Here is a 116,544-nt window from a genome sequence, read left to right as displayed (position 1 = left end):
AGAAAAACAAATTTTAATAAAATGAGAATAGTTTTGGGACAACTTCAAAAGTACTAACATTTGCATAATAGAGGTTCAAGAAGAAGAAAAGGAGAAAATGCATATGATGAAATTATGGCTGAAGAATTTCCAAACTTGAAGAAGGAAACAGATACCAAGGTACAGGAAGCACAGAGAGCCTCAAAAAAGATGAACCCAAAGAGGCCCACACCGAAACATATCATAGTTAAAATGACAAAAATTAAGGGTAAAGAGAGGATTTTAAAGTCAGCAAGGGAAAACAAAAAGCCACATACAAAGGAACCCCCACAAGGCTATGTTCTGCAGAAGCATTGCAGGCCAGAAAAGCGTGGCATGAGATATTTACAGTGATGGAAGGGAAAAACCTACCACCTAAGATACTCTACCCAGCAAGGTTATCATTCAGAATCGAATGAGAGAGACAGAGCTTCTCAGACAAGCTAAAACTCAAAGAATTCATCAATTCTGAACTGACCTTACAAGAAGTGTTAAAGGCTCTTCTCTAAGTGAAAAAGAAAAGGCTACAAGAAATAAGAAATTACAGGAAGGAAGAAATTCCACTGGTAAAGGGAAATACACAGTAAAGGCTGTGGTTCAGCTACTTAAGCTAGTGTGAAGGATAAGAGAAAACAATTGTAAAATCAAATATAACTACAGTGAACAGTTAAGGGATGGACATGGGGATGTGCAGTATGACATCAGATAGACCAGAGCATGGGATGTCTTTCCGTTTGAGTGTATGATCTTCAATTTCCTTCATCAATGTTGCACAGTTTTCAGAATCTAGGTCTCTCAACTCTGATTAACTTTATTCCTGGGCATTTTATTATTTTTGATGCAATTGTAAAGGTGATTATTTTCTTGCTTTCTCTTTCTGTTAGTTCATTAGCAGCGTATACAAAAGGACCAGATGATACACATAAATGGAAAGATATTCTATGCTCTTGGGTTGGAAGAATTCATATTGTTAAAATGTCCATACTACCCAAAGCAATCTACAGATTTAGTGCAATCCTTATCAAAATACTCATGACTTGTTTACAGAACTAGAAAAAATAGTTCTAAAATTTGTATGGAAATAATAAAAAAAAAAAAACCACCAAAATAGCTAAAGCAAGCTCGTAATTAAAACAACATGGAACTGACACAAAAACAGATACATCGATCAGTGGAACAGAATAGAGAATTCAGAAATAAACCCACACCCATATGGTCAATGAATCTACAACAAAGGAGGAAAAATATACAATGTGGGAAAGACAGTCTCTTCAATAAGTGGTGTTGGGAAAACTGGAAAGCTACATGTAAAAGAATGAAATTGGAACATCTTCTCACATGATATACAAAAATAAACTGAAAATGGACTGAAGAACTAAGTGTAAATCCAGAAACCATAAAACTCCTAGAAGACAACATAAGCAGTACACTCTTTGACATGTCTTAGCAATATTTTTTTTACATTTGTCTCCTTAAGCAAGGGAAACAAAAGTAAAACTTAACAAATAGGACCTAGTTAAACTTAAAAGCTTTTTGACAGCAAAGGAAACCATCAACAAAATAAAAGACAACCTACTGAATGGGAGAAGATATTTCTAAATGATAAGTCTGCTAAGGGGTCACTATTCAAATTTATACAGTGTATGCAACTTAATATTCTAAAAAAGAAACCCCAACAACCCAAGTAAAACTGGGCAGAAGAACTGAATAGACATTTTGCCAAAGAAGACATACAGATGGCCAACAGGCACATGCAAGGGAGCTCAACATCATTAATTATCAGGGAGATGAAAATTAAAACCACAATGAGATATTACCTCACATTTGTCAGAATGGCTATCATCAAAAAGACCACAAATTATAAATGTCAGCAAAGATGTGGAGAAAAGGGAACACTTATGCAATGTTGGTGGGAATAAAAATTTGTATAGTCACTGTGGAAAACAGTATGCAGTTTCCTCAAAAACTTTAAAAAAAGAACTACAATATAAGCCAGCAATTCCACTCCTGGGTATACATCTGAAGAAAATAAAAACACTAATTGGAAAAGATAGATGCACCCCAATGTTCACCACAGCATTTTTTACAATAGCCAAAATATGAAAACAACCTGAGTGCCATAAACAGATAAACGCATAAAGAAGATGTAAGATAGATAGATAGAAATAGAGATGCATGCTGGAATATTACTCAACCATAAAAAATCATGAAATGTTGCCATTTGTAATAACATAGGTATACCTGAAGGGTATTATTCTTAGTGAAGTAAACCAGACAGAGAAAGACAAATTTGTATTTTTCACTTACATATAGAAGCTATAAAATAAAACAAATGAGTGAATATAATAAAGCAGAAACAGACTCATAGACAACAAATTAGAGGTTACCCATGGGGATGGGATGAGAGGAGAAGCAAGATAGGGGAAGGGAATTGAAGGGGACAAACTACTAAGTATAAAATAAATAAGATATGAGGATATAATGTACAGCACAGGGAATATAGCCAATATTTTATAACTTTAAATGGAGTATAATCTATAAAAATACCAAAATCACTGTTATAAACCTGAAACTATAACACTGTAATTCAATGACACTTCAATTTTTAAAAATTGCTTTGAGCATTAAAAAAAAAGAATGAATCCCAGATCCTGCATATACTTTCAGACAAATCACAGTTTCTTTGGGGTTTACTCTCTTCATCTGAATATTTTTTCTCCCTTGTACTGTGCAGAGTTAATATGACAATGAAATAATAATAGATATAGAGAAAACCTGATGAACACAAAGTTCTGTACAATTATTATTATTAGTGTAACACTGAACCATATTTCTTCCATCAGAGGCAGTATAGGAAAGGAAAAAATATCTGTAGCATTTTGAGTAATGTGTGTCTGAAAATCACAAAGAAACGGGAAATTATCAAAGAATTAAAATCAAAGCAATGTTGTCTGTCAGGCAAGGTCAAGATGACGATTAAGTCATTGCATGAATCCATCTGAATCTAGGCAGGGATCCCAGTAATCTTAAGTACCTATTATAAAACAATATTTTAAGTGAAAGTATCATTTAAGCATTCATCTTATAAAGTGATATCAGTAATATTCCTGCTACATATATATACTTTCAAAGAATGCAAATTTAGTGTAATAGTGAAACCTTAAAAATACCCTCCATTAAAGTTTTTTGTAAATATTAATAGCTCTATGGTATTGTTACCATGAAATAGAAACAATTTGTTATCCTTAAGTGAAATTCAGAGAATGAAGAAGCTTTTAAAATACTACAAGTTGAATGTCTACTGTATACCAGATATATATATTATGCAAGGTTACTTTTAATCCTGTGAGATAGAAATTATTATCCCTGCTTTCTAGATGAGGAAACTGCGGTTCAGAAAAGTATAACCAAGTTCACATAATAAGTAGGTATCAGAGGTAGGAATTCCAAAGTCATTCCCTCTTCAACACATCTGCTATTTCTACAATTAAAAAAAAAAAACTAAATAATTGAAAATTAATTAACTAAAAAACAACTGTAGAGAAATGTTTTTAATGATATAAGATCAAATCTAAAAGTTTAAGTACCTGAAATAAGCTCACAGTAAATTTTTAATGAGGAAATATTTCTATAGTTACCCCAGAAATTAGTTTTTCTAATTACATACACAGGAGAAATTTCAAAAGGAAAATTACTTTTAACAGACGAACCACTTAGTAAGCGGCAGTGTTAAGACATACATGAAAGAAATAAAAAACTTAGAATTTAAAATAGTAGAAGCACTTATTGGCTAATATTGATTGATTGATTGATTTATTGACAACAGACCAGCCCAAAAAAAAAAAAAAGTGGTATATTTAATAAAAGGTTCTCTACTCAAAATTACCTATTTTTATCCTGATCTTGAAATAGCAATGGCAGATTCTACATTTTAAAACCAGGTTAAAGGATGATCTAGTTTCTTTGTATCCTCTGAGTGCTTTTTAAGAAAGTTTTTTACTTTCCCTAGTTCTGTGAGGATAGCTTACTAATCATTCATTGCAGTTTGACAAACCACTCAAGGAAGACACTTCCCATTCTTTATTCGTCAGCAGAAAAATACCACCTTCAAAAATCCCTTTCCCTCCATTCACCACCATTTCTGCAATAAATGAGTAAATGAGATTCCATACCAACATCCCAGGGCAGAAATCCCAAGCTGTCGTCAGGAAGTCATTCAAGCCCATGACCCACGATGCAAGTGGAAGCAGGGCAGCCAATCAGGACTCCCGCCTGGAAATCAGGGGCTGGAGAGCTTCTGCGGCGAGCTTCTGTGGCTTCCCCTAAATCCATATCCCGTCTCCCATTGGAGGGGTGAGTTAGTTTAGCTCCTTAGAGGCCCAGGGAAGCCACATGAAGATGAGGGGGTCCTAGGAATCTTAACCCCCTCAGCAAAAGGCAGGGGCCCCAGTTCCCGTGCGGGGACAGCTGGCATCGCGACACGGCTGGACGGGACAGAGAGTTCCCCAGCGCCAGCTCTCGCACCCCCGCCCGCCTGCACGTCAGGAGATCGCCCTCTGACTTCCCGGACCTAGTGGCGTTAGGCACTTCCTTTTCTCTCTTCCTCTTGGAGATCACTTCCAACCTCTCAACTCACCGAAGCTTCTCTCCGCCAAAGCGGAGCAGGGAAACGGCTACGCTTCCTCGGTTCTAGAGGTCCCAGGGCCAAAGCTAACTCCAAAAAATGATGAGTCAGAGCACGGGCCTGGGACCGCTGCCCTCCTGCGCTGCGGCGGCTGGGAAGCGCTGACAAGCAGGGAACATACAACGATGAAAAACTGGTCTGTCTGGTTTTTCTCATAAAATTTAGCTATCTAAACGCTCCTACTGTGATAACACCCTTCCTTCTGGTTTCACAGAAGCAGGGAGTCTGGTGGGGGCCGGGGTAGGTGGTGTGTGCAGAAAATGGTTTAGCCCTCTGTTCCTCTTCAGTGTGTGTGGGTGTGTGTGGAAAGAACCGTGAGTGTGACATCCACCCTCCCCACAGTGTTTAGTTGTACAACACAGTATTGTTAACCCTGGGTGCAACGTTGTCGGGCAGATCTCTAGAATTTACTCTGCTTGCTTAACTGAAAGTTTACGCCCGTTGGTGATCAAATCTCTATTTCCCCCTCCTCCCGGCTCCTGGCAACCACCATTCCACTCCTGGATTCTATGATTTTCACTATTTTAGATGCCTGTAGATAAGACACTTTAGATAAATGGAATCATGCAGAAGCCAAAGGCAACAAGTGTTGACAAGCATGTGGAGAAACTGGGGCCTCTGTAAACTGTTGTTAGAACACAAAATGGTGTGGCCACTGTGGAAAACAGTATGTAATTTCTTCAAAAAATTAAAAATAGAACTACTATGATCTAGCCCTCCCATTTCTAGGTACTTATGCAGAAGTATTGAAGTCAGAACCTTGAAGAGCTATTAATGCTGCCATGTTCACAGCAGCATTATTCACTGTAGCCAAGTTACGGAAACAACCTAAATGTCCATTAATGGGTGATTGGATAAAGACAATGTGCTATACAATGAATGAAATATTATTCAGCCTTAAAAACTGAAAGAAATTCTGCAATATGTGACAACACGAATGGACCTGGAGGACATTATGCTAAGTGAAGTAATCCTGTCATGATAGATGAATGCTGCACGATCCCTTTTGAGTTGAGACACACAGAGACATCTGGGGGACCAGTGGAGTAGCGTGCCCAGCAGGCAGAGTTGGACATCAGAATTTGGATTACAACAGTGGTCACCGAGGAGGGCTGAATCAGTTAGTTTGCTTTAATTGCTAGTAATCGAAAGCAACTCAAAAGGGTTTGCATGACTAGGAAAAGTGATTATTACATATGTCAAGAAGTCCCAAGGAAGTGGGACTCCCAGGAGGAGCTCTGTTGGTTAAACTGCTACGGATGTCATTCTCGACCACAGTTCCATGTTTTACCTTGCGTTCTCAGCACATCGCATTTGTCCTCATGTTATTCCTCTCAAGATGGCTGCTTTCGTTTGCTAGGGCTGCCATACAAAGTGCCACAGACCAGGGGCTTAAGCAACAGAAGCGTGTGGTCTTACAGTTCTCGAGTCTAGAAGTCCAAGATCAAGGTGTGCATAGCGTTAGCCCTTTCTAAGGGCTGTGAAGGAAAGCCTGTGTCACGCCTCTTTCCTAGCTTCTGGGGGTTTGATGGCAATCTTTGGCATTCCTTTGCTTGTAGAGGCATCACCCCAATCTCTGCCTTCCTTTTTTCATGGTGTTCTTCCTGTGTGCGTATCTGTGTCCAAAATTCCCCTTTTCATAACAACACTAGTCCCAGCAGATTAGGAATCTGCTAGGGATTTTAGAGACACTAGGGATTAGGATTCCAACATAGCTTTTTTTTTAAGGGGGGAGGACCCAATTCAATTCATAACAGTAGCAAAACAGCTGTTCCAGACATCACAGCTACACACAATGTCTCAAGGAAGCAGAGGGTACCTCTTCCCTCTTCCTCACTCCTTTTGAAAAACTTCCAGCACACACATTGTCCTACCTCAGAGGTCAGAAACTGTGTCATGTGCCTCACCAATCACTACTGAAGCGGCTGGAATTGCAGGAATTTGGAGGTGAAATGCTCCAGAGAGTTCAATTATGACCTGGACTGATAAAGAGAAGAAATGTTGCAAGATACTAAGCACATCCATTATTATGCTCTCCAAAATTTTTCTGTCCTCCAAGTTGTGAGGTTTTCTTCTTTCTTTCAGTTGCATTTGTTAATTGTCTTAGAATAAATGTTCACTGAAGAAAATTGAAACTATTAAAAACAGCAAATTTTGAATGATTCTTATCCCACCAACTGAGATTTCTTCTTCTAAAACACTAGTGTATGCATATTTATTGAAGAAAATGTTAATATTTCACAAAGAGCCAATTTAAAGTAGTTCATAACCCCACAAACAGAGAAACCCCCTACTGATGCACTAGAAAATTATCTTTCTCATCTGTATCTATTATACACACATCTGTATAAAGAAAAATTGGGGTTGTAGAGGGCATACTGCTAAGTAGCCTGTTTTGTTGTTGGGTTTTTTTTTCAGTTTATGGTGATTTAATCATTTACATTGCCTTTCTTACTGTATTAGAAGTAATTGTATTATCTGGAACATCTCACCTCTCACATATTTATACTCCACAGTGGTGTAAATGATACCAAAATGTATGCATTTGGTATCAAGGGATATTTATTAAATAGACACAGTGTAAATAATACCAGTGTGTTGATACCAGAAGTATCATTCTGATGACCCCAAAAGCAACATTTAGCACCATTAATTGCAGAAGTGTTCCATGTTGAGTTAAGTCACAGAAGGAAGTTCTTGGAAGGGAGAAAGGGTCTAATCAGAAAGGAATTAGACATATTCATCAAAACCAAAGTCAAATAATCAAAAGTAACCTCCTCTGTGAAGAACTGCCTGATCGATTCCCACTCCAATCTAAAGAGAATTCCCCCACTTGTGCTCAATTACTATTTGCCTGAATGTCTGTCTGTCTGTCTGTGTTTCTGTCTAACACCCATGATTTGTGAGATCATTGAATTTTATGTGACTGTTCCCCCATGATCCTCCTGAGATCAGACATGAGCTGATACACCTTTGCATCCTCTGGGCCTGACATCAGTAGACATCAAATATGTTTTATTGAACAAATGAATGAATTCATTCATTCACAGGAGAACAAGCTCAGAATTCTTTTTTCTCATTCCCTGCAATGGTCTATCTTATTTTTTTTAAAGAGTTTAAGTTTGAATGGTTAATTTTTTAAATATTATTTGTTTAAAAAAAGTGACATGTAATTATTCAAACACTAACCTAGATATTATGCTTATGTACTAGTGATGTATATGCCTAAAAAAGCCAGGTGTCTGTAAAAATCAAGTAATAACTTGACAGCCAGGTGATGGTTGCTAAGAAACTGCATTTTTCTGTGAATACATAGTGTATGAAGTATGGCCTAGATTCATATCCTACATAAAACATCTTCCTGGGAGTTATCTAAAAAGTCTGATTTTGCATGGCTTGTCAAGGCATGTAAGTTACTCTTTCTGCTCTCCTGCTTCTGCTATTAAAAATGTTTTTATACATAGAACATTATTTCAACATCGTTATCTGTTCTGGACCCTAGGTTGTTTAGATTGCATAGTGAGATCCTCTTTAGCTCCAAAGCTTTTCAGTGGCATCAAATGTTACCCTCCCTTTTAGTCACCACTGAGGGACAATCGCCATTTCTGAGGTACTAGCAGGGCTAAACACAAAAATTAAAACATCTACAATGTTTCTATATTCCAAAGTGAAATAAAAATGAATCTCAGATGACCTGCAAGTTTTGAAAGACTTTTGAGCACCTCTAGTGGCACATTATGGAGATTTTGCTACACTCTGCCCAAAATAGGAAGTTGATCCCCAAACTTTGACGTGGGGGAGGGGGAGCGGGTCCAAAAAGTGTACTAAATTTAAGAGCTAGAAATTGTGTTTAAAATTAAAATCTCAGTATTTAACTGCTGTATTAGTTAGAAAGCCTTCGTGTGCAAGTAACAGAAACTCAAATACAATTATCTAAAGCCAAAAGAAGAAAGGTCTTATTGAGATCTTGGAATAACTTGGATAACTCACAAAATTAAAGGAATTGCAGGAAAAAACAGAAACATACTGAGGATGTCAGAGACTTCAACCGTGGACGACAATAACTCTCTCTCTCCACCTCAGTCTTCACCCGTATCATCATCTACTTCTCTGTGAGCGTCAGTCTCCTTTTTCTCAGGTTTCTCCTCATGCCGAAGGTGTGACCACCGGCAGCTCTGGAGTCCCTGGAGAGCTCTGGCTCTTCCCCTTCAGTGTGGGAAGTTCTGTGGAAAGACTGTGATTGGTCCAGCCAGGTGATGTGCCCAGCTCCTTGCACAGACCTCCACAGCCACTAGGGGGCGGAGCAGCCAGTTTCTAAGAGGAAGAGTGAGGCGGTTACAGGCAGAAGGGCGGAGTCAAGGTGAGCAGGAAAACTAACAGACGTCCATTACTCCGAACTTGTCGGCAATGGCTTTACTCGCACTTTCACCAGTTTTGTCCCTGCATAGGTGGAGGGCCACTCAACTCTTACTTTATAAACGTGTCTCTAATATTCACTATTCTAAAATGTTTTGAACGGTTTTCACCTTCAGACCCCAAGAGATCACTACGGTGGTTCAGGTGAGTGTTCTCACGTGTCCTTCTATAATATGCTCATGTAAAATTCTGAGGTTCAGTTTTTGCAAATGAAAAGACTTTAATTGAAAGCAAGGGTGGAGAAAGGGGAAAGATGCCTATGACGTACCTTCCCAACAGTTTCTAAGATTTCTAAAATCAGGGTTTCCACGTTCGTTAACAACCCCGCATTTAATTACAAGAATAATAACAGTAAGGCTAACAAATAGGATGACTCCCAAAGGAAAAACATCATCTATTCACAGATGTCTGCTGCGAACAGGAGGAGCCTCCGAGCTCTAAGATGATAAGCTGGGTCCCTACTTTCCTCAACTGAATATGCCGCATAGTAGTTAAGAGTACATTTTAAGTGAGGGAGTATGATACATCTACATGGGGGAAAAAAATCTCAATAAATCACAAACTGTTTATTCAGTAAGCATGTAGAGAAATATCTTTCCCATCTAGAATCTGTACTGTTTGTCTTCGTTTAAAAAGAAATGATGTTTAAGGAAGTGGTGCCCCACGGATAGGCACAATCTTTTATCTATTTAAAAGGTATTCATCTGCCAGGAATATAAGCCTTCTTCTTAGCTAGTCTCTCAAAGCATCCTAGATATTCTTCCCTGTTGTAACAGTTACTCACACAAGTTAATCAAACCCAGTTCCATCCTGTTAACCAAGAACATTTAGTGCGTATTTTCCCATCATCTTTAATTCCTACAAATTTTCAGTTTGCTTTCAAATGGTAATAACTTTCCTTCCATTGACCCACTTTAGTGTTTTACTTTTTCCACCAAATTCACGGTAAGACGCCTTCTGCTGATCAGCCCCACTCACAAGAAAAACAACGGGCCACTCAACCTAGAACAAGGTGAGACGGGTCCATTTATTCACAAAGGATCTCATTATAAAAAATGCAGATGGGACTTGAGGAAACCATGGCATGGAACCAGGGCAAACTGCAGCAGAGCTGTTACTACCCCAGGCCAAGGGAACAGAGAGAGGGTGATGACCAGAAGCAAAGGAAAGGATCCAGCAACTGTTGCTTAGATGAGCTTGGCACAGAAACTGAGTAAGCATTTACAATTTTCAATAGCAATTCAGTAACACAATTGTATGTCCATTGTATCTAATAATAATAAAATGATTTTGATTCTGTCTTTATTTTAAATTTTATTTTATATTTTCTGGTAATTCCTTTGCATTCTATTTACAAAAGTACCAACCTGTGACAAATTGGAAATAAGAAAGTGGCCCTTCATCACAGGTAGAATAAGAATCTCCACTCTGGAGATGGCTTTAGGGAGAGGGGCTGCCCTTCAGTTGAGCAACACAGGTGACTCCCAGGAACCCCGTGGAAGAGAGTCAAGGAAAGCCATACTCTGTCCCCACTCTCCTCTCCTTTGCACCAGCAACTCTCCTCACTGGACCTCCAAAGCCACCTGCCAGCCTCCTCTTAGCCTCTCTGTTTTCAGGAAGGGAGTCAGACACCAGTCCTCTGCATCCATCAGAGCTGCAGCGGCCCCTGCTGGGCTGTCTAGGGGGCCTGCTGGTGGAGCATATCACAAAATACAGAATGAGACAGGTTTTATAAACTTCCTCAGCCTTATGAGGAAGGGAAGTAGTTCTGATCTGAATTCTTCCTATGTAATTTCCCATGTAATTCAAAATATTTCATCTTCATTTTCCTTTCCCATGACTCCTGATCAAATATCCCTTTGGTGACCATAAGCATGGTCATAAATTATCCACATGTTGCCCTACTGGGGTTTTACCACAGCTAGGTCTATACAGCGTGGGGCCACCATGCACAGTCACTGCAATAGGAATTAAACCTTCATATAAAGTTTAAAACATATAAGCCCTGTCCATGGAAACAATTCTTCGGTAATCTTGCTGCATACACCCGAACTAAATGACATGAGATTTGGCGTTACCAGTAGCTCATCTAATTATCTACAAAAATCAGACGGCAACATTTCTGGTCCAACTTTGCTCATGCTACATAGCTACTATGACCCACAGAGAGGAGGGGGAAATAATTTTTTAACTTTATTTTTTGCCAGTTTCTACTGAGTTTCACAATTCTAGATTTGAGCCCAGCAATCAGAAGTGTTAAGTTCATAGAAAATAAGTGGGGGTTGTTTTTGCTGTTGTTTTAGAATTTAGACCATCCAGTGAAAAACACAGGATGTCTTCAAGGTAAATACACACTGGATGTCTCCAAGGTAAATAAACAGTACTCACAACAGGCTGAGACAGAGAAACTAGAAAGATAAGTACACGAGTGTATGTACAATACTGTTTGTCAGGTAAGATTGGTCAGGTGGGCCAGTATAATTAAAATGGCCAAAGAGTCAAGGAGCTAATCTGAAAGAAGTCCTGAGAAATCCCACAAGAAGCGGTTCTTGAACTGGCTGTGTCAGAACCATCTTGAATAGTAAGTTCCCAAGTGAGCCAGATGCAAAAACCCGTCTTCACTGACACAGCCACTGGCTCTCCAACATCATTGTTGGCTTCTTTTTACAAATAGAACCCTGATTTTATTGATGGAGGTACATCCAGCTAAAAGCAACATTTCCCAGCTTCTCCTGCAAGTTGGGGTGACCTGAGACTAAGTCGGTACGTGACTTTAAGTGGAGCTTGTTGTGTGTTACTTCTGTGAATGTTCATGTAAAGAGGATGAAGAGCTGGGTGTGAAATTTTTGTCTTTCCACCGATTTCTCCTTCCTGCTATGTGGAATTTAGACTTCAAGGCTAGGTCTCTCTAGCAAACACCTTAGAACGTGAGGTAATCTTGAAGTCAGAAGCCAAAGATTACAAGTCAAAGAAGCCTGGGGACCCAAAGACCGGGGACCCGCCATGCCAGCCCTGCTCTGCTGCTTCCACACTTTGTTACAGGCAGGAAAGCAAACATCTTCATGCATCTGTTATTCTGCACCATCATATCCTAAATACAATGATGCTGGCATTTTCTTGGCCTTACCAGATTCCAACAGATGATTTTCATTTTCACACAATACCACCTGGTTGCCTATGATTCTGGCAGATCCTTTGGAAATGTTAAAATACAAAGGGAAATGCAGTCTAACACAGGTATTGCAACCCACAGCTGGAGGAAGGCCCCGCGTCACAGAAAGCAGCTGTAGCAACATCAGTGTTAAGGAGTTTTTTGTTTCAGGATTAGAACCTCTTGTATTGTCAACCTCTTGTACTGTAATGGAGCTTAAGTACACACAGAGGGAGTCTGGAAACCATGATAGCCTATTGCTAAAAAACCAAAGTGAGCCCCAAAGGAAGGCGATGCCAATCAGAGTGTGGAGGACAGGTTGGCAGTTACCGTTCCCTGCCACAGGCCATCAGTAATTCTGTTAATCCACCTATGCCAATTACCTGGTAAACTCACAGGGCTTGTTTTGGTGCTTCCCAATTAACTCATTTTTCAAAAATGTAAGCTCCTGGGTAAAGAAACCCTTTTAGATGGGGTGGGTCTGAAATACTAAGCGTCTAGAGTTCATCGTAAAATGCTGTTCAGTAGTCAAGGCCTGTTCTCTAACTGGACTCTCGTGTTGGTTCCGCTGAGCAACTGCTGGAGACGTGAACGTGGCCGGGTCAGACTTGAGAACCGAGGGAACACAGATTATCCTGACTTAGAGCAAACCAGTGTCACAGCCACATAACTACACGTAGTAACTGTCACTGGTAAGGGAAAGAAAATAATGTTCTCTTAAAAAGGAATCAGAATAAATATTAAAGTTCAAACACGAAAGTGGTTGTGGGAACTTTGGGTGGATTTTCTAAGTACAATGAAACAGGAAACCTGTGTAGGTGGATTGCACCCACGTGTACTCCTGGCTCTCCCCTTGCTGTAGAGTTGCTCTGCCCTTTGTCCTGAGACTCTGCAGCGCCTCCTGCTCCAGTGGCCCAACCCAGATGACCCGCAGCTGCCCTGAGCCGTCCTGCGGAGCCCAGGCTGGGCCCGCTCATCGGCAGACCTGTGAGCACGAGAATAACCTGTCGTTGTGAGCCTGGGTTCTTCTGCTCCTTGGATGGGTTCTACTCCACGGGAGCAGTGCTGGTAGAGGTCTGCTGTGGTCCTAACCTCCCCCAACAATGATGACATCAGGAGGTAAGGGCTTTGGGAAATACTTAGGGCATGAGGATGGAACCCTCATGAATGGGATTCCTGCTTTTATAAAACCGGCCCAGAGCCATCCCTTGTTCTTCCAGCACCTGAGGACACAGCAAGAAGGCGCCATCTACAAACCAGACCCCAAATCTGCCAGTGCGTGGGTCTTAGATTTCCAGCCTCCAGAACTGGAAGAAATATATTTCAGTTGTTCATAACCTACCCAGTCTGTGTTCTTTTGCTTTAGCAGCCTAAACAGACGAAGACGGGGTCTGATTCAGTACTCAAAAAGGTCCAAATATTAGTAAGCATTGTTATAAAGTTCAATAACAAAAGTAGAATATGCACCCCCGTATAACGCACTGAAATCATTTTAGGTTTGTCATAGTTGCATCTTTAAAGCCTGAAATGTATAGAGTATTCAGGTGGTATAATGAATGCCTCATAAGATACGCTGACTGACAGGTCTACACTTTGTTTTCTAGGATAATTTAAACTCAGTCATGGCTTCCCATATGCTTCCTCCTACCGGCAACCATCGCCTCTAATAAGTAGCCATTTTCTTTTTCTTTTTGGGTCTCCATGCCCCATTGCCTCTGTTCTCCTCACAGTTGAGGAAAATGGCCACAAGACAACACACGGAGAGGGTAACATGAAGCTCCCCGGCAGTCCTCATACACAATGATCTACACTGAATGGGAGTTTGCTAAACCATCTCGTTTTAACATGACTGCGTAAAGAGCTTTTCACCCAGACATGTAATCTGTGCTTTAAAGAGGTAGTAAAGATTATTTCTAAAGACTGAATGTAAACACATGAAATGATAAAAATAGAGTCTATCTGTACTGATTTTAATGAACAATAGTTAATTTTATAGTATTTGTTTGCTGAATATTTTTGAAATAAACACATCACGAATTTACTGTCTATTCCTCTCCCTCATACCAGGTACATGGAAGGCACTCAAAAAATGCATATTAAGATGAATTATGAATGACACAATACATGGTTTCAAAGGTGTTTACTACTGGTCAAAAAATGTTTCTTAATTGTCAGTCATAGAGTGAAATGTGCATTAACATACATGTCAGATACTCATCACATCTGCTTTATTGCTACGTGGCACCATTTTAAGGCCTGTGGGAAAATGTGATTCCTGAGATACTTGTTGGTTTTCATCAGTCATTTTCTTCACTGTCAAACCATTTTTCCTTGAGTGACTTGGGAGCGTGAGTTGGGGTTAGGATGTTCAATTGTAGACCAACTTCCTGTATCTGCTAAGTGAATAAACAAACTCTATCTTTTATAAAAGGTAGAAACAGAACCACGGTGTGTGGAACTTTTTTGCAAGGTCTACCACACAGGAAAAATGCAGCCTGAATACAAAAGAAGTACTTTCTGAATGTCTCTCTATCACCCATAAGGAACATACATTTTCTAGACAATCAGTGTTTGACATACAGCCGTTCAGCTGTTATTTTGCATTTACTTAAAATACCCTCTGCTAAATAGTTGTGTTCATCTTTAAAAGTAAATTGCTTAAAATTACATTCAGTTTCTTTCTATAAACGAACATCTGCTTCACCTTCACAAAGCAAACACACTGTACATTGAAACTGAATTGTCACCAGCTTTACATACTGTTCTGCCATTTGTTGTGGTACAAGCACAAAATAAGTCAAAAGAAAACAATTCTGGCTTTTCATGGAATCTGGTGGAGTTTACACTTCGAGACAGAATGGCAGACAAACTCTGAACTTAGCAGGGCCAACAAAGCTTTACTGATTTCATTATTCGTATTATTTCAGGATGGTTTTCAAAGCAATCCTACAAGATCTAACTGAAATATAAAACAAAACAAAAACTATGAGCAATCTTTCTCTCCTGGCTTCATTAAGGCCTTGGAATCACTTATATCCATGTTGTGTACATTCTGATTTTCTTCCCCATTTTGATGTGCTTGCTCGTGAAAGCACTAAACCAAATTAACTGAAAGAAAACAATTCTGAAACTACTTGAATGTTTGATCTGACCAGAGATGGTGAAAGGCTTATATGGCCTAGTTTGTATTTTACTCTGGGTCTTGATATTGAAACGATTACAGAATGCACATTTCTTGCTTTGTGATGATTTTTTGTATTCATGAAACAAAAAAAAGTGGGTGTTTACCAAAGATCTCATCTATTAGGCTTTTCAAACTAGAACTGAGAGCTTTTTGAAACAATTTTAACAACAAATAATGGCCTATTTCACAGATCTGAAACCAATAATTGGTTTTCTTGACCTACAGTTGAACACAAAATTATCTTTTATCTAAATAGGATCGGCTTAAAAATCCCTTTGGAGATGTTTTTTATTTACGAAATGCCTTCATGAACACCACCATCTCTCATTTCCTACTACTCCAATTCAATTTCTCCTGCATACAGAGTGATGAGCAGAATGGCTGTGAATCCAGTCAACATGCCAGCATTCTGAATCATGAAGAAGGTGAAGTCGGTTTTTCTTCCAGTTACCTTCTCTCTCAGCATGTCATTCATCTCTGGAAACTAGAGGGAAGATGCATTGTTAGGTGACTGTTGCCCTCTTGTGGTCAAACATGAAACAGCCACTTACAGAGTTCTGTGGAGGGGATGATTATGTATTTCAGTTGTTTAAGCGTTTTCTCGTATAGAGAGCAAAATAGTGATATCCAGCCTGATCAGGTATCAACAGGGAGACAATACGGAAATAGTGTTCCCCGACAGATTAATCAGTGGGATGGGATTTACCTCATTTCATGCCTTCTGTCCCTCTCTGTCTCTGTCTCTCTGTCTCTGTATGTCTCTGTCTCTCTCTCTCCATCTCTCTAGCCCTCCTTCTTCTTTGCTCCCTCTGCTCCATCCACACCATTCTTTTAGGACCTTAAATGCATCCAGTCTCTTTCCATCCTCAAAATCTTCACGCCCACCAAAATCTCTATCTGAACTCTTCTCCCTCAAGTTTTTCAATGAGCTAAGTAAGTCTCTGAGGTTTCAGCATAAATCATCATTTCCCAGAAAGGCTTCTCTGAGCCCCTCCTAAGTTGCATTAGATTCCCTGTTATCATCTATCATCATACATATTGCTTTTCCTTTCATGTCACAGATTTTTTGTAATTATGTCACCATGTGTGTGATTTTGCTTGTGTGCTGAATTTCAGGTTCCCCTCCTTGCAGACGGAAGCCCCAGGGATGCAGGGATTGTGCCTTATTGCTCACTCTGGGGTCCACAGTACCTTACCAATGTCCAGGCCTGGTACAGAAATATCAATCAATAGTAGCTGACTAAATAAACTTTTAGAAATAACTATATATTTAATTCCCGTCCTCTTCAATGTGTTTTCTTTTGCTTTCTCTACCTCTCACAAAATCATGAGGTTTTAAATAAATTGTGCACTGTTCTAGGATTTAGACTATAACAATCTCATTGCAGCGAAAGCAATTAAAACCCCCAAGTTTTAAAAACTGACCCTTTCTCAGCATATAACTTCTACTGAAAAGGCTCCGTGAGATCTGTGAATGCCATCTTTTCAAGACATATTTCAAAATGATTTACTTATATGTAAACAGTGGTGCACTGTGCCAGAGCATCTGAGAGATCTCCAGAGTTCAGTCAATCCATGTGCCTGATTTAAGAAAATTGTTGCTATGATAAAATGGGTGAAAGTTGTCAAACCATTCTGAAAAAAGTAAAACCGCTGTAAGTACATGCAGTATCATATATTAGCACGATTTCTTTAAACTAGATAGACTCTGTTCTTAAAACCAGAGAATGGAGAAGTGATGACCTAGCATAAATGAACTATGAGGCATTAATTCTGTGAAGAAAAGCATAAATGCAGTAATGGTTCTTAGAGATGAAATTTCTGCCCTTGTAAGTGTTTGCACAGAACAATGAACAGAGATGGACAGTTATCACTTGGAGCTCTGAATGCAGATGAAGAAAATTAAATTATTGAATTATGTCTGTAATACATATTCAGTTCCAAATGCAAAGGAAACATTCTTTGATTTGCATAAACTTAGCACATTTTTCATTTTTTTGAAAGCTGTCCATGATTTACTTGAAAATGCACAGGACATTCTCTCTCTTACACACACACACACACACCACACACAGAAATAAAGACACAGCATAGACACAAACATACATACAAACATATACTGATCCAAGTAAATAGCCTCCAATTTCAATTTACTAGTTTTAGTTTAGCCCAAAAGGATCTCACTGTTTAGGACTTTGAAATTAACAAAATGCTATTTCCTTCAACAGGCTATTCCCTTCCAAATGTGATATCCTCACAGAAGAGGGCTGAAAAGTCCTAGAGGGACATACGATTGTAGAACACAAGCTTCACCCACAAGGCAAAATACCTGGGGAAGTACCTCCACTTCAGCAAAAATAGGTCATTTCTATTATATTATAAATAAAAGCTATTTTAGGTATATTTCTTATATCCAGTCTCCCTATTAAATTTTTCATGAATTTGAATGGATTATTAGCTATTATGTCTATTAAAACACCTTCTCTTCCTCCACTTATTTTCTTATCTTATTGTACTATCTGGAAAACCAAAAGTAGTGTTGAATAATAGCGTTCCTGATTTAAATGTCAAGGCTTCAGTATTTTACCATTCAATATGATGTTTACCTGGTGTATGGATTTGTTTATATGTGAGTGTGTGTATATAAATAGATTTTGTCATTTCATTCTGTTACTATTTACTTAGAATTTATATTAGGGATGGCTACTGAATTTTGTCAGCATTTTTGGGCATTGATTAATCTAATCCTAGGATATCTTTTCTTTACTGATGCAATGAATTATATTGATATTAATATTAGAAACGTAGTTTAGGAAAATATATGAGTAACCTTCAAGTATAGGAAGCCTTAATATGGGAAACCCAAAAGTCATAAAGGAAGATTTCAAGATTTAAGTATAGATAAATAACAAGGACCTACTGTGTAGCACAGGGAACTATATTCAATATCTTGTAATAACCCATAATGGAAAAGAACTTGAAAAAATATGTATTTGTATATATATGTATAACTGAATCATTTTGCTGTACATCTGAAATATTGTAAATCACCTATACTTCAACAAAAAATTAAAATTAAAAAAAAAGATTTAAGTATAAAAAAAAATAGGTCATTTCACCCTCTACTAATGAGATCATAGATCAAAGAGTCAATGAGACTCACCTTCCAACCACTATTAGTACAAGGGGGAGGGTAGAGCTCAGTGGTAGAGTGCGTGCTTACCATGTACGAGGTCCTGGGTTCAATCCCCAGTACCTCCATTAAAAAAATAAATAAACTTAATTACTTCCCCCCCCCCAAAAATAAAGGCACAGTTATGTAAGTTTCACAATACTGTAAACTGACTATGCTTCAATTAAAAAAAAGAAATAAATAAATAAAGGCAATCACTATTAGTACAAACTACTCAAAAAGAGTTAACTGTTGGACCAAGAATACTTTAAATTATAATAGAAAAGCCCTCCACAGTGCGGAAAGCAGAAAGTTGCCCTTAGTCAATTCATAGCCCAGATGCTTATTTCTAAATTTATATTAAAACAAGATAAAATTTTAAAATTTCTTACCATATCCGCTAGAGAAATATAGAGGAACATGCCTCCAGCAAGGGCAAATATAATATTTGGAGCAAAATTATTGCCCACCAAGATGCCAAAAGCTAGCCCCACGTAGCAGGAACACGCAGAAAGGAAGTTGAATAACAAGGCCTGTCGGGTGCTCATTCCTGCATTGAGCAGGATCACAAAGTCCCCTAGAAGAAGAAGAATATATCAAGTGAATAGGGTTTTTTTTTTTCTATTTTTGGACATGATAAACGATAATCACCAATGTCTGAAAAGGGTTCCTTCCTTCTGAGGCACCAGCAGGACTTCTAAGAGTGTATCATATGAAATGTCTCCCTCCCCTGAAGTCAAGAAGTGAGGGCCTTGGACGGTGTGCACAGAGCCCCTCACCTAACTCGTGAGGGAACTCCTCACACAGGATGGCTATAGAGGTGCTGAGTCCCTGCAGGAGAGACAAAGTACAGGAGGCCCCAATGGCCAGGCCATCGATGAAGTTGTGGAGGGCATCGCTGAGTGTAATCATCCAGGCAATCGTCCCTATTTCTGAGAGTTTGGGCCCCTTCAAGCAGGTCCATGAACATAACTCCTTTTTTCCATCCTGTAAAAGAACAGAAAATCAGTCAACAGGATAACCAGGATAACCAACATTTTTTTTTAATTGAGGTATAGTCAACTTACAACGTTGTGTTAGTTGCTGGTACACAACACTGTGATTCAGTTATAGACATGTGTCTATATATATATATTCCCTTTCATATTCTTTTTCATTATAGGCTATTACAAGGTATTGAATATAGTCTCAACATTTCTTGAAAGTCTAAGAGATACAGAGAAGTAGGAGATGTATTATGCATTGAGAGAGACATTTTTCCAACAAAGTCCTTTATGGTGGATAGGAACCCCTAAATCGTCTATAACACAGAAAAGACTTACGGTAAGAAGGAAGGAAATCAACAGATTGAGAGGCCTTGAACAAACCACATTTTTGATTTCTCCTTCAAACAATCCTCTTGACTTTTAAGAAAAAATTCTTACTACCTTCCTAAAATGTAAGAGAGATTAACCTAAGAGTGTGATTTATTCACATACTTTAAAATAAAAGTTTTTCAAAGACGAAATTTAGAGTCTTTTCTATGTTGACAACATACATGTGAAGTCTACACTTAAAGCCTGATGGCATCAAGGAACATTCATTCCAATCCACCCTATGCCGCTGTGTGACTATGAGCAAGTGATTGGGCTTCAGTTTCAATTGCAAAGTGAAGAGAATGTACTAGATGAGTCATTTGTTCTTCTTTTTTTTAATGATTCATTTTTCCAGTGACTGATTAATTTTTCACTGTGTTCCAGGTAGTGTGTGGGGTGTTTAGGCTACAACCACGTGGTCCCTATGAGCTCTAAATTTCAACGATTCCCTTAACAAATTCGACGAAGTGTGATCAGAATAGGCTTGCCTTTTACACCAACACTTCCTTCTATTTTGAAACTGTAACAAAAGGGGAAAATCCTACAATGGACCTTTTGTAAGAATTTAACTTTCCATAAAATTTACAAGATTGTATAATGACAAATGCCGATGGAAGCATTTTCCAGGAACTGTAGAAAAATATAATAAAGTGCAAATCCATTTTTAAGTAGGGAAGCAATTTGCAATTAACTGGAGAACATTTTATTCTTAATTCTCTTCCTCTCAACTCTACCTCGGCAGCTAATCAACATATTTATTGAATATCTGCAGTTTGTACAGTAGTGTGCTGTATGCTATGAAAAGTTCACGGAAGTGGAAAATACTGCCTCTCTCTTCAAGAAGTGTTTTTACCTCGGAGAAACAAGATGCAGAGTATATGACTAACTTTAAAAAATGTGCAATATACATCGGCTGAGAAGGGTTCCTTCAAAACAATTGTCTGAGAGGTTGTACATTTATTCGGTTGCCAACTCATTGCTCAAAACACTCTGGGGACTGTTTTTTCAGAACTGATTTAGATCTTGCCATACATCTTTTCACTGTTTCATTAGTGGCAAATCTTTATTTTTGAGGGATGTTTTTTGTTTGTAGACACAGCCAGAAGTCATCTGGAGCCAAGAAATTCTTACATGACTATGCAAGGAGGGAGCATTGTTAGTATTTGCCGTAGTAATGGTAGAAATAGTAATAGCAAAGCGTGGTATTTATTATGTGCCAGGCACTGTTCTAAGCACTCTAGCTATCTAATTCCTCGAGAACAATTCTAGGAGCAAAGTAGTACTATAACCATCATTTTATGGTTGAAGACACTAAAGCACAGAAAGGCCAGTGAACTTACCAGGGATGCAAAAGAGAGAAGTGGGCTTTTTCTAGTAAGCGTCCTCTTACTTCAAATTTATGGTAGGGGGAGGGGAACACTTCCTGTTTGTGTTTGTGATAAGATCTGAAGGCAGTTCCCAAGCAGAACACTCCCTCCTCTCAAAACTCTTATAAAAACTTGAAGCAACATTGGAATAAGTGTTTAATCTCCTTTTTTTTTTTTTAAAGGCAATTCTCATTAGCATAAAAAGAATTCCATCTAATCTTAAAAAGTGGTCTTGCTATAAAGTGTTAAAACATAAACTGAGGCAATTTTTTTAAAAGTTTAAGAGTTTTATTTGAACAAGAATCAGTTCCCATCTGGCAGCATCAACTCGGAAGTGGTGAGGAGCACTCCACAGACAGGTAGCTCAGGGAGAGACTTTCCCAGAGAAAAGGCAGAGCAGAGCAAGCAGACTATTGACTGGCTACAGTTACAGCTTACGTGGCTGCTCGCAATGGATTGCCCTTAGGTTTCGATTTCAAAACCTTGAGGCATCTACCAGCTTAAATTTTGGTTTGTTTATATACGGCATTAAAGACACTTCAGTCTAATTTCCTCCTTGTTTAATTAATTTAATAATTGGTAGATTTTAAATGCACAGCATAATGAACAGCCGTGATTTGGTAAATGTCAAATGGGTGGCTTGACTAAGAAATGCCCCGGATGAGGAAGCAGTGACTGCTAAAGGAAAAACAAAGGTGGTCATGAGAAAAGCCATAAATGAAGTGACCTTGGCGTTGTAAAAACTTACTGCCAAGACACCCCGGTAAGACCAGGTGTTCTCTTCTAACTCGGTTTACCTAACCACATAGCTAATAATTTCCTTATTTACTTGTGATGATTTGGGGGAAAGATTACAAGCCCAAGTCTTGACTGCATGGCATTTTATACAGAGTCTGTATACAAACTCTTCTAATTCTGAAAAAGAAATTAAATTAATATATCAGGCATGGTTCTCTTACCTCTGAGTACAGATATTATTCACTCTGTTTATTATGCTTTCTTTTAGCTCTGTAAGCTTAGGTCTCAAATGACACTGTTGGGTAGGTTAAGAGTTAACACAATTTTAATAGTCTTGGAAAAAATCAATGTCGGCAACCATTCACAAACAGTCCTTTTTTAATTCACCTGGAACAAAGTCACCGAGCAGAAAGAACAATGAAGTCCCTCTAGCCAAATTAGGGAGTATTCTCTTTCCCTTTCTTTTTTATTTTCCTCTGTTGTTGCTTGCTTGCTTGCTTCCTTGTCTGACTTGTACACTAAATATGAGGCTGTTTCCAACCTCAACATGATAAGGCAACTCGATCGAGTGAAAAGACCATCAGTCTGGAATCCAGAACTGAGTGCTACGTTGGCTCTGACAGGAATTACTATGCAATCATTAGCCAGGCTCTTAACATTTCTCACCTTATTAATGAAAATGAAAGTCAAAGAAAGCAAAGTGCAAAGTAGTCGGAATGGAGGGAGAAAGAATGTCATGGACCAAAGTCATAAGAGTTGGGGGGGGGGACTAAGTAGAATCCCAACATAAATACAGAGGGGAAGAAGGAAAAGGAAAAAAAAAGTACTAAGAAATCAAATGAAGAAAGCAAGTGAACTTATTGCAGAACAGTTTAAGCAAAGAAGGAGGAAGATCAAATGGAGGAGATGGGACTAGAGGAAGATAAGGAGGAGGAGTGACATGAGGTGGGAGGAGGAGGACGAAAAACCAAGAGTAAGATAAGAAGGGTGAGGAGAAGGTTAGAAATGAGGTGGAGAAAAACAAGGAGGGCAAGGAAAAGGAGGAGATGAGGAAAGAAAAAGAAAAGACTTGCCTATCCTGCAGTAGGATATGGATCATACAAATATGACTTACACCTGCTGTGAAATACTGTGCAGAGCAGAGATGATGAATAGCTATATCTTTCCACATGTAAGGATATCCAAAACACAGCCTTGAAGTAAAATATATCTATATAAAACAGCATGTCTGTGGCACCATTTTGTAAAACTTATTATTATAATTCTATGATGGTCTAAGCACAAATGTTTTTGTAAAGATACAAAAATGCTAATCGTGGTTCTCCCTGGAAGACAGTACTGTGAATAATCCTTATTTTTTTTTCCTTTTATCTTTTATGGGTATTCTGTATTTTGTTTGCACTTACTATATATTATTTCAATACTCAGAAAACAAAATACTACACCAGTCAGAATGGCCATCATTAAAAATCCACAAATGATAAATGTGGAGAAAAGGGAACTCTCCTAGACTGTTGGTGGGAATGTAGTTTGGTGTAGCCATTATGGAAAACAGTATGGGAGATTCCTCTAAAAACTAAAAGTAGACTTAACATATGATCCAGAAATCACACTTTTGGGCATATATAAGGAGGGAACTCTAATTTAAAAAGATACGTGCAGCCCAATGTTCATAGTAGCACTATTTACAATAGCCAAGACATGGAAACAACCTAAATATCCAACGACAGATGACTGGATAGAGAAGTTGTGGTATATTTATACAATGGAATACTACTCAATCATAAAAAAGAATAAAGTAATGCCATTTGCAGCAACATGGATGGACCCAGAAATTGTCATTCTAAGTGAAGTAAGCCAGAAAGAGGAAGAAAAATACCATATGATATCACTTACATGTGGAATCTTAAAAAAAAAAGGCAAATGAACTTATTTACAAAATAGAAACAGACTCACAGACAGAGAAAACAAACTCATGGTTACCAAGGGGGAAAGGGGTGGAAAGGGATAAAGGGAGTTTGAGATTTTTAGATATTAACTACTATGAATAAAATAGATAAACAACAAGTTTATACTGTCTAGCACAGGGAACCATAGTCAATATCTTGTAGTGAACTATAATGAAAAAGAATATGAAAATGAATATATGTATGTATATGTATGACTGAACTATATGCTGTACCCCAGAAATTGACCCAACACTGTAAACAACAAAAAGCAATACAATGGAGAAAAGGCAGTCTTTTCAACAAATTGTTCTGGAAGAAGTGGATATGTAAAGAAAGAAAGACAGAAATCTCAATATAGATTTGACATCCTTCACAAAAAAATGAACTCAAAATGGATCATAGACCTAAATGTAAATGCAAAACTCTAAAACCCCAAGAAGATAACATAGGGAAAAAATCTAGAAAACTCTGAGTATGGCTATGACCTTTTAAATATGACACCAAAAGCACAATCCATGAAATAAATAATTGAGAGCCTAGACTTTATTAAAATTAGAAACTTCTGCTTTGCAAAAGGCAGTATCAATAGAATAAGAAGACAAGCCATAGACTGTGAGAAAATATTTACAAAACACATATCTGATGAAGGACTATTAAGTAAAATATTTAAAAAACCTTTTTAAACTAAACAATAAGAAAACAAACAACCTGAATAAAAAATGGGCCAAAGACCTGAACAGACACTTCACCAAAGAAGATATACACATGGCAAATAAGCATATGAAAAGGTGCTCCACGTCATGTGTCATCAGAGAAATGCAAATTAAAACAAGATAACACTACACATCTATTACAATGGCCAAATCCAGGAATACTACAATACCAAATATTGGTAAGGATATGGAGAAAAAGAACTCTCATTCATTGCTAGTGGGAATACAAAATGGTACAACCACTTTGGAAGACAGTTTGGCAGTTTCCTAAAAAACTGAAAATACACTTCCCATATGAACCACCAACTGAGCTCCTTGGTATTTATCCAAAGAAGTTGAAGACTGTGTCCACACCAAAACCTGTACACAGATGTTTATAGCACCTTTATTCCTAACTGCCAAAACCTGGAAGCAACCAAGATACCTTTCATTAGGTGAGTGGATAAATAAACTGGTACATCCAGATAATGGAATATTGTCCCCACATCAAAAAAAAAAAAAAAAAAGAGCAGTCAAGCCATGAAAAGACATGGATGAATCTTAAATGCATGTTACTAACTGAAAGAAGACAATCTGAGAAGGCTACCTACTCTATGATTCCAACTATATGACATTCTGAAAAAGGCCAAACTACGGAGACAATAAAAAAAATCAGTGGTTGCCAGGGGTTGGAGGAATGGAGAGGGATGAGCAGGTGGAGCACAGAGAATTTTTAGGGCAGTGAACTTAGCCTATATGATACTACAGTGATAGAAACATGTCATTACACACTTGTCCAGACCCACGGAATGTACAACACCAAGAGTGAACTCTAAATTACGGACTTTGATTATGATGTGTCAATGTAGGTTCATCAGTTGCCACAAGTGTGCTGGCATGGTGGGGGATGTTGATACTGGGGATGGCTACTCATGTTGAGGGCCGGAGTACGTGGAAAATCTCCAAACTTTCCTCTCAGTTTTGCTATGAACCTAAAACTGCTCTTAAAATTTAAAAAAAAAAAAAAGTTCCTTTAAAAAAAAGTTACTTGGAATCTGACTTCAGATCCTTTATCTGTAGAATGGAGAAAGTAACACTATCAACTTCAAAGGACTGTTGTGATGATAAAATGAGATGTTTATAAACTGCCGAGTGCCCCATGAATGCTTATTATTGTGTCACATGGATGATCTTATCTAACGAAGTGCAGATGAACGCAGCATTGTTATAAGGAAGAAAAACAAAAACTGCCTAAGAGACAAATGGGCAAGATAAAGATTTCTCATATATGATCCTTAAACAAATTCAAAAGCATACTGATCAAGATTATTGGAGAAAAGGGGGAAAAAAATAAATTTACCAGAAAAGAGTTTTAGAAAAGCGAGAGGATACAGTGATTTGTTCAGAGAAAAAAGAAAAACTTTTAACAAGGATGCTTGAGCTTGGGCATATACTCTTTTTTTTTAATTTTTTTTTTTTTGGTCCAACTATTTTATTTATTTATTTATTTATTTATATTTTGGGGGAGGGATGGAGGTCATTAAGTTCATTTTATTTATTTATTTGATGGAGGTACTGGGGATTGAACGCAGGACCTTGTGCATGCCAAGAACACACTCTACCACTGAGCTATACCCTCCCCCCATAAACAGACTCTTGAAGAAAGATATTGAACATTCAACTACTGGAGTTCAAGGTATATTAAAGAGTCAGGAGATTAATTATCCAGAAGGTCAAATTCACTGTGAAAAGCATGCAATCTGAGATAATAAGTTTATATGAATCTGGTAAATGGCCGGGTATAAGAAGAAGGGAATCTTTAAGATGTAAAGTATTATCTTGCATATACAGCATTTCACAGTTTACAAAGCACTTCCATATGTTGGTGCCTTCATTTTCTCTTGACCTTTGTAACATCCTCATGAGTAAAACAGAACAATTATTGGCACCCTAATTTTAGAGATGAGGAGAATGACAACCCAAGAATATAAATGACTTGCTCAGTGTCATCACACAGGAGGTGCTGGGATTAGGCTCCTTAACAATTTACTGAACACCTATTTTACAGCAGGTGGGGACTGTGCTCAGAATCAAGGACAGAAATATAAACACAAGAATCTCCATGTTGTCGGCATTCGTCCAAAACAGAACATCCAAGATTCAAACTTCAAGTCTATGCTAACTGACTCCCATCTGCCCTTTCAGAATGACTCTCCAGCCTCTCGCCCTGCTCTCTGTCCTGAATGGGCCACCTCTACAGGCTTCTTGTCCTCTGGTTTCCACTTGAGATGGACCCTAGGGGGATTTCAGGGGAGAAAGGAGGGAGAAGGCAGAGTGTTTATTCCTCTGACACCCCTCTGAGTGATCACCTTAAGCTGTCAGTGACCTTCAAACGGAGAACACAGCTCTTCCCAAGAAACTAACTCTCTTCCCAGGTTCTAGTAACTGCTCCCTCCTCTCCATCTTTGGTCCAGGGTTGGTAACAACTTTGTCATTACTGCTCCCTCGTTCATGCACTACTTTTATACCCTACTCACACCTTATAAATAAATCTTCCTGAAATTATTCCAATCTGAGTGATCTATCTGTTTCCTATTGGGATCATAACTGATAGGGGTCATTTGTGCTGGAAATGGTCATAGAGAACAGACTCCAAAAATGGAATTTAATTGGTTTTTCATGTATTCAAAGTATGGGGAAATGGACATTGGTTACCCACAGGTGGGCTGCATTTTTCAGTGAAGCGCAGAACATGAAAGGGCTCTACAAGATCTAGGCTGTGTTGCAAGCTTTCCTGCCACTTGGTCCTTGTGACCCAGCAGTCCTAGTGGAACTGGGAGAGCTTGGCAGACAGAGATGCTCCCCTGGCAAGCCCTGATCGGAGAATCACAGTGCAGACCTCTAAGATGTTAGAGTAAAGCCATGCCTTCTTTAGTCATTAACTATTCTTTATCTCAAAAGCAGTTTCTTGCTTGTTTCTAGGTCCTTGTAGAGACTTACCTTGTGCCTCTGGGACATAAGTGACTGTGAGACCATGCCCAACATGAACTGGATGTTATCTGATCCAGCAAGCTATAAAACCAGCTGCTCACATCATTCCATCATTAGGTTGTACATACAAGAACAAGCCTGCACCAGTCTTAAAGACACAAACAAACTGCTATGGTAGTTGATTTAGACTCCCATAATCTAAACCTAATACTTCATCTCTTTTCCCTCAACAATAATAAGGCTTCATGGGGAGCTTCCCACAGCCAGCTGTGAACAGCACCAGCCCGCTATACAATCCTACTCACAGTGAACTTAAAGCATAATGATAAAGATAAATCATCCAAGTGGGCAGAACGTTTGAGTGTAGTGTTGAACTTCACGTAGAAGTGATGGCCTGAGATATACATCTACACTAACTCATGAATGGGTGCTAAAAAAGTCAGCCAGATGGTCAGAGACTTCCAAAAAACAAAATTAGAAATCGGTAGAAAAGAGATCTGGGAAAAAATACACAAATGGATCACATGTCAAAAGGCACAGAGTGTGAAGATAACTCTGTTCCATTAAGTTCCATAAGAAGCTATCACCAAGGATACCTCAATAACAAAGGAAGCAAGAAGACCCAACTATAAATGTCACTTGGTGTCTTTCATTAGCCATCCCAATGTTTGCTTAATGGCCCATATACAAAGAGGTCAGAGGAGTGGGGATGGAGACTATTCATGGATTCAGGATTCTCTTTTTCTACCAAGGGTGATCTGGCTTATCAACACTGAAGAAGCCCCAACCTGTCAAAAGCCAAGGTCAATCCTGAGCCCCCCAAAAGACATCATTGCCCAAAGGGTCAAGACGGTCCAGTTGGCCATATGTGGCAGCAGGATGATTACACTGGATCCTTCCCAACATAAGGCGGTATCTTTGTCCTTCCTCTAGCCCTGAAAAGTCAGTCTCACCTAACTACAACCAAAATCAAGCTTCATAGGAGAAAGGAGAAATTAAACTTATTTTTAATGATATAACCAAATATAATTCAAATGCATTTAGTCTCTAGACATTTGGTTTCAGGAAAACTTTGTAACTATTTTCAAAACTCTCTTTGCCAATGAAAAGAACCATTAGCAAGAAAATAAGTTTCCAGAAACCTTGAAAATTCTTTCCTTTCCTTCTGTCTCTTCTGTGAAATGTGAGTGAAGTTGTTTAAATCTTCAGGAGTTGAAACTGTCTTGCATTTTTAGTTTGGGACCATATCATTTGACTGTCTTAAAAAAATAATTTAGGAGAAATCCGAGGGGTTTTCAAGAAAGTATGCGACCATTTTGCCAATGGAATTTGAAGTATATCCTAATTAAGTATTTACAGTTATCCTAATGGACTACTTATGCCACTCTGAAAGGATGCCTACTGTTACTACAGATGAGGAAGGCATTAATGCTCTGATACATTCGGGAAGCAGGGTATCATTTCTCATAAAAAGCTTGCATAATGTACTCCCCAGCCCAGGCAACTCTCATTGTTACTGAGAAGTCTCTCAAAGAGAGTCAGAAGGCACCAGGAAATTGGTTAAGTTTTAATGTAAGTTGGAGAAATTTGTTGCCGGGCTTCTGCAATATCATGTTCCCCAAAATCAGAAATATCTACCCTGCTCAGCATCATCTTCCAGAATAATTCAGATGAGGAAACAGGGGTAGGACGAGGTGCAGTAGAGGAACCCACCCCATGCAGCAGCTGCCTGTGGGGTAATTACCATTTGACATGAATTACGTGAAAGAACTGAAATATAGAAGAGCCCAGCCAAGGTATTACAAGCGACTGACTGACTGGCCCTGCAAAAGATGAGGGTATGCTCTCTGATCCTCAGAGATCTAGGAACGCAACCCTCTTTAAGGCAAGAAACTCGGGAAAAATGCTAAGAAGCAAGGGATGACTGATGACAGGAGCAACTGCAGCCACCGTGACAGAAGAGGCAGTTAGGACCACTGTGGGGATGTGAAGAAATGAGCAACCTCCCAGCACAGAAGAAAGTGAGTGACAGCGGGTTAGAGAGCGAAGCGGGTTCTCCGAAGAGGCAACCAACCCTGGTCTACACTCCAGTGGTTCAGAAAAACAGAGGTCATCTCTGCTTTGTATGTGGAGAGTGAGGGGTGAGAACCATACAGGGGTAAGGGTTCCAGGACTTCACTCCCTCTTAACAATGTCACTGTGACACTGTGAAGATCTGCTCACCAGTTTAAGAAAAGAAATTTGATTGTGGCGAATTGAGCATGGCAGACACAGGATATACTCAGTGAGCCCAGACAAAAACAAGACAAGTCATTTCATCTTCACAACAATCCTATGTGGCTATTAGCTCCCATTTAACAGATGAGGAAACTGAGGTATAAAGGCATTAAGTAACTTGCCCAAAGTCATTCCTGTAGAAAGAAGCAGAGACGGGATTTAAACAAACTACACCTGGGATCCCTGGGAAACATGGGGTTTTATTTTCTCTTACTCACTCCTGTTCATCCAGTATCTAGCACTGCAGGGACTCTGAACATTCGTTGTCTGAATAAATGAAAGTGCAGATATAGTAAAAGTACTTTTTCTTTCCTGACAGGTTCACAAATCATTGTCACAGGAAGCATCTATTTCAGTCTTTCCAGAGAGCAAACATAAGGGCATTTACACAACGTGGGAAGTATGTGCATAGAAAAATGGTCATTAATCAATTCCAAGTTGGATCATCTACATAAAAAAAAAAAACCCTCTGAAAGTGCGGAAGCATTTTTGTTGTTCTTTCTTTGTTTTCTCACCAATTCTTTAAGGTCATGGAGCCAGATCAAAAGTTCCTGGAAGACAGGTTTTTTTTTTGTTTGTTTGTTTGTTTTTCATTTCAACCCAGAGCTTAAAATTAGTAGGTGTTCAGTAAACACTTCTTTTAAATAAATCACGCGGAGAGGGGACTTGTTTTGCTGAGCTGAAGGGAGGAGTGGAATGCCAAGGTCACATTCTAGTCAGCAGCTGTCAGTGCCTCCACCTCCATCCCAGTGACCACCAAGGGGCAGAAGAGTTTTATCAGCAGACATCTCGCATCTAACCTGATGAGACTTCCACGTTTTTCAGAAGACTGTTGGAGGAAGAGGCCATAAAAATAAGAATAGTAGCAACTAACACTGCTGAGTGCTTCCCACTTGCAAGGGACTCTCCTAAGCCTCTAACATCCAATCACAGATGAAGCAATGTGGGCAGTAGAGGGAAGAGCTTGACCGAAGCCACACAGCTAGAGACGGAAAAGCCACTGACCCCAGATGGCTGGGCTCCTAAGCCCAAGCAAGGAAAGGCAGAGAAGGCTGCTTAAGAGACTTGAGTTTTTTCAGATAAGAAATTCAGAGTTCAGCAGTGTATTGCTATAATACTGGGTTATTTCATTCCTGTTTCCAGTCTCCATCCTTGAAGGTGCCACTGATTCTAGTTCCTGTGGTTTTGAGGAGCAAACACTAAGCTGATGTTCTGGGGTTTGCTAACACTTCAGACACACTTAAAATAATACCTCCAATCCTTGAGGGGAAAAAACACCATCCTAGGCTTTCAAATCTACTCCATATAATCTGTTGTTTACAGACCACAATATGGGTAGAAAAGATACAGTTGTTTTTGACTGTCCCTTCCTGAGTTTGTTACATTTAGTAAAATTTAATTTTAGAATGAGAGGCTTATTTGAGATTATTGATACTTATTTAAAGGTTAGAGCATAGTAACACTTATTTTAAGGAAAGAATTTTCTGCAATGTCATTTCATATAGGCATCCACTATGCCCAAGCTACTCCGACCTTCTTTCAATCCCTAAACCCTACCAGACTCTTTCCCACCCTAAAGACTTTGTGCTGCTGTTTCCACGGCCACGACGTTCTCCTCCTTGATCTCTGCTTAGATAGCAGCTTCCTACAGTTCAGATTGCAGCTTAAATACACCCCAATCACTCAAACTAAAGTAACTACCCAGACATGCTCACATCCTTACTTTCTAGTTCCCTGCACAGCATCTGTAACCCTAAAATGCTGCACTACACGTCCACTGGGACAAAGAGAGCCCAAGATCAGAAACATTTTCTAATTTGCCACAATATCTCCCATGTGTAGAACAAAGACAGGATTGAGCAGGTGATCACAGGATACATGACAATTGAATGAACAACAGAACAAGAAACTGAATACCATCCTCCCACCCTTTAATATGGCTTCACTAATTTGACCTACAGACCAAGATGTCATTCAGAACATGAACTCTTACCACAAAAGAAGACTCAACTTAAGATTGCCTTTATTGCTTTAATATATAACTTGCATGACTGAAATTTTGATCAAAGTCATGAAAACCATCAAGAATCCAGAGAAATTTTCTGCAAAAGTCATGCTTTCCCAGTAAAGAGTTTTTGCAATTTTACTTTCCAAATGTAAAACAATCTCTAGATTTAAGTATTTGTTTTGCAGCCTAGAAAATTGTTGACGATCCCCCACTTCAGTTTTTCTGATATGTATTTTATAACATAGTAATAAAAGTAGATGAACTAAAAAGCATCAGACCAGAGACCTCAACCTTCAGGTTTACTGAACTTTCAGAGGTAATCTTTAATGGTGTTTTCTTAGCTTTTGAATTTTTTTCTTTAATCTGCCTTCACTAGATTGCTATAAAGGTTTAATAAAGCCATGCTCATTAAGCAATCTGGTATTCCTAAGTAGAAGATTCAACCAAGTTTGCTCTTTTTTTTTTTTTTCACTTTTAATGTTCTGATACCTGATGACAGAAATAAAAAGCAAAGCAGAAAACCACTTTTAAAAAATTGGGCTCTCTCCTTGTGACTGCTAAGAACTCAAAACTTACAATAGATCTGAATAAACTGGACCGCTGATCAACACGGTGAACAAAGTTAAAGACAGGAGACAGTCACCACTTAATTAACATAAATGAAGAGTCATTAACTTAATGGCACTGAGAGCCTCAGAAAGGAACTGAAATCCCCCATCTAGAAAGCAAGCATACAGTAAAATCGTATTTCACCACCCAATCAATGATCTGACTGGAACCTGAGAGTTCATTTATTAAGAGTGAACACTTAATTTGGTCTTTAAACACCTTCAATTATTTTTTCTGCACTAAGATTATCAGTGAAGTATTGACGGTTATAAAAATGTTATGTGTGACCAAGACATTTGTCTCAGTCACAAAATTGAATAGAGGGAATACGTAGGCAGATAAATACCTATAGGGGCGTGTGTGTGTGTGTGTGTGTGTGTACCAATTTGCTAATGCTCTACCACACAGTGTAGTGGCATCAAATTCAAAAAACATTTTGGCAAGACCACACTTCACCTGCATGATACTTCAGCTTTGTGTTCTTTCTAATTTAGGATCCTTATTTTGAAATACATAGAATAAACATAACATGGAAAATAGAATACAGAATAAACTTTACCTCCCCAAGTACTTCTTCCTGGGACATGAATTTTGTTTATTACAATCAAACACCTCATGCTTTGGCAAGGTTTCCATCATGCGATCCACTGGGTAAAAATTACTCACCAGGTCTTGATCCAGTATTCCCAAACCGCAAGTCGGAGCATGTAAAGAACATAGCACCACGTAAACATTTTCAAATGAGAAAATAGCAGAGATTAAAAAGTAAAAGTAAAAGAAAGAGGCCTATCTTGGCAAGTCCAGTGTCTATGACATGGACATCTTTTACAACTCAACCTTAAAAAGCTTGAAAAGGCTGATGTTAAAGACACAGCAGCGATAGAATATATATTTACATTTTTCCATTGCTTATGCTGGTTGGCTTCTGGGCTTTCTACACAATAGAATCCAGCAACTCTTTCTGATGCCCAGAATTAACTTACTTGAACCTCTTCATTTTTTCCTTATTTTTCAAAAGAAAAATATATTGGCATTCATTCTCAATTTTTTATCAATCAGCATGCATGACAGAACAACCCAGCAATTCTTCATTATACTAATGGGGGGAAAATTAACTGAACATCAAGCTTAATTGAGTAAAACCTCACTAATTCTTCTAAATAGGGACAAGTCCTGCTTGATTAGTGAAAGCAATTTAGTATAGAACATGTTTTGATAAATACGCCTTTATTGCTTTCCAGAACTCATGCTAATAAACAGCTCCTACAGCAAGCACAGGGTATGATAGAGGTCCTTCAGAAAACCTGCCACACTGCATGGTAACAGTTATGTAGCATCTTAATTACATAATAACAACCCGATGTTTCTTCAGATAACTTAAAATCTTTAGGTGCATCTTGCTGACAAATTATTTCAAAAGTAATTTTCATAGATGATGCCAAAGTAGTCTACAGTCTAGCCTGTGAGTAAAATACTAACAAATCACAGGCTCTCCGCGGTGACAGATTAGAGTCAAAATTAATGATGTTTCACTCTGCAGGTAATCCTCAATTCACTACGAGCTGCACCCCAAAAGTTCATTTTGTAAGTTCATTGTTGGAAATCAGAACTGACTAGAGCCATGCTCTCATTAGTATCATGTCTATGGACAGAACATGGGGTTGGGACTCCAGACCCTGGAGGGGATCTCATTGGTAGCCCTGCCATTTATTATCTGTGTGACCTTGTGTAAGTTATTTAACTTAACTGAGTTAATTACATCTGTAAATAGATTTACTACCTATGTCACAAGACTGTTGTTGGAATTAAACATCATAACCGTAAGGCACCTACCACAGTGCTCTCCACTCTCACCCCTGGGCCTTCATTTGCTTCTATCAAGCATCTTTCTACATCAGAGGGGATAACGGGGAGGCTGCAGAGGCACTTCAGTGGCTTCATGAACCCCTTTAAATTGCATGTAAGAATTGGTGGGTCTGTATACTCTTCTGTTGCCAAAGTTCACACGCTTCATCAAACAGCTTCTTAAGGGGAACGATTACAAGGTGACAATGTCCTACAGGGGCACTCCCTAAATTTTTAAGAATCAGAAATGGCCAAATGCTTAAAAATAATAATTTGAAGTAGTCTCTGCATCCAGGTTACCATTTCATCCAGTCTTATTACTTAGCAACCTCCCACCCATCCTTCAGATTGAAGGTACAAGCAGCACCTGCTCAGAAAGCATCTGTGACCACCTCACCTGCATCACCTCTCACCCCAACATGGGCCACGTCTGTCTCAGCACAGCAACCTGTGTGCTCACCACACAGCACAATAACTATTTTCACATGGATGTACGTGCCTTTAAGGAATTCCAAGTACATGGATGCTTGGTAGGAGGAGGACTTTTTTCTTACAAAAGTGTATTTATATTTTGATTTCATTAAAAGTAGTCATTTTAATTGTTGAGAAACATGCACATTAGGAAGTAACTGGGCTTTGTTAAAAGAACTTAGAATTTGACAGATGTAAGTTCAAATAAATCCGAAATGCTCTGAAATTCAGCTCAGAAATGGAGAAAATCACACCTACTGATCAAGGCTGCACCTGAGTAATATTTGTCAGACATCGAGTGCACCCCCTGCACATGATCCAGACCACCAGCCGCACACCCCTAACCACCACCATCGCTGCCAGTGCTGCTCATTACTCAGGAGTGACAGGTAATGGAAATCTAACATGCTTGCTCTCCGCCTGACGCAGGACGCTCTGCCTGACACTGACCATGGCTCAGAGAAAAGAAAACCTATGCAGGGACAGCTTTCTGGAAGTGGAGTGCAAAGTGCTATTTCTGGAACCCTGTACACAGGAGCAGACTACCTTCATATGTGACCGCCTGGTCCCCAGAACACTCCAAAGGTAGCAGGCATGCCATTCTCCAGGTCTGCAGCAGTGGGGTTCTACCCAAGTGGATTCTGTCTCCACCGCCCACCTATACAGAGTATGGCTTGAATTTGTGAGTCCGAGTTGAAAAGGTCAACACTTCCATCCCTGAAAGGGAGGACATAGGCCCAGGGCTGAGAACTCTGCCTTTCTGCCCAGCAATCTGCTATCAGCTTGCGTCACCTTTTAGGTGAGAGGAACGGAGAGGAAAGAGAACCTCTTCCAGGCCTTATCTCCCGGCCCCTCCCCCACACTCCTTCACTGCCGCCTCCTCCTGCCTGAGGTGGAGGCTGTCCGACACCCACGCCCTCCCCTCCACCCACAAGCACTTTCTCCACCTTGTCTTCCTTTTGGGGATCAGCGGCTCCACCAGAGTTCTAATTCCCTTTTAGTTTCTTGTCTGGGAATTTGCTCCATCCGACTGCTGACCTGACTTCCACTCTCTCCTGCATCCTCAGCCTCTCTCTGTCCACTCAGCCTTTCTCTCTGTCCGAAACCTCCCTTCGATTAACAAAATCCTGAATCCTGATACTCTACTGAACTGCTGTTCTTCCTCATTTTTTCCCCTTCAACGGCAAACTCCTTGAAATAACTCACTTTTCTAGTCTTCTTCTGTATCTGTTTATTAAATCTGGCCTTTCCTCTCCTTATAGCCCATTGCAGCACAGTAATCCCTCCAAAAGTAGCTGTATCTAACTTCAGAGCATTGAAAACTTACATATTCTTTACTCGAGCCTATTTGAAAACACCAAGGAAGGAGTTATTCAGCACACACACAGCATCATTTCAAATGCCCTCCAGACCTCTCTTCCTGGCCATTATTTCAGCTGTCAGAGCAGAACCTCCAATCTCCTCTTCCTTGAAAGTTCTTTCAAATTTTTCTTCCCCCTCCCTATATATGAGTTCTCTGTCTTCAGATAAACTTGTTATTCTGGAAGCTGACCGATCATTCTCATTCATTACTCCATGCTGGGCAATGCTTTTGAACAAAGACATATTATCAAGAAGAGTCCACTAAATAAAGACTCGAGGTTTTCTCTATTTACAGCTGGAAGCATAGCACCCCTCCACCCCACCCCGGTCCCCGGCCATTTTCTTCTGCGTTCCTCTGTGATGCCCCTGAGGACAGAGCTGCCTGTCGCACAGGACTTGGTGCACCAGCGTCTCTTCTAACCACCCCTGACACTGAGAGATTTGATCCGCAGGGAAAGCAAATCAACCCCAGAATTCGATTCAACTGCCTTCACAGCCTTTATTCAAACTTGCCATTTGGTTTTGTTCTCTGCAAACTTCCATGAAATCCCTGCTCTCCTCAGTTAATCTGGAAACCTTCATTAATATAAATCTTGGCTATAAATTGCTTGAAGTATAGTCAGTTTACAATGTTGTGGCAATTTCTGGTGCACAGCATAATGCTTCAGTCATACATAAACATACATATATTCCTTTTCATATTCTTTTTCATTATAGGTTACTACAAGATATTGAATATAGTTGCAGCAACATGGATGGACCTGGAAATCATCATTCTAAGTGAAGTAAGCCAGAAAGATAAAGAGAAAGAAAAATATTTCCATAGTCTCGAATAAAGTCTTCCTTGCCATTTCAACAAGTGTCAGAATAAGTTTTTCTTTAATACAAATCAACAGGAAAAAAGACAAACAACTCAACTAAAAATGTGTGAAAAAGATGAACAGGAAACACAAAGGCAAACTTATGGCCAATAAGCATATAAAGAGATGCTCAACTTCACTAGTAACCGGAAATATACAGAGGCAAATCACAGAAAGAGACCATTTCAAACTCATTAAATTAGCAATAGATTGTTTTTAAGTCTAAAATTTCCAAAACTTGCCAAAGATGTGGAGAAAATGTGACTTCTCTTCAGCTTCTGATGAGAGTGTAAATAAGTATAAGAGTTTGGAGACCAATGTGCTGTTGTTATTCAGTAAAATTACGTATGTGCATATCCTATGACCCATTTCTTACAAGTCTAGCTATGTACCCTGACCTTTCTCACAGAGTTTCTGTGAGACAGTTTAGCCCTAATGCCTTAAGGCATCCATACATATAATAAATTATTTGATGTTCTATGTATATGTAATGGTACTATGTACCGTCCTTAAGAGATGAGAGAAAACACTCACTTAAATCATTTTCTATGGGACTTACTTGTCTCACAAGACTTCAGTTTAGAAAAGCTCTAGATCAATGATTCTAAATCTGCAACCATCCAAGTGTCACCCAAGGGCATTTAGAAATATGAGGGTAATGGGGCTATTTTTTGGTTGTCATTAATGACTGAGTGTTACTACTAATAAATAATACCCTGGAAGCCAGAAGTCATTAATAACCTACAATGCACAGAACACTTTAGCACAAAGAATTGTTCTGTCTGAAATGCCATTAGCACCCAGCTCACACACAGGTACGATGAGACATGTATAAGAAGGTACTGTGCAGGGATGTTTGTTAGAGCAAACAGCTGGGAAGAAAAAAAAATTATTATTGTCAAGAAAATGAACTAAGATCACACAGATAAAATGAATGAATTAAAACTACAAGGACTAAAATATGGGCCCCCAAAAAGCAAATTGCCCAATGAAGTGTCCAATATATCTTCTTTACTCAGCTTGAAAAATGGAAAACAATCCAGTGTATTGTTTATGGATATACAGATACATAGCAAAAATATAAAAACATGAATATATATGGTAAGATTAAGTTCATGATAATGATACTGATGAGATGTACACATGCAATGGAATACTATAAAGCAATGAAAATGAGTGGACTACTATTACAAGCAGCAGTGTGAATCAATTTCACAAATGTAATTTTGAACACAAGAAGGCAGATAAAAAAGATTACATTCTCCATGAAAACCTATGCATTGTACAATGTTAGAACTCATAGTAGCAGTTTCCTTTGGGAGGAAACAGTGTAATCGCTGGGTGGGTAGGGGTGGGGAGCAATGGAGGCTTCTGAACTGCTGATGAATATAGTCTGTTTCATGGTGTAGGTGGTGGTTCCACGGATGGATTTACTGGGAAGAATTCATAGAGCTATATAATGATGATCTGTCCACTATTCTGTATGTATGTTCTGCCTCAATAAAAATGTTTATTTAGAGAAAATTTAATCATCTTTCCCACTTCTTCCTGAGTTCTCTTTCTGACTGATTCATATCTGTTAATCATACCAGAATTTTTTCTGAAAAATAGGCTCACGCCATCATTTTTGGTCTTTCAACTCCAGCAGACCAACTCTTGCCAAGATCAACTGATACCAACTGGAACTTTTATCAGATGTGTCTTTCCTTCTTTCCCACCAACATCAAACAGATCTTCTGTTTTCTCTCTTGCTCTGCATTTTGTTAATCAAGTTAGAAACCAAGATGTTTTTGGCATCCTATCCTAATAACTCACAGAAGATTTCTGTCTCTTTGAATTTTTAGATTCTTTGGTAAACAACATATGGGATAGAAATCAGTCAGGATTTTCCTGCTAATTTCTAGGGAGATAGAGAGCATTTCGCTGGGAATGTCTTGTCCTCTAACGCCTTTTCCTTCTTTTCTTTTTTTTACTTTAAAATATTTTTATTCAACAGAAATTAAATTGTGTGTGTGTGTGTGTGTGTGTGTCTACATACAGAGGCAAAAGAAAACCCGAAAGTCTACAAGTTATACCCAGAACTCAAATTTTTATAACATTTAAATTATGCTCACATGGACCTGAAAGCACACATTAATAGATTAAAATTATGAACTTTATAAAAATACTAACCATTTAAACATTTATCAGATGAGCAAATAAAATATTCCCTTTTCATCTGGATATCATAGCAGTCCCTGAGACCCGTAAGTAACTATCCTTCAGATATATTTATTAGTACAGATTTGGGTACATTTCAAAGCAGTTTCATATACATTATCTTATTTGATTCTCCCATCTGGCCTAGGGGTTGGTAGTACTGACTCTTTCTGTATGAATTTTCTGTGTCAGTGGCAACACTGCCAGCCTCCCTGTGTGAGAACAGGGATGTCCGAGCTGGACAAATGAGTGGCTAATTTAAGAAACAACAGTAACCCTAAATCGTCCTCACACTGGGTATCAACTAAAATGCTTCTGCCAAATTTACATATCTGGGACATGGTTTTATTTGGAACAGCAAAAGTTGTTCCTAATGGATGGTTTTCCTTTCTGGCAAGTTGCTCTGGCTGATGTTGCAAACCTCTTCATTTCAGTTCTGATTTAATTTAGGTTGCATGCTCTATCCCCAGTGGTGTGACTCTAGCTCACCTTTCAAATTATAATTTTTACGTTTCGTATCACTAAATCTTTCTCATCTTAATAATTTATCTGTATAAAATGTCTGTATCCAGACTCAAAAAGTTAACAGCACTGACTACAGACCTAAATTCAATTTTGAAAGATTTTATGCACCCCAATTATTTCAATAATATGACAATCAAATACCTGTCATACATAATTAAGGTACCATTATTTTAATGTCCTTTCAAATGAACTGAATGTGTCCGAGTGTGACAGATACAACTGGACTGATGAGTGTGTAGCTGAACAACTCTGACAGAGAATCTGGTGCAAAAACTGATAATACCATTCAAATGGCAACTTAAGTTGGACTTCAAAGTTTTATTTCAGTGAGAGCAAATGTATCAAGTTCTCCTAGTCTATCAGACAGAGGTCAATGGCTGGCTTGCAGGCATTTACACTCAGAAAGTTGCCTTTATTACCAAATAGCCTTCAAGTTTTAAAAATCAAACTTCAGTTTCTAGGAAAGGTACTCAAATTTCAAAAAGGGTAAATAATAAAGATGAGAAAGCATGACATTCTATGTTTTTATCCTCTCATTGTGTTACTCTATCCTAGTGAAAAAAACACAAATAGATTCAAAAGCCCTTATGGCTTCGTACAAGAAGACCTCTTCTAAGTGATGATCTGTAAATGATTTGCATATAGATTTAAAAGTTAATCCCAGAGAAATGAAAATTGAAGTGATAGGGTTGATGAGATCAGTATGATGAAAAACTAAGGAAAGTGAAGAAAAAAATTTGGTGACTGAAAGGAGGAGGAAAATATATATTTATCACACCCATATAATGTCAGAGACATTGTTATATAGTTGGCCCCTAAGAAAATATTTTCACAAAAAAATATTAATTTAAGGCTTTTGGCTCCTCATTTTACAGGTGAATAAACAAAGACTCAGAGATGTCAATTAACTTTCCCCAGACCACACAGCTAATATATTTAATTGCTAAGACATGAACACTGGCCCATGTAACTCCAAAGCCCTTGCTTCCTCCTCCCAGTTGCCCTGCAAAGGAAAGGAGATTCCAGGAAAGTAGTAACTAAGGAAACGGGAAGAAGGATAGTCTCACATCACAGAAACCATCTAATGAGTCATTCCAAGAGGGAAGAAATAAGTTCCAGTGAAAAATCTGCCTTTATATTCCTAGCATTTAGCCAAGAATGAGTGAGAAACTACAGGACTGCTTCAGAAAGAATGAGAATGAGTGTTAAGAACATAGCCTGCTACCTAGAAAAATCACTTGTACTGTTCCAAAAAGAAATTTCAGAGAATAGGTAGTGAATTTTTTAAATTATGGACAATTAAATATTTGAGGAGCCGATGAATAAGAGGAGAGAGCACGTAGTGACCAGTCAGCAAGCGGAAAGAACAGGCAGCGCAGTGCAGGGTAGCGGTTACCATCCTGGGAACCAGGACGCCCGGGCTTCCTAACTTGGTACACATGTGACCTTGGCTAAGTTCCTCGGCTTCTCTGTACATCCGTTTTCCATCTTTAAGATGGAGATAGTGACTGTACTCACCTTATACAGTTGTGACTCTGAGAAGTAAATGAGTTAACATACGTAAAGCACATAAGGCAATGTCCGATGTGTAGTCTCATTTCAGCATTAGCTGATGTTTCAAGATGTTGGGCCATGTCGGGAAGGAGAGGCTTCAGAAATCTCGGGGAGTAGCAAAGTCAAGAAAAAAGGAGTATTTTAAAGAAGAAAATTCTTGTGATGTGTGTAGACATGGAGAGAAGGAAAGATTCAGGAGAGACAGATGAAGACAGGAAGAGGTTATGGGAAAGATGAGCACATTCGGAGGAACTGGCCTTAAAAAAGGGAAAAGGATACAAGTTTTGACACAAAAGGGATGCTGGAGAACAGATGAGGGGGACACAAGCGAGGACACAGAGCACTTTCAGAAAGTGACCGAGGAGGTGAGACAGCAAAGTTCAGAGATTCCAAATAACCTTCGCAGTTTCCTCATAAAAGGAAGACAAGGTCGCAGGAAGAATTTTGTAGAGTAAGGAAAAACTTTTTGGAACAATTACTCTTGACAGTATGAAAAGGTGTTGGTTAAAGATGAATAAAAGCATCATTAGTATCAGTGAAGTGTAGGCTAAATTCCTAGTGGATTCAGGTACAAATTTTCACAATTTTCAAAACACATAGACTAGAGACTGATAAACTAGGCTGTGGGGAGCAGGGAAGCACTGAGACGGATCCAGTGAGACAACAAGCTCCCCCAGCAGCCAAGGTGCACCCAGTGCTCCTCCTCCCCCAGGGGCGGGACATCGCCTGCAGCTTTCTTGTAAGCACCTGTCAGTCAGGATCAATGAAAACCACTTCTTACACAATTACAGTTTTCAATTTCAACTAATTGTTAGTATGACCACATAAAAGAGAGTAACTGACTTCTGTTTCTAAATCCTGTGATGTTCAAAAACTATATGATTTAAAATAGTAAATAGGTCTTTGGTGAAATATGGCAGGCTAGACAAACATATTTTTTTCTAGTCCCTCCTGAAACTTCCTAAAATAAAAGACTAAAAAAACCATAAAGTCACAAGGACAGAAAGATTGGAAGATGAGAGCACTGAGATATTTATTTTGGAAGACGAAAAGAAGAGGGTGAGTTCTGGCTTCACAGAGCGAAAAAGTCAACAAGAAATAAAGGGATGCAGAGCCCGGAACCTCAGAAAAGTTCAGGGAACAGAGGTGCCAAGTCTCTCTGAAGGGGGCAGGGAAAGAGTGGAACTAGAAGTAAGGGAATTCGTTGTAAGTTTATATAGGGAGCAATTAAAACCCCAGATCATTGCTCCCAAGCCAATACAGCAGGGCAACCACCCCAAATGATGACTGGAGACTTACCCTCTGGGGAAACTGAACCAGAGAGACCCTCGATTCAAGGACACAGAGCAGGGGGAGAGGGTACAGCTCAAGTGGTAGAGCGTATGCTTAGCACGCATGAGGTCCTGGGTTTAATCCCCATACCTCCTCTTAAAATAAATAAATAAATCTAATTACCTCCCCCACCCAAAAATAAAATAAAGTAAAAAAGGCACTGAGCAAACTGAAGCCTGGAGTAAAGTACATGAGTGAAGACAACAGTATGGAGTCAGACATTCACAGCCCCCCTTCTTTTCCCACCCTATTTCCCCATCCTTCCTAATCCAGAATGGAGAAAAACCAACCACACAAGAGACAAGAGCAGTAGACAAGCCCCACAGATACACAGAGCTTCTGGTTTGTTTTTTGAACTTTAAAAAAAAAAAAGAAAGAAAGAAAAATTATGCTCTACACTGGAATTTGACACTACATTGTAAAATGATTATAAATCAATAAAAAATGTTAAAAAAAAAAAAAAGGATGCTTTCCACTGTTCTATATAGTATTTCTGTATATTATATAACTTTTCAGTTAAGTTACAGAAGGGCAGAGTTTTTCTGTTCTGTCCATGGATGGCTTCTCAGTACTTAGAATAATGCCAGTGCATATTAGGTGCTCAATAAATACTTGAATCATGAAGTGTATTTAAAACCTGCTTGACCCTCATGGAGACCCAAGCACCTCAAAAATGTTATCTTTGTATTTGTAGAGTATCACTCCCTTTCAGTTATTGACAAAGTAAGTCTCCCTAACAGCACCACACTTGGCAGCTAAATTCCACTTCATTGAACCTCGATTTTAAACATAAAACTCACAATAGTCAACTTCTAAAAATGGCTGATATTAATCTTTCTTCTATTAGAAAGAAGAAACAAATGGCTCGTATCACTTTGTATTTAATGGCATCCTTTTTTTTTTAAGTGTAGTTGATTTACAATGTTGTGTTAGTTTCTGGTGTACAGCATGGTGATTCAGTTACACATACACATGCTTTTTCATATTCTTTTCATTATAGGTTATTACAAGCTATTGAATATAATTCCCCGTGCGATAGAGCAGCACCTTGTTCTTGAATGAAAGCACAGGAGGTTCATTTAGAGAGACTGATTACGGACTACTGGAGGAATGAGCCAGGTGGGCCCTCTAGTGGCCTTGAAGAGCTAACACTCCCCAAAGTACCTGACATTCCTGAGGAAGCAACGTCTAATAAACACAGTCCATCCAAAGCTTATGCTCGCGGGGGGAAGACCCACCTGTTCGTATAGATATTGAAATGCCTTCTCCCTGTGTTTGTACAATAGTCATAGAGAGAAAGGATCCGAGCAAGTGTCACAGGGTAAGATAAGAAACATCACTTAGTGGCAATAACTGAATAACCGGAGAAATGGAATCCTTCCCTCAAAACTGTCTTCTTATTACGCCTCTATTACCTTGACCTTTCCCCCGAGACACGCATGCGCCCACATGCCCACAGCAAAGCGCACACACCTGCCACGTGGGTTGTGGTGCTAACATTTATCGAGGCTAGAGCAAGGGGACCAGGGAAGTTTCACACCATTTCTCTAAATATAAAATCAAGCTAACAAACTGTTAAACAAAATATCTTCTACTTCAGCAATGCTTTGGCAATTCTAGGACTTTGATGGTTCCATATAAAATTCTACCCTCCTACCATGATAAATACGCTTCCATGGCAACAAAATTTTCAAAAATACATGTAAAATATGGTCTTTATATGACTGAATACAGACAAAATGCTGAAGGCAACTAAACTTAAACATTATAGCATTTCTGAGTATTCTGTGATGGACCAAAGATGAACATTAAAAAAGACATCCCTAAGTCATGCACTTCAATGATTCTGTAACATTTATTTTGTTCTTCCTATATTCCAGAACAACCAAGAATCATGCTGTTATAATCTAGATTGTCACATAATTTGTGTTCCTTTGATAGTAATGTCAAGCTACAACTACTTTTCTTAACTCACTCTTAGATGGTTTCTTATTATTTTTAATTTGGAAAAACTTCATTGTGTTGAAGAAGCCGCAACAAGAAATCATCAACCAAATTCTCAAAGCTAGACTTGGAATTCAAAATGAACCACGAGTTTTACACGTCATGTTCAATCACTGTAATGGGGTCACTCAGGTTAAATCTATCCCAAGAAAATATTAGAAAATATTCTAATTTTATTATTAAAATCAGTATCGCTCACGTTTCTCTACCCACTATCTCTTAAAGCAAAATAGATCCTAATAGTAGTTCTTAAATTCCACTGCTTTCCATTTTTTTAATGCCGTAAGAGAAAACTGAAAATAACAGTATGATGCTCGATTTGTTTAAATCTCTCTTCACTGGAGATTACAGTCCAGAAACCAGTCCCCAGAGGAACCAAGTGCCAGGACTGTTTACAGTTCATGTCAAGGCCAGGTGCATGGGTGTCGTCCTGGCACACCCCTTCTCTGCCTTCAGGAGGACTTCTCGTTCCTAGAAGTGTATTTCCAGACTCTTAGCTTCATTCTGCTCTCTCACTGGATTGGTAGTCCACCCAGGTTCACAACTGCACAGTGTATTCTATTCAGAACATTCAACAGAATACAGTGCCACTGGTCTCCAGCATTGATGTTGGCAAGTTTAGTGCCACTGAGCTTCCAGTTCCCTTGGATGGGATCTGTTTGATTATTCTCAAAGCTTCTCGAATATTATTTTCCTAGATATTTGCATGGCTGGCTCTTCTTTCTCATCATCCAATTCTCTGCTGACCTCTTAAGGGATGTTTCTCGATCAATCAAAGAAGACCTCACATATCATTTTCACATCACCAAGCCCTAAAACTTGAAAACTAAAGTCAAACTTTTGAGTCATTCAATTTTATTTGTCCTCAGAAAGCAGGGCCCTTGGGGCAAGTTATCTTCTTCCCTCCACAAAAATTATTATTTACTAAGTTAAGAGTTAATGTGATCATCTTGGTTCTGTTAGAGCAGTGACATGCAGAAGGCAGTCCTGCAAGGCAGACAAGAGTGCAGGCTTCAACACCAGACACCTCAGTCCTGATTCAAGCCTCACCATTAGGAGCCGTGTGTCCTTGGTTTTATTTGACCTAAGCCACAGCCTCCTCATTGTAAGAGTGCTTGTCTCCTCAGCTGTTTCACGGATCAAACGAGATCATTCATCTAAAGTTCTAGGCATAGTCCTTGAACATCTAATAAATGTTAGCTGCAATTATTATAAGAAGTTATCTATTTGAACATTTCCATATTCTTTGCAAAAATCTTCCCTGAAAGCATCATTCATTACTTTTCATAAAATAATTTCCTCTCTTAGTTTAGTGCTAATACAAAACTGCCTTTTCAAATACACTTGAGATTTTCCGTAATCAGGTGGGAAGAAGTGAAGGACCGATCATGCTTTCTTTCCAGAAGGAAACTCAGGTCATTTGTGCTAATAACCTCTTCCAAATACCTTCTTTCTGCTTTTTTTTTTTTTTTTTACTTGGCTGGCTTCCTTTTAATTTTATTTTTAATTGTTCTCTTTTATATTGTGTTTAACTGTGTAGCTTGCGGATCTGTCATTTATAAGCTGAGTGACACTGAAGAGATTATTTAATATTTAAAGCTCCACTTTCTTAATCTGTCAAATGAGAATGCTGTGGACACCAATGACATCCCAGTCTCACTTTTTAATAACCACTTCTCTGCTGCATCTACATTTCCTTGGGGGCGTACAAGGGACCCAGCCGTCTAAGCACTTAGACTAGTCTAAGTGGACATCTAATTCAAGCTGGACCAAGGAGACACTTGCCAGAGTTGTGAATTTAGGACCAGAAGAGGCGGGTCAATTTCCTTCTAGCAGCTGAAATTATAAAACTTAGATCTCAGGAGTTGTTAGTGGCTATGCTTCCCATTTATGAAGGAGCCAGCCCACAGTAAAAGGAAAGAATGGCTCAGAGATGCAGAAAGAAGAAAGAGAGGGAGGCCGGATGATTCTCATGGTTCCAGGTTCTTGATCTCCCTGTAGCTTGGTTGTTCCATTAGACAGCCCATTATCTCTCCAATAAATTCTCCTTTTTGCATACATAATTTGGGGTTGCTTTCCAAATAGTTCTTATATATAGGAAATAATCCCTACTTTCAGTTCTAATAGTTTTGCTATGTAGTTCTAATATGTAGAAAATAATCCCTAATTTTAATAGTTGCTATAAAAGCTAAGGGAGATAAAATAAGGCTCTGGCATATTACCTGGCATTTACCATATGTTCAAGAAATGATACCTCTTAACATTATTTAGAAAATGGGAACACGCATTCTAAATCAATTAATTAATGAATACAATTTTAATAGCTTACAAATCTTTCAGTTTCAAAATCACTCAGAGATTCTTTGGTTTAGGATCTTAGAAAGAATTGCAAAATAAGAGAAATGCTCTGAATTAATTTTGCTATCATATAAATCTATGTGACTCTTACACAGTTAAACAATCTTAGAGAATAATAAAGCCTCTGACCTAGTAACCTACAATTTCTTGCTTAACTCATGTGTTTATAGTAAATAGATGGAGGGAAAGTGGAAAAAGAAACAGACTTACACTCCGCTTATCCCACATATATACAGGAATAAATCTGACACAATTAAATGTGCGAAATACTGACTTGACTGAATTCACAGCAGTCTCCATAGTGTGTCAAGGATGCAGCAGAGTGCAAAGAATTACAATACCTGTAGAGATGCCACACTGACATTATCAAAATGGATGTGTCCATTAGGCTCTGTGACAGCTGGATTTGCATAACATGTCACACCGTTGATGGCAGGTAACGTTTTAGGTTGATGAGTTTTTTCCTGAGGAGGACCAAAGTCATCATTTCCAAAGTGGGTATGACCTTTCTACACAGAAAAATAAGGGAGGAAAAGGTTACAAGAAGAAAAAAGATGGCACATACAGGCAGGAAAACAGAATTTAGTGGGTTTTATTTACATGAGAAAATTTGTATGTCTATTCTGTATGTGGTGTGATCTTTTTAGGTTTATAAAATTTCTCTCCCTCTAAGTGTATGCCCATTTGTTAGATTCTGCTGTTTCTGTTCCTTCATGTCAGGGAGCATATCCTTCCTGTGCTGATGAATACGGATGGAATACAAATTATGTACATCTGTTATTGGACATCAAAGTGCTAGTATTTACTCCAAATTCTACAATACAAATCAAGTGTTCCTCCTGTACTTAGCAATACGTTGACTCTTTTCTTTCTCCTCACATTCACAAATCTAATATCTACACTGCTCGCATAATTGTAAGAATAAAATTCCTGCCTGTATTTGCATCTATCAGGTAGCTTTAGTGGGTAAAACAGCAAACTATACTGTTCAAATAAATGAGAAATAAAGCCAATTTTAAGTAAAGCCCATTTACCTGACCATATGTCTTTAATAACATCTTAAGCATTCTTTCAAAAAAGAAAAGTATGTAAAATCCACCAAACACAGCAACTGCCTTCTCAACATAGTTGTCAATCTTAGGGTTGAATCCAAATGCCTAAGGGAGAAAAAAGGGCAATTCAGATAAAGCCAAGTAATTTACTTTGATTCAGTAACAATTTTCACCAACGTTCTAAGTCCATTCTTCACTCCCAGGTAATATTTGGAATTAACCCACCAAAATCACAAAACAGAAACTCTGAAATTTGAGTAATCAAACTGTAAGAGATGGCACAGAAGTCTTATAACCAAAAGAAATCCTATTAAGTGAAGCCCCCAAAGGATCTTATAGTTTCCTAGCTATAAAACCTTCAGCAATATTTGCCTTAAAAAAGTAAAATTTTAATAGTAAAACAGCAGCAATGATTCCTTTATTTATGAAATAACATTAAATATGGGTAATAAAGATAAATGAGACATTGATTATCCACTTCTTCCTAAAAGTAACATATTTGCCCACCATATCCAAATTTTTAAAGCAAGTATGGCAGGTCACTTGGGTTACTGTTTCCCCAAGAGAAACCCTCTTGACCTTAGAGGATCCGAATAAGTCCTAAAGAGATAAACAAACCAAAGACTGAGTCCAAGAATAAACAAGAAAAGATTCAAGATACCCAGCACACACAGACCGAAGAGGAAGTAATTCATCATTTAAAGGACAGAGGGCAAGAGCTGGAGCTTGAAGTTACATAGAGTCAAGATGCTCCTAGCAGACAAGAAGCACAAACTTAAACAAAATAAGAGGAGAGAGTAATGCATGAAAAGCCACAGCTTTGTATCATTCCACACGTTGTGACTCTCTCCTCCGAACAGAAGTCTAGAAGGGAGGACGCCGTCTGTCTCTACGTCTGTCTCTGGGGAGACCTCACACCACGTCTTCGTTTTAGTGACGTCCCTGTGCCTATTTATATACAGTGTAAAAATGGCATAAAAAATACCTACTCCAAAGACCTAACAGGTTATGAAAATAAAATGAAATAACAAAAGGGAAATAACTTTGCCAAAAAAAGAAGAAATAACTATCTATATAAATTTGGGATATTATTAAAAAGATAGATTCTTTAGTGTTTCCACAATTCTCTGATCACATTCATAATTTCCTAATTATCACGGAAAGGTAAAAGAACATTTGTATGTGCCGTTAAAGAAGTTTCTGATTTTCCTAATAGACATTTTTATGTATAATTACATTTGCAATAAAATAGAAAACCTCAAAATCATAAATGTACAATCTTCAGTCCACACACAGTATCAATTTAATTTAATCTGACACAGAAATCAGATGAGCTAAAGATGCAATATATTACGTTAAATATATTACATACATATTATTACATAGAATTTTTTAAATCAGATCACGTGTTTTGTCATCCTAGCTTTGCTACTAGCTGATGAGGTGGCTACAATCAAGTCATTTAACCCCCTTGGATTTTAATTTTTTCATCTCTACAGTTGAGAGTTTGTAGTAGATGTTCTCCTAGGTCCTTTCTAAACATAATAATAGCAATAATAAAATAAAAACTATGACTTTAAGAAGTTATATCCCTACTTTCACACACAGCTGCAAAAACTAAAAGGATCTTCGGATAAAATTTCCTACAACTTAGGAGCTGGCGGTGGTACAACTTTCCCTTTGTTTGGAGCTTGTCCCTGCATCCTCGTGTGTGCATGGGATCCACGTGTGTAGGTATTTCTCTAGTTCCCCTTTGTGGCTCCCTCCTATTAAGGTCTCTTTCTCTTTCCCTTCTCTTTTCCTCTCTCTTAAGCCTCCTCCCTCAGTCTCTCTTCCCTATATGATCACATTACAGATTTGAAATAAAACATTTTTTATTATTGAAATATAGTTGATTTACAACGTTTCAGGTGTACAGCAAAGTGATTCAGAAAGTAAAGCACGTATATTTATGTGTTGGTTATTTGAATAGCACACTATAGTCAACGGCAGATCAATAACATATTTTATCAGAGAGAAAAAGTAAGCTGCTGTTCAGTTATCAGCCCTCAATTGATTTTTATCCTACAGTCAAAAAAAACTGAAAAGGTTTGTCAACCATGTTCTAATTTATCCTCTAGTCTTCTATAGCTGTTGTAAATATATGAAGGAATTTTGTTGTGTATCTTTAGTAAATTTGACACTGCATGCTCTTTAGAAGTAAATAAATATATAAATAATAAAAGAGTGTAGAAAAATTAAATTTGCCAAATGTGAGACAGAATAGAGTTTTAAGGCCCTCCGAGGTGTCCCAGAGCTGTCTGAGCACGTCCTGGTGGCTGGCCTCCCAGAATATTAATTTTATCTCGAACACTGACTTCCCCTGCAGCTTGGGACAAGCCTTTTCATTTGCTGTGATTCAGCTTTCTTTTATCCAAAACACTATAAACCAGACCATAAAAGGCCGTGAGAATTATGGAGGCTTAAAATGTACAAAGCACTGAAACATTTAAAAGAAACAATTATTCACGGAAACAAACAGCCAACCTCCTTACCTCTGGAATAAGTTGGAAAATTGCATTTGAAAATAGAGTCCCAATAGCCAGCCCCACAAAAAAGGTCAAAATCTTAGGGAAATAAGATTTCTTTATCAACGGAGTCAAAACCAGTCCGAGGAGAGATGCCAGATTAATAATTGTCACTGACAGGAAACCATATCCCCAAACTGTGGATCAGAGGGAAAAGAGCAGAAATTAATCAGAGCAAAGGAGCCAAATGAAGTTGTACATTAAGCCTGAAACGACTTTCTTTTTTAAAAGCTTAAAACAGGTATCTTCTTTAAAACAACAAAATCTTCTCAATGAAAATTACATAGGGAGCTGAGAATATAAATACAGCATATAAATATTAATAGTAATACTGCCCACGCTTTCATCCATCCTACATCATCATTACAGGATTAAGGACTTTATTTATAGCTTGCAGGGAATTTGGAGAGCATCTAGCAGGGTGATCGTCTGAGACCCACAGGCTCCAAGCTACCTAGTCTCAGCTATGGCTCAAAGCCTAGTGTAAAACTCAGTCTTCCAGAGGAATAAGAGAGGCAGTGTGAGTTTCAGGGAGAAGGGATGGGAGGCGAGTGCAAGGCAGGGGTGGAGATGGGTGGGGATAGTTAGCTTCAAGATGACCACAGTTGTTGACACTGAGCTTGCCATAATCACTTGTCTGCAGGCGCCTGTGGACAGCCCCCCCACCGTGGCGGGGGGAGCAGCACCTCAGCCCCCTTGCTGGCCCCCAGGGAGCCCCAGTGCAGTGAGCACTCAGGAAGGCAGCACAAGCCGGCAGCATAGAGCAGACACACTGCACAGCCCACCCTACCTGGCTCAGATGAAGGCAAAAATATCCCATCCGGTGGAGACCATGGTGACAAAAGGAGTTGGTGCCGTCTTCTCTCCAACCCCAGGGCCTGGCTCCCAGTAGGTGCTTCATAAACATTACTTAGAATGAAGTGAATGAGTGGCATCCTGACTCTATGGCTAATGACATGTGTGACCTGTTGCTCTGGGCCTCAGTATCCCCCTGGTTATCCTAGAAGGCTTGGTTTAAAAACAAAATGGGAACAGACCGTGTGAACCGGCCAGTGGTGGACGGCAGTGCCGGCTGTATACAAATCGGCCCCTGCACTTGTGGGACATTGGCTCTGCCTGTGGCCCCATTTTCTGTGCACAAAGGAACAGTGTGAAAGGTTAGAAAGCTGCCCCTGCACTGTCACTTCTTTAAAATGCCCAGAAAACATTTTTAAATGTTGGGCCGCTTTCCTCTGTCAACACACAATGGAGGGCGGAGTAACACCAGATGCTTGGTGAGTGACTGCCACACGCCAGGCACTGCGCTAAATGACTAATGTGTATTAATTCATCTGATCTTCACAAAACCCTCTGAGGTAAGTACTGCTACTACCTCCTTCATACGGTTGAGGAAACCAAGGTATGTGGAGTTCAAATAAGCTGCCAGAGTCACGTGGATAGAATGCTAGATTTCCAACCCAGTCCGGCTCCAGAGTCCACGTTCATTAGCAATCTGCTTCGTTACTCCTTAGAAGTAATCTAACTTAAGCCCAAGGGACTCAACAAAATTGTGGACCTTCATTATCGTGCTTCATGAATACAGGATTGCTCACCATTACTCTAGTTCAAGCGAGTCTAACTACAAATAAACAGCCAGAGCAAATGTTTATGGAGTCCAGGATGTAGACCAAACCGTGGTTCCTGCCAACAAGGACCTTGGATTCTTTGCCTGGGGAGGCAAGCAGCCACACACACACACAGAGCAAGACAAGCTAGCTTGTGTTGGATACCAAGTGAAAAGGACAGATAATAAACTTTACTATGTTACCACAAGAACCATCACAGCACCGACCATGACTTTTCTCTTCTCCAGATACTTTCCTATCAGTCCCAGACTTCTGATCATGCCCTAGAGTCATCTCATTGGACTCACAAAGGTCCACCTCTTTCCTTTTTCTTATCTTATCACCTAAAACAATACTACCCACTCCCTTCAAAGTTCCCACTTAGACTAAGTTCTCAGTCCCACCTCTTCCTCCATGGTATATCAATGTGTAGTTGTCCTAACCTTCCATCCCATCACTAGCCTACATGTATTCATTCATTCAACAAATATAATCCAGCTGGGTAGACAAGATATATACACATTGAAACTAAAAGAAAAATGCAAAAATTTTTTGAGCACCAAATGGAGGAAAAGCCACTACACATAAAAATTCATCAGCTTCCCCTGAGAAATTCTATTTCATTGCCCATGTTCATGGTTTCTGTAAATAGCAGAAGGATAAGGATCAATTTCAATTTCTCACTCTCCACAATCAATTCCAAAGATAATTAGTGACCAAATGCTATCAATTCTGCTTGAGATCTCTCTCGCTCCAGCTTCTCCCTCCCGTTGCTCATGGCTTGAGTTCAGGCTCTCATCTCTCACTCTCCTCATCTGACACATTATGACAGCTTTCTGGTCTTCCTCCCCCTACTTGGCATGGCCACCAGACTTAGTATCCCAAAACACAGCTCAAATCATCTCGTGCCTCTATTCACAACTATCCTTCATAAACAGACTGCCACACCACCTCTCCAATGTTATTTACCCAGATCAACACAGCCTTTATGCAGATACAATGTTTTCCAAAAGCAGAATTATCTTTGCACTGTGGTTCTTTGTCTGGAAACACCTTTCTATCTTCATTGCCTGACAGATTCACACAGGGCTCTCCCAGCCACCTCAAAGATCTCCTCTAAGAAGCTTTCCTGGCTCCTCCAGGCAGAAGGGCCTTGCTTGTCATGTTTCCCACAGCTCTTTGTTTGAAGGTGTGTGGACCGTCCACCATTTCTTGCATGCTACCATCATTCTATCACTCCTGTACTTGTCTACCTAATACAAATTATAAGATTTTCAAGGACAGGGGCTATATTTTATTCAGTGCCTAGAACATTGCTTAGCAAACAGCACACATTCCTTGATGAATGAATTAATGAATGCCATATCTCAAGGTGCAGCCCAGAACTCTTTCGAAAAAATACTAATTCATTTCCTTGTCCAATTTTTCTTACCTTCCTTACTATTGTGCACATTTTATCAGAAGCACCTGGGGAACTGTGGAAGTGTGAACCATCGCACTGCAGATGGTTTCCCCTTCTTGTATCATTAGAACATTATTCAAGAAAAAAAAATCCATTCATCCCCTCAACTTGGGCACCAAAGATTGAACTGGTATAAAAGCATTCCTTGGACTGCTCTATACACCCATAGGACTCCCTCTAATGATGTGTTCCAGGGAGAATCCTTTCTCTCTGCTTCTTAGTGAACTCTGAAGGATTTTTAATACATTACAAGCAATATTAGTAACAACAGCTAATATTTATTGAATGCCCAGAATGTGTTAAGATTCTTCTAAGAACTTCACTTTTTTAAACTTATTGAATTCTCCTAGTTCATAGAGTTTTTACAAGAATAAAAACAGTTAATACAGTCCCTGGAATACAGTAAGTCTTCAGTAAGTGTTATTATTACTTTTTTAAAAAATTAGTAAGCAGACATTATGCAAATTTCAGTTCACTTATCCCACTGTTAGACAATGAAAGAGCAACAACCCAGGAGTCAGGAGCCCTGGGCTGTCATCCCGTCTCAGGTATTGTACCTAGAGGAAGCCACCTAACCTCTCTGGAGCATAGATTTATGTCACTGGTTGTATTACGAGTTAGACAATGTGATTTTCAGGGACACTTCGAGTAAAATTCTATTATTCTTATCTGTTATTTGAATTGAACCGCATTCTGTGATTGCAAAAAAAAAAAAAAATGAGGCAACTTTTGGCCATTAATTTCTTGCTAAAATGTACTTAATATCCTAGAGAATTTAATTTATCATCAGTTTCTTGCACTCATCAGTATGAGTTTATAAAGCACCTGAAAGGCAATTTAAAAACCACAAAATGTGAGGTTTCAGATAAATAAAACTCTTTGCTCTGCTCACTGAAATATCAGAGTAAATGTGTTCATAAAATCTCTGTATCATGACTCCTTTAGATTGCTTTTATTTTGGTTTTTCATTCCCTTAAATGAGCTCAAAATTGACTCTATATTAGGTGAACTGTTATATCAAGAATCCAATGCATTTCAGTAGTTAAAAAATGATTTCTTTGTGAGAAAAGGACAAGCTTACACACAGCCAGGGAATGGGGTGAACCTATGAGCACATATATAAGAAGAGTGAAGACATATTCTTTCTGCTCCGTACCAGGCACTGTCCTGGGTGCTTGCATGTATTAACTCATTTGATACACCCAGTAATTCTGTAAGAAAGGTACTATTATGACTCCATTTTACAGATGACGCATAGAGACATTAAATAAGTTACCCAAGACTACACAGCTGCGCGAAAATGAAACAATTAAGATATTACACCAAGTATAGGCAATATGCCATCAAATTCAACATCTTAGATGAGCAGTGAGTATTCTTCTAGTTCCTCTAGTTCTCCAGAAACTTTTCTCTATCTCCTCTCACCCAATCCCACCCACTCCAACCTTATTTAAACTCCTAAGATAACATGCACCCTAAGAGGCATTTCTTTCGTTATTGGGTCCTGGGTCCAAATAGTCAGAGTCTACTTGATCTTGTAACTAAGAAGTGTTGATTTTTCCATTTTGTGACTTTGCAGTGTTGACCCTAGAATTCTTCCACTTACTGCTTCCCACTTCCCTGTTCCTCCCACCTGGTTCCTGAGAGTAACCTGGGAATTGGGGTTAAAACACTTCTGAGTATCAGTAATTGACTTGCACAGAGTAGAGGATTTGCTTTTTCTGAAGCTTTTCCCCCTGTCCCCAGAATTATGTACATGTTAAATACATTTTATTTAAAAGATACATATATAGTACCTATTATGTGCCAGATAGTACTCTAAATGTTTTACAAACATTGTTATTTAATCCTTGTAGAACCTTATAAGAAAGGTATTATTTTAAATGAGAAAAGTGAGGCAGATAGCCCACAGACATAAAGTCAAGCACACAACATAGCTGGAAAGCTGCAGAGCTGGGATGTGAGCCTCGGTGGGCTGACTTCAGAATCTGTGCTTTTACTGTACTTTTTCTTCTTGCTCACTGCTGAATCCTTAATACACAGAACATAAAGGAGCAAAAAAAATAAGAATTAAAATACTCGTGTGGGATACGGTAGCAATTTGGGAATATCAAGAAATTGCACAGAGCTAGCAAAATAACCCCTCAACAATTGGTTTCTCTCACTGGTAAAAGAACTCTTCTACATATTTAATGGAGTATGTGAACTAACCAGTAAGGACACACTTCTTTTTTTAACATTTTTTTGCAGGTTACTTTTTTTAATTCAGTATCTATGGCAACACCATCATAGGCACTTAAAATAGGCACTGGTGTTTCCTTTCACTTATGAAAATTAAAGCACTAATAACTCAGTACCTTAAGATTTACTCTAGAACCACACTAGTTCCTTTATCCCTTTCCTAACAATGGCAGATAAATTGACAGTTTTAAAATAATACGATAAGCAGAAGGTAATGGAAATTGGTCACTTATGACCCAAATAGTGAATGTGCCATCCAACATACACAGCATAAAACACATTGTTTAAAATCAAGAACCAAATTTTCTAAAATTTTCAATTGGTACCAAGTAAAATTTTGACTCCATAAATCAAACAGCATAACTTCTGAAGCTTAAATGAGTTCTAATTATGTATACTCTAAATACTTCCAGAATATAAGTATTTTTACTCAAGGGATTTGATGTAGATTAATTAAGAGCAATAAAGCAGAAAAAGAAGCGCCTTATTTTCATTTCAAACTAGCTCGCAGACTTTTCCAACAAATGGGAGAAAAAGCTTCCAACATACCTTCTGAAAGACTTGGTTTTGTTTTGTGTTTGGGCCGATCCCCACAAGGGTGAAAGTTCAATTGCTGTAAGACCGCTGGACAGATGACAGAGAAGTTTGAGCTGGTTATCTGCGTAGCATTTGAAAAGCCATGAAGGGAAAAGATCTCTTCAGCTGATAAACACTGGAAGAGAAGACACAAAGTAAACATATACGTGTCAACATAGTAGAAGGCTGCAAGCATAGACACTGTAGAGACAGCATCTCCTCTAGACACACAACACTATCTCTTATACAAAAACTCACTACAAAAATGTTAGACCTCTACAATCATAAAGCAGGCCACATCTCTTTAAATCTAGAAACTAGAAAAATAGCAAAAAAAAAAAAAAAAAAAAAGAGAAAACTCAGTCAACAGTCTACCTGTAGCAGCCAAAATACAAGAATGGATTTGGGGATTTCCAGGGATTTTAAACATATTAAAATTAGAATGATGGTAATTCTCACAAGGAGTTTTAAGACAATTCTGTATCCTCAACCTTCCCTCTCTGTTTTTCTTTGGTTTGATTAGGTGTTTTGTGTTGGCTACGGGAGTGGGTCTGTATAGCATTTCTTGCAGACAAACACCTGGTTCCCTCACAGTTTCATGGTCAAGAAATTCATCCATTCTAGACTCTGATAATAATTTCAATATATAAAAGTTGTTTTAAAATATGTCTTTAGCACAAATGGTTGTTTGCTAAGATATATATTATTCTCGATGGTGGGTAGCTTTCCTATATTATATAAAGTTTTGAAAATGGTGCTAGACTGTTTAGAAATTTATTTAACTATTAATGAGGAACAGAATCTGCATTAGAAAAAATTCTGGGCAGAAATAACTTTTTCAAAGTATCATTTTACTCTTGGGCATATTTTAATTGTAAACTTTCTTACATATACTTGCATTATTAGGAAGAATACAAAAGAAATTAAACGTATTACTATTGCTAATAAATGTTATGAGAATTATAGAGTATGAAATACACTCATTCACTCAAATAGAAAAGTCTGTCTTTAAGGTGTGCAAAGAACATTTCTTTGTATACTTCAGCCAGTATTTAAACCCCACTGAGACCTTAGCTCTGTGCTATGGACTGGATTGCGTCCTTCCCACATTCATACATTGAAGCCTTAACCCACAAGGTGATGATATTTGATGATGAGGCCTTTAGGAGCTATTAGAGTTAGATGAAGTCACTAGGGTGAGGCCCTGCTCCAAGGAGACACAAAAGAGCTTCCTTGTTCTCTCCCTCTCTCTGCCATGTGAGGACACAGCCAAAAAGCAGCCATCAGCCATCCAAGGAGAGAGCTCTTAGCAGACACCAACCCTTGACTTTGGTCTTCCAGTCTCCCGCCCATGAGAAAATAAATTTCTGTTGTTGAAGCCACCCAGTCTACAGTATTTTGTTATGGCAGCTCGTGCTGACTAATACACTATGAACTGAGCATGCTGAGAACTCCAAAGTTGTTGTTAATTGTTTGACCTTAAAGTGCTGCAATTCCTTTCACAACAGAAACAGTCAAATTAAAAATGTAAGATTTGGTAAAAAGAGATCACTACTGTTTATGACGGAAAGATGAAAAAAACATCAAACACATCAAAATATAGGTAGTTGTTGAAAGCTACAGCTTCAATTGCCTTAAAGAAAATGCACAGACTTTTTTTTTTAATGATTTAGTATGTGCCTAAAGCTGTTCTTTACTGAACTCAAACTCTCCTTTGGGTTCCTGACAGTGACAGCTGTGCACCACCCCTGGAAGAGGAGACAGTACACTCAATGCTGCGTTAGTCTTCCCTTAGGCCGAGAATAGGGGACAATAAACTAATGGAGGGAGAAAATAGTTCAAAAGCCAACTGAGGGAGAGAAAGCGGGTGTAGTTTATTCATTACCATGAAGACACCCAGGAGCATAATTGTTAGGCTCAAAAATTACAGAGTCCATGTGGTTCAACCGCCCCACTGCAGGACTCCAGGAATAAGTGTAGCAGGGTAAACACAGAGCAGCACTGTTTCCCTGCGAGGAAGTCTTAAGGACTTGGACTTCAAGTTCCTCCAACTATAAAATAGGAGGAAAAGGGGAAGCTGCCCAAAGATAACTTGCAAAGTCTCAGAATTAACAGTCTAAGACTGTTATACAAAAACTCACTACAAAAATGTTAGACCTCTACAATCATAAAGCAGGCCACATCTCTTTAAATCTAGAAACTAGAAAAATAGCAAAAAAAAAAAAAAAAAAAAAAGAGAAAACTCAGTCAACAGTCTACCTTCCTAAAACTTGATGACTGTTAAGCAGTTCTTTTCAGACTCTAATTGTGACCCATTAGTGAATCAGGAAATCCACTAAGTCACAGTCAGCATTCTGTAAGTAAAAAACAATATAATAGGAACTGTAGAGTGCATTACACACAAGGGTAAGTATGACTTAATCAAACTTTTGCTTCAGTTACACTTTGTACGTAGCATGTACGTGTACACTGGACCACACGATGTAAAGTTCATTTTTCACTATAAATGGCGATCAAGAGTTTTAAAGTCACTATCCCTAAGGATGCCCAGATTGCTCACTGTACGTTATTAAAGACACTCTCCTATATATGGTTAGGAAAAATAAACAATGCAGTCGAATACATAATCAACACTGCAAGATAGCTGAGAGTCTTGGCGATCTATATAGAAAGAACAAAAAGGAAGAGAGATGACAAACCTCTAGGCTTTGCTTTATGATTTTAGAATGAGGATAGAATACTAATAGCATGAAAAACTGAATTAATGGCAGCCTGATTTATTTAAAATAGCTTCTACCTTCAGAGAACAGTGGTTGTCAGAAGCAGGGAAGTGAAATAGGTGTAGGGTATTAAAAGGTACAAAAAGCCATGGGAATATAATACACAGCATAAGGAACGTGGTCGATAATACTGCAGTAACTTTGCAAGGGACAGATGGTTGCTAGGCATAGCACAGTGACCATTTCACAATGTCTGCAAACGTCAAATCACTAGGTAGGACACCTAAAACTGACATAATATTGAATGCTAACTATATTTTAATTAAAAACAAAATAAAGGAGCTAAGTTATGAGTGAAAATTAATTAGTTAGTTTAATTAAATAGCTATCTTCCAGCAAGTAGAATGCAAAGAGCATTACACAGCACCTTGTTTGGCTTTAAACAATATTGATTTTGATAGTGCTTTGATTAAACAGTTGAACCTCACACAAGGAAGGCAGCTGTCTGAGAAAGGGCGGTGCTGCCCAGGGCAGAGACAAACAGGACGAGCGCCCAGGGCCTGCACATTGAGGGTGACAGCAGAACCGGTAGAACCATTGAGGAAGTTCAAACGTCCTCTCAAACACACCCCTTCTCCTCCAAAACAAACACTGAAGGAACTATGAAGCCAGCGTGGTCCACAAGAGCTCCTGGGCAGACAGGCAAGGTGATTGACCAGAACAGCATGTGCCTTCAGGCGCTCTCACTCTCTCCTTCGCCTTCCTGGACTCAGCTGTTCCTCCTTCCACCTGTTTGCTCTTACAAAACTGCTGTTTTCAAGAGCGCCACCCGATGTGTGCTGTGGCCCTGTGAGCTCTGTGCTAGGGAACGCACACCCCCACCGGCAGACACACGAATGCACAGGGGGCTGACTTCTTCCTAAAGATATTTTCTCAGTGTGGACTTAACCTCCTACTTGCTAGTCTCTTACCCCATTAAAGTGATCTCGGAAGGGCCTTATACACAGGAAGCACCAAAGTCAGGTCATGGTAGAGAAAAGAGGGTTTTGGCCTGTATCATAAATAAGACGCCAAATTATATTCAACATCATTTTAGCACATAGTCCCAGGCATTTCTTCTTCTGTTTCCTCTACTCTGTCTTCCTCCAGAGCTGACTAGTCAGAAGGTTGGGGGTTTTTTTTCCCTCTTCTTTCCCAGATAGATCTTTGTGGAAATGCTGCGGCTGGAGCAAAAAGGAGATGGGGAAGGTTGAACAATGAGGGCAAGTTCCTCCCTCAGCATTTTTTACAGTGGCAATCTGCCTAGGATAAATGCCAATGAGTTAGGCAAGATGTGAAATTACACAGCTTAGAGAATGACACACACTCTCTACTGGACCAAACTTTAACCAGGTTCTCCTAAGCCATCTAGGTCTCAGCCTTGCTTCCATCCTTCTGGGCCTGCACTCCCCAGTGTTAGCAAGAGTCCTGCTAAGTCAGGTTGGAGAAATCCCCCATCGCTAATATTTGATCACCCTTAATATCTGGCCCATTCCTCATTTCTCACCCTTGGTATCTGATTATCCCGGACTGCCTTCAGTAGGAATCTTCTGAGGTCTAGTAAACCAACATCCCTCCCTAAACTTGATGTTTCCTCTTAGTAATTTCCCATCCACTGACCCCCCCACCTTGCTCCTTGACTGTAAACCCCCACCTGTCCGTGATGTACTTGGAACTGAGCCCAGTTCTATACGGAGGTCCCTGCTACCCCACTGCAATAGTTCTTGCATAAACTCTGTCTTCGTTGCTTTAACTCCTGTCAGGCTCTGGCTTTCCTTGTCAATACCAAGTATAATGACCATGTAATTATACTACACAGCACATCAATTCTTTTCTTCATTCAACAAATATTTATTGCATCATAAAATCCTGGGTATAATACTGACAGAAAGAGTGGAAAGCAAGGGAAGCTGGAGGGTGACAACCAAGAAAGAAATAGTACAAACATAAATAAGCCATCACACCTCCCATCAAGAAACCTAAATAATTTTTGCAGAAATAAATCAGATACACCAGTAGCTATAAAACCAGAGGGAAAGTGATAAATTCGTAAGAGACATAATGATAAAGAACAACGGAGAGTTCACATAAAGCAGAAAAAAAATATGCAAAGGAAATAGTCAAAGAACGACTTTTGAGGTTACAACTCTGGGAGAGTAGAAAGAGGATGTTGCTACTGGTGTGATAAGGGAATCTGGGGGGAAAAATACCTTTGAGAGGATTGTGGCAAGCTTGGTTTTAGACATTTAAAGTTGCAGTGCCTGCCTGTGGGACACCAGATAGAAACGATGTGTGAGTGTTCTCTGAGAAAGGGAGAGGCCGGAGGTAAGGACAGGGCTGTCCTCTGTAAGGAGACAACGGCTAAGTGGGAGTGGCAGAGACCATCAGGAGAGAGAATAGAAACACATACATGATTTGTGCAAAAGCAGAAAAGGGAGCCAGAGAATCAAGCAGAGCAAGCTAAGCCCAAAACGTAGCCAGTAAAATGGAGTAAGTGCTTATCGGTTTTGCCTGCCTGAGACCCCTTCCCCATCATCCAGTAACAGACCACCTGCCTGTGACCAGAGCCCCTCTCCATGTGATTTAGTAGGTGCTGACCAGGGAAATAGGACCCAGACCTGTCCACTCTCTGGTGGAGCTACTGAAGAAATCTTCCACTGGGATTTCTAGGAGTCTATGGGCTCCTGAGGCCACTTTTCCACCACGTAAAAGGAAGTGGACTAATGAATAGAGAGAGGCAGGTATCCAATGCCAGCACTAAATCTCCTGGATACAGCTGTACCTAATGCTGGTTCTACCCATTGACTCTTCAGTTCCCTGAGCCAATGAATTTCCTTTTTGACTTAAGCTAATTTCTCTTAGGTTTCTTTTACTTAGAAATGAAAGAGTCCTAATTGATACATAAAGTAATTATTTAAAAGACATTTTTAAAGCTAGCAAAGGAATGCTGCACCCAAAACTGTGGGAAATGAAGAGAGCAGCTTCTCCATCCTTCCTCCTCTTCCCAGCACATGGGCTTTCTTCTCTGTTTGGCTGCCTAGTCAAGTGGCACCCACTAAATAATACAAAGCAACAGGACCATCTGAGCCTGTACCCCTTAAGCCTAGGCCTTCACACCACGCCACAAATAAAGTATCACTCCACTCAAAAGTCACCCCAGGGGTGGTTTCAAATTCTGTTTTGCATGGACTGTGCTTCTGTGGAAGGCGAGCAGCTCACATCCCCAATCAGGATGCTGCCAGGTGTGTCACAGCTCTCTGCCACAGAGGTAAAGGCCAAGAGAGAGAGTGCCTTGTAATACATCTAGACTCAGTGACGATCAAAATTAGAGTGAAACATCAAGTCCGGTCGGTTTTTCTTGGTGGTCAAGTAGCTGAGCACTTAAACTCTAAATTGCATTACGAAGTCCTAGAGGCAGAACTGGGGTTAGACTCCAAGTCTGAAAGGGTCCCATCTACCTTCTTTTCTTTTAGTGACTTCCCTATCATGCCCTGCTCTGCCACAGCTGTTGTTTTTCAGTAAGAACTACAACTAACCTTCTGGAATTTGTATATACGTAGCTGAGATGAGAGCCATGTAACCTGTCCCTCTCCACATTCCAGGTGAATGACAGGTCTCCTGTTCTTTGAAGAGATGCCGCAGGTAAGAGGCTGAATAAAAATCCATGCAAAATCTTCCTCTATTCTGCTCCTGTAGAAACCAGTTCCACTTCTCCCTCACTCTCGTTCATCTAGTCATTCACCAAACACATGCTGATCACATCTTCTCTGGGCCATGTGTTCTGCTACGTGCTGAGAAGAAGACATAGTTCCACCTTCGATAAGCTCACCATTCCGTAAGTAAAACATATAGATACAAACAGATAGCTACAATACAAGGGGATAAGTGGAATGATAAAGATATGTGCCAAGTCTTGTGAGGGAAGAAGGAAGAGGTCAGGGAGGGCTTCCTGGAGGAGGAGATACATGTTTGAAACGTTAGCTCAACACTTCTGATGGCTGAAGAGATAAGACATGAGCCACAAGAACTTAAATAAGGCAGAAATCAGTACTGCAAATAAGTAGGTGATTAGTTGACAAGTGAATTTTATAAACAATAGTTATTATAGATGTTCTGGGAAGCACATAAGAGCTACGTGCTTAACATAACTGTATGATTGATCTCTTTCAATTCCCACTTCAACTATTAAAGTGGATTTTAAGAGAAATCTGGGATAAAGAAATCATGTCCAAGATTAAACAATTTGTAAGTGTTAAAGACAGAATTCAAACCAATGTCTTCTTGTGTCTTCCGACTTCTAAGCCAGCACTCTTGCTGCTATACTCGTATGTTTTGGTGGACTGAACACCAAGAACACAAATAATGAAAGAAAGAACCACTTAGACCTTGACAAGGAGTGTATTTGTTTCCCCTTATAGTGACTTGAATCATAAATTTAAAGTACTCTCAGGCCATATTTAGCACCCTACCCAAAGAGAGACCTCAAAAGCAATCAAACATCAGCCAAGTTTTCTCACCATGATGAGAATTAAGAAGGAAATGCAAGATGGTAGCCATTCTTTGCCCCCCCTACCAAAAGCGCCCCTTATTGTCCATCTCCCCCCAAGAAGTCCATCACCCAAGCAGGAACACTGGGCAGGTGCAACAGCCCCACTCAAGCGGCAGACAGCCCAGACGTGGCACAACACCCTCTACTGCACACCCATGCCTGCTGGCATCGCCATGAAGCACGCCTGCAAGAGGACCATCAAACCTGGAATACATGGATGTGCGCCGTCTTGAATGCTTTGCCTCCCTATGACTAGTTTAAACCCAGTATCCTTGCAGTTCAAGCAGAGAAGCCAACTTGTTGATTCACCCACTTAAGCTACCATCATATAACTACATATGACTACGAGACCAGTAAGACTGGTCACAGATTGTTAGGAATGTATTCAGAAGAGAAAAAGATGAAGATCCAAAATACTTATTTAATGAGAAAGAAACCGCTGCAATCCTTGAACTCATATCTACCTTAGTATTTACTAACGCTAATACTAACAATATAATACTATGTGCTTGGCACAAGAAGATTTCAGTAAATACTTGCTGAATGAATGAATCAGTAAATGAATGAATGAACCTCTTACCTGTCATCACAGTAATATTTAAAATCAATAGCAAAACCAGTTTTTCATAGTAGTAACCTAAACAAAATGACAAAAGAAGCAAAAGAAGTACAGAGGGAAAAGTACACACAAGAGTGTTTCAAATACGGCAACTGGCCAAAGATCCCAATAGGACAATTTAAATATTTATATTTAAAAAGGGTGGTTTGAGTTTAACAAGTGGGAGGCCATTTCTGACCCTGAAACCAGTCGACAGTCCCACTAACTCGCCCCTTCAGGGGGGACTGCACAACGTCACGGAGCTGGTGATTTAAATATTCCACCCTGGCAGCAGAAATGTCAATGTTGGAGTGACTCGACATCACTTCCACATTTGTTAGTGATGCAATAATGGAACTATCTAACTTTGGCTACAAGGAACTCGAGTACCACTTTCAAATCGCCTTGATATTGCACAACAATGTGCTCAATCACCCTCTACCAAACTTCTCTTGAACTTCTTCCCTCTTAATTTCCTCTTTAAAGTTTACTCATTATTTCACCATAATCAAAGAGTTTTCTAAGGCTTGAGCAAAGAACATTCTAGAAAGATCTTCCAGATATAAGAAGTGTAAGAGGTGGCTAATCAAGCGATCACAACTCTATTTCCCCAAGATTTGTTTTCCATTTCTCCTCGCAGATTTTCTTACTTATATTTCTTACTGAAGCCACTATGGTGCTGGGCATTCCCTCCCACGATGTACACACACACACACACACACACACACACACACACACACACACACAAACACACGTTCACATGCACTTTCGAAGTTCTTCCTTAAGAGGAGATGAAAAGAGCCCTTCCTCCATATATTATTTAAAGGAGAAAGACGCCTTGTTTTATAATACATTGTTAAGGGGGGAAAAGACTGTTACAAAACAGTATGTATAGAATGACACCACTGCTAGAAATAAGGTTAAATAAAATCTGGAGATATATGCTTCAAAATGTTAACAGTGTGTATCTCTGGATGGTGAAATTATGGGTAATTTTTTTTTTCATTTTTGCTTCTCTGTACTTGTCAATTTTTGTTTGTTTGTTTGTTTGTTTTTTGAGTGGGCAGGTAGTTCGATTTATTTATTTATTTATTTAATGGAAGTACTGGAGATTGAACTTGTGCGTGCTAAATAAGCATGCACTCTACCACTGAGCTATAACCTCCTCCTGACTTGCCAAAGTTTTAGACAACATGTATGTGTTCCTGTTTCAGTTAGGAAGTTAAAATTAAATCAGAGGTTTTAAAAATCTTTTTCCAGGTTTCTTCAAACACAATGAAGACAGGCTGGAATTTTTAATTTTTACTAAAGAAAAATCAATTTTAAAAGCTATGATATACTCTTTAAAAGAGGTTTACAAAGTCTTCTGACTTAACCACAGCTACTGACAAGTTTTTCAGCTCTATCCCACTCCATATGCAGTTTCTCAAAGCCCTCTTACCCCTAAATGCCTGGTTTGCTGTCAGAGCACAGTCTGTATCCTTGACTTCATGACCCTGACCTGCCTCCAGAAGGCAGGGGCCACCCTATTTTCCATCACTAGCAAGATAGTCCCCAGGCATCTTCCCATTTGCTGCCAAGACAAAACAAAAAACAAAAACAAAAAAAATCCTTTTAGCCTTGCTGCTCACCAAGGGCTTTCCACTCAGTCCCTGTGGGGGACCAGGTGTGGAAGGCTTGCCGCTTCTCCAACTCAGGGCTGGGGTAGATGCTATGAGGAATGAGTTCATCCTTCAAAGTTATCTCACCTCTGCACATGTGGAATCACCTTGTCCATCACAGGCCCAATTACAGCACAATCTTTTAGTATAGTGGTTCTCAAAGTATGGTCCAGGGATCCCTGGGGGTGACCAAGACCCTGCCAGACAATATGCAAGTTCACGACAGTATTTCATAATAATGCTAAAACTTCATTTTTCTTTTTCACTCTCAGTCTTTTCTGAGTGAACAATGGATATTCCAGAGGCTAAATAACATGTTCCTACAGATTGACTACAGAAGCACATATTAGAATCCAACTATCTTCTACTAAGCCAGACATTAGAGATTTGCAAAAATGTAAAACAATGCTATTCTTCTCACTAAATTTTTGTCATGGTAAATACAATTAGTTTTCATTAAAAAACATTAATATGGTATAGGCTTATTACTGTTACCTGAGAGTTATTTACCAGGAACTCTGAAGAGCCACATTTTCTAATCACAAGTTTCTTTGCCCATTTTATAAAACTTCCCCAACGTCAGCTCAGTAGGGCTCTGAGACTACAAATAAACTAATACTGACATCATTGTTTCTAAGCCGCCCTAAAAATTATAGCTCTGTGCTATGGAGAAAGTCTAATTTTAAATTATGACCGAAAAAATCTGAAAATCTCAGAAATTAGAAGGAACAAAAAACGTTATTATTTTCTTCTACTGATATGATATGTGGGTTCAGTTTTATCATACTCTTTTCTACTATTTGTTTTATTAATTTGTCTGCAACAAATAAATGGATTGCTGGTTTACTTTGAGTTAAATGGGACATCTAGGTTGACTGAAATAATTTAAAAGTTATGTTTGTTTTGTGTTATAAAATTTATTGTAAAAGTTTGAAGTTATTCATTCATTTAACAAGTATTTCCTGAATACCTACTATACGCTAGACACTATGCTAGTTACAGGAATAAAGAAGGTGACTGAGATAAACCCTGTCCTTCACAATAGATCTTACAGACTATTACAGGGTTCAGATAAATAGGTAATTAGAGGATGGCCTGGTAAGTTTTAGGGTAGCATCTGGGAATGTGAAGAAGACAGGATAACTAACCTACCCTAAAGTAGTGGGATTGCCCAAGGCTTCCTGGAGAAAAGAACATCTAAGATGGCATGGAGAAAAAAAAGGAGAAATCAGTTTGGGAAAATATTGGGGGTAGGGGTAGATACTGCAAGGTCTTAAGTAGCAGGCAAGGAGTTCAGATTTTATTCTAACAGTAATGAGAAGCCATCTGAAGATGGTGGAAATGATCAGATTTGCATATTTGAGACATAAGTCTGGCAACAATGTGGAAGATGGGAAATGGGGCAAGATGGAAGGCAGTGGGCAGCAGCCCGCCAGGCACAAACAGGGCAGCAAGACATTGTATCTAACTTAATCTCCCAATGATCCCACAAAGTAGGTAAATTATCCCCCTTACACAGAAGAGAAAGCTGGAATTTAGAGAGGTGAAGTAAGAGATATTTAAAACTTACATACCTGAAGGAAACTCTAATTCAAAAAGATACATGCACCCCAATGATCACAGCAGCACTATTTACAATAGCCAAGACATGGAAACAACCTAAATGTCCACTGACAAATGACTGGATAAAGAAGCTGTGGTATATTTACACAATGGAATACTACTCAGCCATAAAAAAGAATAAAATAATGCCATTTGCAGCAACATGGCTGGACCTAGAGATGGTCATTCTAAGTGAAGTAAGCCAGAAAGAGAAAGAAAAATACCACATGGTATCACTTATATGTGGAATCTAAAAACAACACACACACACACACACACAAATGAATTTATTTACAAAACAGAAACAGACTCACAGACATAGAAAACAAACCTATGATTGCAAGGGGAGAAGGGGGAGGGCAGAGGAATGAATTGGGAGTTTGGGATTTGCAGATACTAATTACTACATATAAAATAGATAAGGTCCTACTGTTCCCTATACAGGGAACTATATTCAATATTTTGTAATAACCTATAATGAAAAAGAATACGAAAAGGAATATATATATACACACACACGCACATACACATATATATACAAGAAATTAACACAACACTGTAAACTGACTATACATCAATAAAAAAAGAAAAAGGAAAAAGTTACTGTGACAGGACTTATGGGCATTTGATATGCAAGGTAGGGAGAGAGAGGAATCAAGAATAACATCTGGTTTTCAGCTTACTCATCGAAGTGGATGGTGATACTGATCACTTAGATTGACAGAACAGGATTACCAGAAAGTGTTGATAAGGAAAGGATGGATGGAGTTGATGAGTTCCATTTGGGACAGGTTGAGTCAGGGAGGGAAGAGAGTTAGACATCAATTGGCAACAGGATGTGCATGGCTGAACCTCAAGAGAGAAACCTGAACCAAGCCAACCTATGCAGAAAGCATCTACAGTTGGATAATGACCACAGCCAGAGGAGTGACTGAGGTTACGCAGAGACAGAGTGCAGAACCAGAAGGGAGAGGGCTTGGGGTAGAACCCCGAGGACCACTGATATTTAAAGGATGAACAGGACGTTGAAATTGAAAATAATCAGGCAGAGGTGTTAGAAAACCAAGACAGGCACAGTTGCAGGCAAGGAGGGGGTGTGTTTCAAGTAGGATGTGTCAAAATTAACAGAGAGCTATGGCCTGAGAAGTGCCCACTGTATTTAGCAATGAGAAGGTTCTGGGTGACGTCCTGGAGAGCAATCTCAAGGAAGCAGTGGGGACAGAACCGAACCACAAGGTGTTGAGGAGTGTCCGGAAGGTGAGAAAATGGAATCGGATTCATACGTCTCCACAGCCCAGTTATATACAGAAAGCGCGGCACAAAGGCCATGGGCTGCTCAGGGGATTCGGAGCACAGGGGCTGCCCTAACAGCACCTGCCTAAAGCCAGCACGGTGGGGAAGAGCTGGGGACTCAAAACCGGAACAGCTGTTCTCTCAGACAAGACTGGGTACTTGGTGACTTCTGCCAAGTGACTTCGTTGTGCCTCAGTTTCTGGAGAAACTGATACATCCTAAGTCTCTCATAATGCTGTTTTCAGCATCAGATATCAGTGATCAGGTAATAGCTTCATAAGGTTGAAAAATAATGTGGGACTATCATGCTTTAGAGCCAGACCTGACTACTGAAGAGATAGCTGCAGCAGGGAAAATAATAATAATAATAATAATAATAATAATAATAATAATAATAATAATAATAATAATAATAATAATAGTCTTTTTTCCTTGTTTTACTGAAACAAGAGGAATCTCAGCAGAGAGCACCCTCCTGCTTCAAATGATTGTACGGTTCCCAGTGGCTTCAGGAAACTGGCATCAGTTTTACTCTGACATCCAGGCACCTGGATGATATAGGAGGCACTCGGCTTTCTGGAAAATAAACCAGGCCCTCCATGAGATGACATTCTTCAGCATGAAGAGCAACAGTAGAGAGGGTACAGGTGTTGAAATCTAGTCACCCTGGAGGGGAGCCCTCACCCTGCCACTTCTGAGCTCTGACTCCGAGTGAGGTGTTCGACCTAGCTGAGCCCAAATTTCCTCATGCATGCCTAGAGCACTTAGCCAAGGAAATTAAGAGAATGCACGGGACGGTATATAAGAAGGTACTGAGCACAACGCCTGGCACATGATAAGTACTCCGTAAACGTTAACTATCACTCCTATTAGGATGGGACCTGCTTCTCTGCTAGAGTGAAGGCTCTACCTGAACGTTTACTTAAATGGCATTCATCCCAAGATTAGGGACGGAGCCAGTGTCTAGACTTTCTCATTAATATGTGTAGGTAAAGTAACCAAAGAACGTACTGAGAACCCTGCTCCTAAAGAAAACTGTAAAGCATTGTGATTTCACATACAAACTCAAGTATCTGGAGTCCTCAACAGCTTGCATCCCTTAACAAAAGGATTTGTGTTTTCTAGTATATACATTCTATATATGTGTGTGTGTGTATGTATACACACACACACACACACATATATATATAAAAAGCAGGGTGTGTTACCTACCTCAGAGTCGGTACACTCACTTTACCATTCCCTCTCATCTGAAGTTCGGGCTGACTTCTCCTCCCCTGTCCCTGAAGAGACACATCCCTCACTCCCACAGTGAGAACAAAGTGGCCCCTGTTCTCTTACCTGCCTGCTACCCAAGGTCGGCTGAACGTGGGGGCCCCAGATTCTTTGGGCTTGTAAAACCCACACAGAGTTCCTGAGGTAAATCTAAATTTAAAACCACAATTACACCCATTTCTATAAGTATAATATGGACTTTCAACCATTCACATTTTGGTATTGATGTAAACTTTGGACAAAAACAATGAAAACAGAGCCAACCCCTAAGTACAGCCTCAGACGTTTTCCAGAGAAGAGGGAACGTTCATCATCCCAGTGCATACTGAAACACTCAGATTATTTCATTAGTCTCTGCACCAAAGGTTTACATTTTCAGGAATTTATGACTACTGCTTGATAAAAGGGAAGCAGAGGCAATTAGTAAAAGCTTTTCTCAGGATGTGAGTCACCATGGAAACTAGCATTGAAACCAAAGTCACTGGACTGACGTATTTCTCGCTGAATTTTTACTTCATTAATCCTTGCTGTCTTTTTATAGCAGCACTTTCCTCTAAGGTAACTGACTCTAAGGTGCTCAAGCCTCCAGTGAGAGAGAGTTTTGTTGAGGATAGTTAAGCTATTGTTAAGCCCTAACAACCAACAAAGTATCATAATGACGATAGTAACTATTCATTGAGCATGTAGTTTGAGCCAGATATGAAGCTAAGTATTTTACATGCATTGTCTTATTTTTCACTTACTACATGAAGTAATACAGATAATGGGTAAAAATTCCTTACTTGTTTGAGTTACTATATATAACGCACTAAATATGTAAGTGCCTGAAACACAGGGGATGCTCAGTAACAGTTATTGTTCATACTGTTTTTAGTTCACAACTATCCTATAAGTAAGGTTCATTTTTTTCAGTTCACAGATGTGAAAACTAAGGATTAAGGATGGTTCAAGCCACCTGCCTGTGATTGCCCAGCTAGTATGGGACAGACTTAGAATTTCAGCCCAGGTCTGTTTGACTCTGAGGCCAAACTGCTACCCATTACGTTGTGTTTTCTTAGAGACCTCAGAAGCCTACTGAACACATCACTGACAACTATATTATTTTTGAACTAGGTTCATAGAACCAGAGCCTTAGAGGCCTTATCAATGCTCACTTGGATGTTTTCTCTAAGTATTAAGTTATTTTTAAAAGGTCAAGGTATTAAAAATATTTGGACTTGGAAGGCATAATACTACTTTTCAGGTTAACACCTTTGATCTAGATTCACAGGTTTTTGTCTTTGTTCTCCTTAAACTTCAGGCCAAGGGAAACAACGGAGGAGCTTTGGAAGGAGACGGAAACCAAATTAAACAAGGCTCCTTCTGAAGACTCTCTATGTTCCCAAAACCCATTATCACAAGGGTAATTCAATGATAGTTTCATTTCTTTACAAAATACATCTCAAGACTCAGCAAACTCATTGGTCTCCTGAAACAGACACCTGGGAGTAGTTTGAGAATAAACTGACTTGTTTCAATTACGATCAGGAATCTACTGATACCTGGAGCTGGAAATGGGAACACCCTCAGAAAACTAGAAAACAGTTTCTTAGGTTGTCGAGAGCTTAGCAACATTCTTTAAATGATCCTAATGTCAACTGTGTGCACTTAGTAATATGTACAGTCCCTTGAGGAAATGCCACTCTGAATCCAAGTAACTGGCAAACTTTTATTACCAAACACGTTAAGCTGCCCTCACTACGGGGTTGCTTTTCTTTTCCCTGAGGAATGTCAATCTTTCTCAATCTTTCAGGCTTACTTTCCTTGCCTATTTACATTCCTGTTTTTCTCTTCTGACCCCTACTACTGCCAGAAGAAATGGGTAACATAGAGGATTCAAATGTATATTAAGTTTTTTCGATTGAAAAATAGTTGACTTACAATTTGTTAGTTTCTGGTGTAGAGCATAATGATTCAGTTATACATATATCTAGATTCCTTTTCATATTCGTTTCCATTATAGGTCATTACAAGGTATTAAATTTAGTTCCCTGCACTATACAGTAGAACCTTGTTATCAATTTCATATATAGTATATACAGAAGTATACAGAATCCTGAATACATATCCTAAATGTATACTAAATTTAAAGGAAAAAAACCTTAAACTACAGTTGTAGCTGAAAAGCAATAGGATTTTTTATGATGGGGAAATGAAGTTCCTGCCCGTCAGCATCTCCCAAAGTGGGCACCGTCAGGAAACAGAAATACGGTGTGAAGCCGGGAAAGCACAGAAACTGCCAATCTCCCACTCAGCTACTCGACTTTGAACATCCCTAGAGAGAAATAAACATCTATCTCAGTTAAGGGGAAAAGTTTGCCTCTTCTTCTCCTGGTACCTCGGGAGAGAGCTCAAATTACCCCCTAGCAGCAATGACTTACTCAGAGTTAGTTATTCTGTCAGAGAAGAGCACCCCTGTTACCGTGCTCTGCCCACCTATTCTCCCTGCTCACTGCTTCAGCTCATTCCCCAGTGCCTATGCACAAACCTCCTTCTCCAGGCTTGTGCTGTCAGCAATGCAGTTGCTTCACAGGCATGAAAAGGGAGGACTTCCAGGATTAAGAGGTACAAATGATTATGTATAAAATAAGCTACAAGAATATACTATACAACACAGGGAAGAGAGCCAATATTTTATAATAACTATAAACCTTTAAAAACTGCAAATCACTATATTGTACACCTGTAACTTTTATAATATTGTACATCAACTATACTTCAATAAAAAAGAAAAACAATAGCTAATTAACATGTAAAAAAAAATCTACCAGAAAGAACATGGGGCAATTAAAAAAAAAAAAAAAAAAAGGAGGACTTACACTCTAGTCTGCCAGAAGAGAGTGAATTCATTGGCAGAATCCTTTTAGAGTAAAAAGGAGAACAGGACTGAAACTTTGAATACTAGACATGGGTATTTCTCCCATATCTGAAGTCTGTCCATAGGAAAAAGAACAATTTGATTAATATGCCTTTCTCCATGAAAACTTCTGAAACTCAGAATCAGGAAAACTATTGTTGCTGAAATATTTTCTCTGAGAAAAATTCAGTACATAAGAAAAATTAAAAGAAAACTTCAGTCTATAAAAGGGAATTCATGTAACCTACAGGAAAACCCAACTTGTAATCAATAGCACAGACACTTTTGGCACAAGTAGATGTTCAGCCAAGAAGTCTTTTACAAACTAAACCAAATAAGCAAAATTCTCCGAAAGGAGACTTGACTGATGGGTAACTCCTCCACGAGGTGTTTCCCAAAAGGCTTGCTTAGCCTTCTAACCAGTAACACGTGCTGTCACTGTATTTATCTGGCAGTTAATAGCCCTCAGCTTTATGATATGTCTTATAAGATTTGTTTCAGTCATTACTTAACTGCTGCAGTTTTGCCTTGCACACTTTTCACAAGTTTCCATCTTATTTCTTAATTCGATTATAATCTCTCTGAGGACAAGGACCTGTCATCGTCACTGTGCCTTCTGTAGTCTTAGCACTGTTCCCTTAACATAACTAAGCAATGGAGCCAGACAAGTGATTGACTGATGATTAGTAACTTCTACCCATAGTTCAAAATCTGCGGTAACAGTTGCCTTGCCTAGAGACAGTATGACTTTCTAAACTTTAATTCAAAAAGTCCACTACAGCACAGTGTTTAGGATTGCCTGAGGTTTGACCACTTATTGCATGATTTTGGTCTAGTTCCTTAATCTTTTGGCACCATATTCTTCTCTTGTGTAAAATTAATAATGGTATCTTTATCATAGGATTGTTATGATTTTGAAATGTGATAATACAAATAAATTGGTTGAGAGTTATGTGACATAGTAAAAGACCAATAAATCCTAGATATAATAATTTTTTAATTTTTAAAATTTTTTATTGAAGTATGGTCAGTTTACAATGTTTTGTCAATTTCTGGTGTACAGTGTAGTAGTTCAGTCATACATATGCCTACATATATTTGTTTTCACATTCTTTTTCATTATAGGTTATTACAAGGTATTGAATATAGTTTCTTGTTCTATATAATATCACTTATATGTGGACTCTAAAAAAATAGAACACACATGAACTTATTCACAAAACAGAAATAGATATAATTATTTTTGTCATGCACAAAAGAGCTCAAGTGATTCCTTGGAATGGCTAAAGATGCAAGTTTGGGAATTCAAGATAGAAAAAATGACGGGTCTGTTCTCATGTGGATCCCAATCATCCCTGGCATGGAAGCAAACTAAGCTCTTGACATCATAGTCAAATGAATTGTGAGTGTCTCTCATTTTCCCAAAACCTCTTGGAAACAATGACACACTGTACACGGTCAACTTAAATGAGAGTGATGTAATGGATCAGAATAGGTCTACTGTCTTGAAGGAAAAGCCACCAGGGACCACAGCACAACCTAGCCCTTCAGTCCTGCCCTTCCAAACAGTTCCTCACCTGAACAAGGAGGCTGGAAGATTTACCCCACCATTTCTCAGAACATAAAGGCAAAAAACCAAAACAAAAAAACAAACAAAAACAGAGAGAGAGAGAAGATGCTCTTTCTCTCCTCTGTCCATGGTCAGTGCTTCCAAAAACCTCCATCATCTAATCCACTATTACCCCCATCCCAGGAAGAAAGTACAATGGACAACAAGCTATGCATACATGTATGTAATGACCACACACACACACACACACACACACACGCTCTTTGCTCGAGACCACTAGCCTGGCCCTCCACTGAAATAAGCCAAGAGTTACCGCCTCTCACTGGACCAGAAACGAATGAAAGGAAAAATCTAACAATAGCTAAATAACTACCACAAGCAAAAGACTGAAGCAGAAAATATCTTTTGTGGGGCTTTTGTGCCTACTCTTCAGTCATGCCTGCTCTTCCAGAAGAAGGCAGAGCCTTTATGCTACCTCTCAAGTCCAGATTCAAGCAATCATTACATCTCAAACAAACCACTGCAGTTTCCTCCTTAGCTCCAGTCTCGACCCACTCTGACACATTTCACTCTCTCACGCAGATGAATTTTCTAAAATACAAATCTGATCCCTTTCCACTTTTGTTTGAAATTCCTTAATCAGATATATCATTCTACTGCACATTATAGTTACATGTGCATATGTTATACGTCCACCTATAAACTGTAAAGTCATGTGAGGGACAAATCACCTTACTCAGATTAAACAATTCACACTCACTCATTTGAAAAATATATAATAAATACATGTTATGTACCAGGCACTATAGTAGCCCCTAGAGAGATGCATCAGACCATTCCCTTCAATTCGTTTAAAAGCGTGTAAGGGGGTTGGGGGCCATATAAACAGAAAATTGTAATACATATAAAATTACATATTATAATATAATTGCAATATGTAATATGTCGTGATTGCACAGGCACCAATTAATCTAGGATTACATAGAAGGGGCTCCTACTAAATCCTTGAGCAGACTAAGAAAGGATTCTCAGAAGAGGTAATGTCTAAACTGATACCTGAAGTGCAAGCAGGTGCATATGGAGAACCAGGAACAACAGGTGGTCCATTAGGACTGGAGTAGGAGCGAAGGATAAGGCTTGAGAAATATACAGGAACCAGATCAATAAAAGGCTTAAGCCACATTAAACTGTTTGAAGTTTATCTTGAAGGCATTTAATTGTTTTAATAAAAACTGGCCACTCTAATTAAAGTATAGTCGTTATTTGAAATATTTGTTGAAGTGAAGAGCTAAGTGTGATTAGCATAATAAAAAAAAGTTTCAGGAATTCAAAAAAAAGAGAAATCAGCAAATCAGTGCTGGTGGTGATGCCCCAGAAAGGTTTTATGGAGGAGTTTAGCTGGGCTTTTAAAAATTTAAGATTTTGATAGGGGGCTTCCAGGAAAAGTGGGACAGTCCAGTTGGAAACAGGAAGGGTGCAAGAAACATAATGAGGTAACAAGTGGTTGAGTAGAAGTATAAGGTGAATTCAGAGAAGAGTGAATAGTATTGTTTGACAAGTGCGAGGTCTGGACAGGTAGGTTGACATCCCAGGATCAACCCTGAGATGCAGGGCCTGAATGCCAGGCCCCAGATTTAGACTTCACCAGCCAAAAGACAATTCTAAAGGAGGAGGAGGTCTGGGGGAGGTCTGAAAGAAGAGAGGCATTCTCCAAGGACTCCTTTAGGAAAACTGAAAACAAACTGAAAGAGACTTAAAAACAAGGTTCAGGCAACCAGGTGATAGAAATGTGAAAGAAAAAAAAAAGATATAGGAGATGTGCTGCAAGATACCTACTAAAAGAACAACAGGTTGGGTGACGGTGAGAAACAAAGGTTGCCTCCTGTGCCAACCTACCACACCCGCACCCACATCTCCAGCACCCCCACTAACCCTCTCCGGGAGACCAATTTATCTGAATGGGGGCATTTCCCGCAGCTTAATGTGATAGCTTGGAGAATGAGGATCTTCCTTGTTATCAAGCTGTTTAACATATGGGTCTACACGGAAGAACTTGGAGATAAGGTGTTTTGAAGAGGAAATAAAGAGAGAAGAAAAAAAACACCTGGAGAATGATAAAGGAGCATATGAACAAACTAAGGGTGGCACTGAGCCCTTTCTTAAATCCCCTAAGTTAGTCGCCCAGGCTCTCCGCTCAGGGGGGCTTTCTTTTGTACTCTGGAAACGCCCTGCAATAGACCAGACTTACACCCAGTCTCGGGCCCCAGAGGCCCACTTGGCTAAAAGAGCTCCCTCCTCCCGCTTCTCCAGGCTGCCTCTTCTACCTGCGCTTTGTACCCTCAGAAACCATAAGAAGCAGAACAATAAACTCAATTATTCTGCTGTCTCCAGTTTGAACTCAGATCACCTTGCTCTCTCAAAGCAACAAGTTAACTTACTAGTACTTAGGCACACTGAAAAAATATTAGGAAACCTTCCAAAATTATCTAAATTTTGTAGTACCATAGTCTTATCACCTGGGAAAAGCTGACCTCAGCCTTCACGCAAAGGAATAATGTTATTTGTAAATAGACCTCATGGGAGATTCAATAAATGGCCCAGAGAAGTAAGTTCTATTTTTTCAAATGTTTTCAAAGTTAGAAAATCATATATATTATTACTCTATTTTGTTGTAGGTGAGGAAACTGAAGTTGTATTCTTTAAGATATGGAGATATTAATGGCCCTAAATTTTACTCCAGACTGGATGGTTTCCTGCTGGAGCAGATATAAATGCTAGCAAATTAATAGATTCTTCTGGAGTAGCATTTCATTTGACATCATTTAACCGACAATTGTTGTTTTAATCACGACGTTTTAAAACATCAAACGTTTGCTAAGTCTGATTAAGTGATAAATTTTCCTTGGCTTCCCTTTGTTTCCAAAGTAATTATGGACTTCTTCCCATCCTTTTTGATGCCCACAGAGGCCATAATAAAGGTAGTTAAATATAAAAACATAAGAATGAGAGACAAACATATAATTTACCTACTGAGGTATCCTACTTACTCATAAACTGGGAATCACATTGCTAATAAACAACCAATTTTCCTAAATAATTTAGGTGTATTTTCCAGTGTCTCTGCCAAGGTGTGGCTCAGAAGTCTTTTTTCCCCTTATAATTCATCAACAGTGCAAGATAAGGAGATAATTTAAGTCAAGACAATATGTGGGCTACAGATATGCAGCTGCAAGTCAAGTCCCCAAGCTTCTTTCCAAGCGTAGACTGCCCCTGCCTAGAAAGGCTTTCGTCAGCGTAGCTGTTTCCCCTCAGTTGAAGGGACTGCAACTAGACAGAAACTGCTTAGGAAGTTGTTTCTTTTATTTTATTTTCTAAAGTATCAATATATTATGGCGTCAGTACAGTTTTTCCAGCATATCATTTCCTAGACATTAAACCAACTGTAATGTCAGTCAGAACTGGATCTATAGTTAGTTAACTAAAGAACATGCCTAAGAGGACCACATGGCCCTTCTAGAGCCATATTCCATGCCATCAGAAACTTATACTTCTTGAATACTGTATGTTTTAATTGAGATAAGATATTTCTAACACAAAGAATGCCAAACTATAATGTTATTAGCAAAGAATGTATCTGGTTAAAGTTTCCCTAACTGTAATGTAAGGTCAGATACACTGGGAAATGCTTCATTTCCAACAATGGAGTATAATATTCAGCATTTCCCAAGCATCCTGGACCACGAAAACTTTTTGTAGCACAAACTAACATTGCCCAGAAGTGACTAAACAATAGGGAAAATACTGCATACTGCCATTCATCATCAGTTGTCAACGGCACAAAAGCAGAAGAAAAAAAAAATCAAAGCACTGAGTTTTTAAAAGTAGAGAGGAGTTCTGGGAAGGATGCTGAAAGTACATTTTGCCTACTTCACAAAGAACTACCACAGAATATTCATTACAGAAGTAACTAGGGAATCTATAATATGATCATTTTTGGAGTTTATTGACAGATAAGATCTTAATTGCTCCTAGGTAACTCACAGCGGTCCTTAAATCCTAGGAATTACCAAATGCCTAGATAATTCTGTTTACATGTACTGAGATAGATTTTTTTTAATGTTGAGTGAATATTAAAATCAAACCCTTGACGTGACAGATGACTGAAAACTACGGCTCTAAACGCAGTTCGGCCACCAACAGGATGTGTGACATTGGCCTCAAGGTTCCCTTAGTCTCTCTATCTCTGTAAATAGGCCCTTCAGCCTAAATGCCTTCTGTAACGTACACCAGAAAAAAAAAAAAAAAAAAACTACAGTATATCTCGTTGGCACCGAGTAACTGTTAACGAGGGTGGCATGTGAGCCTCTGTCTGCTGAGAAAACTTCAGTACACCATTCTTACCTAAAATGCATCTCTTAAAGTGCTTCCCGCCCTCAACTACTTCGTAAACTTTTCTATAAAATGTTATAATCACTAGCGTCTGGCCGCTCAGCTCATCAAGCATAAATCTGCGATTTCTGGCTCCCTCAACACCGCCAGCCCTTGAACCCTGCCTGACTAGAAAGCCGGGTCTAGTGAAAAGCAAGGACCACCAATCAGCTTCCGCCTCACACTTGAAAAACGTAACGAAATTCTTCCTCCTGCACTTCTCCCCCAATAAACAGCGTTCGTGTGCAAATGGACGTCTCCGGACACCCCGCGGGGAAGGGCGGCCTGCCCGAGCCTTACCTGGTTGAAGTGCAGCTGCCCGGGCTCCGGGGCGCCCTCCACGTGGGCGGCTCCCAGCTGCTCCAACAGGCGCCCGAGCTGCGCCGCCGACAGGCTCCGGTTCGCGCCGAACACCCTCAGCACATCCTCGCTGAAGGCGAGCCCGGGCCCCGCCGCCGCCTCTCCGAGGCCGGCAGCCGCCAGCAGTAGGAGCCCAGCCACCGCCCGGCCCGGGGCCATCCTGGCCGGGGCTGCCCGTCGAGGGCCGGAAAAGGACTGGAGCACACAAGGGACGCGCCAGGCGCACCGGCGTGGGTGCCCAAGGACGCGCGGGTCAGGCGTCGGCGTCGGTCCGAGTCAGCGGTGGCGCGGTGCGCCCCTGGTCCTCCGCCGCCTTGGAAAGAGCAGCCGCCCGCGACCTGCCGGGCATTGAAGTGGCGGTGCAGCCGGGGGTGTGGAGCGATAGACAGAGAGGGCCCCCGGGCCTCCTGGAGAGCCTGAGATAAAGAGGACAAAGGGGGACAGAGATAAAGGCCACCGGGCCACCCGCTGGCCGGCCCCGGGAGCACTGTGAGGCCGGAGCCCTCGAACGCCCGGCCGGGCAAGGGGCCAACTGCCCCGGAGCCGGGTTTGCAAACGTCCCAGGATTAGCGTACAGAGTGATGACACATGCTCCTTCCGGATATGAAGCCCCAAACCACGCCACTTCTTAGGGAGAACTAAAACCTTACTGGCTGTAGAACCCCACCTCCTCTTCCTTTCTTTCTGCTGCATTCCCGCAGAGCAAACTTAGAAGGGGTGAGACGTGCAGTCCCCGAGGAGCTGCAGGAAATGGCCCTTTGGGGTCCTGAAGTTTGAGCGTCTAAACGAGACCCTTCCTTTCCCAGATCTCTTCTCTCAATTGGCAAGCTAGTGGGTTAGCTAGCCTGCTAACTAACCTCTCACCTCGCCTGTTTGTTTCTGCGTCTATGTCCACGTGAATCAGTCTCTCAATCTCTCTCTCTGTTTCTCTGTCTCTCTCTCAACACTATCTCTGGCAAATCCGCTGTGAAACTCCGAGATCCGGCCCGGCGCTCTTTACAGATAACAGGAGGAGGACCCTGTCCCCGCCTCCCTGCAGCACGTGGTGACACACTCCCCAGCCTGAACTACCGCGCGCGTCCACGCCGGGGCGCACAGCCGCTGGCCTTTGCTCTTGGCTCTCTCTGTGCCCTCCCACCCTCAGCCGAGCCGGCTCCCCACCCTCATCCCCAGGGGTTACCTGAATGCCACCTCCTTGTCGATATCCCTACCCTCCATTCTGGTCTGGTGGTCTCTTTGTTACCTTGTTGAAACCAGTTTCCTGAAATAGAGTCTGGAGCCCTTTGCATTGTCTAAGAGAATAGCAGGAATTGCTTTTTTGTCTTACTAGTCAGGAGAAAAAGGAAACCAAATCTGTAGCGTTGGTGGCAAGCTAACTGAGCCAGCACGGCTCAAGCTGGCCCTTCCTGACGCCACACAGGATATCCGCAGATCAGAATCAATGTTTGTTTGTTCAGATGAGGGTTCAAGAAAAGCTGACTTAGGTGTGTGGTCAACAAGTTTGTGCAAAGTGAATGCGGTGTTTAGGGGCAAAGGTTGTGTCTGGTGGCTGTTAACTGTCCAGAAACAAAGTGAAACCACGATTCACTGTTACAGGGCTAAAGACAAGAGGAATTCAAAGTTTTGTTCTTGGGTTACATGGGGTAGAGAGCACAGTCCCCTAAAACAGCACATTTTAAAAGAGACACTAAGTCCAGACAAGGGGCTGGGAAAGAATCTCATTTCCCATAAGGAACTGTGATGATGGAAGAAAGAGACAGGGAGAGAAAATTCCAGAAGGATGAGGCTCTAGGGGCACATAACTGAAGGGGTGTCATGTTAAGAGGGTTTAACTGTATTCTAACTACAGAGGGCAGAAAGTAGAAGTAACAAGGCAAAGTTACCAAGAGGAAGGTTTTTGCAGAAAGTAAGGCACAGCTGCTTTGGGAGGTAGTGATTTCCCCATGATTGAAGGTGATTCAAACCCATGGGTGTGTAGTAGAAGGATTCCTGTCTTCGAGAGAGATCAATAAACTGATCTTGATGGTGTGTGTATTTGTTTAAAAAAAAAAAAAGCAAACAGACTCACAGACATAGAAAATAAACTTATGGTTACTTAGGGGGAAAGGAGTAAGGAAGGGATAAACTGGGAGATCTGGATTTGCAGATACACACTACTGTATATAAAATAGATAAACAGCAAGGTCCTACTGTAGAGTACAGGGAGCCATATTCAATAGCTTGTAGTAACCTATAATGAAAAAGCATATGAAAACGAATATATGTATGTATATATATGACTGAAACATGCTGTACACCAGAAACTGACACAACATTGTGAACTGACTATACTTCAATTAATAAATCTATGTATTGTTGATATTAATTTACAAAATAATATTGGTGCAAAAAGGAGAAATATTTTACCCAAAGGCCAGAAGTAAGTTCATGTCACACTTAAGCTCTTAAATTACACAGTTGATGGGATCACTTCAAGATTTTTCTTGAGTTCTTAAATATGGTCTGTTGCCTGTTTTTCCTTTTGGCCCCAGAAACTCAAGATGATTCTTGGAAATCAATGAACATTCTAATGGTTCGTCTACACCCAACAAGCTGTACATTGCCAACTTGAACTGCAGTGTTGAGAAGTTGATAAGATATTTGACTTTCCACAAATGGTTAATGGATTTCAAGTAATACAAATTTTATATTGTAGATTTTTAAAATAAAATTTTATTTATCAGCCATTCGTGTATATATATTTTGCCAGTCCCTCAACCCCACAAGACAATAAATAGTAAAATAAATGATAATCAACCTGCTAGGAAACTTTACCAAAAACAGTTAACATAATGTAAGCACTCAATTAAAAGAGAGTATTCAGACAATTATAAGCTACTAACTACCAAATTGGTGAGGCCGGGTCTAAATCTCCACTCTGATGGAACATATTCACCAAAGCGCTACTCAGACAATGTTTTAGGGCCCAAAATATAGCATTCTACCAGCAATATCATTACTGAAGGAAAGGACTTCCAATTTAAAATATAAGGTGTAATGTAAAAACTACTTTTTCTCAGAAATTTGCCTTAAAGATCAAATAATTTTCAATAATAATAATGAAAGGAGAATGCAACAAACACTGGCCAGGATACTGAAAGATGTCTTTATCTTTCTGACTGTGTCACCTGAGAAAGTCATTTGCCCTAACTCAATTACTTCATCTATGAAACAAGAAAACTGGGATAGAAATACAGATATCCATTCCAACCTTTTCATTTCTAAATGTCTAATTTAGAAGTCATCTATCAGAATAACATGTGAAACACCTAGGAGAGAAATGAAAAGTTCATTTCTCCAATGGAAAGGGCATTTAACCTCAAATCTTTTTTTTCCAGATAGCTTCAAATTTTTCTCAGTCCAAATTTTTTGGTACTATTGCAAATAAGGAACAACTTGGCCACCTTTAAATTTTTTCATGCAATTTGCATTCATTTCCCTGTGGAAGGACTAAATGCAAATCTAGGGGATGGTATTTCCCTGTTCCCTTCTTTCCCTTCCCTCCTCTTCCTCTCCCTTCCTGTTCCAAAGCCGTCAAGGGAGCATAGCATAATAAAGCATATCCATGTGGAGGGCAGTCTCAGTGGTCCAAAGAAAGGTGTTAGAGACAGAACCGGGGAGAAGGCTATCCAAGTGGGAGGGAAATTTAGTGGGGACAGAGTCCAAGCAGGGTGACAACGGTGTCCAGATTGGGAGAGGAAACATTGAAAATCAGAGGATGCACCCCTAACCGGGTAAGAGTGTGTGCAGGCACCCAGCACCCAAGTATGAGAGGAGCATCCTTCCCAGTATGTTGTCAGAGCCAAAGCTGGAACAGGGGGGCATCTCCACAAAGCAGTGGCCTGGTGTGGGGTGTCAGAGTCAGAGCAAAGATTGGAGGGCATCCTTGGGTCACAGGAGAGAAAGAGGCAGCCAAGCGTGGAGTCAGAGCATGGGTGAGTGAGGAAGGCATCCATGCTTGATGGTGGCCCTGCACAGAACGTGCATAAGGATAAGGATGAGGAGGGAAACCCTGCCAAGCAGCAGCATGAGCTACCAGAGTCTGTACGGTGAGGAGGGCAGCCTGACAAGGGATGTGTGATAGTGTGATTTATAATAAGAAATATATATGTGGTCTTCACCTCAGTTTCTGGTGCAGTGCTCCTAAACCCTTGGAATTTCCTAAGTGATGGGAGCATTAAAGGTGACCTTTGGACCCCACCTAAGGATGGGGGCTGGTTGCCAGGAGAACCAACCTTGTGATTAGAAGTTGGAACTTCTAGCCCCACCCTCTTGACCTCTCACGGGAGGTGAGGGGCTGGAGGTCGGCGAAGCATTCATAAAAATCCAAAGGGACCGAGCTGGGAGAGATTGCAGGTTAGTGAACAGGCGGAGACTCGTGGAGAGGTGCATTCAGAGGGAAGAAGCTCTGCCCACTTTCTCCAAATCTTATCCTATGCATCTCTTCTATCTAGCTATTCCTGAGTTACATCCTTTTGTAAAACACTGGGGATTGAGTAAGTAACATGTTTCTTTTGAGTTCTTGAGTCATTGGAACCTTTGATCTATAGCCAGTCTATCAGAAGCTCAGGTGGCAACCTGGACTTTGTGTAGCATGGGGGGTGGGTGACAGTCTTGTACAATTAAGCCCTGAAACTGTGGGAATGAACTGAGTTGAATTGTAGGACACCCAGCTGGTGTCTGAGAATCGCTTGGATGTGTGGGGAAACCCACCCCCCCATATTGAAATTTGGGTGCAGAATTACAGGAGGAGAAGAAGGAGGGAGTCAGGAGGGAAGGAGATGGCATCAGAAATAGATTAGTTACACGTAAAGGGATCCATTAAACAGGTAAATATATTAAAGGTAATAGTAGCCAGTTTTCTCATTGTCAGAGAGGGGAGTTGCAAACATCAAGAAGGAGGAACCTTGAATGAGCCCATGATGCTGTGTTGGAGAGATCAGCATTAATTCATGGTTTTCAGTGTATAAACAGATAAAGCAGATATTGTTGGAGATGATCCCTAGCTTTGTCCCACTGGGAGGGGTTGCAAACACCTAAAACCAAGAAACATACCTAAGCCCCCGAGCTTGGCTTCTAAAAACTGTTCTCCGCTAATAGGAACCAGGGCTCCTTAGAAAGAGGATTGATTCCAGGACTGGGCAGGCAAAGACCGAGATGAACCTGGAATCTTTTGCTGTTCCTGAAAGCAAGGAAGTGGTCAAAGAATGTAGGAAACACATGTTAAAGTATTTCAAGATAATGGAATATCAGAGCAGCAAATTACACTCAAATGGCTCAGCAGGGAAAAGGTCTTTGTACTGTGTTTGTAACTTTTCTGTAAGCTTGTCATTGCTTCAAAACTTAAAAAGTAAAATGTTGAGCATTAATAAGGAAACGAGAAAGTTCCTGTAACAAATTACATAGGAATTAAAACTAAAATTTTGCTAAAATCCCAACTTAGTAATATTCCATGAAATTAATTGAGTCATTCAATTCATATTTTTAGCATTGGCATCACAGTTCATGCTGTTTAGGGAAACAAGAGTGAAAATACACATTTTGTTTTCCCTTTAAGAGGCCCATAGGGTTAGACTGAAGGGAGGTGGTTGCTATAATGGAGATTGTACAGGCTGCAGAGGAGTGAGAGAGGAGGACTTAGGTCTGCAGAGGATGCTGAGCAAATAATTCACAGAGCAGGTAACCCTTGAGCTTGAAGAACAGGTAGAAGTTTGACAGAAAGGCAGGGAGAGGAAGCACATTCCAGGACGAAGAAATGCAAAATAAAAAGCCCTGAGAGACCTGACAGAGCACGGAGAAATACAAGAGGGTCTTTGGTACTAGAGAGTCTGGAGCCAGAACTCAAAGTTCCACTGGGTCAAAGATGTCTTCATCTAGTGAAACTTCAAAAGATTCCTCATGATCATCAGCTGTAAAATTCTCCTCGGTGAATGTAAACCTCCCCTTTCCTGTATTCCAAGCATCAAATGATATTCATGTCTTATTATTGCAAACACGCCACATGTAAGTCTCAAATAGAAGCCAGGTAATGACTCTATCCAGATTGGACGTGACTCAGCCATCGACGCTACAGACAATACAGGTAGGAATCAGATTTCTGCAAGTCCTCTCTGATCTTGACTCAGTCTATAAAATGGGGATTTAAATAATTTCAGCTCAATCTGTGTCACTGAATGACTGTGAAAATCAGAGAGGGAAAGGTGTGTGAAAACTCTTTATAAACTGTGTAACAGAATATCAGTATTATTACACGCTTCTCAACACGGTAAGGTAGTGTGACCTGTGTGATCAGCCTGGTGAGTTGCTATTGGAAAACGGACAAAAACAACCAAGACCCTTGGAACAAAGACGACTTTATACTGAACTAAATTCTTGAGGTTTTTTTTCCAGGAAATCAAAGTGCTAATCAGAAATGGAAAGAAAGATAGACATCATTCTATTCGCTCTAATCTGGTCATTTTGGCGTGAGGAGAGGAAAGCTCAGGGGAGCTGAGTGCCACGGTCCAGTAACTCTCGGGCCTAAATCTGCCTTTTTCCATTTTACCACCCAAAGTAAACACCAGTCAATGTTTGGAGAATATTACACGTGACTTTTCGATTGAGTAAATGAAACTGGAAATTAAATCAGCCTATGTTCTTCCCAACTCGTCCTCCTCCTTTCTCTTCAGCTCTTTTCTTTTACTTTTTTAATTGAAGTATAGTCAGTTTACAGTGTGTCAGTCTCTGGTGTACAGCATAACAGTCCAGTCATACATATACATACATATATTCCTTTTCATATTCTTTTTCATTATAGGTTACTACAAGATACTGAATATAGTTTCCTGTGCTATACAATAGAAATGTTGTTTAATTTATATATAATAGTGTCTGCAAATCTCGAACTCCCAATTCTTCAGCTCTTTTCTAATGGAACAGCATCCGCGGGCCTTTCATTCCCATTCAGCTCAGCTCACCCAGCATGACCTCACCACGGTGACCTCACCATGGCTTCTGTGCTCTATAATGTCATACAATTTTTCAAGATTGTCTTAGAATTTCTGGAAAATGTATATGTACACTGGCAGAAAGATGTTGAATAAATTAATGAAAAAAGTAGGAGCGGAATATGTTTTAAAACAATATAAACAACTCTGTGTGTGTGTTTGCACTTTGATTATCAGAGGTCTGGAGGTGGTTTATGCACCAAGCTGTCTGCAATGTCTTCCTTTCGAGCAGTAGGTCTGGGGAGCAGGAGATTCCCATGCAAGAATAACACCTTTCTCTGGAGAGAAGAATGAGAAAATTGTATCTTTTTCTTTACACACGTCTATAGTGTTTGAATTTTTTAACAGGTGTGTCTTACTTTAATAACTGATTAAAATTATCAAAATGTAGGCGGTGATAGAACTCTAAGTGGCCTCTAAAATGGGAACACGGGGAGTTAGAATCAAGATGCCTCCCGGAGCCCAGTGAGCAGTAGACGGAGGTGTGGTGCTTCAGGGTTGGCTGCTGCTTCATCACAGAAAGCTAACAAAAATAGCATAGTTTATAAAAATAGCCCTGAAGGGCAGCCAACTGCTTTCACCCTGTGAATCCGGAATAGCCCCGGGTCTTTGATGAAGAAAAGAGTCCGCTGAACTATAGGCATGAATACTTCTCCTTGGAAAGGCGGGGGCTTCCCGTATCTTCACTCTCCCAGCACTTGAGGGACAGGGGCTCAAAGCTGGAGTGAAATGGAGCTGCTAGGAAATAGAATCATGTGAGAACAATGAAGAATTTTGTTTTCAAGATAAGATCTTAGTACAAAGCCTGGCCCTGGGCAAATTTGCGAAATGAAACTATGACAAGGGACTGTTTTCTCCTCTGAGTTCTCAACCTCCTAATACCTGGGCCCACGCCCTCTTTCCCTTGCCGTCCCTTCCTTCAAATCGTCCATTCTCCACTCACATTCAGTCTCTCCATTTACATTAAAATATAAAAGACTAAGAATTTTAAATGATGAATGGCCGAGGAACTATTTGCAGTTTTTTATGCCGAAGGTGTCACTGGCTTACCTAGTTGGCAAAACATTTTGAAGAGTTTAAATGAGACTATTGGAAGTAAAAAAGCAAACAGAGCAAGTGTTCTCTCTTCAGTGTGTGTATGCACTCTGAGGAGCTTAAATCTACAAAAGAATCCTCTTGACCAGCGTCACTTCTAGTCTTTTCCCCCCCGAGGCTTGTCCACTCCACATTCTTGCTGCAGAAGAATTCCTCTCACTGTGGAACATTCATCTATAACTTCTGTTTGAAAGAGGCGCATGATCGCTAAGGAATGCAAATAGACCAACCAGCCCAAGGTCCCCTGACAGCCCAGTACTGAGGAAAAGAACGATGAGAGAAGAATCAGAAGACTTGAGTTTTCATTGTAACTGAAACTGTGTGAACAGTTTTGTCGTCTGGGTAGTTTGAATCCCTTAGCTCTTTGTGTATCTCGTAGGGTTGTTTTGATAGTTCGTTGAGATAACAAATTAAAGCATTTTATCATCTACAAAGCCAAGGAACACTAAAATTTCAAATCATCCAAACCAGACTGAGATGTCATTTTGAGCATGGTTGATAACTTTGTGAAAACTACTTGTCTGTCTGACACACATAACATCAAACAGGCCAGGTAGCTCATCCTCTCTAGACCGGAAAATTACTTCTCCGTAGGGCCACAGCATGGTCCAGAGAGCTCACTTTTGAAAACTGCTTTTTTTTTTTTTTAACTTGGATGGAATTTGTCATTTTATCATAGAAACTTTAATGATTTCTAGTCTGATTTCTTATTCTGATGCCTTTATTTGGTTTGTTTCAGAAGGAGGAAAATTATTCATGGCGCACACAAAGGAAAAACAAGCTTTGGTACTTGCGGCTTTACACTTAACTGTGATCCATTCTTAAGGGAAAGTCTTAATATAGATAAATGTACTTGGAATAAAAAATGTACACGGAATAAAAATTGTACACAAATATAAAGTAAAAGCAGGATAGATATTACAGGGAAAGATACTGATTTGAAAACATGGGAAACACTGTCCAAAAAGAACAAATCTTAATATCTACCCTAAAGACTGTAGGGAGCTGTTCAACTTGTATTTGTGAAAGAAGAAATATTCCTCAGACATGAAGTCTGATGCCACTGAGAAAATACAGGATTTACTAATGTCCATGGCTTGTTATGTTCCAGGCAAAATCTCTAAAAATGTCTCACCTGGTAAATGTGTATTTCTTTTTTTTTTTAATTAATTGAAGTATAGTCAGTTTACGAAGTTGCATCCATCTCTGGTGTATAGCATAACGCTTCAGTCATACATATACATACATATATTTGTTTTCATATTCTTTTTCATTATAGGTTACTACAAGATACTGAATATAGTTCCCTGTGCTATAAAGTAGAAACTTATTGTTTATCTATTTTTTATATAGTAGTGTGTATCTGCAAATCTCAAACTCCCAATTTATCCCTTCCCACCCCCTTCCCCTCTTGTAACCATGAGTTTGTTTCTATGTCTGTGACTCTGTCTCTGTTTTGTAAATAAGTCCATTTGTGTCTTTTTTTTTTTTTTTAAATTCCATATATGAGTGATACCATATGGTATTTTTCTTTCTGTTTCTGGCTTACTTCACTTAGAATGACAATCTCCAGGCCCATCCATGTTGCTGCAAATGTATTATTTTATTCTTTTTTTAATATTTTTTCAAGTCTATGACCAACTAATAGCCCTTTGGTGTCTTCTAGGAACCAGCCTAGTTCTTATTTCAAGTTACCCAAAACGTGTTTGTTCTTTCTCACAAGTGAAAAATATATTTTCCACTGTGGTTTGGAAACTAAATTAGACATGAAAACAATTCACGTTAAAAGAAGCCTAAATATTTACTCAGACAAAAACACTGTGAGTAGGTTTTAGGTTAATACAAGCAGGATTAAGTAGGTGCTTTATTCCAAAGTCCCAAGACTATCGCCTCGGTTACTCTCACCTAAAAAATGAAAGAATTGCTATAATGGAGTTAATTCCAGGAAAATACAGAATTCAGATGGATTTTTTTCAATCTTTTATTATCTGTCATTTGTGAATTTGAGGCAAGGAAAAGAAAGAAGAAGGGTTAAAGGAAATATTCTATAATGGTATGAGTCTGATAATATGAATTTCATATACTGAACAAGTTCATATTTCCTTTGACATTTCCAAATTAGTTTTATTATTAAAAATGGAATCACATCTCCCAACTATAATTTCCAAACTAAATAGAGAGCTTATTATATATGGAGCACTCACCCTACTACTGTGGTTTTTATTTAAATACAGTTTTCATTATTTCAAATGTCATGAAAAATTGTTGCTGATACAATCATAATTTTAAACAAGGTTAAATTCATATTTGTTAAAAATAAAATAATAAACGTGCATAGATGAAAGAATTTAATGCACAAAATTATCAACTTGATCATCCCTGGATTCTGGAAATATGAAATGTTTATGATTATCTGTATTTTCGCAATTAAGTTTTTACTATTAATTTAAAAACAATGACAACAACAAAGTTAAAAGTTAGAAAGCTAAGCAGAAGGAGAATATAAACAGCTTTTCACTGAAAAGCCATTGGTAACGTGAGGTGAGACTCTCCCACTCTGAATTTCATGCCTCTGGGATTTCCTTTAATTTGAGGAAAGAACCCCACTTTCTCCTTGTCTATAGAGTTAATTACAGACTCACAGCAAGAACAAGAATTGAGTCAGCAAACCCAGTATTTAGTAGGGGGAAAAAAATCCCCCAAGGCCAAAATTTTTAAGCCCCATAAAACTTTCCAACTACAATTATAGCCTCCTACATACAAAGGGAAAAGGTAGACTAAAACCTTAGAATCCAAATGTTTAAGATATAATAGATGGTCCAGTAAATTCTGGGTAGCTACCACTTTGCAAGTTTTCATCTAAAATATTGCATAAGAATAATAATTATTTTAGAGAGTTTTAATCTAAAATATTACTAAGTACCAAAATATCTAAATTAGACTAAAAATTTAATCTAAAATAAAATTATCTAAAATATCTAAAATAGGAATAAGTAACATCTCCAAGTTGTTTCTTACTACTTTATCCACTGAAAGTTAATGCAAAGCAGGTTTTTGCCAATATTATGTGAAGTTTTCCATTTTTATAATGCAAAATTTTTTTTGTTAGGTCCCTGCCTCTTTTACTCTTCATCATTTGTGAATCTAAGATTTGAATTTTTAAAGAAGACAGAAAAACCTTGGAACAAACTTGGAGCCAAAATAAATTTGTCATCCAGAGAGTTCAGACAGAAAGTTGAAGCTCGCAAGCCTTAGTATTTCCTTCCTGCTCGAGAGGTTTGCAATGCTCTGTCTTGGCCAATGTTGGAGAGTAAGATTAGCAAAAATGACTGGGATTAGAAAAGGAAGAGATATGCGTAGCATTACCATCTGCCTACGCTGTGCCTGTGCTGACACAGATTTAAGAACCAAAGAATAGGGTCAAGTGTAATCACAAACCGGATCATATCAAAACCGTTTCTAGAGTAGGTTCAAAGATGCCTGGGCTTTAAGATAATTAGAGAACATTTGTATCACTGCCATTTGCCATCCCTGCTGACACTGTAGAATTCAATATTTATAACTGTAGTTTCAATGCCATAAACAAAAATAATTTCTGTAATTACTCTTTCTAATCCACAGTGACTACAAAGACATAACCACTGGGGCAGTTTGGTCTCTGGAGTAGATCTGGGGGGAAGCCTACAGTGAAAGTAACAGCATTCTTACTGTATCATCCAAATTAATGTGTAGTTGTCTAAATGCTATCATTTTCTTACGGGTGATATTTTCCTCATATAACCTTTGTTTGAATTGTTATCTGACATTTCAATTCTAGTGTGTGAACATTTGGAACATTAATTCATTGCCTTAATCAGATGAGAGCACTTCCCATATAGTTTATATTCTTAAATATTAGGAGTGAATTCAAATCGAAGATAGGTTAAATACAGAAAAGTCAACTGGTTTTTATTTTATTTTTTTTGTTTTTGGAGGGGGAGGTAACTAGGCTTATTTATCTATTTATTTATTTTAACTTAATGTTTTTAAATGGAGGTACTAGGGGTTGAACCCAGGACCCTGTGCATGCTAAGCACACACTCCACCACTGAGCTAATATTACCCTCCCCCCCAAAATGGTTTTTAAATGTTGACTCATTTGAAACAAAGGCTAATGTTAAAAGTCATAAGCAGTATACATTTCAAACTTGTAATCTTTTGATATAAATCTTGATAAGGATGGTAAAGACCACTACCTACTAACAAACTGATCTATATTGGAGAAACTAAAACAAAAGGCAATGCCTCCTGAATGGGCTTCTGGCCAAGAAGCCGGGTTAAAGTCCAAAGAGGCTGCAGTGTTTGATCAGCCCATGAAGTCGGTTGCCAGGAACCCGAGTGTCCTTGTGCACAGTGTGCACCTACTTGTCATCTTGTACAACAGTTAAAATGGGTTTGGGTTTTTTTTTGTTTGTTTGGTTGGTTTGGATTTTTTGTTTGTCTGTTTGTTTCTTTTTTGACATTTCTTTTCTTGGCCTGGATTCTTCTAACAGCTAAGTATTATACAAGATACATGACCAAAAAAGTAATGTGGAGTTCCCTGTAAGTTTTAAATGACCACAAAGAGACTTTGGTGTGGTTTTTAGGTCTCTTGGTCCTGTCCTTGCTAACACATGACTGATTATTGATAAACAGTGATATTAATAAAATGAATTGGTTTATGGTAAATATTCACTAATTGATCTTTAATCTACATCCCAAATATTTCTTTAAAAAAATTAACTATTCTTCTCAGTTTCGTACTGATTACACTACAAACTTCCAAAGACCTATTGACATGACCATGTGCTATTAGCTAGCCTCTGGACTACTACGTGCACACATACAATACCCGTCAAGTTTTTATGGCATGTAGAAAAAGAAGTTCTTTTGCCAGAAAATTCCTTTGTCCAATGTTGTGAGGATTAAAGTAGATAATATATGTAAAGTATCTAGCATAGAGACATAGGGATGTGTGTGTGCACATGGGTCTCAAGTACTGTGCTGTATTTTCACATGGACTGCAATTCCCTAAAACAGCACTCATTCATTGTGATTATCACATTGATCTGAAGTTCAAATCAGAAATATTTGTTTCTTTTTCACTGAGAAAATATAAGCACTCAGAAAAGAAATTTATTTCCCCAGTATCAAATCTACAATCCACTCTTACCTAAATTCTTTTTTTTTTTTTTTATTAACTTGAATTATAGTCAGTTTACAGTGTGTCAATTTCTGGTGTACAGCATAATGTTTCAGTCCTACATATACATGCATATATCTGTTTTCATATTCATTCCATTCTATTCAAGATATTGAATATAGTTCCCTGTGCTATACAGAATAAACTTATTGTTTATCTATTTTATATATAGTAGTTAATACTTGCACATCTTGAACCTTTTCTCCTGCTAGAGAAAATGAAATTCCCAAGGTTTTTCCTATGACCAGGCCTCCACTGGGTCAGTGGGGCCCATCCTCTCTTGCTTACTCAGGGTTCTTGTTCCCACAATTATACTTCCCTCTCCTATGATACCACTGGTTTTCCCCTCATACTAGATCATTTCCAAGAGCAGAAATTGTTATCTCTTATGTCTGAGAAGTTCCTTTCATGCTACATATCACTGAAGCTATCATTCTACTTGATATGGGTTGAATTGTGTTCCTCAAAAGAAGGTATGTTGACGTTCTAACCCTCAGTAACTCAAAACATAAACTTGTTTAGAAATAAGGTCATTGTGGATGGAATTAGCTGGAGTTGGATCGGGCTCAATCCAGTGTTACTGGTGTCCTTATAAGAAGACGGACATGTGAAGGGAGAGAAGAACACCAAGGGACGATGAAGGCTGCTATTGGAGATATGCAGCTGCAGGCCAAGGAATGCCAGTGATTACGAACAAACCACCAGAGGCTAGAGAGATGCAGGGAGAGGTTCCCCTAAAGGTATCAGAGGGAGTGTGGCCCTGCCAACAACTTGATTTCAGACCTCTAGCTTTCAGAACTGCATGTGAGACAAAATTTCCGTTGTTCTAAGCCACTTAATTTGTGGTACTTTGTTAAGGCAGCCCTAACAACTAACATATCATTTCTACTCTGGACTAGATTATTCCCAGTGAGTGGGAAACATTATCTCTTCTCACTTAAAAATCCCTGGACCTTAAATCTCCCTTAAGCTAGCACCTTATTCTTTTGCTTCCTTGTTATAGCAAATATCTTTAAAGAGTTACCTATAACTGCTGTCATCACTTCCCCCCAGTTCTCTGATACACTCCTTCTGGTCAGCCCCAGTCCTTTCAGCACTCCCCAAAGCCACTTTTGTCAAAGTAACTTATTGAACTTTGTTTTTCTTGAAAACAAGTAATACTATATGTTAATTTCTTACTATTGTCTATCTCCCTCACTGGAATCTAAGTTCCAAAAAGACAGAGAATCAATGTGTTTTTTTCATACCCCACTCCAGGCCTTGGCACTCAGTAGGTTCTTAGTTAAATTTTGTGGAACAGTGCAATGCATTTGCTTTCAGATTATTAATTACATATGATACATAAAATTTAAATTTTGATTTAAGCACTCACTATTTATGGATGCTATAAATTTTGCAAGGATTTTGTTATAAGTTTTCAAGAATTTGAAGGTTACTAATGAAAAGGATTTTTATATTTTGCAAGCATACATTATCACTAATATTTTACCCTAAGGTAAACTGTGATGTCTTTGTTTTATATTATACCTTCCAAAGCTATTAGCAGATATTAATCTTCATATTCATCTTATGTATTAAGGAAAAGAGGGTTTTAACTTTTATCTTACAGATTTGGAAACTAAATGACTTAAGAACCAAAAGGCCTTCCTGTGACATCTAAGTGCGTACACTATAAAACGCAAACTGGGATAAAAGCTTTTCACTATCAAACCAGTTTAATTTCCACTAAAATTCCACATCACCAACCCCACCTTATAATTTCATTGACATATAAGATTATTATCTTAATTATATTAAATGAGAAAAAATAACTTCCTCCTGGATATTGAGGCAATTTACAGACGAGGAATACAAAATCAGAGATATTATGCAAATAAATGCAGTAAGTGAAGATTCCTTGCTCGGTTCAATGCTCTGAGAAGCAGCAGGAATTTTGCACAATGAGCTGAGTGAAAAGAGAAAACTAAGGAGCCCAGTTAAACGTAAAACACATTCCCTAAACTGTGAACAGGGCTGTGATGGCATTAGTCCATGATGTGACAGTTCACGGGAATCAACCATTTATATCCACGTAAACGTGCCTTCATCTCCCCACTGCCCTCGTTATCAGTAGTAAACAGTAGCTCAACAGCAAGATAAGGCAAACTTTGCTAACTGCCGATATCGGGGATACACTGTTATACTTCCTAGCAAGGCCTCCATAGAAGAAGAGAACTAGGAGCTTTACGCAAGCTATTTTTAGAAGCGGAGTAAGATAACAATACCATCTAATCATCCGTGTATACACACAATAACGAACATTCTCTGAATGCTGTGTTTCATATTTTCACCAAACTCATCTTTTTAAAAATATGTCAAAGCCCTGATTTTGTGAAGAAAATGGATTCCAGAAGCTTCAAGGACAAAAATTATACTGGATTTAACAACCTATAAATTATTTATAAAAACACATTTGCATGCTCTTCTAAGAAATCTTCCTTCAACCCTTTGTTTAACTCAGACTATCTTCTCTCTCCCCCAAAACTGTGCCTTCATAGCCATTCTTCCTTACTTTGCAATTTTTCCCATTGTTTCCTCCTTCCATCCTAGACAAATGGAAGCGTTGTCTCTACACTTAACTAAGACCAGTCCCTCACCAGGCCTATGAATCCATTTCTCTTCCTCCACCTTCAGCCCTATCCCCCACAGTGGTTCATCCCAGTAGCACTCAAACTGTCACCAAGTCCAAACTCGTTCTGCTTGCTGCACAACAGGCCAATAAATAGGGAGACAAGGTGTTGCGGCAAGGAATAATGACTTTTTTCAGAAAGCTGGCAGGCTGAGAAGATGGCAGACTAATGTCCTGCAGAACCATCTTTCCCAAGTCAGAATTCAGGCTCCTTTTATACTAAATAGGGGGAGGGGTATGGTTGATTATTGCAAACTCCCTGGTGTCGGATTCTTTGTTCTTGCAGCTGTCCACATGGGTCAGGTCACGGTGTCTCTGTAAATCTCCAACAAAACAAATGTTATTTTCTACTCTGCAACTTTTTATCTCTATATGAATGCAAAAGCGTTGACACCCTTAAAGGTCAGAGCCTTGAGGACAAGCGATCCTGTATATTTCAGGCTATAGGCAACATTCTTTTACAAAAGGTGCAGAACCAGCATGACTAAGCCTAGGAAACAGAGCACAAGGTTAAAGTCAGAGGAACAGATCTAAGACGGAGTCAGATTAGTTCTTTCTGCTGCAAAACCCACCCACCTACTTCACGCTCCACTTCACTCTTCTCGCAAAGTTTTGCACCTTCTTCTCAATTATCAGCAAGTGGGCTCGGCAACCTCATGGTTTGCCTCGTCTGCTATGTCTCTCATCAGCGTTTGGCATTGACTGACTACTCTCTCCTTCTTGACACAATCCTGCCCTGGCTTCCATGCAGCCATACTTCTGGTTTCCTCCAAGTTTTCTAAACTCATCAGTCTGTTTCATTAGTTAAAGTTTAGTCCTAGTGTTGGTGTTAATCCTGTTAAATGCTGGTGTCCCTCCAAACCCTGCTCAAGGCCCTTTCTTTCTCGTTCATATTTCTTGAACAAGCTTATCTGTTCCCTTTGTGTCAGTTACTACCTGTTGTGGGCTGAACTGTGTCCCATGAAAATGCATACGTTGAAGTCTTAACCCCCAGTACCTCAGCATGATACTGCATTTGGAGATACGGTCTTTAGAGAGGTAATTAAAATAAGATCATAGGGGTGGCCTAACCCAATATTACTGCTGTCCTTATAAGAAGAGGAGATGTGGGCACAGATACACACAGAAGAAAGACCATGTGAAGACCCAGGAAGAGGACAGCCAAGGAGGGCAGCCTCACAAGAAGTCGCCCCTGTTGACACCTGGGTCTTGGACTTCTAGAACTGTGAGAAAATAATTTCTGTTGTTTCAGCCCCTGGGTCTCTGGACTTTGTTTTGGCAGCCCTACCAAACTAACGCACAACCTACAATTAGGCTATGGCTCCTAAACTCATTACTGTGGGTTTAATCACTGTCAGGTCTAATCACCCGATCATACCCCGCTATCTACTGGATCTCACCACGTGGATGTTTCAAAAATATTTCAAGAATTCTACATGTGCCAGTGCATCTAGCTTCCTGAACCAGAAACATGGTCACTGTCGTAGACCCTGCTGGTGCCCCATGTCAGGTCTCCTCAGTCCACTTCCAACTCCGGTTTCTCCTCAGGTATTTCTCTCAGATTTTCTGCCTCAGGGTTTTCTGCAAAGTTCTAACAACTCGCTCAGCAGGTCTCAAGAGCAGATGAGTGACCATCCCTGGAGGCAAGACACCAAAGGGACAGGAGAGTTAGGGAATGAAGGCCCAGTGTCCAGTCTTCCAGAGGGAGCCTTCTGAGAGGTTTCAACATGGTTCCCCGGGAACGCCCCCACAAGACTGTGCTCCAGGTTCTGCAGCAGGAAACGGCTCAGTGGTGCACACTTGCCTGGCTTTCATCCTTCCTAGAACTGGCTTTTCTCCTTTCCTGACTCGCTCTTTCCATTCATTCACTCTTACTGCCTCGGATCACCTGTAAAGTAAACTTCCTGAAAAGAAAGGAAAGGAAGTCACTTTCTTATTATTAAGGTGTTAGTAGTGGTAATTAAAGGTTAAGAAAATGTCTAAAGAGTGTAATTTTTTAACCAAACTTACTGTTCTCATACTCCTAATTACTAAAAAATAAAATAAAATAAATTTAAAAATCACAACCTTGTTATACTACAAAAAATAAAAGGATAAAAATTATTTTTAAAAAATCAACCTCCGGAACCCCAGTCCTGTCTCAGACTTGCAGGTAACTGGGGGCGCTCACACTAAGATCGTCAGTGTCATTCTCTTAGTTTTCTCCTTTGTCCATTTTACCTGGCCATCAGTCATTAAATTCTCATAAATCTATCTTGGCTTTCAGATGGGTCTACTCTGTCCAAGCCCACTGCCTTTATCCTGGGCTCAGGCCACCATCAAAGATTACCTAATAATGCAGCGGTCTTCCAGCTAATCTGCTTGCCTTGTGAATTGTCCCTCACCAAATTGTTCTCTACAGGGAAGTCAGCGTGTGCTTTCTAAATGGGCTATCTGATCCCACTTCCTTGCTCATAAAACCCTCAAATATTTCCCATTGTTTCTGGCAAAATGTCTTTAATGTGACTTGTGAGGTCTTTTAGACCTAGTTTTCCTCCACAGACTCATCTCTCACTTCTCACTTGATAGACTAGTACAATGAAGCTATTTTCAGGTCTCTGACCAGCCATGCCATCTATCCCCTCAGGGCCTTTGCACCTGCTACTCCTGCCTCTTGAAATGCCATTCTCCATTCTTCATCACCACTACCACTCATCTTTACCATTCCTAGTTCAGCTGGCACTTACTCTTGAAAACCTCTAATGTTAATTTTTTGGTTAGGTGCCTCTCCTATGTGTTCTTAACACATACAATGCTGTATTTTAATTGCCTGTTTATTTTTTTAAGCTATACACTAGATTATACTTTTTAAAATTAAAGTATAGTTTATTTACAATATTGTATTAGTTTCAAGCATGCAGCAAAATGATTCGTATTTTTTCCATTATGGGTTATTACAGGATAATGAATATTGCTCCCTGTGCTATACAATTAGTCCTTGTTGTTTATCGATCATAATTTTTGAAGGTTTTTATTTCCCACTGATTCTCACGTACTTCACATATTTTAGGTATTCAATAAATATTGGTAAAATAGATGAAACAGTAAAATTAAAATTGTTAAATAAGGTTACTAAAAATTTTTAACAATCAAAAAGCTGGCAAAAAGTTTTAAATCATATAGAAAGAGTTGAAGCAAAACAGAAGGAAGATTAATAAGTTGAAACTCTATAAAAATCTAAGACAAAAATGCTACCTTCAGAACTCTCTGATACCATTCCTGCTGTAGCCATGGATACTTGCCTGCTCGGATTCTGTTAATCCATTACTTAGAAAGCAATTTTAAAAGTTTGTAATACAAAGCAGGCATTTTCAATTGGAAAATTAAGTCAATCCAGTAAATTAGTCAATGTTTGATGACTTTTAGTGACATTGTTTAAATTTATGACCTCACCCAGTGAAACAATAAGGTGATGAAAAGAACTAGCCTTTCAGTGAGGCTGAGCAGTAAGTAAAATCTGTTCCAGGCCTTTGACTCCATGATTTCTCTTCCTGCTGCTTCCACTTCAAGTCCTGGCTCTAAAATCAGAAGCTTTCTGTGTCTGTTTGCTGCCTCACCCCTTGGCAAATCTAAGAATCTTGCCTGGATGCGCTGCTGAACTGCCCTTTCCAGCTACAAACCATCTAAACGATGTGTGATCACTGCCGCTCCCCTCTCTCCACCTTGCTGGACACAAACCAATACCAGCACTTGAGAACATGAGTAAGAATTTCCAGTCAGCTAAGATGGAGAAGTTAGTTTCCTGGACAATTCCAGAAACATGTGCAGCCTCGCTAGTCACTCTGGGTTCCCATCCAGGAAGCCTTGAGAAGCACTTTCTAGATGGGACCCTACCATCAGGGCATCACTGTAGCCTAGTAAGAGTTGTTTCCAGCCTAATCCAGGTAGAGTTGCTCTGCTCTCTGGACAAAGATTTAATCTTCAACAGCTTTTTAACGTTTCACTGTTCTCGACAGAAGGGGCAGGGCAGGAACTGTACTACCCCCTCACTGAAAAACCAAGTTGCAGATATATTGTCATCACTAACTATATGAATAAGCCACTATAGTAATCCATTCCTTAAAAACACTATATTTGAGACTGCACAACTGTTTTGATCCTCAGTTTAGCAGGCAATGACTTTCACCAAAACTAAGTGCTGGGGTGATTCTAAGGAGTAACTGATGGAATCATACAAATTTCAAAAATATAATTCTTTCATTTATTTAACAAATGCTTTTGGGGTGTGCCTTTTATGTGCCTGCCAGGCACTCTTCTATGCACTGAAGGATCATCAATAAACAAAACAGACTAAAATCCTTACCTTCTTAGAGTTCTTATTTCACTAGTAGTAGAATGAAGTAACACATGTAGTTCATTTTTAAAAACACTTAGCATACAATGAGTTATGTATAGTTATTAAATATCTTTTCAAAACCTACAATTTAAAGATTTGGAAATATGTATACATAATGTTAAGTGATAAAACAACTAAGATACAAAAATAAATATACTATATAAGTAATATATAAGTATGATTTCCAAGTTTATAAAAATATTAATGGAGGCGTATGTAGACATAGATATAGTTTCCAGATATAGCTAGAAATATATTTAGGTTTAAAAAAGAGTATAGATATACACTAACAGTTACTAGTATTATCTTTGGAGTGAGATTACCAATAATATTTAATTTCTTTTTTATATTCCTTGTACTTTCTAAAATTTCATAATGAATATCATTTTAATAGTAGCAAAAGAATACTACATTATGTATTTCTAACTGCAAAAAAATTAGGCCAAGATGAAACTTTATTCATAATTGTCAAAGTTGGAGGCAACCAAGATGCCTATCCAGACAATGGAATATTATCCAGTGATAAAAAGAAATGAGATATCAAGCCATGACAGTCATAGAGGAACCTTAAATTTACACACTGACAATTGAAAGAGGGAAATCTGAAAAGGTTCCATATTATATGATTCCAACTATATGACATTCTGGAAAGGGTAATACAATGAAGGCAATAAAAAGATCAGTGGTTGCCAGTGGCTTAAGTAAAGAGAAGGATGAATAGGCAAAGCACAGAGGACTTTTAGGGCAATGAAAGTATATTATATGATACAATAATTGTGGATACACATCATTATATTTTGTCAAAATGCATAGAATTTGCAACACAAGTAGTGAACCCTAATGTAAACTATGGACTTTAGTCCATAATAATAATGTATCAATACTGGCTCATCTATTGTAACAAATGTATCCCACTAATGTAAGTTGTTGATGATGGGGAAACTGGGGGAGCAAGAGAGAACTTGTAAAAACACTCTGTACTTTCCACTCATTTTTCTGTAAACCTAAAACTGCTCTAAAATAAATATATTAATTATTTTCAAGAAAACAGCTAAGATGAACTCTTATCTTTTTGACCTTCCAACATACAAAACATGGTACAAAATTGTGGCTCCGAGATCTTGGAACTTCAGAGACCAGTAAAATTTCCCTAAAAGAGTTAGGAAGAGGCAAAGAGTTTCCCACTTTCCTTTGCCAAGTAAGCACATTAAATAATGCATCTCTGTGCACATACACACACGCTCACTCTCTCCATAATATTCCTTAAGAGGGAGGACATTTTATCAGCTAGAATGTAAAAGCATAATCTTAAGGTAAGAAAAATTCCATTAAGTGCAATAAACTTGGCCTTATGAAAAACTCACTCCATTTTGTGACTTTTCTCCTTTCACCATGCCCTTGTGTACACCCATCTCACTTGAGTTGGGAATCACTGGTATATGGCCCAAACTACAATCCAGAAATTGAGAGGGATGTGCTAAAAAAAAAAAAAAAAAAAAAAAAAAATCAAGACTTTTCAGCCTGGTCTTCCCAAGGATGGAGAGTCAGTCTCCTGAAGTCAGCCATTCTTGACCAGTTGGCTGGTTGCAGGTTCCATGCTGTTCTTTGCCATTCTTCATGATCATGAAATCATGTAAAATGTTCAAATACTAATGTCTTGTAGACAGTGAGTTAGTCTTCCAAGGTGGTCATTTGATTTGTTTATGTCCTTAAAGTTCTGACTCCTGTTCCTGTGAAACAGAACTAGGAGTGTATGTTTACAGAGCAGATCCCCCAATAAGACCATTAGACTGTGGTTCACTGAAGAGTCAATGAAGTGAGGATGGCGTGCTGCCAGAGGAGGCAGGTGTTGTGACTCACTAAAGATCTCAAATAGGTACTCACTGCCCCACCTCAAGAAGACGCTCAGAACTTCCAGACCCAGTACTGTGGTCTACTGCTTCCCCTGCCAGCTCTCATCTCTGCTCCAGGCCAATAGCATCACAAGGTGTGGCTTAGCTAGAATTTACCCCTATCTCTGAGAAGGAAAAGAGAGTGAGGAGCATTTGCATTGAGGGGCAGGGGTAACCCCCCCCCATCTGTTAGTTATGGGTTATTTTACACAATTACAGGAAATGGCAAAGTTTTCCTCAGGTACAACATTTCAGGGGGATTCCTGATACCATCATCCAGCCAAATTCTCTGGCTAGCAGTGTAGGGCAAGTGGGGGGACTCCTGGAGTAATGCAAGGATTTAATGACAAAGTCACTGAAGGTGGGAAGGGGCTCACACACACCGTTCCCTTCCTCCTCAATCTCAGGGAAATGAGGGCAAATTCACTTTCTTCCTCTCACGCTCTCAACAAAGATTAGAAAGAAAGCCTTTGCACTGTGAGTTGGGCTTCTCCTCAGCACTTGAGTGATTATTGTTCTGGGAAGAAAGCAGTGTGGTCCTATCCGTTTCTCTGACCCCTTCTTTGTAAACTGACAGAGAGAGATGGGTGAACTCCTCTGGTTATTCCGGTTCCACAGAATTTACTCCAAATTAAAGGGAATGTTTCAGGTACAAATTCTGAGGATCGAGTTGCAAATAACACTTAGTGCCTCTATTTATTAAACAAGAGAAAACTGATCTTTCTTTTAAGGATATTGGTCCTTCAAGAGAAAAGTAGTCTCATGCATCTGATAACAGAGATCAGATGGGCTATGATACAAGTTAATGCACCCATTATGCTCTATTTAAATTATTTTACTTCATTCACTGACTGTTGCTTGTGCCAAATTAACACCGCAGGTTTTAGGGTAAAACTGCTGTATTCTACATACTGACAAAGTGACCTGGTACAAAATAACCCTGCACTGACCCCTCAGCCCAGACAAAATCATGGAGGTGCAGAACATACCAGCACAGTGAAATTCCACTGCCATCCTGGGACTCTCACAACAAGCTTGAAAGAGTCCTTCTCCACACACACTAACTTAGGCACCTGCCCTAAGCCACTTTTCTGATATGATTTTTTTTTTCAGTCTTGAGAACCACCAGGAAAACACCAGCTGCCTGACTCTTCTGTCCTCCTAACAATACCACTGACGACCTTTGAACCAGTTTTCTTCATTCCCTTTGTGTTGATTTGTCGGGACAGATAATTCCAGGGGAATTAAGTTTTGGCAACAAAAGACCAGACATCTTGCCTAAACCAGAGCACCAGAGTCACTTTATTATGGGCCATTGACACATCTTGTTTATAAAATGTAAACCCCACACTCTTCGTCCTTTCCTATTCTGGTAATTCCAAACCACTCCCTTTCCAGGCTCCCACCTTGCAGATGTACTGGTTAATACCTTTCCTATAGAGTTAAGAAATGACGCACTACTGTCCTGTTTGCCAGATTCTTTCTTCCTCATTCAGAGAGTGAACTGCTAAGGTCTTATCTTAGCAATAACTATTAACTTTATTTTGTACGCATTGTGGAAACATTTAGGTAAAATGGTAGAAGTCTGATTTCTTTCTCAGAACCTCTGTATCTTTGGTCCCTTCCAGGCATACACTTCAGGTTTCCACGTTTTCTCTATTTGCCCCTATATTATAATTAGCTTTCCAGAAAAAATAATAATCATTCATCCTAAGGTATAAGACTGGCAAAATTTAGCCCCTTTCCAAAGATGTTTGCTTTAACAGAGAACCAAAATCTCAATTTCCAATGCTAGAAATGCAACATCACTAAAAGGTCCCGGGGAAAGATACCTTTCTGCTTTCCTTTAAATCATCCCCCAGAACATAGTGTTCAAATTGTGTATGACAACCCACTTTGTGGGTTAACACCAACTTATTTTTTCATAAAATAAAAGAGAAGTAAATATAAGCATCAGGACAGAATCACTTAAAGGTAAATAATGTTTCTTAGAATTTTCATTTCTGTTATACAGATGTATGTATAACATATGTACATATATGTACTTACATATGAAACATATAAATGCATTTTTTATAATGTCCTTCATCAAGAAAAGTATGAGAGTTACCTGCCTCTTGCTTCTAAGCCAAGTTATTAAGTTCTTTTAACTCTTCTTGTATAACTTCACTAACATCCATCCCTACTTTTCCACTCTTTACTATCAACATAGGTCAGACTTTTTCATTTCAATTCTGAAGTTCTGCCGTAATCACAAAGTCAACATAACTGCAGTGTCTTTCATCTTCTGATGTTTAGAGTTTGTGGAACACAGCACTTCTTTATTCAAACTCATTCTGTAACTCTCAAAACTTTGCCCAACAAGAATCTGCATGCTTTAGCCTGGTTCTCCACCATCTGACCCATTTTTACCTTGTCAGCCTCACCTCCTACAGTTACCAGATCCGCCCCCAGGCACTCTTCTTTCCTGCCTCCATAGCTGTGCTTACACCCACTGACTCTCATCCTTCAGCCTGAAACAGCCTCCTTATCTTCATCCTCATCCTATCAGTTCCCATGTCCTCCATCCTCCATGGTAAAGTCACATCCTCCATCAGTTCCCATGTCCTCCTACTTCCACAATACATCACAGACCACTCGTACCTCTCCCTCCTGGGAAGTCCTAAGTTTTATTATTTTCAGCCCTTCACTGATCCATATTGTTAGTGCCTTCATATTTTCAGTTATTTTCTGTATTTTTACCAAACTTTTCAAAGAGATTGTAAGCTCCTTAAAAGACCGACTCTCAAGTTTTTTCACTATCCACAGCACTTAAAGTAAAGGCTCTCAACAAACATGTTTTAATTAACGGATTTCTCCTATAATACATATGATGATATGACCACTATGACCTAAGAGTGAAAAAATTGACCATAAATTTAAAGGAATGCCTATTATTTGGTTTATTTTTGATATTTGATTTTCAGAAAATTTTCATTTTCTAAATAAAAAAGGAATTGTCATTATTCTTAAATCATATGTAATTTTAACTTTCCAATCAACTGTACTACTCATACTGTTACTAAAAATCTTGTCTCATTTCCCTTGTATTACCACTCTCTGCAGAAGGTTTCAATGAAAAAAAGGTTAGGTTATTGAATGTTTTGAAGTGTTCAAGGTGGAATTGGTGGTCTTATTGACAGAGAGTTTCTTCTCACTAGAGGGATTGAACCACAGGTTGCACAGATACTTGGAAAAGCTAAGTGTAGGAGGAATACAATCATCAGGTGATGGTTGAACTTTGTGGATTTACCATTCCTAACCCGAATGAAGTTGAATCCCTACCTCACACTTTATGTAAAAAATTAATTCAAAATGGATCAAAGACCTAAATGCTAAAGCTAAGATAGTAAAACACTTAGAAAACACAGGTGCAAATCTCTGTGACCTGAGATTAGACAATAATTTCTTATATTTGACTCCTAAAGCACAGTGATGAACAAAAAAAAATAGATGAATTTAAATTCATTAAAATTAATTTGTGCTTTAAAAAGTCCAGAAAATGAAGACAACCCATAAAATGGTAAAAAAAAAAAAAAGGAAGAAACTGCAAATCATGTATCTGATAAGAGCCTAGAATCCAGAATATATAAAGAACTCTGATGATTCAACAACAAAAATACAAAAAAAAAACTTGATTAAAAAATGGACAAAGAATTTGAATATACATTTATCCAAGAAGATACACAAATGGCCAATAAGCACAGAAAAGACTTTCAACATTATTTATCATTAGGGAAATGCAAATAAAAATTACAATGAGATACCACTTCACACCCACTGGGATGGCTGTCATTAAAAGATGAACACTAACACTTGTTGACAAGAATATGGAGAAATTGGAAACTTCATATGATTCTGGTGAGAATGAAAAAAGACTGCAGCCACTTTGGAAAGCATTTTGGTAGTTCCTCAAAAAGTTAAACATAGTTAACATATGATCCAGCAATTCTACTCTTATAAATCCAGTAGAATTGAAAACAAATGTATGTTCTCAGAAAAATTTGTAACACAGCAACATTATTCAAAACAGTCAAAAAGTGGAAGTAACTCAAATATCCATTAACAGATGAATGGATAAATAATACATGGTAAAAAACCAATACATTGGAATATTATTCAGCCATAAAGAGGAATGAATTTCTGATACTTATCAGAACATTATGAAAAATGAAGACATTTTGCTAAATGAACTAAGCCAGATACAAAAGACCACATACTCTAGGATTCTATTTATTGGAAATGTCCAAAATAGGCAAATCCATACAGACAGCAGGTAGATTAGTGTTTGCCAAGGGCTTGGGAGAATGGGAAAATGAGAAGTGACTGGTTATGGGTTTAGGGTTTCTTTTTAGGGTGATAGTAATGTTCTGGAATTAGATAGTGGTGAAGAGTACACAACTCTGTGAATACATTAAAAGCTATTAAGTTTTGTATACTTTAAAGGGGGTGGATTTTATTGTAAGTGAATTATATCCCAATTTAAAATAATAATAAAAGAGAAAAGTCAAACCACTTATCATGATATTAAATAAGAAAATATTTAAGCCAAAGTTAATTTGATGACAAGAAACCTAGTTATCAGTCATTTATGGGTTTTGTTTGAACCATTCGATTACCTGTAGTTATTTATCTACATGTCTGACTTATACATTTAACAGGTGCTTCTGAAACTATCAGTGGCATAGAATTTTTAGATTTTAAAATTTCCAGTCTGTCTCAGAGCAATACTTTTTCAAAATACAATAAAAAGGCAATGACATGACTAGCAGAATGATACCAACACACATAAAATTACTGCTAAACTTCTGTAATCTTTCTTAAACGTTAACTCCTAATTGCTGTACTTATTTCATAATCAACTCAGTAAGAAACAGTTTGTGGGCTGGCACTGGTCCACGGCCCACACTTTGAGTAACACTGCTTTTGGATATATATGTTCTCAAAGATAGAAGCATGTTTCATTCACCGTTGTATCTCCTCTCGGAGCACAGAGTGGGCACAGGTAGCACAGACTGATTGCTGGTTAAATTGGATAAACCAACCTACCTCTGGATGGCAGCTTCAGCAGTAGATAATTCAAACAACCGGTGAGAAGACTATTGGATTCAGAACTCAGGCAACAGAAACTGGCTAAGATCAGCTATCCTAGCCAGTAGTCTTTAGGGACCATGGTTCATCACGGCGATATTCATTATTCTTCTACATTAAATGGCAATTACGCTTTTTTATTTCACCTGTTTATACCTTAACTCCGTTAACTAGAAGGACATCACTTACAAAATGAATAACTATAGTCAAAGCAAAGCCCAAATTAGAAACAGAACCATTTTAGCTCTAAAATGACCAAGAACTTCAGTGTTGAACTTTGACACACAATTCATAGAATATTTACAGAAATTGCTTCCTAGTGTTGCTAAGAATAGCCCTATTTTGTTTCTCCTGTCACACAAACTCACACATTCACACAATGTAAAACTTGACAATGGAACCATTCCAGGTAAGAGAAGTTTCCAAAATCTTTTACAAACTCCCTCCCCCTATACATATATAAAATCAATCACTCATCTTCAGGGGATGCTATGGAACCAAATCCAATTTTTCACCTAAAAACTGGTGAGTAAAGGGCACAAATCAAAACTGCAAGATCCTATCATATAGCACAGGGAACTATATTCGATACCTTGTAATGGCTTATAATGAATAAAATATGAAGAGGAATATATAAATGTATAAATGAACACTATGCTATATACCAGAAATGAACATAATATTGCAAATCCACCATACCTCAATAAAAAAAGAAAAAAAAATTTTTTATTATGCAGCCTTTCCTATATAAATTGTACTTCTAGGTAGCCTAATAGTAGGTGAAGGGAGCATCTCTTAATAAAAGTATTTCAGCTAATTGAAAACCAAATGACAGAATTAGAGCCTCACCCTTTTTGCAAGCCCCAGTGAATGAATACTTTGCAGTGATGAGTGTCAATGTCTGGTAACACCAGAAAAACATATGGGTCCATGGAATTAAATGTGAGTCTGACCAAGCTACTGGACCCAGCTGCCAATGCTCAGGAAATACAGAGGATAAAGCAGTGTGTTGAACTGCACCATGAGGATGCCGTGAAAACAGTCCAGGCTGCAAGACACGTGAGTGAAATGGCCTAGGTTCTTTAACAAACTGTAACACAGAGAATGGAATGGAGGCTAGCCCATAGATTAAAAAGACATAAAAGATACTGCATTTTTCAAATGGGAAAAATCAACTATCGTGTCAAATAATGCACACTTAAGTGATAAAAATCATGAAAAAAGGAAGTGATTATCATAAGAGTCAGGGTAATGGTTACCTTTGGAGAGAGGGGCCTGTGTGACCAGAACAGGTCACCTGGAGGGCCTTCTGGAATGGCTGGAAAAACTTTATATTTTGGCTTAGGTGGTAGTTAAAAGAGCATTCAGTTTATAATAACTCAGAGTTACATAACTCTGTGTGGTTTTTCTGGATCTGAACTTTAATTTCATAATAAAAAAGAAAAATATGTAAGTCTTGTGATTAAAAAAAACTAATACAGCTTTATTTGACACCTCATAACTCACCTGGAAAACAGCACAGAGGCTTACAGGAATATCCTCCCTGTGTGATTTACAAGTATTACCTTCTCTAAATTGAAGGATTCTTTCCTGTAAGTAGAGCTGGAGTTGTAAATTCCTTACATGGTTCCAAAGTACACAGCTGAAACTGGCCCTATGGTTAGTTATCACATTCTGAGTCAGATACCAGCTTTACTAGCAATTAAAAAACATACAAATATTTAACCAAAAAAATTGGGTAAAACCTACACATAGGTTCTGGCTCTAGGCTGTGACAATATACTGGCTTCCCAGAGTCTATCCCTGTTTCCTTAAAATCCTCTCCACATTGCAACCAAAATGGTCATTTTTAAAACCTAAATGAGAATGGTAAGAGCACTTCAGAAAAAGGTCTGCTAGTGTCTTGCAAAGCAAAACACACCTAGTCTACGACCCAGCAATTCCACTCCCAGAAATTTACACAAGAGAAATGAAAGTACAGTCAGCCCCCCGTGTCAGCAGATGAGGGATGTTCTACACCACTGCACCTAAGGGTCTTGAGAATCTGTGGGTTTTGGAATCCACAGGAGTCCTAGATCCAATCTCCTGGGATGCCAAGGGACAGCTGTATATGTTTACAAAAACATCTGTGCATGAATTCTCTTCACAAGTTTATTCGTAATTGTTAAACACTGCGGACAGCCCAAATGCCATCATGAACTGTGGTATGTTTATATAATAGACTACTACTCCAAAATGAAAAGGAATAAGTTACTGATGCGTGTAACAACGTGGATGAATTTCAAAAAGAATATCTTGAATGAAAGACACCTTACAAAAAGAGCACATACAGTATGAATATATATATGGGAAATTCTACAACTGGTTACATTAATCTACGGTGGAAAAAATGAATATAATAGTTTTCTCTGGGGCAGTGGGTATGAATATTAACTGGGAATGAGTACAAGGTTTCTGTGGTGAAGGTTAAGGTCCATATCTCAGTAGGGATATATATTTGAGTTGCACAAGTGGAGGTATTTGTCAAAAGTCAGCAATTTATGTAGTTTTTTACCAAAATTTTAAAAAAAAAAAAAAACTCTGTCATCTGGGTAGATTTCCACTGTCTTCTACTGCTAACTGGTTTAATTGTACCTAATGTTCTTTTTGCAGTAAAAGGTTGAGAAGTTCTTCAGCACTGTGTTCAACACTGCGTGTAATCCTGCCTTTGTGCAAGATTTGAAATTTCACATGGCAATTGATCTGCATTTTATCCTGGCATCCCAAAATTGGTCAGGGGCTGACAGAGAAGGCACACTATAGGCATCAAAATCTCTAGTGGTGTTAAAGGAAGCACGACTGGAGATTGATGTTATTAGCAGAAGTTCATGAGTAAACATTTTCATGTTATGAGGACTTGTGCTTCTTTACAGAAATCCGTAACTTTACTTTGGGGACTCCCTGAATGAAGATTTGTGGCAAGCAAGGACTCCCTACATGCTTATTTCAAGCTCCTTGAGCTTGGTGTCCACCTTCTATAACTATGTGATCTCGGACACCAAGTTCCCGATTTCTTAGCCTCTAAAAATAGGAATAAATTTGCTCCACCTACTGTGATTATTGTGAGCATTAAAATGGGTAAATCAATAGTGTCTAACACATCATAGGTGCTGAATAGATATTCTTATCACTAATTTACTTAAAATATATTAAACTTTCTTCATCAATATTTTATAGTTGAGATATTAAGCAATAGTTGTAGATGTATTTTTATATCTTCCCCTCAAATCATATTAACAAATGAGCATGCATTCTTTAAACTAGTTTACTAGAAGAAATATAATATATAAAACCATCTCATAAGTTGACAGCCTGGGTTTTTTTTTTAGATCCCAGGCTTTGATTAACAAGCAAACTTGAAGTGTAACTGGCTTTATATATGTCACTCCACCATTCACATCCTAACCATGTTTCCCTGAAGCAGCTACCCAGTTTGGAACAATGTTAAAGAGGATGAACATCCTGGGAATTGAACAGTCCATCAACCATTCCTGTTAAGAATATGTCTATTTTTAAACTGAGGTAAATGAAACACCATTGCTTCATAATAGGGATCATCTGTCTAAAGAGCTAACTACTAAAAGCAAAGATGAAGTCCTCAGTTGAAAAATGATGTGGTTTACACTGAAGATCTATGTTGTTAAGTATTCATCTTTATCCCTTAAGAACTTCACATAGGTGAAGTTGGGGTTATTTAACTAAGCAAAGGAGCCTGGTTTTCTTCCTGAAAGACCAGGCACTCAGCAAATACTTCTCATTCCCTTTTCCTGTATCAAAGTATTAAGGAAGAAACTCCCTGATATCAATTTGACAGAAAATAAATTTAGCTAAGCTTTTACTCTTTCACAGGTTTAGAAATCGAGATCTTAAGGGGAATATATTACTCTTTTGGTTTCAAGTAAAACATTAAAAAAAAAATCTTCTAATGCACCAGAACCTTCCGGATACCTTGGCTTCTTAATCAGACTATGACTTTTGATTAATTACATGACCTTTCCAAGTAACTTGTCCTGAGTAACCATCACATGCATGTTAAATGAGAGAATTTGATTAGACATTCTAACTTTTCTTTCAAGCCTCAATACAATGATTCTATAATAATAGCTATAAAGCAATGTGAGCTTGAGTTTTCAAAAAGACAATGGCTATATAAATGGCTTTTTAAAAAATATCATTAACTCTGAAGTTATTTCTTTAGATTCCTTCTTCTTTTTTTCCTTCTTTCTTTCCTTCTTTCCTTCATGGCAGCCCAGTGGTGGCCATGTCCCACATGAGGGTAAGAGGATGGTCCAGCAGATAAGAAATCAGCCCAGCATAAGTAAAAATCCAAGTAAGAAGGGTGTCTGAGTGAGTCAGAACCCATGCAAGGAGGGTGTCCAAACGGGGCGGAAACCTCTCTGTATCTCCAAGCATCTTGAAGGCCCACAAGTAATCATGTCCATAATTAGATCCCCAATACCAAACCCCTGGAGTTGGTACCTTCTTTAATTGAACTGCATGTCTGGGCCAGACTGAAAAACAGTAACAACCTCACAGTGACAGCTGCTCAGCTGCTCACAGTGACTCACCATTTCATGAGTTCAGCCTCTGTCATGTTTAATCCCCATAAGAGGTAAATCACTCAGCGTCTTGGATGGGTATTTGCTTTTGTTTGTTGTGTTTTATTCAGTGCCGGTTTTGTTTTTGCAGAGGTGCACAATGTGGGGAAAAGAGAAAGATGTTAAGCCGAACTTCTTTCCTTGATTAAGCAGGACTGACAGAACACTGACAGACTCTGAGCTGGGGCCCACATCAGCGTGTTGGCAAACAGCAGGGAAATGTGTGTGATACTTTGAGCTTTGCAAAACTCACCTGTCACTCTGGCTGTCTTTCTCTGTTCACACATTGTTTTTTCCATTTGGTAAAAAGGAAAATCAACATAGTCTCCTGCAAGAAGCAAAGAAAGAAGCAAGAGTCTTTATTGAAAGCTTCTGTAGGAAGGTTCAGATTCCAGCTCACTCCCTAGTGTAAATTCCCAGCATATATTTGCAGTACATTCAACAGCCTAAACTGGGGCTCATTACCTGCCTTGCTTTTCTTTAACTATTGATTACTTTTTCTTTCTAGTTTGAAACTGCAATTCAAGGTTCTCTTCAAAGAAAACATCAGTCAGCACACAGCCTCAGAATGGCCAGAGCTAGGCTGTTAGACAGTGATGGTCAAAGGCCTTTCAGAGATTCGATGCACATCATCACTACCGGATGGTTGGGTCACCCCACTGACCCTGAGGTAATCTTGCCTTATTACCATTTCCCTTGAAAGTATGTCCTTTCTTCAAATCAACTCTTGCTACATCATAAGACTCTGGCCCACAGGTTTGTGGTCCTCACAGCAGCCTGCTGAGCCCTGGTGCCACGACCCTCAGCTTAGTCTGAACTCCCCAGTGAAGAGGCTTTTCACGCCAGCCAGTTTCCGCCTCCCTTGGAACCCCATGAAAGTCGCCCTTGGCCTACCCTTTAGAAGCTGGATGTGGGGCCACAGTTTCCACTTAAGTATGTTTCTTCCTAAAACCCCCTAATATTTAGGCCTCCTCTTAAATCTATGTCCAAAGTAAAACAGAAAATAGAAACTTATTGTCCCTTAAATAAAAGAAAACTAAATGATCCAGAGCTGAACATCTTTTTCAAGATCAGTTAACCACCGGATACTGTACCAACATGTACATTTTATTAAGACCATCCCTGTGTCACAAATACACACACACACACACACGCATACCTTGGAGATGGAAATAATTTTGATATGGGCATCGTTTTGTCATTGAGGTCAAGGGCAAGGGAACTAACAGTTGAAAAACACCTACTGTGCACCTACTTTACAAATGGCACACATTCTTCAGTCCTCGCAACAGCCCTGGGAGACGGAGCGGCATTGTCAAGGCCAGCCCAGGGAAACAGGCTGCCGAGCCTAACAAATCTGCTTTGAATCCTGTTTTGCACCCTTCCCAGATGCAAATTTTAACTCCAGTACTTTGCTCGTAGCTACTGGTGAATTCATTTCCCTGGAGTCCCTCAAATCACTTCTGTATTGCCTGTGTCTTAAGACTATCACCAGACATGGATACAGACAAACATTGCCCATTGAACAAAATATCACTCTGATAAAAAGAATGAATCTATATCTACCAGAGGGGTAGGGCAGGGAGAAAAAGCCTCTAAGTCACTGCTAAGCATTACAGATCATCCTTTAATAAAAGAGCATTTACTCAGAGTCTTCAGCTCAAAAACCTTTTCTGTCCTTTTATAAATTCGTTCATTCTTCTCTTTAGGTGTTTCTTTATTTTTTTTTTCCTTCAGCCATTTCTGTTTTGAGAAATGCAATAGATGTTTACTAAAAAGACCTGGACCGTATTCAGAACTTGTGCAAGCCTCAAAATACTTAGTGTATTCAGTATGTGGAGCTTCCACGATTGCTTAATTGCCACACCCTTTTCAAATTCCTCGGAGACCTGCGAATCTGAAACCAATCAGAGATGGTTAATTTATTTCGTTCAGTCCCAAGCGCCAGAAAAAATTTTTTTTCCTTCTTGGAAAATTCAAGCTCTCTAGACTCTCAGCCAGGTCAGCACAGTAACCAACACCCCAGACACACATGCTTTCCGGGCGTCCATGGCCTGCCCACCTGCTTTACCAGACGGCCTCCTGCCCCCTCCCCTGCTTCCCAGAAGTCTGTGCATCAACTATGACATCTGTCCCCCCACAGCACGAAAAGCAACACTTACTGTAAAAGATAACAGAGGCCTGATTTTACTCAGCAGGAAATGAACATGTAAGATTCATGGATTTTGGAGCTGGATCCCGATTTGGGGACAGATGTGGCAATACAACCACAGAGAATGACACAAATGCCACCTCTCCTCACAGTTCTCAATACTCTTCCCTCCCCTACACCCCCTCCTTTCTCCCTTGCACCCACAGCCCCGCACTTCCTGGCCATGCAGAGGAAGGAGGTGAATCAGGAAAGCAGTTCTGCCTGAAGTCTCAGATTGGCCCAGAGAGCAGTAAGAATCACAGAGGCGAAATGAGCTGCCCAAGGTCAGATAAGGAAGTAGTTGCCGAATCAAGGTTTAAACCCTGATCAGTCTTACTTCAAATCTTACGCTCTTTTCATAGGACATTGGTAAGAAGTGGGGAGAGAAAGAAGGAAAGGACAAGAAGTCTGCTCTGTGTCTGAACACACCGGACCATGTAGGAACTTTGGTTAGAGAAGGAAGGGCTGATTACTTGCAAGACTTCAGCAAATTATCTATGCTCTTTTTATATTTTACCTGTATTAGGCTTGGGCCCTGGGGTGGAAAAACTTTACCCATCCACCAGTCAGTAATAATGATAAGGAAAAATAATAGCTCACAGCAGAGGTGATATTTAGTCTGAGTCTTAAAAATGAGTCAAAATTTACCAGGCAGTTGGGGAAAGGATGTTTTAGACATAGCACCTTTGGTTGGCAAAGCACTTTCTGGATATTATTGTATTTAGTATGAAGAAAAGGAAAAGAAAAGAAAAATCCAGTTGTGAGATAGGAGGATCTGTTATTATTATCCCCATTTTAAAGATCAGGAAACTGAGGACTGGGTAGGATGAGCTGGCACACTTCACATTCTCACCACACATTCAGGCAGTCGTGTCCATGGAACATACTGGAAAGGAAGACTCGTTTTTGTAGTGTTAAAAATGATGAAAGAAGACAATTTAGGTGATACAAACAAACTAACACTTCAGGAAGCAGACAGTCTTCATTCCCAAGAGAACTGCAAAATGGGGTGGAAGACAAGAAACTTTTATAGGATAAAGAAACAAGGTGATAAGTCTAGAGCCCAGAATTAGCTTGGCGTTTGGAGACTGGCTGACTGGATATTCAGTGTTTCCGGTCAAGCAGAGGGTTTACAGGGAAAGGAAGGTTTTCCAAGTTTTTGTGTCTGACTTGGCACCTCAGGCAGGAGAAGTTCCATCTTGAGTCCAGAAATTGATTTCAACAATGAGGTCATCTGGGTGGATGCCTTAATTTAATAGGACTGGTGTCCTTATAAGAGGAGAGAGAAAGACATTAGGGTTTCAAGGCACAGAGTAAAGGCTATATAAAGACACAACAAGCGTGAGTCCATCTACAAGCCAGGAAGGGAGGTCTCACCAGAAACCAGCCCTGATAGCACCCTGATTTTGGACTCCCAGCATCTATAACTGTGAGCAAATAAATGTTGTTTAAGCCACCCAGTCTGTGGCATTCTGCTATGCCAGCCCAAGTAGACTAGTACCCTGTCAAACAGTAACCAGAGCCAGCCTAAGATACGAAGCATCAGACAATTACAGACACACGATCCAAGGAGAAATCCGAGGACAAGCAGTGATTGCCCTTGGCTCTGCACCTGAGGTGGGCATTATCCCTAGAGTTTATACCATAACTTTGGGAGACAACTGGAGAGGGAAGTTGAGTGTATATACTTGTATATACTGAGCTCCCACAAGGAGCTCAATATGAGGAATCCAGGGTATAACTGGATGAGGTGTACATGGAAGCAAATAAATGTGACACCATAGGAGGGGGGACTGCAATGAAGGCAGAGTGGATAGAACATGGGATTGGAATCCGGTTAATCTGTCTTTGAGTTCCAGCTCTACTGTTTACTCTAACGTTATGATGTGTGGCAGACTACCCAGCCTCTCTCACTAAGTTTAGATTTTTCTCATCTATAAAATGAGTTTAATACACACACCCTGCAAGGCTATTCAGAGAGTAAATGAGCTATTTTATGTCAAGCAAATTTAAGGTACTTGACACAGAGTAGATACTCAATAGAGTCTGCATATTGTCATAATTTTAATGATGTAGAAGGTCTACTGAAGGAAATCATGAAAGGATTATCACCTCTACATGGAAATATCAAGGAAGACTTCCAAGAGAGAGTAAGATTTCATCTGAGTCTTGAAAAATTAGTAGGAGTCCACCTTGGCTCATGGAGAAATGTATTTGAAAATGCAGTTCAAGTACAGGTAAAGGTAAGAAGGAGTTTGAAAAGTTTATAGCAAGGTTAGGGACTGTATTTAGTTCAGCATGGTTGGCCCAGAGGTTGAGGGACTAAGGAATTAGGACACAGTACAAATTGTGTATGACGGAGACACAAAGTAGCAGCGACAAATCTGATAGTTCATTCCTCTTTCACATAAGTCTGACCAGGTATGGGACCTCTACTCTGTGGAATCATCAAGGCTTCTAGGTCATAGTGAGTTCTATCTTGATCAATAGTATTTCTGAAGAGGTTGGCTATGCTCAATGCACCACAAAGCATCTGCCACTAACACTGGTTCTGTCTAAATGGGCTGCTCTCAGCGAGACAGGAACTGGACTCTGAGCGGCACACTCAGCAGTCTGCCCCGTGTGTTCTCCAGCCTCATGCTTTCTGTGAGGAGGGGAGGATTTTATCTCATTTGGACTTGACTGAGAAGAGTAAT

The 116,544-nt window shown here is 39.2% G+C and overlaps 1 protein-coding gene and 1 non-coding gene across 3 annotated transcripts; one reads left to right on the top strand and one right to left on the bottom strand.

Moving 5' to 3' along the window:
- Positions 1–14,394: 14,394 nt before the first annotated feature.
- SLC39A8 (solute carrier family 39 member 8) lies at positions 14,395–80,632 on the bottom strand. Of its 2 annotated transcripts, none has more exons than XM_010953587.3 (9): positions 80,479–80,632; positions 79,555–80,030; positions 56,597–56,759; positions 50,708–50,877; positions 48,156–48,278; positions 47,463–47,630; positions 19,405–19,612; positions 19,018–19,202; positions 14,395–15,937 (listed from the first exon to the last, which is right to left on the bottom strand). In XM_010953587.3, the coding sequence occupies exons 2-9, from the start codon at positions 79,771–79,773 to the stop codon at positions 15,788–15,790; spliced, it is 1,386 nt and encodes a 461-aa protein (XP_010951889.2). In that variant the 5' UTR covers positions 79,774–80,030; positions 80,479–80,632; the 3' UTR covers positions 14,395–15,787. The 2 variants fall into 2 exon arrangements, with proteins under 2 accessions (XP_010951889.2, XP_074199313.1); XM_074343212.1 differs by having other exon boundaries at positions 80,472–80,616.
- Positions 18,642–18,714, top strand: TRNAG-ACC (transfer RNA glycine (anticodon ACC)). The gene has a single exon. It is a non-coding gene; the product is annotated as a tRNA-Gly (tRNA).
- Positions 80,633–116,544: the final 35,912 nt, after the last annotated feature.

Source organism: Camelus bactrianus, chromosome 2 (genome assembly GCF_048773025.1).
Source record: "Camelus bactrianus isolate YW-2024 breed Bactrian camel chromosome 2, ASM4877302v1, whole genome shotgun sequence".
Classification (NCBI taxonomy): domain Eukaryota; kingdom Metazoa; phylum Chordata; class Mammalia; order Artiodactyla; family Camelidae; genus Camelus; species Camelus bactrianus.
The sequence above is the reverse complement of the archived record's forward strand: the minus strand, read 5'-3'. Positions and strand labels throughout refer to the sequence as shown.

Bases quoted from the DNA above. Each gene is read 5' to 3' on its own strand.
- SLC39A8 (XM_010953587.3), bottom strand. From the start codon at position 79,773: ATGGCCCCGGGCCGGGCGGTGGCTGGGCTCCTACTGCTGGCGGCTGCC. The intron at 56,760-79,554 runs GTAAGGCTCGGG...CTTCTCTTCCAG, and splicing joins GGCAGCTGCACTTCAACCAG to TGTTTATCAGCTGAAGAGAT. The intron at 48,279-50,707 runs GTAAGGAGGTTG...TTTCTCCCTTAG, and splicing joins TTTTCCAACTTATTCCAGAG to GCATTTGGATTCAACCCTAA.